This window comes from Arvicanthis niloticus, chromosome 2, assembly GCF_011762505.2.
Source record: "Arvicanthis niloticus isolate mArvNil1 chromosome 2, mArvNil1.pat.X, whole genome shotgun sequence".
Lineage (NCBI taxonomy): Eukaryota > Metazoa > Chordata > Mammalia > Rodentia > Muridae > Arvicanthis > Arvicanthis niloticus.
The window spans coordinates 104925606-105069784 of NC_047659.1; the positions used below are offsets into that span (position 1 = coordinate 104925606).

General features: G+C 37.3%; 1 long non-coding RNA gene across 1 annotated transcript; it reads right to left on the reverse strand.

The window, feature by feature from the left end:
- Window positions 1-35487: 35487 nt before the first annotated feature.
- On the reverse strand, window positions 35488-95632 carry LOC143441440 (uncharacterized). Its single transcript, XR_013108829.1, has 4 exons — window positions 95539-95632; window positions 93155-93364; window positions 50028-50195; window positions 35488-40357 (listed from the first exon to the last, which is right to left on the reverse strand). It is a non-coding gene; the product is annotated as an uncharacterized LOC143441440 (long non-coding RNA).
- Window positions 95633-144179: the final 48547 nt, after the last annotated feature.

Sequence of the window (144179 nt, forward strand, 5' to 3'; positions counted from 1 at the left end):
ACTGATGCCCTTTCTAGGGGGAATAGGCATTTCCTCAAATACTGTAAAGGAAAGTCATGCAACAGACTCCACAGCTAATAATTTGGTGATACCTACCAGCAACTGGTACATCTCTCCATTAAAATGAAAGTTCCAATATTCTAATAACATACTCATCATTCATGTTGATTCCCTAAAGGGCTATTCTCAAAATAACAACTGGAGTTTGGTAGTTAAAATATAGTTAAGAGTCTATCTTTCTTCTCTCTTTATCTTTCCAAATGTTAAATAAATGGCCAAGCCCCGGTAGTAGTGTTACACTGTGACAGTCCTCCATTCCAGAGTTTCTCAAACCTGCTGTTTCATGAAGGTTTTTTATTATCCATGTGTTTCATGGCCATGGGATACTCCTTGGAGATTTACAGGTGCCCAAGGGCTTCAGAATAGGTGTCTCTGCTACCTTGAAGGTTGTTTCTGAAGATATCCATTAGGTCAAGCTTTTATCTTCTCTAGGGGTTTGACTAAAATTTTCTTTCTCTAAAAGAACTGCAGGTAAGGAGAAAGAGAGCTAGCTCAGAAGGCAAAGGTAGTTACTACCAAGCCTGAGGACTCAAGTCCTCATATATTAAAAGTAATGTAAAGATAAAAGTAATGGAAGGAGAGAACTGATTCCTGCAAGTTATCCTCATATTTCATAGGCATGCTGATCACACCTATGTCCACATGGGTGGACACACACACACATACACACACAAACACACACAAACACACACACGGGGTGGGGGAAAAGAGAGAGAGAGGGAGAAGGAGAGAGAGAAAGAGAGAGAGAGAGAGAGAAACAATAAAATGTAATAAAATTTTAAAACTTTCTGGGCAACCTGTTTTTAAACTATAGATGTTTTTCTTATTGACTCTTTTAAACTTCTTTTCCCAGTTTATATTAAAAGTGTTTATTATAGGTAATGTAATATTTTATTTATGTCATTTTATTTTATATTATTTCTTGTTTTTCTACCTTCTCATCACCTACAACTTCAGTGTAAGCCACATAACAGCAGTATTTTGTGTTTCATTATTAATGCTTGTCCCAGTACATGACTTGCTTCAAATAAATAATGGAAATTTAATAAATACCTGTTGAAGAAATAAATAATAATTATAAAATGATATATGCAAAATCAGATAATAGAATAAGAAAAATACAGCATATATATTATAGAGAAAGATTTATCTCACTAATATTGAAGGAATTCTACAAATTATTAAGGTTTATAATTATATATTATGAAACAGAAAGATAAATTCATAAAGGTTGATTGTACAAAAGTCATAAAAATATTCAAATCACCAGCATTTAAATACCAGCATACAGTACAAAATAATGATTATATAAAATGTTTACAGTGGTAAATATGTAAAAGAAATACTTACCTAAGAAAATAAAATTTAAAATGAACAATATCACTGGTTTCAAGGGGAAAGAATAATCCAGTTAAAGTATAGTAGGCTGTCAATATATATATCAAAGTCTACAGAACAGTTCTATTGTTTAATGCATACAGTCTTGAGACTTAATTTTTAATCACTCATGTTTATTCAAAGCAGAATAGAGAGCAATGTCAAAAAGTAACCTTTCCTCAGGAATCTCAAGAGTGGTCAAATGTTGTCAAACATGTAAAATGAGAGCTGTACAATTGACCGAAAAGAGAACACAAATCCTGTCTCAGAAGTGGAGTTTTCAGTAATAAGGTGTAAGTGTCCAGTTCTAAGAGGTGACCAAAGTCAGCAGGAATACTTTCTCTTATTTGTGGGGTCTCTTCAACTTGCCTAACAAACAACTTAAAAGGAGGTTACCCATGCCTAGTACTAGGGATTTCATTAGTTTATAGTTCTTGGTGAGTGGAAGTTATTATCCCAAGTGCCATAACTTTATTCAAGCATATATAAGTATTCAAACATAAAATAATATCTCTTTCCCTGACTCCTTTGCTCTCCTTCTTCTGGTATGCCTCCTCTATTGCCTCCCACCCCCATAAACACATGTGTTTTATTATCCACCAATATACACTTGTATATCGTCATCATAAACATCAATGAAAGCATGAAAGTTGCAATAATATGTAACAATGTGACTAAATCTTACATTTTAAATATTATGCGGTATAAGCCAAACAAAATAATAAGTAATGTATGATTCTACCTATGTAAATTCAAAACCACAAAGCTGGCACATAATAGACATTTAGACTAATGGAATAAAATAAAAGATACAAGGATGATTACTAATAATTACAGTAATATGATATTTAACAAAGAGGCAAAAAAATAACAACAGCAACCCATATATTGGAGAAAAGACAACATGTTAAAAAATGATCCTGGGAAAATTGGATATCCACATGCAGAAGAATGAAACTAGACCTCATCTGTCATCTTACACAAAAACTAGTTTCAAGTAGAAAAAAAAAAAAAAAAAAAAAACCTCAATTTGAAACCAGAAACACGGTTCCTTCCGGTCTGGGCCAGAGCACTGAGCAGACCTTGGGTGGCAGCTCTGCCTCCAACATCCAAGAACCCAGAGGAAGCAGGGATCCCAGGTGCTGGAACTCAGGCAGTATCTTAGGTAAGCAGACAGCAGGGCCCGCCCTAAACAGGGAGTAACTGGGAACCAAAAGGACCCAGGAAGTCACTCCGGCCTGGAACACTGGTTCCTTCCAGTCTGGGCCAGAGCACTGAGCAGACCTTGGGTGGCAGCTCTGCCCCCAACATCCAAGAACCCAGAGGAAGCAGGGATCTCAGGTGCTCGAACTCAGGCAGTATCCTAGGTAAGCAGACAGCAGGGCCTGCCCTAAACAGGGAGTAACTGGGAACCAAAAGGACCCAGGAAGTCACTCCCGGCCTGGAACACTGGTTCCTTCCTGTCTGGGCCAGAGCACTGAGCAGACCTTGGGTGGCAGCTCTGCCCCCAACATCCAAGAACCCAGAGGAAGCAGGGATCCCAAGCGCTCTAACTTGGACAGTGTCTTAGAAACTAGTTCTCAGATCTGAGGCCTAGATCAGACCTCTGCCAGGTCTGCTGTTGTGTGGACCCCGGATTCCACCTGAGACATACTGGAAGGTCCACTCAATCCAGATCCACAGAGGAACAAATGAACTCAGAGCTTCAGACAACATATCCTGAGATATTCTAGAGGAGACACTGCACCCAGAACAGCAGACACCTAGCTGGACTACTACCTTGGAGGCACCATATCCTGAGGCATCCTAGAGGTACCACTGTAATCAGTGCAGCTGGAAAAGATCACAGAGACATCTGGACCCCTAGGAGATCAGACACAAGCTAGATAACTAGAAAGACAGGCTTCAGTCAGAGACAGCAAGTACAGGCAGCACTAGAGTTAACCAGATGGCAAAAGGCAAGAGCAAGAATGTAAGCAACAGAAACCAAAGTTACATGGCATCATCAGAACCCAGCTCCCCCATCAGAGCAAGCCCTGAACACCCCATCACACCAGAAAAGCAGGAATCAGAATTAAAATCACTTCTCATGATGATGATAGAGGGCTTTAAGAAAGACATAAATAACACTCTCAAAGAACTTAAGGAGAGCACTGGTAGACAGATAGAAACCCTTAAAGAGGAAACACAAAAATCCCTTAAGGAATTTCAAGAAAATGCAACCAAACGGGAAAAGGAATTAAACAGAACCATGCAGGATCTAAAAATGGAAGTAGAAACAATAAAGAAATCACAAAGGGACAATACCCTGGAGATAGAAAACCTAAAAAAAAAGATCAGGAGTCATAGACACAAGTATCACCAACAGAATACAAGAGATGGAAGAGAGAATCTCATGTGCAGAAGATACCATGGAAAACATTGACACAACTGTCAAAGAAAATGCAAAATACAAAAAGCTACTAACCCAAAATATACAAGAAATCCAAGACACAATGAGAAGGCCAAACCTAAGGATAATAGGTATAGATGAGGGGGAAGACTCCCAACTAAAAGGACCAGTAAATATCCTCAACAAAATTATAGAGGAAAACTTCCCTAACCTAAAGAAAGAGATGTCCATAAATATACAAGAAGCTTACAGAACTCCAAATAGTTTAGACCAGAAAAGAAATACTTCCCGCCATATAATAGTCAACACATCAAATGTACAAAACAAAGAAAAAATACTAAAAGCAGTAAGGGAAAAAGGCAAAGTAACATATAAAGGCAGACCTATAAGAATTACACCAGACTTCTCACCAGAGACCATAAAAGCCAGAAGATCCTGGACCGATATCATACAGACCCTAAGAGAACACAAATGCCAGCCCAGACTACTATACCCAGCAAAACTGTCAATCATTATTGATGGAGAAACCAAAATATTCCATGACAAATCCAAATTTACACAGTATCTCAACACACATCCAGCACTTCAAAGAATAATTGGTGGAAAACTCCAACACAAGGAGGGAAACTACAACCTAGAAAAAGCAAGAAAGTAATCTTCCAAAAACCCCAAAAGAAGATAGTTACACAAACATATCTCCACGGATGTTAGTCCAAAAGCTTGGATTAGCGAAGACTCAACCCACAGACCACATGAAGCTCATGAAGAAGGACGACCAAGAGGGGATGCCTCAGTTCTACTTAGAACGAGAAATAAAAATGCTCAAGGGAGCAAATAGGGAAACAAAACATGGAACAGAAACTGAAAGAGGGGCCATCAGGAGACCTTTCCACCTGGGTATTCACCCCATGTACAGCCACCTAATCTAAACACTGTTGTGGATGGCTGGAAGTGCATAATGTGAGGAACATGATATAGCTGTCTCCTTAGAGATCAGCCAAAGACTAAAACACTCAGAGGACAATGTTCACAATTAACCACTGATATGATCAGGGGTTTCCCAATGGAGAACTTAGTGAGAGGACTGAAGGAGCAGAAAGGGTTATTGACCCCAGGTGGAAAGCAACAATACCAAACAACCAGATCCCCCCAGGGTCTAAACCACCAGCCTGGGAACACATAGGGAGGGACCCAAGACTCCAGAGGTATATGTAGGGGAGGATGGCCCCGTCGGACATAGGTGGGAGAAGAGTTTCTTGGTCCCATAAAAAAAAAAATGAATGAAAAATGAATGAATGAACACACAGTGGGGGGGGGGATGTGAGGGCGGGGAGGGGATAGTGAGGGGGTAGGTGTGGTCACTGCCTCATAGAAGCATGAGGAGGGGGATGGGATAGGTTTCTGGGTGGTGGGAGGAAGTAGGCTAAGGGGATAAAATCTGAAATGTAAATACTACAACCAATTTTAAGAAGGGGGGGGGGAAGGTCTTCAGAACCAACATCTTTAAAAAAAAATGTCAGGCCCCTGGGGGTGGGAAATTTTTTTTTTCTTGATACTAAAACTTGTTCTGAGAATTATATATTGCAGAATACACAGCCTTGGTGCCTTGGTGTATCTACTCATCAAGCATACTGAGCAGACCTGCCCAAACCTCTGATGTCCTGGAATTCCATCTGGATTCAGTGAAGACACAGCATCAGAGGCTTATCAACTTACTCTCCCCCTCACCCCTCTTCTAAAATCTCAACGCCCTTAATCAGCTTGAAGAAGTTAAAGAGTCAGCGCCCCTATTCCCTGAGCTTGGGGACTAATGTGGTTAATAATGGTCTGTCTTTCTAGGGACAAGTAGTGGTTTTGTTGGAACAGGGGGGATTAGCTAGAACTTACTGCATAGCCATAACCTACTGGTAGAAATCTGTATAATTATTATCAAGATGAAGTTATAAATTCTTAAATGGTACAAAATTTACTTAGATCTCAAATTTAAGGTTTTCATTGGTACGAGCTCCTTATTAATATAAAAGTGAGATGAATATTGATACTCTCATGGGCATTGTGCCTGTATAACACCTTTAGGAATACAGGGCCTAGACCCAGCCCTTTTTTAACTTTTTTAACTTATTTGGGACGGTTAACCTATGAGTTAAGGGACTATAGCAAATTCATATTTTTGAGTTTATTGTTAGGGTGCTTTCCATATTTTACTTAGAAATAGCTGAAAGGAGTAAACAGAAAACAGTCCAGGTTACCTTACATGGATAGTTGGTTTTCAAAACATCAGAAGTCCATAGAACTGATGCTACAAATATTTATATATTAATGTTCATATTGATTAGAGACCTGTCTGCTCCTGACAGCTTCCTGTCGTGGATTCTAAGAAGAAATTGAGCATCCTTGGAGTTACTCCAGTTGTGTGGTAACAGCCACTAGGCAAGAATTGCCTCTCTCCATCTACAGACAAATTACTGTCCAGAAAAGGACACACATGCAGAATAGTCAACTGATTATATCTGCCTAGACAGAGTAATCAGTCCTTAATAATCCTGCATCACCAAGGTCTGTCAGATGATTCTGGGCCAGAAGGCTGAAAATTTGATGCTCCAACGTTCAGTAGTATAGGGGCTTTTCAGGTGTTCAGAGGTCTCTATAAATTGGCTAAGTTTTAGAAGCTATGATTTGTGCTTCCCACAATTATAGTTAACTCAGTCATTCTGGATTTCTGACGGGGTTGAAAACTTATAGCTATTTACCGTAAGAGAAAAGATTTGAGTGGATGGTTGACAGCTGACATTCATCCTAAAGCCAGGTTCAGAACTAAATGTTTTAGTTAGGATAGATGACAGAGGTGCTGGTTAGTCAACAAAATGATGGACTGGGTATTAAGACTATCTTGTACCTCACTGGTACAAATTGGCATAATTATGCTCTAATTGTATTTTGAGAGAAAAGTTTTATTTTAACAGGAAGGGTGATGTGTAGGAGGAGCTAAGGTAGGAGGAGTACTGAGAGGAAGAAAAGGAGTAAGAAGAGGAGGAGAAGAAGGATAGGAGAAGCTAGGTGATGAAAGAGAGAAAGAGGGGGGAGACAGGGAGGCAGATATTCATGTATCTCCACCAGTCAAAGATAGTTGTTATATCTAGGTCGGTCAGCGGGTTACACCTCTGATTGAACAATTCCAAACTTATAACGCTTATGATTAACATTATTTTTTAAAAAAATGTATAAATGCAAAAAGGAAAAGGGGGCATGGGATAGGGGTTTTCTAAGGGGGGCGGAATGGGGAAAGGGGATGGCATCTGAAGTGTAAATAAAATATCTAATAAAAAAAAAAAAAAGAAAAGAAACCAGAAACACTAAACTTGCTGAAAGAAAACATAGGCAGTGCACTATGGTATATGTATAGAAAAGGAATTTCTAAAAATGACTCCATTTACCCAGGAATTAAGTCCAACCTTTGACAAATGGAACCTTATAAATTAAAAATTGAATACACAACCAAAGAATTAAGGATACAAATTATATCTATCAGAAAATGAGCTAGGGATCTAAGTAGAGAGTTTTCTATAAGAGAAATGAAAGCTGAGGTCTTGAGATGAGAATAATAGGATACAGGTTAGGTATAAAATGAAAAATGGAAAAAGTTGGGGGTGGTACTCCAAATGGGGAAAAGAAAGGAGGCCAGGAAATAAAGGGGGAGCAAGAGACACAAGACCCCAATGTTGTTTGATAAAATCTCAAGGAATTGTATTGTATTATTTTATATTTACTTACCATTATCTACACAATATATGTGCATGTGTGTATTTATACACATACACACACAGAGGCAGGGAGAGGAAAAAGGAGAGGGAGACAAAGAGGGTGAAGGTGGGAGAGTGAGAGGGAAGGAAGTTGGGAGAGAAGAGAGAGAGAGAGAGAGAGAGAGAGAGAGAGAGAGAGAGAGAGAGAGAGAGAGAATGCTTAAATACAATAATAACCCCAGTACCAAGTATGAAGCTCCCTCTTAGAAGTTGAAATTAGCCCCAGTTAGGACCCAAGATTTAAATGATTCATGATCCATCTTGGCTGAAAGCCATCATCCTGATTCATCAGGAAGCTTTCTTATTTCTAGAAAAAAAAAATCAAGCTGCTAATTGTGGTAAAAACATTATTAGATTTACTCAACTGCCAACAACTATGGACACAAACATGGTCAACATGGTAAGATATCCCTAAACATACACAAAATAGCACTCATATATTGGTGGAAACCCAAGAGCTGTCTGGATTTAAGACCCACTTAACAGAAGGGAAATTCTGTCTGGCATTCAAAACCTGTAGTACCCAAAACCTAACCAATTTCCTAAGGCTAATGAGGTCATAGGTCTTAGAACACAATCTATTAACAGCACTTTGTTAGACTGGTATGACTCCTTAGTACATGCTAAACTTTATGTTTTACCCCAGAGATGTGTAGCTGCCACCCTTCATCAAAGAAGAGTTTCTTTACAGCAAATGGAGACCATCACAGAAAACCCCAACTTGACACAATGCAGAGATGAACAGATCATATGGAGCCCAGCCCCAGTGGAAGCATCTATATACAGTTCCTACATCTGTGGCTCAGGAAATATCACAGAAGAAAGGAGAAAGATTATGAGACAGAATACCAGGAACTCTGCAGTGAAACATGCTGTCTTAGGAATGACTACATAAACAAGGCAGAAAAAATGGCACTATCAATAGACAAGTTAACACAGAGGAGGGAGAACTAGCCTACCTCCGGGATGAGCCCCCTTATTGATTATCCAAATTGAAGTGATCAGCTGAAAACCATGTACCCCACACACACACACAAAACAAAGAACAAAAAATAAAACAGACTCATTTGATTCTGTTTTTATTTCTATTTGTGCTTATACATTCGTGTGTGTGTGTGTGTGTGTGTGTGTGTGTGTGTGTGTGTGTGTGTGTGTGTGTGTGTGTGTGTGTAAAATAATAAAAGCCAAGAAAAAGGAGGCTTTTTACTCAAGTTTTGGGATCATGGGTAGAGTTGGATGAAGAATGTCAGGAAGGTGCTAGAAGGAGAAGAGAAAAGGGGGAAGTTATAAAAAATTAAAACATCAAAGAAGTTGGCAAATGGAGACAGCAAGGCTTCTAGCTAGTTTTCAGATATTGTCTTAAGAATAAATATCATTTATTCACTTTCTATGGGTATAATATGCTTTATTAACCATTGCATAAAATAATCTTCACTCATTAAAAGCACATTGGAGGATGCTGTACCAGTGTGAAGAGTTACACACCATCTGGCATGGGGCTAATAATGATATCCAGATTCTTATCTTATGTTTTGTTGTATCTGGATTTTTGCATTGTAAATGCATCATTTTTTCAGGCAGAAATATAATAAAACTCTTCAGGTTTTCCAAATGAGGTGAATATGGCTTCAAGAATAACCACTCTAAACCATCGGCTCACTTTTTCATCTTCAGAGGGAAAGGGTCTATATCTTTAAGCATTTATGGGCTGCTGAGAAAAATTAGTATCAATTCTTATTATTATGGCCACTCATCAGCAGTTAGCCTTAATAATTTAATTTCTTACGTATTTAAAAATTTAGCTCAATATTAAAACAAATTGTTTTCCTATTTCTGGCATTAACTCCTAAATAGGGCAGGGGCATCTATTAAAACCAAGCTAATTCTTTACTGTGAACTCATTTTTTGAAACACCTACTTATGTTTCAGCCCTAATGGAATGGGAAATGATACAGCAGAACACGCTGAATTATTGTTAATCCCTCCTTTCCCATGCAAGTCAGATCAATCTTGTTAAGTGTTTTTTTACCCCCTTCACAGTGCAATGGTCTATTTAACAAAATGCATGTGCTTGAGCTTGTTGCTATAATAAAGCTCAAGAAGATGAAATTAAATCAGTTTAGTGTAATTATTTATAATTAGCTATTCTTAATGGAAGTTGAATAAATTCCATTATTCCAAACAAACCCGTGCCTGCTTAACTATGTTGCTCCACTGAAAACTCCCCACTTTCCCTCTCCACAAGGAAACAAGAAAACTGCTCCCCTGTTCTCAAGGCAGGATTCCATCTGCTCAGAAAATAGCCCAGGGCAGTCGGCAAAGAGTTATAAAAAACACTTATTTGTCATTATATGAAAGTAGAGCCAGAAGCTGGAAATTGAGATTTTATGATAACTGCCTCTTAAATTTTCAAGGCAAGAGTGGAAAGCCAATGCGATACTTTAAATGAGTGCAGCGACCCTTTGGCGAGAGGGAGGGACACATCCTTTCAAAGGGTGATATGTGGATACCTGTTCTCTATTAAGTTAGACTCCTGGAAAGTCTCCTGAAAAATTATCAAGTATCTGTCTGTCCATCTTTTATGATGGACAGAAAGACCAGGTACCTCTTGTTAACCACAGAGTTCTCTTAGAGATGTGTATTCAGTGGGCCATGCCAAGGAGACACCATCTGCTTTCAATCAAGTATGTCTCAACAGCAAATGGGTGTAAGAGATAGCCAAAGACACAAGCAGCTCGTGCTCCCATAAAATCACCAGGGACATGATTTTTATCTTTGTCTCATCAAAACATCAGAAAGGTTAACTTCTCCAATTGATGGATGCTCAGAGGCAGTGTTTAGAGATGCCCAGGGTGCCTCCCCGATCTCTGCAGAAGAATGTTTTCACCTAAAAATTTCAGCGGGAATGATTTCCACATGGGCCATTTTGTATCATGTCAAGAGCATCTCTGGCTTTTGTCTTCTGCATAATATTGGTCCTTAAATTATATTTGTTCATTCAGTTAAATTCTTTGTGTGAGAGAGATTCCAATAACAGATTTTTCTTGAATAAAAATTTTGACTAAAAATAAAGAATTTACCTTTTTCTAAGTCAGACAAAGACGAGAAAGTTTCATCAGAGTAGAACCCAAATTTCTGATTTGATCATAGAGGTTCTACTGTTGCTTAAATAAGTGCCTGCCTAACATTATAGAGCAAAAATGGGAAAGAGACTGAAGAACTCCTTAATAATTAATACCAATGCTGCTTAAAGGGCTATTATGTTATTGTTTGTTTTCTTTTGGTATAAATACATAAACTTTCAAGGGAATCTACTATCTATTAAGGAAAAAGCAAGCTAAACTATAAATTAGATACTAAAGTGGCTTTGAACTATAGTCAATAAATTATGTAAATGGATGAATTAGTGGTGGAGGTATGAACTCTCCTGTTTCAGTGTTAACCAAGCCCTGGGCACCATGACAGAGATTGCACACAAACAGTATCTCTGTGCCAAGTTAGATATCAGCAGAAGAGAATGCCCAGGGGCCAACAGCCCTTTATTAAGGCAGTAAAGTCCATATAAGCAATAAGGGATGGAAAAAAGGTCCAAACCTGATCTCATTTCAAAACCCACTTCAAGAAACCTGGACCCCAGATTATTTTGCATGATATTTTTGGAACATATGGACAAAATCTCTGACTTTTTTTTTTCAGAAGAAGAGCTTATTTTTCTTTTTCCTTGAATCTGCTTGTGACTTAATGATGCATTTGTGGTAAAACAACACAACAAGCACCACCACCAAAACCCCACTAGCCAACCAAACAAACAAACAACATAGTTGAAATTATTTTAAATCACTTTGGTGGCCTGGTTAGAAAAAGGTTTGTTGCTATACCTTCTGAAGTGTTCCTCCATTCTGAAGTAACCACCATGAAAAACATCTGGCTGATCTGAGATTGTCATACTGGAGAAGCCATATGCAAATGTTCTGCTGAACAGCAGAGCTGAGCATGGAGTCTGTGACCCACCTCAAGCCCTAGTTGTATGATTGAGCCATAGGGGAGTTTAATTTGGTCAAGTAATATACAAACAATTTAAACATTATCACTTCACACCTACTAGAATGATGAAAATAGAATTAAATGAAGAAACATTGGCGAGGCTGATTCTGGTTGAGTGGATACCCAATTATTGTGTTCTTGGGTAGATGAAAGCTTTCCTCCTTTTCAAACTGAGATCTGTACTGGTCATAGCCTAAAGTCATTATAATGTGTGAAGAAGATAATTATTCAGGACTTCTCATTTGCATTTCTACTTCCTTGTCCCTGAACCCCTGGCTCCTGATTATGGAAGAAATAGTACTATACATCAGATGCTGATTGAGAGCGTGCATAAATCCAGAAATCCGTATCCCATCAGCCCAGCAGTGTTGTACAGTCTAGCCAGCACTGTATCTGAGTCTTTTCACAGTTTGTTTGGGGCAGTCACTGAAGGAGAGTAGAGGCATGGTAAAAAAAGTAGTGGGTTTTATGAACTCAGACTCACTGATGAGATGGGGCATTTCACTTCCTGTGACATGAGTCCCATGACCAGAAACAGCAGAACCACAGCCATGAACCCTGCACCCTAAAACCAGTGGGATTCATCCTTCCTAATGCTCCAACCCTTCAGTACAAGTTCCTCTTGGTGTGATGATGTCTGTCATACAATTACTTCATAACTGTAATTTTGCTACTGTTATGGATTGTAAATATTTTTAGAGAGAGGTTTGCCCAAAGGGCTGTAACCCACAGGTTAAGAACGACTGCCCCTTTTGTGACAGTTTTGACTGATATATTCCATGCAGGGAAAACAAACTTTATATAAAGTGTTTATTCCAATAAAAGTAAAATACCTTCTGTTTCTTGACAGAGATGCTCTAATCTAGTTCATGTGCCATCAGGATGCTGGCTTTTCACTCTGGAGAACAAGACACATGTCTCAGTGTTGTATTTGCCAGTAAGTTAAATCCTGCCAGGTGACATATCCAGGACAATCTGCAGAACTCCAGTTCATCTTGCTTAACCACTCATTGCCTTTGTCATTGTCATAATGGCCATTTACTTCTTTAAATTAGTGGATTAGGGCATATCGATTTGCTTGTTTGATTATTAAAGTCTTTATTTTCTGATGTCACTCACTGCATTTATCACATAAGCAGAAATCGATCTATGAATTTGGCGTGTTCAGGAAGGGGTATCCCATACTCTTCCTCAGATTTCCTGAGCAGAAATTCCCCAATCATGCTTTCAACTCTCTGACCATGCATTCAGCTCACGCATGGGTGACAGGCTAAAATGAAGCATTGTATTATCAATTACACAGTAGACTGTTTCTTCCTCAAAAAAATAAAAAGGCAAATAGCCCGATTTATCACAGATGTCATAACACTTTGCATGATTTCTCCTCACCAATTCCATTTAAAATCTCCAAGAATGGCTGTGGTGTTACAGTATAGATCTCAGATATGACCAAAGCAGATTAATAAAGTCCCGAGTCTTCTTTTTCTATATCACATGTTTAAAGAAAATTTCCGCAAGTCTATAGGCACAAGCTGAGAGACATTGTGCAGTACAAGAAGGGGAAACATATGCACTGGCACAGACTTTATGTAAATTGAACATTTAAAGCCTTTTAAGCATGGTCAAACATATATCACTGGCATTTGATGGTGGGATTAACTAACTCTCCCACCCCTAGTTTATGATAGGCTGGCAGTATACTTAGTACTGTACTGTAGGGGCTGGTGATTAAACCATATCTCTGTATTTTTCTTACCTACAAAATAGGTACAGAAACATATCTCCCTTTCCAGGATATTAATTGGGTTAATACTCATAATGAACTTAGGAATTCCTGGGTTATAGTAAACTCTGAATAATTATAAGCTATTCTTATTACTTAGTTCATTTTCCTGTGTACTTCCTGTTGCCAGATGGTGCCTGAAATGATGTGAAATTTTTGGTAAAAGAATAGGAAGGAAAAAGAGTGGTCTTGTCCTTAGCAGAATATAAAGTTTCAATGAAATTACACTATGCAGGGAAAGCATTTTGCCCTGCATGAATGGAAGATAAACAAGGAGCTAGCCGTGATTTCAATCTGTGTGAATGGAAGATGGCCTTGCTTCCATGACCCACATTCAATTCAATACCAACAGCAGAAAGAAACAACTTTTAGGAGCCCAACAGGAATAGTCACCTTAGTGTTGATGTTTGACTAAACAACCACTCCATTCTTTTCTTCTCTGCAGCCATTCCTTACACCTTTCAACTGTTCGGCAATATGACTCTCCTGGGATTGTGATATAGTGTATCAGATTCCATCACTCCTTAACATAACAGAGGGGAGGTGGCCACTGTATACCAGAAAGGGCTCTTTCATTGATCTGCAGCACTCTCCTTTCAGCCCAGGGTAGACTCTTCTCTCAACCAGAGAGCTAGCTGATTGAATGGCCAAATAAAATGTTGAGTAAGGCGTAGTCACCCAATTTCCAGGAAGAGTCCCAATTTAGCAGAAGAGTAAAGTTCATGAACCAGATCATCACTAAATAATTTTCCACAAATAACACTAACTTCTTTCACTTGTAAATACTTGCAAACCACTCCGTTTATCCCATTGACTTAAGTAAATCTTTTCCTCTCAAACAGAGAAGTTGAGAAGTTTACACTTCTTTGTTTATGGAGACTTGCATGTAAAGAGACACGAGACCCTCTTATGCCCCTGGAACTAGAAATTTAGTATTCAAGACTCATTAAATAAAGATTTATGCATTGCGGAATAACCATAAATCATTTACAGGGTTGAGGACTTTTGCCATTATTTAAAGATGACCCAGGACATTATTATTTTTTATACCTAGAATAAATCAAGAACATCTAATAAATTTTAGGTTTTCTTCATTTGACTATTCTGCTAACCTTCCAGGCTGTTTCATGAACCAGTCAAACAAAATATTCAATAATCAAGCTCTCCAGTTCTTGCAGTAAACAGGTATTCATGATGCAAGGCTTTAAAACTGAAGTAAGTACACATTGCCTAATCAATTGTCATTGAATATTAGAAAAAGCATCTATCTCTTGGTGGATAGGTGATTAGAATTGTCTATCATGTGACCTTAGAACTGAAATATCAAAAAGTCTCACAGTCCAGTGTCAAAGCCCTTGAATTATAAATGATGCAAGTATTGCTTTTCTTCTATACATTTTGTTCTAAGCTTAGATCTCCTAGAACAATGATTTCTGTGCCTTCCAACTGCTGCAATCCTTTAACACAGTGCCTCAGGCTGTGGTGACACCCCAACCATAAAAATATTTTTGTTGCTATTTTATAGCTATGTTTGCTACTGTTATGAAACATAATGTAAATATCTAATGTGCAGGATATTTGATATGTGACTCCCCCCAAGGGGTTGCAACCCACAGGCTGACAAACACTGTTTTAGAAGCTTAGATTAGATAAAGTATTGCTTTGTTTAGTCAACCTATTACCTTTGTCACATTTACACTATTTCCAAAGTCTCTCAATGGCAACTGCTCAATTTTCTGGCAGAAAGCAAGGGATGAAAAATTTAGACATTAAAGGGTAGAGGCTATAGCTTATTGGTAGGGTGCTTGCCTAGCATGCATGAGATATGAGCATCAATCCCATATCCAGACCCTCCCCTGCTCTAACAACAGCAACAGCCAAAATTCAGTGAGAATGGAAGCAATAGCCTTTATATAAGCAATTTCCAAACTGTGGCCACAACCCCTTAGAAGGTCAAATGACCCTTTTAGAGGAGTGTCCTCTAATACTATTAAAAAATACAGATATTTCCATTTACAACAGTAGCAAAATTACAGTTCTAAAGTAGCTATGAAAATAATTTTATAGCTAGAGGTCATAATAACTGAACTGTATTAAAACAGAATTGTATTAAAATATAAGATAGCATTAGAAAGGTTGAGAGCCACTGCTTTATATAAAAACAAGCTGGGAACTTTTTTTTTCATGGTATGAATAATTTCTATCACAGATGCATTCCAAACCCTTCTGTGATTTTGATGATAGTAGCAATAAAATATCATTTCTCATGTCTCAAGACAGACAACAATGAATCTCAAGTTTCTTCTCACAACTTAAACAAAATTTAGTTTACCAGCTTAGAAATTCTCTTAGGAGTCTTTGAGAACTAGAAAGTTACATTTGAATTTGACTTTGCTCTACCAGACTAAATCCACTTCCATAAGGAGTACAGTGAGTAGAGTAGAGGAGAGAGGAAAGAGTGATAGGAAAATATGCATATATGCAAATGAAGATGAGGGTTATGGGTAGATGGGAAATACAGATTTATAGGAAATGAAGTAAGGTTGTCATCATTGCTATTCTTTCACCCCGATGTACATACATAACTATATACGTTCCTAAAAATGGATAAAACAAGCAACTGGTAGAAATTTTTGGAGGAAGAGAAGTGCTTATGTAAGCAGATAAAAAAAAAAAAACCTCAATTATGTATCTGATTTGTTAACTCTTGTTTATTTAAATTATGTTTAGAAGAAAACTCATTCACAAAACAAGAACCAGAGATTGACATCCATTGATAAATCAACATATGAGTAATTGGACGTAGAATTTGACTTATACATTTGTTGACTTTGATTCTGAAATCTGAACTCTGCAAAGCACAAGAAGTACAATCATAATGACAATAAGGTGCCAGGTTAACTAAGAGAGCATCCAAAGAGCTAATACCTACCCGCAGAGTGTACTGCTGGCCTTCGCCTGGCACTAGAAGATCTGTGCTATGTTCTCAGTGAGGGGTCAAAAAGCAGGCAGCTGAAAACTCAGCTTGTTAATAATCATACTCAAGAGTGCTGGGGAGATGAGGATTAAATATTTCCCAATGTCTCCTAGATTTATGTATATACAAAGTTCTAATTTTTTCCTGTGGTTAAATTAGCTATCTTTTGCTGTACAAAGGGGCATAATGAAAACCCAGGGCAGATTCAGGAGCCTGGTTTGCTATTTCTTTAAACTTACAGCAGAGCCTTGAGGGTAAATGTCCCTTGATGCTTAGATCCACAGACTCAGAAATGTTCTCCATTGCTTACAGTCTACAAATACATTTATTAAAAATTTGAGTCAGGGTTTCTATTGGCCAGCAACTCAATTAAATGTAACCCATTCCTGGCATTGGAGTATTTCTTTCTGGTTGTTTTATGTATTTATTATTATTATTATTATTATTATTATTATTATTATTATCCTGCTGGTTCTTTTAATGAGAGTGAGAAAGGGTGTGGATTTGGGTGGCTAGGGAGGTAGAAAGTGCAAACCATAACCAGAATATTTTCAATTGAAAAATTAATTTAAATGAGTATTTTCCAATGTGTGTATGTGACCTGTCTCTGTCAGCATAGCTTCAGGTCCTTATGTAAATGTGGATTTATGTGACTTGCCTTAGATCAGTGAGTCAGTTCCTTAAGGGAGCTTTAATTTTCAACTCTTCCGGTGATAAGGGAGGACTAGTCTTAAAAGAGAAGGAGAACTTTTCAGACAAAATTGCCAGCAGATGCAAAGTTGACAGGTTCTGAGGAACATAAATGTCAGTATGCCCAAAATACAGGTCTCAAGTGGGAGAATGAAGGTAGAGACAGGTCAAGGGCCAGCTGTGCAGCTCTATCTACAGCTTGTAAGCCATGGTGCCAAATCTCTACATTTCAGAAGGGCTGTGGTGCCATTGGAGGGTTTTCAAAATGAAAGGAAGATATTCAAAGACTAAACTGTTGGGCCTTGGACGAGGTAACTCCATTTAACCTGTTACTTTCAGTCACGTAGGACAGGTAGAGGGTGTGACTAACAAGTCTCCACCTCCAGAGATTTAAATATTAATGAATTATCAAAAGGCCAGGGGCGTAGCTAATTAAGTTATTCCCTCCCCTTTCTCCCTTCCCTATAAGACTGGTCTCCCCTGGCTTTTGGCGGGGAAGCGCGTACCAGTTGCGCCCATTCACCATGTCATGAACAATAAAAGCTTTGGAAAACTGGACTCCATGTGTCCATGGTCTCTCCGCCTGATTCCCAGCTTTTGGAACCCTGGAACCTTGCCGATGTAGCTGCCGGCCCGCCCACCGACAGCTGCGTGAATGTGGGATCCTCCACTGGCTGCGAGGGAAGCCCTGATGCCGGACCGCCCTGAGACTCTGTCGCCGGACTCCCTTCTCCCCGCCCGCGAGATTTCTTCCCCACACTAAACTACCAATATAGTGTCAGAATGGAAAGATTTTAAGAGACTACAGAGAAATTTACATCTTCAATGATAATTTTTTATGTTTTTATGTGTCAGGAGGTTATAGATAAACAATATTGTACCTATATTATCAAGTAAGAAAACCTCACTTTTCTTTTTTCCAACTTCTTTTTCCTATTGTAACTGCACCAAAGAGATATGAAGCTGCCGATAGACAAAGTAGCTGGGGTTCAGTGAACATATCTGCCAACTCCACATCACAATTGTCCTGCCCTACAATGTGGCTTTATGCAAAGGGGTGAACACATGGTCCAAAATGTTTCTCAACATACCCATGGGAAAGAAAAGAGCTTATTTTATAGGTGGGTCCTTATTTTGGACATCTGGACATGATCTCTGTTTTTCCTGGGAACAAATTAAACACCAACTTTAGTGTAAAATAAAGAAAAAAAAACTTAGGGAAGCTCACTGCTTGCTGTGTACATGCTACCTTAGAACAGGTTCAGCACTCACCTAAAAGAAAAATAACTTCACATAAAAATAGAACATACCATTTAGATAGTGGAATTTTTGAAGTTTGAATAAAAATTAGTGCTCTTGCTGTACAGACAGACCTTGACAAGAAAAGGGTTTGGGTTTATGTAACTGAAATGATTGCTACACTAGTGATTCTTATCTGGGAACAAATCATTGCTGGTCCCACATCTAGCCCCAAGGGAAATGTTTGTCAATATCTGCAGACAGTTGATAAAGGCAGCTAAGAGTTGCTACTGGTACCTAACGGGTAGAGATCAAAGGCTAAGCAACAAGATTCTCTCTGGCTTTCAACCAAACAACGTTTTCCTCGATCCCATTGTCAAATGTCAGAAATCCCCTGACTGTGGCTATTCAGATTGTTGTTGATAATTCAGCTATAACAAATAAAACTTAGACACCAGTCCTCTCATTTGTATATTTGATAAGGAAATGAAGTGATGACTAGAGAAAAGAATTTGTATCTCATGAACATATAAAAATATGTCCATGCCATCGGATTTTCAAGAGGCATAGAAGTCCAATGAGACATACCATCCACTGTAAAATATTGTCCTTGTAGGAAAAAAAATGAACTGGGAATCAGAATTTCCATTCATTTTGGTATTCAGGCTGTAGCTATTGCTCCTGAAAAGAAACACTAGGCTCTCTGGGTTTCTAAAATTCCTCTGCTTAGGTCTTTATGATTTCATAGTGGAATTTTGTTCACTGGGGCAGCATAGCAAAGTAGGGACATCGTTCTTAACTATGCTCTGGCCTATGTGGTGGCAGGTTCTTGTTGGAAAGTCGTCAATAAGAGTAGACCTTGCTATTGGCTTACTCACAGTTGAATTACTCAACTTAACTCTTTGGATCATCTTTCCCAGACTCCATGTACTCTTTACTGCAGATCTCTTACGTGCTGAGTCAGGAATTGTGCTGAATTGGGAATCTGGAGATATACTAGGCTTGCATTAGTACTACCTAAGGCCTGTGTACTAGTTAGCTTTGACTGTCAACTTTACCTGACCCAGTGTCACCTGGGAAGAAAGAACATCCATTTAAGAATTTCCCTGGTCAGATTGGCTTGGGGTCATGATAGGAGAAATTGTGTGGATTGATGATTGATGGCAGAGGGTCTAGCCCACTGTAAGGGAGAATACCACTAAGCAGTCAGGCCTCGGTGGTATAAGAAAGCTAGCTGAGCAAGCCAATGGGTAGGGCAGGAAACAGTGTAAGGAGTGTTCCTCCATAGTTCCTTATCCAGGCGCATATCTTGACTGTTCGCTGTGCCTCTGCTCAATGATGGACTATAACTTTTAGACTGAAACAAACCCTTTCTTCCCCAAGTTGCTTTTGGCTGTCCTGTATACTAGAGCAAGAGAAAGAAAATTAGAACAGCCTATGATTCAGTAAGATAGAGAGTTTATCTAGCTTATGATATTGGAAATTTGTAGTAAATGGTATAGTAAAGTCTTGGTGAAGGCTGGTTCATCCTTATCACCAGGGGCTGGCAGGGGAGCTTGTGTTGAAGCAACTCAAGCATGTATATATCCACAGGATAAGTCAGAGGGGTAACAAGGGGTTATGCCACAGTCCCCTTAGAGGTTCCACATCTTAAAGGCCCATAACAATCTTTCCTTGGACTGTGTCTTCCTAAGAGCCGTTGGAGAATAAACCCATATTTAAATCATAGCAGTGGCATATGGTGACTGACTTTTAGGGGCAAGTTTGGAGGCACTGGTGAACAAGGCATGCAATCCTAGTTTTTCCATATGGCCTCTGGTATGTCCTTCGGTTCACAGAAACATCAGCTTTAAACCCTCCAGTGATTCTAATGTGTATTCATTTTTTCCTGCTTCTGTCCAGGTGTGTTTCCACTAATTGTGACTTATAACAATCCCAGGCCACCCACAGATGCAGAGACAAACACCTTTCTTGCTTCTCTAGTCATATGAGACCTGCTGTTTGATTTGTGTTCCATTCCACTCACTAGGGTTCTGTCTCCCTTATGTCGTTACTTCAATTCAGATGAAAGGCATCAGCATCAGTGACTAAGTGAAGATTATGAAGAAACTGAAAGGCAGGCAACAGGTTGGCTCAACAGGTTGCACTTGCCACCAATTCTGATGACCTATGTTCCCTTGCTGGACCCTACATGGTTGGGAGGAGAGACACTTACTCTTGTAAGTTGCGATCTAACTTCCACATATGCACCACAGCATGCACCCTATGATGCACATGCAATCAATCAATCAAGCAATTATCAGTCAGTCAGTCAATCAATCAAGCAATATATTCGTTAAAGAAACTAAACAAAAACCTGCTAAGTGAAGAAAGAAGTTCAAATGTAGAGAGAGATGAATCATAAGTTTTCCATGTCCGTTTGAGTATTTATGAAAGGGTATTCCAGTTGTAAAGCATTATACAGGGATGTTGGAGCCTGAAGAAATGTCAATGACCTGTAAGAATTCAAGACTCACTCAAGAAATAATCCATTGAGCTAAAATAGTCATCTCAAAGAAGTATTCTTCTGACCATTTCATTTCTTAAAGTGCATTACTGAATCAAAATTTTGGGAAAAATTGGGTAATACAATTGAAAATAAATTACACTTTAGGAATAATTTTCAAAACATCATACAGTTAAGTAATATTCTAAGCTGCTCTTAGCCTACTTGATACAGCATCAGTATTTTCCCTTACAGATAGTTAAAATGAAAACAGTAGTGTTTTGGAAACTCTATACTAGAAACCGTGATGAAGTACTCACTATGAATACGCTAATGGGATAAAAAGATGAAACCTAGGAATTGGAAGTCTATGTAAATGAAGTAAAGTCAGTAGCAGCATGTAGGATATGAACAATTTATAGGTGTAGAAAGGATAAAAATAACATTTCAGAAGTCAATGGTGATAAAATTGAATAAAATGCAATATGAGGCTAAGCCCACTTTGGCTAAAAAATTAAATGATGGGGTCATAGTTCAGATGACTTTGAGATTGATACTAAAGCAGCCCCACTTTTGTTGATAGAAGTTAGGAATTCTTACAGACTTTTGAATCATTAAGTGTTATAAAAATATTAAATATTTTCTGCAGTATCACTTCACTGTTCAGGGTTCAAACCTTAGAGTTCTGGCTCCAACACCTGGTAATTTAGCATCTAATATTGAATTTCCTAACAAGTCCACCAAATGGAAAGTGCATTTGGGCAAATATGGATTCATGAACATGTAAAATGCAGATGATACACTTCTTTGTGGTGACATTTTTCAGGGACCATAGAGATGCAGGTATAAGGTATCAGAAACAGTCCTTTGAGCAAGATGCAAACCCATGTCCTGGGCAGATAAGGGGAAGATCCCCGAGTTCACTAACCTGAAACTGAAGGAATTCATCCAGCTGAAAAATAATACACAGAATTAACACTAAGACAGAAACGTAAGCAACCCAGAGATTTCCTGGCAAGAATGAAGAGTTGTGGAAAACTCATCTCCTGCTTGTCTGCTCTACTAAAACCTGACTGAATTATTAGAGAAATGTAAAAAGAAAAATAAATAATAAAATAAAGTAATACATTTGCAAGACTCCCACCAGGGGAACTCTTAGGAGTACGACCCAAACAAAGACATGTGAGATAAAAGTGATCGTACAACAGAAGACAAGTTATAAAACCACCTGGACACAGACACACCACTGTGTTGCATCTGGATTATTAACTGAAGCTCACTCAGACTAAGTGTTCAGGATTAGTTAACTGAAAGTCCAAGGTCTGCAGAAGTGGTTGGAGAAAAGACATAGAGAGAAAATCTCAATGGGGACTTTATTCTGTTTAGTTCTTTAATTCTTTATTCCCATTTATTTCTTGTTTATTACAAAATTTCACTTTACTACAGTACTTCACAGAAAAGTATGTCTTTTTAATATCAGATCCTTAAGGCTGCCTGTCATAGTATTGGAAGGAGCTATGTAAGCTGTCAAATGAGTTAAGCAGTCAAGTGTAAAGCCTCCAAACTACAACAATGCTTGGATCAGTATGTTAGCCACATGGTATAATGGTAGCACTTTTATCTTGGAGATATCCAACAGATGTGTAATTGGATTTAAAGCCTGCTCAACAGGAGGGAATTGATGCCTGGCACTTGAAACCTAGCTCACTACTTGTGTCTGGGGAGGTCATAGACTCTAGAGAACTTTTCATGACTGTTCTCCTAAGCCAGTATAATTTCTCCTGCGTTTTATATAATTATCATTATGCTCACAAGGAAACACAGCACTCACTCATCATCAAAAACATTTTTTGAAACATATAGAGACTTTAGAGGGATCTATAACTAGCCAAAAATGCAGAAAGTAAGTGACTGAGGGGTTCCCACCCACAACTTATAAATCTCAAATGCAATACCTAAGAAAAATTGTGGAAGAGCAGGCTCAATGAGTTTAAAGAACAGAAGACCAAGACAACGAAGCCTGATCAAGATAGCATAATGACAATACTAGTCGACATACCAACACGAACAGGGGAAATTCCACATGGCCCACTCACCCCAGGGTGAAAAGCTACAGGTAATTAGTGCCTGTTGAGACAGAGAGAGATAATTTGTAATTCCCAGGGACAAACCATATAGATTGTCTGATCCCAGATGATCAACCCTGAACACATGTGTGTATGTACCAAAACGGTTAAATGAACACAGTAGGGCTATATCGTGTGTGTGTGTGTGTGTGTGTGTGTGTGTGTGTGTGTGTGTGTGTAGAACAATCATAACTAAAGAAGAAAAAAGATAAATGTTAGAGGAGGAAACATGGAGGGGCTCAAACATGGAGGTGATGTAAATGGAGTGCTCTTGTAAGGAGACAAACAGTGAGTGCATAGATGAAATCCTGCCATGGCATCTTCAAAAGCATCACTTCTTTGCAGATTTATGCATGAGTAGAGCTTCTATGGTGCCACTATATATGTATCTTACCACTGAAGTGCTTGTTGACTCCATGATCTTGGCATTCCTTTCTTCATCTCCTCAGTTCTTCAACTTCTTCCACGGTGTGAAAGGCTTTTGTTTAACAATGCTTATCCCAAACCTGTAGTAGTTTTGCCATCCAGGTTGAATTCTGGCTTATGTGAAGTGCAAAAGCTTATATCCTACATGATTTTAAATCTTCACCACAATTATTATAGGTGAGTTGCAAATGGTCTTATTTCATGAAACTTGATTAAAGTAACCTTTGAGACAAATGCTGTTATAGACCTAGCAGGAAGTCAGTGGCAAAACAATGACCTAATGAATCTTATCTGAGGAAAATTAGTATCTGTTATATGACTTCTCAAGATATTTTACAAATCAGTTTTCAAATTTACATTCTCTATTCAAGGGTCTAAAGAGATGGCTTAAGGGATAAAGTGCTTATCATATGAGTGTGTGAAACTAAGTTTGGATTCTCAAATCCATGTAAAATCCACGTGTCAGTGAAATGTTTGCAACACCAGTCCTCAGAGACCAGAGGCAGGTGGATCCTGGAATTTTTGTAGCCAGCCAGTCTAGCTGAATCATTGCATTCTAGATCCATTGAGAGATTCTGTTCCAAAAGTAAAATAAATAATTGAAAAAAACTTGACAATAACTTCTGGCCTCCACATGAGCAAGCATGGAAGAACAAACTACCTGCACACACAGGAATACAACACACACAGAGATGCACACACACATATACACATGTACACACAGGAAGACATGCAGGCACATACACAAATGCACACAGAGATACACACACATGTACACAAATATTGATGCCTCTGCACACATTCACATGCAGCATACACATACACCCACATACATGCACACATACAAAAACACATACACACACGTGCATACACATATGCTTACACATGCATACAAACATATACATGCACACACATGAATGCACACATACAAATGTATACATGCACACACATGTACACACATACATGCACACACCCACACATTCACACATTCTTGCACATGGACGCACACACACATACATATACATGCATGTACATATTCACACATTCATACATTCACACACATGCACACCTACATGAATACATCATGCACACACATGCGCGCAAATACACACATGTGTACACTGTCTGGAGAACTATTCAGATGAGCAGATCAATCAATCAGGATGAAAAGAATGTTAAGATGCAGAATGAGCTGATACATGGGGTTTTAGATTTGTAAGGCCTCACACATGCTCATATAAAATTATATTTGTTATTATTACTAAGACAAAAAATGAAATTAAAATCTCAAATAATGACAAAGTCAAATTAGTTAAAAGTTTTAAATCTCAGGCAATAATCAAACGAAAAACTTAAAAGTACAAGATAATTAGCCATCAGAAGGCAGAATAGTGAACTGTGAATCAGGAAAAATATACAAATGGCAATATGGAGAGATAAGTACATATAAAATATATACAAAGAGATCTAAAGAAAGTGAGCAAAGTGGCTTTAAAATGGATATGTTATGGTAATGCAAGTAATATTAACAGATCAAACCTTAATTCAGTGAGAAACAGAATGTCAAAAACTTGGCAGATCTTTCCCCAGAGAGAAACAATGGATTCTAAATGCTCACTGTTGTTTTCTTCCCATTTAGCAGTTGCTAAGTAGTTATTTTTTGACAATACAACTGACAAAATCTAGATGCAGATTATTGTGAAAGTCATTAATAAACTGAGGATGGGAATGTATTTCCTTTTCTAGAAATTGATGCTCATTTCTAAGTTAAAATATTAAAGACACAATTTTCTGCCTATTGTCTCCAGTCATCTTAAAAAACAAATTGGAGCTAGCCTTATTCATGACCAGGAAAAAATATAAGCATAATAAATAATAACTATTATATTGATTACTTTTAAGATTCCAGCCTGCTATCATGCATGTTTTTCTAGTTATCACAGCCCACTGAGCTGTGTTTCAGGTGAATCAAGGGAAATAATACAAATATAATAATCATAGATTTACCTATTTGATAAACAGTATATTCTAGGTTTTGGGGGTTATAGCCTTACCCTCTTCCTGTTTGCTTTCCCTGCTTCCTATATGTGGTTGAGATGTGACTCTTTATCTTTCTGCTCTAGTTGTCTGCTGCCATGTTTCTTATGCCATTATGAGCTTCCCTTGAAACTGTAAGGAAAACTCACTCAACTCTTTCAGTATAAGTTGTGTTTGGTTGTGGCATTTTTATCATGCCAACAGAACATTAATTAATACAGAAGTTAGTTCATAGCAATAACTTCTGTATTAATTAATTAATAAATTTAAATTAAATAATTTAATTAATTAATTAATTTAAATTAAATAATTTAAATTAATTAATTAATACAGAAGTTATTGCTATGAAAACCTGAGCATCTTGTTTGACCCATCTTGAAGACATTAGAACTTTGGACTAGAAAAGTGCTTGAATGGTGTAAACAGAATTTAATGGGCCATTCTAGTAGAAGCCTGGAAGGCAGTAGTACTGACAGTAATTCAGACAGTGCCTTCAGGTAGGCTCATGAGGTTTCCAAGGAAAGTAAAAATTTTGTTAGTAACTGGTCTAGAAGGCATTCATATAATACTTTATCGAATCATCTGGCTGTTTTCTGCTTGTGGCCTGAGAACCTACTTGGACCTAAATTTTAAAATAATGGGCTAATTTCTTTGGCAGAGAAAATTTTCAAGACATGATATCTAGCCTGTAGCATAGTTATTATTGGTAGCACGAAGATCTAGAAAGGCAAAAGAGCTAATGAGTTAAAATTAAATACAAAATGTACATCTCTTAAAGGAAAACAGCATGAGAAATCTTAATGTTGCTCCCAAGACATGTACTACAAAAGAAGACATGGTTATTAAATAGATCAACTCCATTGATGAAAGTTCTTCTGCTCTGCATCAGAAGAATGGAAAGGTCTTCTTTGGGCAAGATGCTACTAAGATAAGCTTTCCAATTGTGACAAGAGGGCCTAAGGAAGTTGCCTCTAGAGAGCAATGGCAAACAAGCATTCCTGCATATGTAGTCCAAGTGAGTGAGTGTCTACCCAAGCTGCCCACCAAACTTTGCCTGCTGTACAGTGGTACTACCTTTGGATTCATAAAAGATATGAATATGAAGAAGGCTGTGTATTCTTCCTTTGTACTTTCAGAGAGGCACTGAGGCAGAGCCATGTGTACTAGGGCTGGACCCATGCAAAGAAGCTGTGAAAGACCATTGCATAAAGCTATGATGATAAATTATAGGTTTCAATAGAGATGCCAAATTTTATAGATGTCATAGCTATGGGATATCTGCTAGAGATAACATCCATGGAGTGAAACTATCCCAAGAGATAAATGTGTGCCTCTGGCAGCAAATCCTGGGGCATGGAACCATCTAATCCCTTTGCAATCATAGCACTGAGTACCAGGTATACATAAATAGGATTTGGTGTTTGTCTTGTTGGATTCTGGTGTTCCCTCTCTATCTTCTCTTCCATTTTTCTTTTTTTAATGATAAATATATATTTTGTATATTGGGAATATACCATTTGAGTTTTTGATTTTGAAGGTGGTCATGGTGAAAGATTTCCTTGAGTCTCAAAAGAGATTTTGATACACTTCGTTATTTTGTGTATTTACATTACAAATGAAAAACTGAACTCAAAGATGGTAATGATACTCAAACCTGGTTCTAAAGCATATCTTGACCACATCACCTATTCCACCCTTCCATTAACATAGATGGTACTCACTAAAGTAATTCTAGTGTATAGCATTTAACTAACTTACTCACTTATTCATTCGATAAGTTTACAAATGTTAAGATAACTATTGTCACATATAAACTCTACTACAAACAAAATCTACCATGTTTAGGGGACCTCTCATTATGTTATATGATATCTACATATACATATATTTGTTCAATGCTGATACTTATTATAAATCTTGCCTATTGTCTCAGGTTTGTGCCATTATATATAGTGATATGGTGACCATAGACATTAATGTTACTCTTTACCCAGTTTCATAAACTTATAATTTACAAACTATGGCAACTGTCAAGAAGTATAAACCAACTCTCAAGGAAATAGTAAATATCCCATGAGGACAGTATAGTAACAACACGTTATGAACCATTGTCAACATATTAATTGATTCAGGACATCACTGTGATGCCCAAGTCTGTAAATTTTCATTGCCAAAATCAAACATCCATGCATTCATGTGTAGTAATATTTGTCTCATTCTGTGCAGCATACAGTTACATTAAATACCATTGGTTCATAAACTGATTTATATTTCAGCAGTGTGTTGGTGGGTATTGGTGAGAAAGCAGCCTACCAAGTGATATTCCAAAGTAGTGTATGTCAGTTTCAGCTAAACTTCCATACATAACTAATTATAAAAATTTAGAAAAATCACTTTACTTTCCCTCTTTTCTGAAACAAAACCATAATGGAATAGGTTTCTACTGGCCAAGAGACTTTCAGTTGAAAAAACCAAAAATCTTTACTTATTTATCTTAATAACTGGAAATGTATTAGCTTAAAATAATGAGAACATACAGGTATAAATCTCTTGTGCCTAGACATAATATTAAGTAGAAGATGAGTCTCTTACTTGATTTTTTTCTCTTTGTTTAGGAATGAGTCTCATTCCCTGTAGGATAAATGGGGACACTAGCACTCTCACTGTAACATTAGTATTACTAATTAACCTATTTGAATGAGAAGACTTTCTCAAAAGTTGCCAAAATGTCATGAAGCTACTGTGATTAGCACAGGATGGATTTTATTTCATGGCTGCTGGTTGTTTGTCAGGACTGGGTTGTAAGTCTGTCTTAGAAGAGAAGTAGGTATGGCACATCCTTGCTGCAGTATATGAACAGAAAGTGAAAAAGGAGAAACTTCTTCAAAAAAAGATCAGCCTTGCTTGCAAATGACAAACAATTAAATAATACTTTCAACAACTAAGCTTTAATTTATCTCATATAAACCCATAGTTGCCAGTATTTCATGTTCTGTATAGGAGCTGAACTATAAAAGAATAGTTCACTTTGGGGGCATACATCATCCTTGAATTATTCAATAGCAACTGAATGACTCTTCCTAACTTACATGTACCTTTGACTTTAATGTAGAAAGACACTTTGTAACACAGAAGTGCCATGAAAATGATGTACATTACATGTCACATTGACATATACAAAATAGACAAGAGTAATTTCTCTACCTATCTGGCAATTCTATTTTGTAAAATATGTGCTATAAATAGCTACAAGAATAAAGTGTAGGAAAATTAGCTAAATCCCCCAGCTTCACAGCTAAGCTAAAACGGAAAGCAGATCATGTCACCAGACTACTCATGTTGAATATGGCAGCCACCAGGTCAGAAAGCAACATCTGCACAGAACTCTCAGATCATATTTTGAATTCCAGAAAGCCACCCTTGGGTAGGAAGAGACAGGAACTTTTGCACTTTACCTCTGTGTAGTTCCTTAGACTTGTCTGAACTTTTGGGCTCTGACCATGGTGCTGAATGCTCAACTGCCACGATTTGTGGAGCTCATTGCCAGCAAGAGAAGGATAGGTTCAAATCATAGCTTTAAAGCTTTGTAAGTAATTATTCTTCAAGAGAAAAAAAGATGTTAAATTCTCTTAGTATCTAAGGATAAGGAGGCACAACGATGTGCCTAAGAATTTCATAGTGAAAAATTTATAAAAGAACAACACAGGTGGCAACCTATAAGACTGTATTGTGGTGAGTTTTATATACAACAGACAACTAGCTATCAACACCAAAATGGTTTTCAAGTTTGTTAATTTCAACGTTATGTCATTTTAAAAGACACCGTGAACACTTGCCACAGTTTATGAGAAAATACTTATCAAACATGTATCTAAACAAAAGGCTCATTCTAGAATATACAAATAAAAATAAGGGAGAAAAAAGATATCTGTCAGACAATGTGCCAAATGCCTGGACAGATATGTCACCATAGTATATAAGCAGATGGCAGGCAGCATGAAAATATGCTCAGTATCACCTCTCACTAGGGAAATGCAAATTAAAATAAGAGACTCTTCCAGGTAGCATTGAAATTAAGAAGAAAATGAAAGTACTTATCCCAGTCCTAGAGAGGAAGCGAGACCATAGCAATGCTCATTAATAGTTTTTTAAAATATATGAAACAGACTAAGTCCTCTACTGGATAACTTAAGAGTGTCTTATAAAGCTCAATATAATTTTATCATGCTATCGAGTGCTATCTGAATGACAATTGGATTCTTGGACCTTCCATTGGTAGATAATTGTTGGACAAACTAGAATGCAGCATCAGCTACTCTAATAAATTGCCTGTATATTTCAGTTGTGTTCGTCCAGAAAACCATAACAAATACAGCTACTCTCATGAAGGTGAACTCCCCTTTCCTTGAGTTAGGTTATACTTACGTGTTGCTTCAAATAATATGGTATGAACAAGGGACAAAAAGAATACATTTTATGTGAGAAACCTGACACTTCCTTGGCCTTATGGTAGAGCTTAATATGTTCAGCAATAAACTTTGTTCTTTATACATATCATTAATGTAATGGGTTGAAAATGACATTGCTGGGCTTCCTCAGATCTACCAATTCTATGCCTCAAATATAATATAGAGAGAAGCCACAGTAAACCAATGGAAGGCTTGTCAGAATTATCAGCGCTTAAAGGGTCACCAAAACCAAAGAAATTCTCAGAGGCCATCATGGGCTGGGGATGCTTGAGGAAATAATGTGAGAAGATGCCCCATGATGGATGCCTGGGGCTGCCTAAGGAGATACTATGGGCAGATGTACCATGAGGCATTAGTTACTTTTTGTCACTATGATGAAATATGTGACGAGAGCAGCTGAAGTGAGCAGTGGCTTATTTCAGCTTATGGTTTCTGAGAGGTTTCATTCCACAATAGTAAGGAAAATACAATATAAGAAAAGATTATAACCACAAGGTTGAGTGCATGATCACGAGACAAGGACAGAATGGACGCAGAGAAAGAACAGGTCAGAAACCAGAAGCCATTTCCTAGTACCTTTTTCCAACAGCCAGGCCCCATCACTACAATTTCCATGGCTTCTAAAATAGTATCACAAGGTAGGGACAAAGCATTCAAAATAAGAGCCTTTGAGGGACATTTTTAGATTTTTAGCACAATACAGTATCTTGACACAGAAAAAAGAAATTAGGTTTAAAAAAAAAGACAAGAAAAGAAAAACCAAATGTGATTCCAACAAGGCATGAACTTTAGACTATGACAAACTGATGATATAGGTCATTAGCTCTACTCTAGGTTTCACAGTTGGAATAAAATAGGAGCAGCCGGGTGTAGGGCGTATGGGAGCTTAGTAACATTCTTCACATATATATGAATCTACAGCTACTCTAAATTTCTTTAGTTTATTAAGTATAAAAGTAAAAATATAAGTTAAAAAATAATCTGTTGTATATCTACTTCAGACCACGGGAGTGGGCTTTGAGACATGGAGAAAAAGCTTAAGGTTAGATCTTTGTTAATAACCCAACATTTTGTAACGATATAAGCTTCTTTCCAATCATCAATTGTGGCTCTTTACATCATCAGCCCAGGAAAGGTTTGCTTTGCTGTCATTTGAGCATAATTGCAGACACAAGTCTGTCCATTTGAGAAACCTGTTGATCAAATACTTATTTTTACATAGCACCATAAGTTAACTTAATACAACATCAACAGTTTGGGTGACATTTGGACCCCATGACAGTGTGAAATACATGTGAAGATGTATTTATTTAATAAACAAACCCTTGTAAAGTACTTATTATGAGTCATAGATTCTTGTAAACACTTCACAAATACTGCATAATTGTAAGAGCTAATTAAAACCCTTCCTAAGAAGACACTAATATTACCTAAATGCTAATTTTAATTCCGTATTCCTAGTGTCATCTCTTTATTGAAAATAAACAGGCATATGATAGAAGCCTTGCCCAATTTGCCTTGCGGTTTTCTTTCAATGTCTTCCCTACTTCCCAGGAGGCTGTAATAACCTTCACCTGGAGACAACCCTTAGGGCACTTATGATCATTATGGATTTGGCTGTCATTGAGCTGTCAGTTGTTTTTCTGGTATTCAGTTGATGTTCTGTGCCAAAAACTTTAGGTTGAGAAATTGTTAATGACCTAATCCATACCATCAAAGCCAGATTATCAAAACTCATCAAGAATGGTTAATGGCCCTAATACTTTCAAGAAAGAAAACAGGGATGCTGAAACAACTTTAAAATTAGAAGTTACGTATCCAAAGACCATTGACCACTCAGCCAGTGCTGCCTGGAACTGAGAGAGAATAGGTTTTACAGTTTTCAGAATTATCTAGACACAGTCACATCAGATACCAACAATGATGGAAGTTATGTGATAGGATCCAAGTACCAAAGACATTAAGAAATGGCTTTTATATTCATCCTCAGCCTCAGTTTGTTTATTGACAGCTTGAGCTCCTCAGCTTTGTATCTTAGAAGAAAAGAAGATTAATGAACTAACCAAAAGGTCTGTCTTCATCAAATTATGAGTACTAAGCTTATGATTTTTAGATAATAATTATTTGCACCAGCTTAGAAAACTTGTTGATAAACCATGGTGAAATCAAGCTATATTATTAATTCACCAACACCATCCGAAAGGAAATATGAATGATGACCATTGTTTATAGTAAATTCAAATTTTTAGGATAATTTTACTAATTTATGCACTATACATATACGTTAACAGAGATATATAATAAATGTTCTTGTGTACCTTGCCTTCTCTCACAATGTCATCCCCAGGACTGACTAAGGTGACTAAACCCTGCCACATGTGTGTGTTTAATGAATACATTTACACACACACATATATATATATGTTTAACACACACATATATATGTGTATATATGTATATAATATATATATTATATTATATATATGAGTATATATATATGTATATAATATATATATTCTTTGTCCTCTTAATAAATTAATAAATGTGCATTTTCCATCTTCCCCTCCATATGCAATAATGAGGCTTGTATTTTTGTTCTGTTTTAATCTCTGTAAGATAAAAGGTACAAAGTGCTGAACACTGTCTTTCTGTGCCGGGGGATGAAGTAGCCTTTTCCATGTTTATTGGCATTTGCTGTTCTCCTTCTTAGACTGGCTCATTCATCTCTTGCCCAATTTCCATCAGATTATTTATTCTTTTCTCATTGTTTTGGAGGAAAGCCTTATGTATTTTGGCTCCCAAACTGTTCGTGGCAATGTTCATTGTTAATATCTTCTGCCAGTCTGTGCTGCGGGTTTAAATTTTATTCATTGTGTACTTTTTTCCACAGACTTTATTCATTTTAGCATGGTCAATTTATCACTCATTTCCTTTTATGAATTGTATGTTTTGTCTTGTTTGTGAAATTCCACTTTGCTTTATAGCCATCAAGGGACTTTGCCGCCAGATCTTCTATTAGTTTGAAGTTTGTGTTGTTCTCGTTAGACTTTCAATCAGCTTGGAATCATTTCTTGCATTTCTTTTAGTAATATAGTTTTATTTTGTTTGTTTTTGTTCAGAATAATTATTAAAGAAAAATGTGTATAAATGCTACCATGAACACATACATCACTCTCCTCTCCTTTCCATCCTCACTCAGTCCATTAAGTATGTACTCACCTCCTGCCTATACCAGTATTTCGCTATGAAGATAGACATAGTATTTATCTGATAAAATGAATTAATAATGCCATTTTCCTAAATTTATCTCTTGAATTTTAAATTTTATTTCATTCAATTAGATTTAGAATATGTTTTTCAAGATCTATGAAGAACCCCCCTCCCAAATTTTAGGGTTTTGTTTGCAAATGAATTATAATTATAAATTATTTAATTAAAATAATCATTGTCATTTCATCCATTAACAATGCTATGCCCCTTATATTAAGATTAGATTGTTTGCAATAAAAATAAAATAAAGTAATTTTCTTCAGGAATGTAAGGCCTGGACTGAACCTTCAGGAAACACTTTTCCTAGGCTGTTTCATGGATTTCAGTCTCTAGCCTCCTCTCTTACTTCTCCACAGTCTCATGGGCACAACTCTCATGAGCCTATAATTTAGATCCCTTCCTTGGTAAGAGGACTCCATGACTGTGCTTTCTCAGAGACCATTCCTGGGCTTTTCCATAGTAGACATGAGAGAGAGGGCATGGACATGGTCTTGGTTTCTGACTTCTCACACGATCTTTGGAAGTGATTAAAGACTTACTTCTTTTAATGTTGGTTTGTTGTTTTAAGCATTTACTTTGAGAGGAGACATCTTGGCCCTCTGGTTTATCCCAGCTGAGCTACCAAAACTCCACAACCCACCTCAAACCGCAACATTAGCCTTGAATCAATAAGATTAGATAAAATCTTAACTTTGAGTAATGAAGAGACACGTTGATATCCAGCACCCTGGGAACCGATACAGTTGAGTATTATATTAGTTCTTTTTTTCTGCTAGAACAGGTCCCCTAAGCATGGGGAATTTTTAAAGATGAAGGATTTATTCTTTACTACTAGAATTCCACTAGAATCTAGAAAGTTCAAAGTCAAGGAGACCATGCCAGGTAAGGATGTTTTGGCTGTATCATTCAAGGACAGTGGCAGAAGTGACAGAGAAGAGAAGGCCCAATTCCTTTTTGTAGCCAACTCACTAGTACAATGGGGATCCTCTTCCTGGGACAGAGATGTAAACTCAGTCACTAACTGTAGGAGTCATGATCCACACTCTGTAGGGCTCCAGCTCTCAGCATACCAACTGGAGATGAGTTTCTCAACATGGGAACTTTGGGGGCACATTCAAAGCATGGCAGCTATGAAGGAACTAATTTCTACTGGGTCTCAGAGGCAAGACTTGAAAGGGAAATTTTAGAAGTTCCTAGCTACATAGCCTAAAAATTATCATTCAGTTTCGGGATTTTAGGTTCTCCAACCTTTTTGAAGCTAAATTTCCATAGATAAGTTCATCATAGAGAGCATGCATGAAGACATTACTAAGTCAGTCTCCCTTCATTTTCTTCCAGCAGGAAATATCAGTGTTGGGCATTCTCTCATCTATCTCTGGACAATATGTGAGCAATGTTTAGTCCTAAAACAAGGCGAGAGAATGATAAAATACCAAGTTTACAAGTTCACACTAAGAACAACAAAGACTACAAAGGAGAAGCCTGTGGCTGTCCAGCTGATTACTCCATCTGTATTGTTCCTAACCTCCTGCAATTCCTGAAACATTGTGGCATGTTTTCCTTCACTGGCAACAGCTTCTAATAGTTTCCACATTCCAAAGACAATGAGGGCATCAAGCCAGTACTCCAGACACAAGATCTGTGACATAAAAGAATGTATGAAATCACCACTGTGGCTGGTAAGCACTCATTAAATGTTGAAAGCAATTGAATTTAATTTTCAGGTAATTTTTTCTGAGTGGCATTTTATTTATTCCACACTGTGAAACAAAGGTTTAAAAATGTGTTTTAGAATCATAATCCTTACATTAATAAAATCCCTAAAAATAAAAAGAATAAAATCCCTTGAAGAAATAGAAAATAACAGACTAGATTATTTTTGTTTAAATTGTCCTGCATTCTCTTTTGAAGTGACATTTTATGCCAAGAAGGTTTTAGAATAAAATCAGGAACTTACTTTGTAATTTTTTAATGCAAAGCTTACTTGGAGTTTGAGAGATGTAGGAAGCATAGTGTCTTAAGGATGTGAAATATAGCCTAGCATTTCTGCCCACATATTCCAGATCCCAGCCATGTGATTCAGATTTAACACCACCACTCACCACGGTGATTAGAACATGGTATCAGTCACTCAGTTCATATGTCATGAGGTTAAGGAGTATGAGTCACTCTGAGCAGCTCCCGAAATAGCAAGGGAGTTTTTGTTGTTGTTTGTTTTCCAATAACTGCTGTGGTTGGCGATATTTCAGGATCCTTCTGGATCATTAACTGACTTTTACAATCTTTATATAATTAAAGGGAGTTTATTTCACTTTGAGAACTGAACAGCATGGAGCATTTTGTAATTCTAGCTCATGAGAAGCTGAAGAAGGAAAACCCTGAGATATAGGGTAGCTTCAGCTCTGCAGCAAGACACTTTCTGAAGAGATTAGTCTGGACATTTTCTTATTGCAGCTATAAATCAGATGTTTCTTCCTTTTTATTGCAAATCATTCTTTATTAGTTTTATCAGAAGCCAATTTTTTGTCCCATAATATCACAGAAAAAAAGAAAAAAACAAATTGCTAATGAAACTATCTCTCTTTTGCTCAATCATATGGCACTCTCAAACAACACACCAAAAGTTCTCCACTGGTGTATTTGTTGAACACTTCTGCAAAATTGGAAATTGGTTACATTATCCATTGATGTTTTACCCAGTGCTAGATGTGGCAAAGCAATGCCTGGAGATTCCTGGATTGTTAAAGATGGACCTAGGAAAGTGTGTTTTGCTATAGGTATAACTCCCTTGTAACTCTCTAGGGACAATGTGAATCTGTAGAAAAATAACAAGTGGAGTGATTCCCAATGTCAAGTAGTTAGTCCTCATGATATCTGAATTCATGGGATATACATGAGAGACAACTGATTTTCATTCTTTTGTTCTGTAGTAAGAATTGAATAAAATATAACACTTTACTTTCTTACAGGAAATGTATTATTTTATATTATTAAAAAATTTATTTGTCATTCACAGTTCATATGTTTGTGTCAGTGTCAGCAAAGCATAGTGGCACATGCCTATATTAGAGAGGCTGAGACAGGACTGTGATTTTGATGCCAGCCTGTATTTAAATAGAAAAAATAGAAAGCAGTAAATTAAACGGTATGTGTATAAATCTGTGCATGTGACTGTGTATTTGGATGTATGTTTTATGTGTGTGTATATATATATGTATATATATATATATACATACATACATATACATGGGTGCATATGTATTATTTGTGTGTATATGAAGGGATATGTGTATGTATTTAAATGTGTGTATGTTTATACATATATGTACATGCATACATACATATATATTTTTGTGTGTATGTATGCATATGTGTGTATATATTTACATGTGTGCATGTATTTATATACAAATATTGGTCTGTGTTTTATATGTGTTTGTGTTTATGTGTGTTTGTGTGTACTTAAGTACATCTATGCATATGGATGTGTTTGTTCATATATGTGTGTATATATGTGGACGTATGTATGTAATTGTGCATATATGTCTATGTTTGGTGTTTGTATATGTGAACAAATGTGTATGTATATGTATGTTTTTAATATTACCCTTGATCAGACCTAACACCTTACTTGATAGCTTCATAATTGGCATTAAACTAATATTTACCACTAATCGATTTCATTGTGTATGAAAATTTTGTATTTACCTTTTTGACAGTTTTAAATTTTGAGACAGTGTTAAAATAGTGTGCAGTTTTAAGAAATAATAAAGACATCCAATATACTTTGTTAATAATTTTCTATTATAAAACTGTTGATAAAATCACAGCCAAGAAATGGTCAGTGATAATAACCCGAGAAAGAAAAGAATTTCATCATCATCTTGTTACCCACAAAAAGTCACACTACTTCCCCTTATCAAACCTCCTGTCCTAACCCTGGTCCATTAGGGTACTCTGTTTCCACAATTTTGAGAGTACAACAATGCTATATAATTGTAATCATATACATGTAACCTTACAAGATTGGCTTTCACATTGAACACAAAACAGTGGTAATCCAGCCAAGCTGTTTTATGTATGAATTGTTTGTCACCTTTTTGCCATTGACTAATAGTCCTTTCTAAATATCTGCTACAGTTTGTTCAGACATTCACTAGTCAAAACCCATTAGTGGTACCCACCGTGGGTTACTCTAAATAAAGTTGGTATGAATATTTGTGTGCAAGCTTTTTTGTCAATGTAAATATTACTTATGTGAGCTTAGTACTCTATGCTATTATAGATCTGCTGCCACTGTTTACTTCACAAGCCATGGACACACTGGCTTCCAGAGTAGCCATAGTGCTTTGCATTTTAGATGGTAGCACATAACAGTTTGGTTGCTTTGTTTGCCAGCAGTGGGTGTCAATGCTGTGCCTTTTGTCTCCATTCTGGCAGAGGTGTGGTGGTATCTCACCCTGCTTTTGGTTTCCTCTCCCCAGTAGGGATGGTACAGTGTCTTCTCTTGTCTTCATTTTCTTCTTTGTGAAAGGCCCACTCTGAATTGTGATATTTAGAACTGAGTATTAAGAGTATATACAGTCCAAGCAGTGGTCCTGTGTCCTGTGTCCTGTGTGTGTTATATGATTGCCAACAGAAATAATGGTTTTGTCCAGTCATTTCCAGCTTAGTTTATATTTTAAATCATCTTTTATTTTCAGTGTTGAGAAGTCTTAAATGTCACCTAAAGCCCTAAATCTTGGAGAATTTCTCCTGTCTTTGGTTGGGTCTTTGACACATCTCAGGTACATCTTTCAATTTAGGTTTTAATTGGGGAGCAAAATATAAGGTTCAAGTCAGAGTTTGTTTTAGTGTTTGTGGATTTTCCTACAAATTGATGCAATACAGTCTGTTGGATGGAAAGAATCTTTCTCTAGAGACTTGCTTTTCTACTTCTGTCTAAACCAATTTACTTATTTACTTAAATATATGTTTAGGATCTCTTTCTGTTCATCCAATATAGCACTGTGTGATTACCACACATGTGTAGACTTGAACACCAGGCACAGTTGAGTCCACACATTTCCCTTTGTTGGTGCTTTAGCAATTAAGTGACTTTTATCTCCCCACATACATTTTTTACAATGAATTTTGCATGCCCATGAAAACATAAAGCAGACCAGTGGCATTTTTAGGAACTTGCATTAAATCTACAATTTGATTCCAGATATATCTCACAGAAAGGCCATAGCTCAGTGTAGACTCTGTCTTCTCTGTGATCTTCAGCAACAAGAGAGAGAGGTGAGGTGGGGGAAGATAAAGGAAAAGCATACGCATTATATCTACTAGGCTGGCGTGTTCTCTTTATCACACACAAATGCTGAGGATATTTTTGTCTTCATCTTGAATCTCATGACATTGCTGAAATTATTAGTTTATTAATAAATTCAAATTTCAGGGATTGGTGTTTGTTTTTCTAGGTGTACGCTGGGATTTTTTTGTTACTTTATTTCAAACTATTGACACATGTAATCTGTTTTCTTTGAGATAGGGTTTCACAATACAGTATGTTTGTTTGTTTCAGTGTAACCCAATGTTGCTGTGTCCTTCTCATTCACTTGTTTCTTGTTCAAACTTTATTTTGTTTTTACCTAATTGCAAGGGGGAAAAACTGAACTTCCTGTTCAGTTTTGAATAAGAAAATGACTTGCTGCATCCCAGGAAAAAAACTACCTGGTCTTTTTCAGAAATATTCTTTACCAATCAATTCTCTAATATATAGACAGCCTTGATGCTTGTTCATTTGTTTGTTTGTTAGTCTATCTATCGAGTCCTGGGATTATAGGTGTGCAGCATCCTGTCTGACCACATATAAGTGTTTTATAAATGCAAAGTAATTTTCACTCGATAAAGCTCTGAAAGGTTTTAACGTGCATTAGATTTTGGCTGCACTCCAAAATCTTTTCTGCATCAATTGTTATGATCATGTGATTTAAAATGTTAGCCTATTGATATGGTAGATTACAGTGACTTGATTTCAAATGTCAAATCAGTTTTTTTATGCCTGCCTAAATTCCAATTGCTCATGAGGTATGTATGTAAATATATATATATTGGATTTTATGTGCAAACTTTTGTCTGAGAATTTTTTTTAATTTATCTGTGGTCTTCTTACTACCTTCAGTACTCTCTTTCCCTTGAATGCTTGACAAAATGAGACTGGCTTAATAAACTAGGGAACATTCAGTTTTCTTAAAGAGATTATGCAGTGTTACTAACTCTTTAAATCTGTTAGATCATTCTTGAGAGGTTACCTAGGTCTGAATATGTCATTCAGAAGCATTTCAATCATGTTTTTGAATAGCCTTCTTCGTATTATTTCTTTTAAGTTGAGTTTTAAGTTTGTGGTGTTTGAAGAGACTGTAAATATTTTTTTTTGTTGTAAGCCTAGCCTTTGACTGCTGAGCCTTCTCTCCAGCCATTTAAATTGGCTGTCCATTTTTAAATTGTTGCTTCTAACAGTGAAGTGTCTATTAAAATCTCCCCTTAGTCATAGAATAGCTCTGATTTTTATCCCTAGTTTAATTTATGTAATTTGTTAGTGTTATGAAAATTCACTCATTTTGATTATTTTTCTATTTTTTCTTCTATTGTTCTGGCTTTGTCTGCTTGTATTTATTACCTTTTCTTTTATCTAGATTACATTTGGATTACTAACTTGAAACTTTATCATCTCCTAATACAGTCATTCTTTTTGTCTTGAATCGTGGGATAATATTCATGCTCCTTTTTAAAAGATTAATTTGTTTTACTTAATACAAATATGCTATCACTGTCTTCAGACACAGACACACCAGAAGAGGGTATCAGATCCCATTACAGATGTTTGTGAACCACCACGTGGTTACTGTTGATTGAACTCAGGACCTCTGGAAGAGCAGTCAGTGCCCTTAACTGCTGAGCTGTTCTCTCCAGCACCATGTTTGAATTCTTTTATTTTTTATCTGTTTGTGTATATGCACTTTTCACAGATTCCCTGCTCACATGAGGCCATGTTTTCTTATCTCGTATGCTAATTTTAACTTTTAATTGTTGTATTAGCAGTACTGCTACCATTTGGTTTTTAGCCTTGTGATTATTTTTCTGATAATTTCCTTTCATGGTATTTACACGAAGCCATGGTCTTCCAGCAGGATATATCTGGAAGAGAAAAAGAGGGTGAATTGTCACATTTTTTTTTTATTGTTTTAAAATAGTCTTGCAGAAATCCATATGTTTTATTTGTAAATAAAACATTTCTCTCTTTTTGTTATTTTAAAATTTTCTAAAGAGTATAAGATTTGGTCTCAACTTATTTGCAGTACTTTTGTTGTACTTTGGTTTGGTTTCTCAGTGATATGTTTCTACATTACCTGTCTGACCAAAGGTGACTGGCACCTGAGCTTCATCTACATAGGGAGATACTGAAATATCTTCATCCAGCTGTGATTCATTCCCTATGCTATGAAAAATAATTGTCTTCAGGGTCATATGATTTTATAATAAGCAAGTTTATTACAATGTCCATGCTTCTCCTCCATGGAATGGAGCCTCTCCTGACTTGCAGGAATGCCTTCCTCATTAACTGAGGTAAAATGTGCTTAGCCTTGGTCATGCGTCAAAAACTGGTGAAATGATAGATATTTTCTCACCTATGCACCACAAGCAGAAAATAAACAGTATACTATCTCTTGGAAATGTATGGATAGTCCTAAATAAACAGAAACCTGATGCTTGTGTATGTTTACTGACATACAATATCTATACATAAGACATACCTCATTTTAGGAAAAAGACAAGTTGTACAAATTTTTAAATGATTTTTCTTCCTGTAAAACTTGACTGTTCTCCACAAGCAAGATAGCTTTCCACATTTGGAAGGTAAACATGTGTCCCAAAACACAAATGGCAATCTCTGTACAAATGAATAATGGAGAGAAAGGAAGGCCAAGTTTCACAGGGGCTGACTGACAGGGGCCATACTTTTATGTTTGGTTAAGTTGAAAGGAAAAATGATTTTCATTTAGAGATAGTCTGGCCTAATACAAATTGTTACTCACAGTTTATGAAAACTAGTCTTGTGTAAGTTTAAACGTTGTTTCTGTTTCTAAAGAATATGCCAAGGATAATTTAAGAGCATCATAATTAAAGTTGGAATCATAAAACTAATTTGAAGTTAATGATCCCACAACATACCATCAAATTAGACCATTATCTCTATGAGACAAACAGAAGCATAAGTAAGCTTAAGGATTTAACAGCACTGGTCATTATTGTATGTTCTGCTGTGCATAAGCAGACCTGAGGCAGACAGTCATGTGTTCAAGCAAAGGGAGATAAAGAACAACGTGATAGAGAAATGAAGAGTGTGCCAACCCATGTACTCATTTCTGTATAGACATGTGATTCTTACTCAGTGAAGGGCTTGGCCTTAACCAGGTTCCAAATGAGTCTCTGAAGGATGAAGTGTACCATAGACTTGGTGGCCCCTGGATATACTAATGTGTACATCCTACCAGGGGACATTAGACTTGGGCTGTCATATTACACAATAGTCTTGAATTTAAGCTAAGGTATTCCACTGCTTTCCTTACTGTTCTTTGGTGGGATAGCTTGAGTACTACGCCATGACTACTTACTTACTGCCAGAAGTACCTCTGTTTCATTCCATGCTGGATTTGGTTTGCATTTCTGTTTTCTTTTCACTGTTGTTTTTTTTTCTTTCTTTCTTTTTTTTTTTTTTTTGTAATTCAACTTCACACATTGTATTGAGAATTAATTTTTGATTGTTGTCCATTCAGATATTATTCACTATGGTCAGATTTTCTGTGACACCCATACTCAGTGCCATGATGCTCATAGGTAACAAATCATAGTTCAAGAAGCTGGAATGTAGACCTGTGAAGGAGATGCATGGGCTTGCTTGCCGCAATTATATGGCAATTATAATTATCTGAAAGATTATGGTAGATGGTAAATTTTGGTATTTAAGACAAAACACAAGTATATAATGATATATGTCTGCATAGAATTCCAAAGAATTTGGTTCTTCAGTGAGACTCACAGTTGAATTGCTAACATTTCCTCTGAACCACCTGACCTTGGTTTAGCTTTAGCCTTCACATCAGCACTAGAGCAGTGACCAAGCTTAAAAAAAAAAACAAGAAAGTCAACTAAGGAGAAAGATGTATGTCTGTGTTACCAAAACATCTGAAAGACTACAGCTGAAAGAAAGGAGACATTGCTTACAATGAGAAGCCTGGCAGACTTAGCCTCTGGTGGAACACATGGGTTGGGTAAGAGGACTTTGAGAACAATGGAAGAAAGGGGGTTAAAGTCTCATTTCCTGCAACTTACTTTCCTAGAGCAGTCCACATCCTGTCCACACATAATGGTGATGTCCCCACCCTTCAAGCATAGATCATATCAGTGCTTAACATCTCTGTGTGTGTCACTCTAGGCAAGCATAATGAATACTGTTTTCATATGTTACCTTTGCAGATCCTGCTCTCATTCTCTCCTAGCTGTTTGATAGGTAGCAACAGTAAAGTCTGGCAATACCCCCTGGCTCAATAGTCTCCCTCCACATGTCTTTCCCATTCTCCAAAATCTTGCCACATTCCGAGGGAAAGAGTAGTAAGGGACACTCCTGAGGAGTAGGTACTTAGTGAGGCATGAAGTAGCCATTGGTTGTAGAACTTTAAGAATAACATTTTGTTCTCATTTCAAATACATAAAACAGGTTTTTTGTTTTTAACACGTGACACACACATACATGCACACATACACATACAAACACACACACACACAAACACACATACACATGATAAATTTCCTCTGAGGATGTCTGTATGACCTCTTCCAGCTTGAGAAAGAGGACTTGACCTGCATCTTTGAACCTAATAATAAAATCACATTTTACTGTCACTGGGGTAATACATATAATACAACCTTTTCTTATAAGCAGGCCACAGTGAGATTCCATCCAAAAGGCATTCCTTTTCACAGTGCCTTTAACCTGACTGTTTTCACAGCCTCTGCTCGTATATCTCTATTTCCTTTCCGGATCCTCAGACTTCAGGCAAGTTGTGTTCCAGTCTCTTTATGATGCCTCAAGATAAGAAACATCCCACCTACCTTTCCAAATAATTCTATGTCACTTCAGATTCTCAGCGCCTGGAACTCAGGCCATTAAAATGACTTCTAAGAGAAGTGGAAGGATGCTTTCTCCATCCTGACCTCTATTCTAAAGATCATTCATTTGAGGGCTCTTGTTAGGAAGCAATGTATCACAAAACAGGATGGGAAGTGCTAATCAAACACTGATATCTACAACACTTGGGCCAGGAAAGTGCAAACTCAGGAAATATTACAGGGACTTGGACAAGAAAACAAGCTGAGGTCCATTGAATCTTCGTTGATTTAGAACCTAAGAGTAGACGTTCTTTCATTGCTGTGAAATACAATGACAGGCAGGGCTTCAGATAACCATCCTCAAATCCGGATGCTTATCTGCCAGCTGAGACTCCTTTTAATTAAAAAATAGAGCCTGAATTCATGATGATCCTGGCTTCCTAGGCAATATAGGGCAGGTCCTGTGTTCAGTAAGGAATATTTTTAAAGAAAAGAATTTATTTCCTCCCCACCCCTCTTCCCTCCAGAATGAACTCAGACCATGAAAACAAATACATAGCCAAGTTTACCAAACAATAAATGTTAAATAAGCAATAATGAAGAAAGGTATGTATTGTTATTCCTGACTGCTCCATTTTTAAATAGGACAGTTTTCTCAGTTTCTATTTATACATTATCCAGTCATTAATTCCTGTTTAATGCCTTAAAATCAATTTGCAGTGACATTGGGGTTTCTTTGGATACCTGGTATATAAAATGTATTCTCATATAGCAGCACAGGCACCAACTGATCAGTGAAAAGATGGTTATCTAAGCTGAGAAATGTCTAGCTCAGTCTAAGCACCAACTCGCTCTCCTATCATAGTTCCAATACATTCTTTTATTCTCTCTGCTTGGTCCATTGTTCATTAAATATTAGATAAGTCATTTTCTGACATTCTACATATCCTTCTAAATATCTTCATAAAGACTTTGAGGAAAATTTTATAATCAACCTTTCTCAAGGCATAAATGCTCATTACCCTAGTTTTCTCAGGCTGTGAATTCATAAGGTAGGAAAAAGTTTCTATGTCAATATGCCAGAACCTAGCCCTATGAAGAGAAGACACTGAGTTGAGGCTCTATTCTCCACAGTCTCTTTAGGTAACTGGTACTCCACCTTGTCAGGTCATGAAAAGAGTGGATGAGTACATACTTGGGTTTTTTTGTTGTTGTTGTTTTGAGGGGGGTGTTCTTTTGTTTTGTTTTAGGTTTAAGAGATATTTTGAATACATTAAGATGAGGAAATTTATTACAAGTCTCTGGCCTCTGTTCTGTTTTCTTTGAATTATCTACACTGCAACCCAAATAAATGCTCCTCAGCCTCAGGGTGAGGTAAAGTTCAGCCATGACAGTCACTGCTTACATGTTCTTGGAAGAGAAAACACAAACTCTTCAGGTTCTCAGAGTTTTAGAAGAGCAAGCCCCTTGAGTTTATTTGATTGACAGTCTCTTTATTCCAAATCTAAGCTGATGTGAAGGATGGAGCCAGTAGAGTTGTGAAAAGTCTCTGAAGCCCCTGTGAGCAGCACTGGCTACTAAAGGCATTGGAGCTGTGCTTGATAACAGAAGATAAAAGGCTTGCTACCAGCTTCTCTTTCAAATTAAAATATAAGATAAATAAAAATATGTAAATGTCACTTTTCTTTCCTCAGATGAAGTAGTGAGATGAGAGCCATACCCAAGTTGTGTGAATAGACTGCTGGGCCTGAGCCCAGAGCATGTCTTTCACTGTTCTAATTATCCATGGAAGCTTTTAGCCTCTGTGATACCTAATTTTTCAACCTGACTAATTCAACCTGGCTTCTCTTGGCTTCTCACTGAATTGCTCTGACTGGCTTCATATTACCTTTGGCCATATATTCTAATCTTCTGGCTCAGTCTCATTCTCTGGCTTGTACTATCTTCACCTGTGTCTAGCTTGTTTCTGTAACTTGCCTCTGTAAAATGTCCTGTGCATGCACACACACACACACACACACACACACACACACACACATACACACACACCCCACATTCCACACACCACACACCACATTACCACATTATACTTTTTTCTCTCTTTTTGTCTTAAGTAGCCTCTTTTCCTCTGCTGTTTTTGTATGTCCTATCTCTGACTCACTCTGTCAAATGTTTCTCTGATTCATCACTTTCTTTGCCCTTCAATTAGATGTCACTTTCAAACATGGCTGCTTCCTTGTACAAATTAACCTTACTTTCACTGTTAGGAATTAAAGTTGTCTTCTAAATTCATATCTGTAGCCCAGGGAATGTCTGCATTCTGGCTGTATTATATCTTAGGATGAGATCCCTTGCCAGAGCAGCTATGTTTCTGGATTAAAATTTCTCTACAAAAGTTTTAGTTTTCAACTAACATTATTGAGGATGAACCATTCTGGTAGTAACAGTAAACTTCTGTTTGGCTGTTTGTTGATAAATAGAAGATGCATTTGTCAATACTTTAAAGACTAAGATGACACATTTAGTAATTGTCACAGGACCTAAAGGACTTTTCCCATGAATTACTCTTCTGAACAAAAAGATGGTAATTTCATAGTGCATAATAATTTAAGAATCTCTTTAAGTGCTATGATGGCTACTGATCCGTCTTAGAGCATATGGTCTCTAAACTCAGTTAAAGGATAATAGGTAATTCTCCTTTACCCCATGGTCTGTTAGCCCTCTATCTAACTACAACCACTTCAATCATTACTTCATGAGGAAGTCACTACTCAGTGCAATTATTTATGAAAATGTGAGAACAGAAGAAGTTACATCATCCACAGTCTGCCTAGCTTGGCTACATTAGCAGGCTTACAGAAAATCTTGAATGCTGCCTTTGGTGGAGCTTCTGCATTTGTAGCTCAAACTCACTTGGACTTTCATCACTTACTTGAGGAGCTAACTTGATGAGTGTGTGTTAATTTGGAGCTTATAAACAAATTGTTCATAGGTTGCATATACTCAGTGATGTGATTTCCTTAGCCATCTGTGTATTATATTCATATTATAATAGTAATAGGGAAGAAATATTTCCTTTAATGTGAAAAATAACTTGATTGAATGTGAAATTCTCTGTTTCTTGAAAGGCCAAGATTATTCAGATACTTATTTTTTTAATGTTTTTAGGTTTTTAGTTTTATTTACAAAATTTATAAAAATATTTATAAAATATTTTTATCATATTTATCATCTTCCAACTCCTTCAAGATCTTCTCTACCTCCCTACCCACTGATGTAGAGGTCTGAGTCAAGTGTTTGATTCCAGGAGAACAGCAGTGGTGCTTAGGCTTTGTCAGTTCTACCTAGTTATTTCCTAGAAGTTAACTATCCTGTCTGTAGTTTGTCTTTGCCTTTGTCATTATTTATCTAAAAAATAATCATAACTTTCAAGAACTGTAGCTGTGTCTCAGTTTTTCTAGTTTTGTATACTTATACGTATATTTTTGATACATTTAATTAGTAGTTTACCTATGTTATTTTATTTTCCAAGCATTGGCTCTTGCATTTATTTATTTTCATGATTTTTTCTTAATTTAAAAAAAATGAGATTGAATGTTTTCTTGAATTGTTTTATTTATATTATTTCTGAGTTAGTAATAACTAAATATCTATTTAATAACTCTGTATAGTTAAAGATATTTTCTCCAGAGGTTCTTTTCCCATATTCTATTTCACTGTATTTTAATTAATATTATGCTTTCAAAATATCCTATAGTTTAATACCTGATACTAGATTGTTCTAAAATGTAATTAGAAAAGTTTTCTAGCAATCACAAGTAGTGTATTTCTCCCTTATATAAATATTTTAATGTTCGTAGTATTGTGCACAGAGAATATGACATAGATAAAATAGCCCAGGTTATCTACCTTCAGGTATGATTTTATAAATAATTCATGGAAACATGAAAAGAATTTATGTTTGGTTACCTAATTATATAGTTATATATATATGTCATTCACTTTTATTTATATTCACGTTTGTGGTAGCCTCATTATTTTTGAATGTGGACATGTCTTACTTTGGATGGAGGAATCTCCCTAACACCATGGAACTTGTAAGCTAATGTTTAGATCTGGGTGACTTTCAGATCAATAATAATGTATATCACATCTGAATTCTGACCCATGCATATTCCCTCCTGATGATTATTGGTGACTCAGACTCAATCCTGAAAATGCCTTGGTTTTACTTTCATAATTTTCTTCTACTTTGATGATCTCTTTATCTTCAATCTGCTTGTCAATGGTTTAACTACATTTAAGCTTTTAATTTAATCTGAGAATTCTTTTCATTTTTTTGCAGATGTATCTTAAGTCAATTAATTGGTTGCTAAGATCAATACATTTTCATATCTACAATCAAATTACAAGCTCTAACTTCTACTTTGCTGCTTTATTTATAATTTTTGCTTTTCTTTGTCCTATAGTATAAATATTCACAGGATGCCTTTCAGTTTTCAGCTTTTTGTATTTAGGTGTCAGAAAACAAAGCATGTTATGGATATTTTGTTCTATCATACATACTCAAGTCTCTGCTAATTTAAAGGTTACTATTTTCTCTTGTATTTCCTTGTAAGCTAATTCTAGGTCTTTAAATTGACTATTTGGAAGTTTGAGAGATTTGTTGAGGCCAACCGAATATCAAGAAAGGAACCACTGACAAGCTCAGACAATCTCAGCATCCTCGTATGCTTTTATATATTCTCCCTAGTAAAAAGTAAAGCTTTGCAGTTGTTGATATACTTAATGTAAAACTACTGTTGTCTGTTTAAATAGAAAATATGGAAAATGCAGTATTATTTTAAAATTGTGTTTTCATTGTCTGACACCAACAATAAAATTGTGATTCCTAATTCTAGTTTCCAGACAGAGCAAATCACTTCTAGCTCCTTCCTTTCTTAGTTTTTCTCTTTCTTCTTTTCTCCCCTCCATCCCCATCCCCATTCACCCCCTTCCTGAGATAAGATCTATCTATATAAATTGAGGTAGCCAAGAATTCTCTGTGTGTCCAGGCTGGCCTCGAACCCATAATTGTTCTAAGTAGGCCTCCTGAGAACCATGGTTACAGCTATTTAAATCCACAGCCTAGCATCACTTCTGGTTACTAAGGGTCAGTTTCCTCCCAAGGATTCACATTCTGCTTTCCAAGGGTAGTTCACTCAGAAGGAAGACAAGAAGAGCATCATGTACACTTACTCAAGCCTCTCCTTTGCCAATTATTTCTCAGGCTTTGTATACATTGAAAGATCTTGTATGCTATTCACTTCTTAATGAAAACAGTCACATTCTATCCATGCTAAATACAAAAAAATCATGCTTATTGCTCAATTATTCATTCATTTTTCTGAATACCTAATTCATGGCCAGCAAGAAAAATGGAAACAAAGGTAAACCAAAGATACTCCCTGTGATTGATCAAATAAATTATTCAGTAATCTTTTAGAAGGGGAACCAAGAATTAATAATGAGGAAAGGAAGGTTTTATGAGCTCAGAATCACTTTATTGTGATTTATTTTTATTTTTATTCTTGCATATATGTATATCTTCTATGTGTATGCAGATTCCTGTAGAGGCTGGAAGAGGATGTCAGATACCCTGGAGCTCAACTTACAGGCAATTGTGAGCTGCCTGATTTGGGTACTTGAACTTGAACTCTGGCCTTCAAAAGAATAGCAATCAGTCATAACCATTGAGCTATCTCTCCAGCCCTCAGAGTCATTTTCGAGAGTTAAAAACTGAGAATTTCTGTATATCTGGCATATAGTCTAGCAATTGGCAAATGGTATTTGCTGAGTAAATAAGTGTTGAATGGAGAGTGAAAGAAATGAATGGAAGGTGAGTTATAACTCCTATGGGATTTCCTTCAATCAAGTAATGTCACATGAAAACTTGTAAGAGTCTAAAAAGGCAAGATGATAAAATCACATTTAATAGAAGGTCCAACTATGTGATTAGCCAGAACAAAGCTGGAGGCACAAGTCCAAGGTCCTTGAATATTTTCCCAAGATTATATGGCAGAAGGTGAGATTCATTGATACTCTGAGCAAGTGCATAGTATGCCTGTAGCCTTGATATGAGAAGAATACTGTGCCAGTAGCCTCTCCTGATCATACACTAGGATTCTCAAAAACAGTCAAATAACTCATGTCAGCTGTAAGACTTGGCTTGCAACAGGGTAAGGAAACCAGAGCTGAAGCTTGCTCTATCTAATAGTTAAATGTAGCACGGAAAAATCATCCATAGAAAATGTATCTCCCATGTATTATATTTCTGTCATTGCCTTACTTGATGCTAGAGAACACCAGACATCAAAAAGGAATGATATGAAACAAATAAATAGCATTCAGAATTGTTTCCTAAATTAAAAATACATTAAAAGACCAATTTGAACTGATTTTTACACCATCCTAGAGAGCACTTTACTTGCACACCAACTCTGATGTTTCAGAGTCCACCCTTCCTTGTTCTCAAAAATGAGGCTCCTAAGTTCCCTTCTCATTTGCCAAGCCATGCTTAAAGAATATATCAAATCACACCTTCGTTTTTTTGTGGGCCTAGTCTAAGAAACTCTTGTCAAGTTGTTTTTGTCAATAGGGGCATCACAGTCTGCTATTTGTGGTAAAATCAATGAATTATATCTAGGCCATTGGTTACCTGAAATGTTCATACTGTGGTCAAGTCCCATTAGTCCCAGTTTCTTCAGCCCCAACTCGCTTTCTGATGAGACTTTCTATGTCTAGTGACTTCCATCAGGGAGTGTGATCAGCAGTCAGCTCTCTGCTTCTCTGGCTTTTATGGAGTTGATCAGATCATGGAACATCTCTAGGGACACCAGAGCACAGGACAAAATCTCAGTGGATCAAAATAACAGAAATTTATCTTATTGAAGATGAAGAAGCCAAACCCAAGATGTCTGTAAGGAAGCACTTCCAGTGGTGGTTTGGAGGAAGATCCTTTTGCTAGCCTCTTTCACTCATGCTCTCTCCAGCTTCTTCTCACACAGTCACATCCCCTCCTCTTCTATCCTCTCCCTTTCTGTTTCTCATAAGGACAGATGCCTTTGGGCCAGGATGATCTCATCTCAAGATCCTTAATGCAATTACATCTTCAAAGACTCCTTTTGTAAACAAGGTAAAGTGCACAGGTTCCAGGTTTTTATGTGAACCATATGAATAAACCCTGTTCAGTTTCATGTGATGAGCATCTTAGGTTTCTGACCAACTTCTCCTTAACCTTCTTAACAGTTAGAAGGAATAACTTCTCTAAATCCATCTCACCCAATCTAATTGCAGCCCATCGTCAGACCTCTAGATGAAAAGAAGGAACTATTTTATTTGGTCAAGGAGAAAATGAAATTAATGAAAAACTTGTAAACAGATTCATTCAAGAAAAAATATTCATTCAATTTTCTTTCTTTTTGAATATCTGACATTTAACAGGCATCATAAGGTGTCTCTGCAGTGGCAGCTTGTGGCAAAATGAGACAAGAGAATTATGAGTCCAAATCCAGCCTATACTACATGAACAGTTTGTCAAAAAGACACATATCTTGAGAAGAAAATAGTATTTTCTATATCTACACACACACACACACACACACACACCAAACAATTATATAGACAGGTGTATCACTATGAATAAGCAATACATTCACAATTTCATTCATGATTATTTATTTTCAATATAATCATAATAAATAATAAATTCAGATTCTTCTCTTTTCTATGTTTTTTGGGTAGAGCTTTCTTGTTTTTAATTATGTATTGTTTATGAATTTCTGAATTAAGTTTAGGGCTGAGGGTTGGGTTTATGGCTAGGGTTATAGCTATAATTAGATACTTGCTTAGAACTAAAAGAGTTACAATGAGGGTTAAAGCTAGTGTTAGGACCAAGGCTAGAGCTAAAGGAACAACAGAACCACATGGAATTAGGGTTCTGCTTAAGATTAACTCTTGGCCTAAAGCTGGAATCTGAGTTAACTTTCCGCCACAGTCCTCTTAGATGTGGGTGAAATTTAAACCTTGACATTATGTAACTTTAGATTTTATTATTAATGTCATCTGAAACAGAGTTCTCTCTTGTGGAGAATTATATTTGCCTGTAGTGCGTTTATGAAAGCACAAAGAATGAAACTCACTTACTTTCAAACTGAAGTCCAAAGGGAGAGGTGTTTAATTCCGTGACAGGGTATAAATCAGAGTTTTATCTTTCCAGGATAAAACTACATAGAGATGTTCTAGTTAATCTTGTGTGGTACTTTTCAGATATTCTTATACATAAATAATCCCAGTCCATTCTAAAATCCTATTATGCCAGTTGATTTAGGATTTTTATAGAGAGGAGAATATATTGAATAATGCTTTTGCCAAAACAATCTCTTATTATTTATTGGTTCAACAAACCCACCCAAAACTAAGATGAGAATTTGAAGCCAAAAATATCTGTGAGTATATGTTTGACTGAAGCTAATGTCTGTAAAAATATTTAGCAGAAGAGCATATTAGTGAGTGTTCTTTTCATCCTAGAAGCCTTAAAGAATAGAGGTTTTATCTGTGACTTAATAATTAACATTGATTTATAGCAGAGATGGGAAAGTGTATTTCGGTGCAAGAAAATCCAAGGGCAAGTATAAGACACAAATGGATATTTTATGTATAGGAGTAATTGATCAAGTAATAACCATGGTAAAATAGAATGTTTTGTGGTTCTAGGGCACAGGGGTCAGGCGTATTGATTAGTGTGTGGAAGACACTGATAAAGGGGCTTTGAAATCCACTCCAAGTCTGACTAAGTGACAATCAAAATACCTAGTGACTGACACCTTCCCAGTAGAGGATGAACAAAGTTAGCATCATTAATTAAACAGAGGAATTATAATCTGAGAAACAAATATGAGTTTCAAAAAGCTGAAGGGAGTATATAGAGAAAAATGTGTGCATCGATGGATGAGTTCAATTGAAACTGGATGATGAGAGAATTAAAGGGAAAGACTATCAAACACTTGAAAGAAAAATATCTTACCTAATGGGAGTGCTATAGACAGCATGATCAACGGGCACAAGTAGAACCAAAGAAGTAGCGTCCAGTATCAGATAACTATGGATAATACCAACGATTTGACTATTTCAAAGTGACTAGGAGAAATGACTTAAAAATTCCAAAGACAAATAAATATTAATTGCCAACAACATGATAACCATGCATCACACGATTACATCAAATACACCATACTTCCCCAGGCTGTGATAATGAGTTTCAGTTGTCAGCTTGACATAACCTAGAATTTCCTACAAAGAGGGCCTTAATAAAACTGCCAAAACCAAACTGCCAGTGTAATACGTGAGAGATTATTTTGGTTACTCTAGTTCATGCAGGAGGACACAGATTGAAGGTGGGTAGGACCAGTCCCTGAGTTTGAATTATTTCACAGTGGTGAGAGAGCTGAATTTGATGAAGCATAGATACATACATTCCCCCCTGCTCTTAACTGTGGACTTGACAGGACTGGCTGGTTAAATTTCTCACCTTGGCTTCCCTGCACTAATGGACTATAATCCATTACTGTAAACAAAAAACAAATAAAAACTTTTTTCTCCTAAATTTCTTCTTCTTGGGGCATTTAATTATAGCAACAGAAATGAAAGTTGAATATTACAAAATATATAAATTACTCCCAAAATGAATCTGAAGAATCTGAATCACTGGAGATGGAATGGATACTCTCTCTCTCTCTCTCTCTCTCTCTCTCTCTCTCTCTCTCTATATATATATATATATATATATATATATATATATATATATATATATATATCCATGTGGTTTTAATGGATCCCCAAGTTATGTTCTAGAGGCCAAAAGGAAACAAAAACTTCATACAGCATATAAACTAGGCAAGTGGGTGTCCATGACTCATCTTTCTGGCCCAGAATCTATGCTGGATTTGAGTGATGAATGAGTGAAGGGCAACAGGGTAGACCCTTTCTAGTCCTTCCATGCTAAATTGGAAGCAGTACTATTTGTGAGTGTATGAGTGAGTGAACGAGTGTGTATATATGTGTATGAGTGTGTGCATGGGTGGTTATACATACATGTGAGTATGTGCATGCTTGTGAGTGTGTATGCATGTATATTGGTGGATGTAAATGTGCATGTGAGTGTACATGTATAAGTATGTTGGTGTGTATGTGTGCATATGTGCACATGTGCCTGTGTGTGCTCACCCACATACATGTTTAGGATATAGGACAATCTTGGGTGCTGTGCCTCAATTTTCCCTCCTTAATTTTCCCTCTCCAATTGGAGCTCACTAAGTCAACTTCTCTGCCTCCTCAAGTTGCAAGAATGCACTTATCTGTAGCCTTCCCACATCTCCTGCACTGGGATTACAAGCATGACTTGTTATTATATGTTGGTCTGGAAGACTGAACTCAGGTCCACATGCTTGAGCAGTGATGTACAAATTGATATAGCCTTCATACTCAACCACAGTATGTTTCATTTTCTTGTGAACCAAAAAAAGAAAAAAAGAAATATGAAAAGAACATAAATGCTTTGTGCATATTTCATTTGACCAGAGCATCACTGTGAACAAGGCAACATTTACCATGTGTCACAATAGAGGACATTGTTTGCACATTCATCCTGTTGGACCTTTACTACTTAATGTTTTTGATTATAAACATGATAAATGTTCATAGAAACAAATCATCCCACTACAGAAATAAAAATTAAAACAGTCAAGCTGTTCATTTAATTAATTAACTAAATAGAAAAAGTAGCACTGGGGAGGATACAAGATTAATTTTTGCTGTGGGTGAGGGAGGAGGAAGAACATAGCAAAAATATTTAGAGAGAAATTTCTGACTAAATTTATCACCTGTATTCTCTTGAACTTTGAAGACACCATAACTTAGAAATGTGGACCCACCATATAGACCAGAAGAACAGTAATTCAAAGTTTCTTTGATGGTTTGCAAACAGAGACTACGGATACATAGACACATCTGCTTACATCTTTCCACAGCCCAAACTCTGGTTACACAGCATTTAGGGTACAAGTACTCCTGCCTCAGTTTTATGGTCAGGTTAACATACTGATTCTGTATATATGGCAGGAATGGCATTGTGCTTGCCTATGCCCCTCTTATTGTCCCACAGTTGGCATAGACCCCCCCACTAACCTCAGCATCCATTCATCCATGAGATAGATGATTCTTGTCACTTGCTTGTCAAGGGTGAGAGGTGAATAGACCATGTACTCCCTAGTAAAAACGGACCGTCATCGATTGAAACAAAGAGCAGCTATGGGGAATTTCCCCATAGTTTATTCTGAATTTAACTGGAAAATAATTTGAGCCTCTCTTATCATTCAATAATAGTAACATTCACTGTTAAATATTCATATAACGTGAGCACACGTACACACATACACACACACACACACACACACACATATATATATATATATATATATATATATATATATATATATATATGGAAGGAAGAAAGGGTAGGAAGGAAGGAAGAAAGAAAAAAGAAAGAAAGACTATTTATAGCTTACCTTTGCGTTCAAAAGTAAACAAAACAAAAATACATTAATATGAAAGATTGGGAATATAATTTCAAGAAGAAATCAGGCATTTTGGAAAATAAATCCACCACACTGAAATTGACCCATGGTAAATGTAAGATATAAAGACAGAGATGAGAGAAAATTTCCAAAGATATGCATCATTCTCAATTTGAATAGTCCTTGGTGCTATGAAGCCACATCATGCTGTCCCTTTGAGCATGCTCAGCAGGATTTCATGCTGAGACATTTCTTATCATGCATAGTCAGGCCCAAGGTCATGCCCCATAGCCATTCTTCTCTGTTTTAAAAGTAATTTTCACAATTGGGTGTAGTCTGGTGTAGGCTGTTCTTCATTATTCTCTATCTCAAAAGGTCAATCTATAATATGGAAACTCCTGAACCTAAGGAGACACTCAGCCTAGTAATCTAGCTCTGCCCATATTAAACATCCCAAAATATCATTTATTCTTCCAACAGCCAGGGCTCATATTAAGCCCAGGAGAGTTAGAATGTCCTTTAATAAGACTTTTAAATTGCCCTAAATTAAGTCACTGAGACAAAGGCTGCCAAGTCTCAGGGAGATTCTTGCTCTGTAATGCCATTGTCTACAATGAGATAAATCCTTCTACCAAAGCCTAGCCCTCTGAGGGTTTCCTGCTATTTACCAAAATAGAACAGTGGAAGAGCTGGGCTTTGCTCCTTGGAAAGTGGGTATCACTTTGAGAGTAATAATTTGCCCAACTCCTGAGATAAGACATGAACACACAGAACAGGCTAGGAAAATTGGGAAACACCATTAATGACAAGCCAATATGACAAAATATCAGTTTTTTACGGGATTGTTGCTTGGTAGAAAATTAATTGCTTAATGAGCTGGCTAGTTTTTGCCAATTTGGCACAAACCAGAGTCACTAGAGAAGATGGAATCTCAACTGAGAAAATGCCTTCATCAAATAGATGAAATAGTAGAACAGTCTCATGATTAACAAGTGATGGAGACAGTATCAATTCTGGAATGGTGATCTTGGGTGCTGTAAAAAAAAGCAGGCTGAGCAAGCCATGGGAAGCAATCCAATAAGCAGCACCCCTCCACAGCCTTTGCACCAGCACCTACTTCCAGGTTCCTGCTCTTTTTGAGTTCCTGTCCTGACTTTCTTCAGTGATGGGGTATGACCTGTGAGTGTAAAATGAAATAAAACCTTCCCTTCATGACTTGTGTTGTTTTGGGTCATGTTGTTTTATCACAGCAATAGAAACCCTAACTGAGAGACCTGGTATCCAAGCTAACACACAAACCTGTTTGACTGTGGTTCAGAGCCCATGGCTTGAAGATTCAAAAGTTAGTTAAAGAATATAAAAGAGACACTGAAACGTTGGCAGAGTGGTAGAGCTCTTGCTTATCAGTCACAAGGCCCTGGATTAGACCTCCCACCCACAGATCCACCCCCACCCCCACCCTGGACTGAGGAAGAAAACCATGAGTAAAATAACAAGAACAAAGTCCATTTAAAGCAGTGTTTAGTTCTTGCATGAATTTCCTTATCAGAACAAATCAAACTATTAGTTTGATTTAAAGGGATAATAAATGATAGAATTATTGTCAGTCTGAAGAGTACTGGCATAATGATTTTATGGTTTAAAATTTTTGGCCTCATTACAGAAGTTACCTTGAGACCTGTTACCCACTGGGCTATTTAAAAGTTGATAGATTTTGACCTTAGTTTTACACACACACACACACACACACACTTTTCCTCCTCCTCCTCTTCCTCCTCCTCCTCTTCTTCTTCCTCCTCCTTCTTCCTCCTCCTTCTCCTCCTCCTCCTCCTCCTCCTCCTCCTCCTCCTCCTCCTCCTCCTCCTCCTCCTCTTCCTCCTCTTCTCCCCTTCTTCAAGACCTTGACAAGTGCCTAGACCTTTGGTATGAATACAGAGACAACTTAATAGCCTTCCATAGATTACAGTAGTAGGTAACAAAATTCACACATAACAGACAATTTGCAGTATAAAAAATACTCAGTCCAGAATCTATCTCTCATAAGAACGTGAGTCTAGAAGCTGAAGAAGAATCTCATCTGTCTTTCATATCTGGTGGAGTGTTACACACACATCAGATTTCAATAATCTGCTGCACTGTATGTTCTATGAAATTAGGTTCATTTGTGATTATGCCTGTCTTGGCACACAGTGGGATTTATTAAACATGAAATGTATCAAGTAATTGAATGAACCAATGGGTTTTTATTTATTTCTTAAATTTTAATTGTGTATTTGTTTATGTATGTATGTGTGGACAGATATGGGCACCTGTGTCTAAAGACTAGACATTGACATTGGGTGTCATTAGTCTCATTTTTCATATTTCTCATTGTTTTCACAACTTATTTTTAAAATAAAAATAGTGATTTTACTGTAACTTTTTTGTATTTTTCTTTTTATTTAAAATAGATTTTTTTTCATGAAATATATTATGATTACAGTTTCCCTTTACTTAACTCCTACCATCCTTCCCTGCAAACTTGGGAGTGCAAACATGTACAACCACTTTGTAAATCAATTTGGCAGCTTCTCAGAAAACTGGTAATAGTTCTACCTCAAGACCCAGCTATACCACTCCTTGGCATCTACCCAAAGATGTTCCATAATCCCAGAGAGACATTTGCTCAACTGTGTTAAGAGCAGCTTTATTTGTGATAGCCAGAAACTGGAAACAACCTATATGTCCCTCAACTAAAGAATGGGTAAAGAAATGTGGTATCTCTATACAATGGAATACTATTCAGTTATTGAAAACAAAGACATTATGCATTGTCCAGGCGAATTCATGGAACTTGAGAATATCACCCTGAGTGAGGTAGCCTACCTAGTCCCAAAAGGACATGCACAGTATGTACTCATATGTGGATATTAGCCATAAAATACAGATACCATGTTGCACTCCACAGACCCAAAGAAGCCAAACAAGAAGGAAGGCACAAGTGAGGATGCTTGAATATCACTTAGAAGGGAGAAGAAAATAGTCGTAAGAGTCACATGGAGGGAGGGAAACAGAAGGGGGAGGGGAATAGTGGGTTCAGGATCAGTTGTGGGGAGGGACATGAGTGAGGGCCAGATGGCCATGAGAATGAATGGAAATCTGCAACTGACAGGTGTGGTGAGGTGGGGGGAGCATCTCTACTATGTGACAGAGACCTAAGACTATTCAGGTGCCCAAAAATCAATGGGGAGGGGGGAGCTTAGGTATGACTCACAGCATTAGGGATGTGGAACCTGTAGAGGCTACCTCCTGTAGCCAGGCAGGTCTCCCAGTGGAATGGTAGAGACACCAACTCACCTACAAAACTTTCAACCCAAAATTTACCCTGTCTACAAGAAATACAGGCACAGGGGTGGAGCAGAGACTGGGGGAATGGACAACCAATAATCAGCCCAACTTGAGACCCCTGCAATGGTCAAACACCAATCCCTGACACGATTAATCACTATTAATGATACTTTGTTATGCTTGCAGACAGGAGTCTAGCATGGCTGTCTTCTGAGAGGCTCCTCCCAGCAACTGACTCAGACAGATGCAGACACCTACAACCAAATAACTGGACAGAGCTTGGTGACACTCATGGAATAATAGTAGGAAGGATTGCAGGCCCCAAAGACAATTGAAACTCCACAGGAAGATCAATAGTCAGCTAACCTGAACCCGTGGAGCCCTCAGTCTGAACCACCAACCAAAGAACATACATGGGCTGAACCTAGGACTCCCTAAACATACGTAGCAGACGTGTACCTTGGTCTTCATGTGGGTCCCAAATAACTGGCCTGGGGGCTATCAAAAAATCTGTTTCCTGTCTGTGGGATATGTTCTTATAGCTGGGCTGCCTTATCTGTCCTCACTGAGAAAGCAAGTGCCTAGCACTACAGTGGCTTAAAATGCCTAGCCTTGCAGAGGTTCGAAGTGCCAGGGTGGCAGGATACCCCACCCACTAAGAGGAGAAAGGGAGGGAGGGGGATGGGAAAAGGATTGTGGAAGGGAGTGAATGGGAGAGGAACAGTAAGTGAAATGTAAAATGAATAAGTTAAGTTAAATTTAAAAAAAAGAAAAGAGGTTTTTTTTCATGAAATATATTCTGACTGCAGTTTCCTCGCCCCCTAACTCCTCCCAGATCCTTCACATCTCCTTGCCCATTCCAATTCACAATCTTTCTCTCATTAGAAAATACACCAACATATAAAGAGTAATAATAAAAATAGCAAAAAACAAACCACAATAGTATAAAGCAAACAGTAAGAAAAAGTACAAGAAACACACATTTGAACACATAGAAATCTCAAAAAAAAAAAAAAACCCCAACATTGGAAACCATATATGTATGTATATATATATATATATATATATATATATATATATATATATATATACATGAGAGAGAGTCAGAGAGACAGAGAGACACAGAGAGAGAACCTATGAGCTAAAAAGGAAGTGGTGGATCTGATTCCTAAAACATATTTTGCACCTTTTATATGATGAATTGAAGATGAGTTGAGTCAACACAGAAATAGTGAGATATTGTCATGATATTAGCTCAGATGAAATAGGTAGAGTTTGCCACTATCCAGTGTTTCTCATCTGCCTTCTATTCACTCTCCTTTGGACACTCTATAAGATTATTTCTATCCTCTTTGTCCACTATACTTTACAAGTAGACTCATCTCTCCATGCCCACTCATTTCCCTATAGCTCACTTAAGCAGAAATATTTGTCTGCTCCTTGCTAATTAATGTCAAACTCTATGTCTAATATCAGTGGCGATGACTCCCAACATGGCCCAGTAGAGTGTGCAGAAGAGTAGCAGGCCCCATGGCGCAGGACTTCTAACCACTACATAACTACTTTTCTTATCCGAGAATTAAGCTAGTTAAATACCGTAGGAACCATCCTCACTTAGAATTTTTTTTTTTAACATTATCTCTGATGATGCTATTTGCATTCCTAAGCCAGTATATCTCAAACATTAATGTCTGTCAACTCACAATTCAATGGGAATACAGAACTGGAATGGAACTATAAAGTCTACACCCCAATTCTCTAACAACACTTTGGTCCTGATGCTTCGATATGCTTCAAGAAGCAATTCCTTGAACTGTAGCCATGTAGTAAAGGATTCTGTTGGTAAAACATTCTGCTCTTTCAAATTCAGTTGATTCTGTTCATCAACTAGGCATGCCCACTTGTCTGTATTGCCCTGTCAGAATTGGTCTCATTTTTTTTTTTTCTGGAACCCTGCTGATTCTAGCTAAAACAGTGCAACTTCTTTCCTAATCCAGTACATACCCACAGGTCATCCGTATGTTTTTGTTACCTCTTACGGAATCAAGGACACCTAGTTTTGTAGTTACTTTCTATGTGTTTTTTTTTTTTAATTTTTATTTTTTATTGGATATTTTATTTACATTTCAGATGTTATCCACTTACCCCATCTCTTCCCCCCCACACACACACCGAGGAACCCCCTATCCCCTCCTCACTCCTCCTGCTTTTATGAGGATGTGTTACCACATACCTCCCCACTCCCACCTCCCCACCCTCGAATTCTCCTCCCCACCTCAACTCGGTGTTCAGCCTTCATGGGACCAAGGATCTCCTCTCCCACCTATGCCCAACAAGGCCATCCTCCCCTACATATACAGCTGGAGCCATGGGCCCTCCCTATGTGCTCCCAGGCTGGTGGTTTAGACCCTGGGAGCTCTGGTTGGTTGGTATTGTTTGCTCTCCTCATGGGGCCACAAACCTTTTCAGCTCCTTCAGTCTTCTCTCTAACTCCTCCCTTGGGAACCCCATGATCAGTTCAATGGTTAGCTGTGAGCATCTGCCTCTGAATATGTCTGACTCTTTCAGACTTCTAAGGAGACAGCTATATCAGGCTCCTGTCAGCATGCACTTCCTGACATCCACATCAGCGTCTACCTTTGGTGACTGCACATGGTTTTATATATTACCTTTTTCTGGTTTTAAGGATCTATGGGAAACAAATGGTAGTGGCTACTTTTAAATATAGAGAAAAAGGAAAAACATTTCAGAAGACGGGGATGAGGTAAGACAGCCTAGAAAGTAGTACAGAAACCAAAATGAGTAATCCGACCTTTACACTTTACACGGTTTCTTTTATTACCCCTGGCAAGAATTATAACAATGCATGGCTATATCATCAGAACACAATACCTGACACATTGCTAGATTTCCATCTTTGTTTACATTTGGCAATACACACACACCATGCTTAACATTAAAGTATTAGAAGAAAGTCCAGATAAAATGGTCTTCTTTCATCCAGAATTTAATCAGGTAGGAGATACCTAAAGCAGGGATAAAAGTGGGCTGTTTGGGAGAATAAATGTCTTCATTCAACCTACAGAAATGGAAATTTATCTTATTCACTCTCATGCCCCAGACATTTTTATTTCTTGAGACATAAGTCTAGCACCATATTCAAATGCCCCTTCAGATCACTGGGTCCTGGCCTCTTTTATCTGGCACATTTATAAAAACAATACACCATGCTATTTATTTTTAACATGGTTCCAGATATATCTAAGAAAATAAAATACTACTCATTGATCAGGTCAACCTATATTTTGCAAACCATGCAAAATACATTGTACCTGGATCTTATCTTTACTCCATGTGTTGTATCTTTTGTAATGTACCTTGTTTCTTGGAAGTATATGGACACTCCAATGCATGGTTTAAACAATAACATACATCCTTGTATCTAACTCAAATCATTAAAGGTCAGAAATTTCATGCCACATCTGTAATTTGCCAAGTTTACTTGCATTGCCAAATACCTCATAGCTTAGGTTCTTTCTCTTCCAGCCTTGTCTGTTTTATCATTATATTTGTCTCCCCAAATTCCAGTTTCTTCCTTGTGACTTCTACAACCAGAAACACTCATCTGCATCCAGCTTCTGGGTGCATAATGTTGAAAACTTCAAGTCTGACATGGATGTGTATAAAACACCCTGCAGCTTGTACTCAGTTTGTACAGAGAGTGTTCTAAGATACATACGATTTATTTATATATTTACTTGGGATCTCTTAGTGTCCACCTATGTGTTCATTACATTCTTAAATCAGCATTCTATCTACTTCTGTGACAAAGCGATCTCCCAATCTGGAGCTGTTGCTCTAACAACTCCTGTGGAATGATGGCAATGTCCACTCTAATTCAGTAAGCACTTTCATATGCTCTTTTGCTTATTATTTGGATCTAAGATAGTGTTGCTTTAAGAAACTTGGAATGAAGCAAATATGTTCTTCAGTGGAACTGAGTGATTGCATGTCTGTGGATCCCACACTGAATAAGTACATGATCTGAGAGAATAAAGACTTTGGGAGCTAGACTGGAAACTCCCTGTGAAGGAAGGGCACTATGCTGCAAACTCCTTTGCACTTTCCCCAAATCATGTTCTTTTAAAACATTACTCCTGCAATGATCCTGAGGTCAGCGGAGTAGGAAATACTGTGTCCAATCATCTTGTCTCTACCTGAATTCCTATACTTTGCCCAGAGTTCACAAGATTGAACACAAAAGAACAGGGAAAAAAAGCCAATTCTCCATGTGCTAAGCTGGAGCCTTTCCTCCTGTCTCAGATTTTAGGATACAAAGAAGTTAGAAAGAAGCTAATGGCATGGTAATTGGTGACACATACTAAGCAATATTTCTGAAGTGACTAAATGCTGGGGAAGAAATCTGGTTATCATAGATGATGAGATAATTGTATAAATTAATGTCTGTAGTCATCTAAATGAGACCTGCTTTCCAGAGGCTCAATGATGGGAACCCTTATTCCCCAGTTTGTGCTGTTTGTAATGTTTTGGAAGTTATAGCTTTGCTGGAAGAAGTACACATTTGAGGTGAGATTTGAGAGTTTAGAGAACTCACTCGATTTCCAGTTTGCTTCCTCTGCTTTCAGTATGTGGCTGAAGATGTGGTCTCCCAGCTTCCTGCTCTGCTCTCCTACTCCCATGCCTCCCACATTACTAGGAACTCTCCTGAAACCATAAACCCAACTGGAAATCTTTTCCTTCCACAAGTTGCCCTTGTCATTGTGTTTTACCACAAAAGAAAGATAACTAATACAGAGTATGCATTGACTGGGAACTCACAGAAGACAAAGAAGAAAGAGAAATCAGCAGAATCATAGAGTCACTCAGTGTCTTGAAACTTCAATGAATCTCTTTAAATGTATTCAGTGTCTCAGAAACCTTAACACTATGCTGAAAATGACATCTCAGAACCTATAGTTAAGAAAACCTTCAGATTTTGTTGCTTCAATTAAGTTATTTTTAACTGTTTCCTGAAATGCTATTAATCACATTGGTACCATAACCAAATATACAAAAACACACAGGAGATGATACAGCAAAGAACTTAGGATCACAGACTTGTATGTTTGTTTCCTGAAATTGTATGGAATCTTTCTCATTATAGCATTTCTGGCTCATGAAAACAGGCTAGTATTAGTTTGAAACAAGTTAATGCACACCAACTCTTATAGTTTTTGATACATGTTATTGGTTCTATTTAACTTTGTGTTACTGTGCAAAAACACCCACAAAATGAAATTTATGAAAGAAATGGTTTATTCAGCTTATAGATTACAGTCCTTCATTATGAGAATAATGCAAAAACTCAAGAAAAGAATCTAAAGTTAGGAGCTGAAAGCAGAGGCCATTGAAAAATGGCTCACTGGCTTGCTTTTTCTGGCTTGCCTGTTTTCTTCCTGTTTCTGTTGCTCCTGCTCCTGCTCCTCCTGCTCCATGCTCCTGCTCCTGCTCCTGCTCCTGCTCCTCTCCTGCTCCTGCTCCTGCTCCTGCTCCTGCTCCTGCTCCTGCTCCTGCTCCTGCTCCTGCTCCTGCTCCTGCTCCTGCTCCTGCTCCTGCTCCTGCTCCTGCTCCTGCTCCTGCTCCTGCTCCTGCTCCTGCTCCTGCTCCTGCTCCTGCTCCTGCTCCTGCTCCTGCTCCTGCTCCTGCTCCTGCTCCTGCTCCTGCTCCTGCTCCTGCTCCTGCTCCTGCTCCTGCTCCTGCTCCTGCTCCTGCTCCTGCTCCTGCTCCTGCTCCTGCTCCTGCTCCTGCTCCTGTTCCTCCTTCCCCTCTTCTTCCCCCTCCTCCCCTCCCCTTCTCCATCCTCTCCCTCCTCCCCCTCCCCATTCCTCCACTACCTCCTCCTCTTCTTCCTCCTCTTCCTCCTCCTCCTTCTTCTCTTTCTCCTCCTCTTTCTCCTCTTCCTGCTTCTCTCTCCCCTCCTTTTCCTTTTCCTCCTTTTTGTCCTTCTTGTCTTTTTTATCCTCATCTTTCTTTATATCTTTCTTTCTACTCATTTTTCCTTTTAATAACAATAGATTCTTTTTTAATACTATATATCCTGATTATAGTCTCTTCTCCCTCTACTTTTCAATTCCTACCCACCTTTCCCCATCCTCCCCAAATCCATTCCCTTTCTGTCTCTCATTAGAAAAGGACAGGCTTCTATGAAATAACGACCAAATGTGACAAAATGAAATATAATAAGATCTGGGACAATTCTTTAATTAAGTAGGCTCTCAGTCACAATTGAGGCTACACCTTCCCCAATGACCTCTTCTGGCTACTTCATGGGCTCCAACACTGCTACATGGTGTCCATTTTCAGCTTCTTTTGTTGACCTTTTTAATCTTGAGGTTTTCACTGCAGCTGGGCTACTTTTTCTTCTGGCCTTTCTCCAAGTTCATTCCAACCTTGACATTTGTGGGAGATTCTTACATATTACCAAGTTAGTTGCCAGCTTATTGTGCAGTCTTGGCCTCTAACGAACCACATCTTCTACGTGCTGACTCTGAGGAAATACTATCCAGAAGATTTCTCTTCAATGATGCTGGTCACTTATTAATTACAGCTGAGTTCTGTATAACCAGCATTGATTGTCTTAGTAAAATACAGGTTTCACTTCCACAGATTCACATAAGTAGCACCAATAGTCTTTGCTTCCCTCTGAAATGTCATGAGCAAGGCCTCCATTGTCTGAGTATCTTTTAACATCCATGTCATGTAAGCTCAAGCAAGCCAAGACAGGAACTTAAGGCAGGAACCTAGAGGTGAGAACTGAGCCAAAGTCCACAAAAGAGCACTGCTTACTGGCTTGCTTTGTTCGGCCTATTCAGCTACCTCTCTTAAGTACAAACCAGGACCACCCACCCAAAGATGGCTCTATGTAAAGTAATCTGCACCCTTCTACATCAACTAACAATTGGGAAAGTGGTCCACAGCAATGTCTATAGGTTCAATTAGATGGTGGCAATGCCTGAATGTATGGTCTTTCTCCCCAGGTAGGTCAAGCTGACAATTGAGACCAGCCATGACTCTCTCTGTCTCTGTCTCTCTGTGTCTCTCTCTGTCTCTCTGTCTCTGACTCTCTCTGTCTCTGTCTCTCTCTCCAAACACACACACACACACACACACACACACACACACACATCAGTATATCCTTGAGTTCATTCTGTGTGCTTCTGGGACTCACTGTTATCCACTCTGTATAATAAAACTAGGGGAAGAAAGGTAGACTGCAGTAGACTCATCCCTTCAGACTGCATAGTCAGAGCTTTGTCTGATAAATAGCATTGGGACTCAGCCATAATCCTCTTTGCTTGTTTCTTCTCCACAGGAACCAAGAAGCAAGGTCTAGTCTAATTTCAAGGAGAATTAAACCTTGAAGTGTGCTGAGAAAAGAAAGAGCATTTACCACCACTACTGATTATAAATAGTAGTTTCTTTCAAGGACACTTTTCAAAAGGGAAGAGAGGAATAATGAAGGGGGAGGAAGAAGGAAGGAGGAAGGGAGATCAAGCAGATTTTGAGGAGTAGCAGGGGTGTCTTGAGAAAACATCAGTGAGACTGTTTAAATTGTAGTTATTGATGATCCTGGCAGCTTGCTCAAAGATGTACTGTCTAAGACCAGCTGACCTCTTTCATTGGCTGCAAGAAAAGAACTGTAATAACAACAAAATTATTAAAGCAAGATCTACTACTACCAGATTGTCTAAAATGCCCCCTCTCTACTCTCTCCCTTTTGATCTTTTCCACCATTATTCATTGATAATCATCTTGTAACTGTGTTTCATTGCAAAGATGTGAGAAGGCAGAGAATTCTGTTTCTGAGTTCTGTGCCCTTGCGTTCTACAGAGGTCAAGGATACTGCAAAAGCCACACACCTGGCAACACAGGGACATATATTTAAGTCCAGGCAGTCCTACATGCCTCAGGAAATGCTCCCCAGGGTTATGATATTATGTACCTATAGTACCAGTATATCATTATTGAGACTATAAAAGAAAAAAATCCTGTGTGAGAAAAAAAGTGGCAATGATTATTCACTGTAACACACACACACACTCACATGTTTATACACATAGGCACACAATTAAGTGTGTATACACATACATTCTATCTATCTATCTATCTCTGTCTCTCTCTGTCTCTATCTCTATCTCTATCTATCTTTATCTCTCTATCTCTCACACTTGCAAAATCCTGGCCCGTCTGATACTCCATTTCAAGAATTCCTGTAATGTTCATCCCAGTGAGATTCTGCAAAGATACATTGTTATGAAGAATAAATTGTGATGACTTAGTTCCAATGTGAGTAGAAGTGACCCTAAAAGGTAGAGAAAAAAGGATTATCTACAGCTGAAATGAAGGTAAAATAGGTCACATATACCTTCAACAATAGGAAGTCTCAACAAGCTACTCTAGAGAAGAAGACATATTCCTCATTTTGACTGCCCTTCTGTAAATGTCCCCGTTCTTGTCCTTAGCCAACTTACAAAGCCTCTCCAGCATCTTACACTGCCTACAACTCCGTTGTTTGTGGTGAACTGTGCAGTCATCCATCTATGTGAACCTGGTGCATGTTACTTCAAATCCTCTAATGACAGCAGCAGAGTACCTCAGATGATAGCCGTATTCTCCAGTTCTTAAAATACTGCCTACACTTGATAAATATTTATAGACAATAGAAACCCGAGGCCCGTGCTCAGTGGTCTTCTCGCTAATTGAGTAACTCATCCCATATTTTCTTCGACATAAACAAAGACAAGTCAGCAGGAACCAACCAGAAATATGTGGCCAAATCTATTTGATGGCAGAAGTTGTTCTTTGCAAATGGAAAATAGTCTTGAATTTCTGCTACTTATCTTTTCCATTCTCCATATGTGCCAATTATTTCTTCCATTCACATACATATTCTTAGTGACCTCCAAATGGATGTCAGGAAACATTCCACAGAAGAAAAAATTGCCAAGAGCCTTCCAGGTGCTGCAGGGTGGGGGTGGGAGGTGCCTTAAAACTTAGAGACTAACAGAGGACTGCCTTCATCTTTACTCACTGGGCTCCTACCCAGGCAATGCCTAATACTAAGATTCAGTCAGAAAACTTTGCTGCACTTATCCTGGACATTTGCAGTCACGCATGTGCTTTGAGGCACACACCCCAGCTCCATGGGTAGATCAATCTCTGAGACATCTTCAATCACAATGGTAGCTCTCTCTGAAACAAAAAATGATCTTAGTGAATCTGGTGGGACTCTGCTGAGCTAAAATTTGAGAGTAAGACTTCTTCTTTAAAAAATAGAGAAAATAAAGCAAGTCCATTTAGATGGTAGCAGCTGAAAATAGAATTCACAACACATTTCATTTGGCTCTCATCAAAGCCTTGATTTGATGGTTGATGAGCCCAAAATCTGGTGGATCGAGTGGATCCCTCTGGTATTAATTTTGTTCCTATGTTTGTTGAAATCTTCTTTAAATAGCAAGTCTCTTATATCTGTAATGTTTAGATTTCTATTGCCCAGCAACTCACTGGTAGTTCCCTATGCCCACATCCTTTTGGATATCAAGAATATTTACTGTCATCTTTTAGACTAACCTAAGAAATTACATTAAAATATTAATGTAGATTTACATTTACAACTTTGGATTTTAGTGTCTGCAAGAAGTCTTGGAACCATTCCTCCATCAACAGAAAAATGACTCTCTATTTCTCTCTCCCTCTCCCTCTTCCCCTCCTTCCCTCCCTCTCTCCCCTCTCTCTGTTTCTCTCTATCTCTCTCTGTGTGTATGTGTGTGTTTGTGTGTTTAGACAATCACTTTAATCTGAGCATTGCCATTTTCAATATGGATGCTTAGACTACATTTTTAAACTCTTTCTTTCTTTCTATTACTGATCTATGAAAAGCTAGAGAAAAGATAGCAACATGTTTGTGTACAAGAGATGAAGTGTGGAAGAGACGAGTGCATGTGAAGAAGTCAAACTATGTGCTGGCATCACAGCACCCTGGAAATTTTCCCTACTGCTTTCTGGACACATTCTAATGCAGAACATTCTTCTGGTTTTCACATACTGGTTTCACCACCTGCCTGTGCAATTGCTTTGGTTTTAACTTTGCGCACTTCATCCCTAATCTAGACCTGGCACCTGCAGAAGAAAATACCAGAGGCTAAAATAGAGCAAACAGGGCCACAAAACGGTGTGATATCCTCCCTCTGTGGTTCATAAGTGATGTGGTTTCAGCGTGTACATTTCATCTCACGAGACACCAGACAACAGAAGAGTTAGACAAAGGGAAACATGTGATGGTGTAGTATTTATATTGCGATCTTTCCAGTATTTCAGGAGGGAATGGTTTGCAGATGTACACTCTCTGATGACATTTACACATCTATTGTTTTTTTAACCTCTTTCTCCATCGTATTACAAGATTCTTTTCATGCAAAAGATTACAAACTGCCAGTGCTTTTCTTTGATAAAGAACACATGTCCTGATTACAAGGGAAGATGTGACGGGCTAGATGATAGGCCAAGTGTTAATGTCAAGTTGGCTTCAGAAAAGGGAATATTTTTATGATTGCCTAAGCATTGGAATTTTTATACCATAAATTCTACTCAGTCTAAAACACAGAGCTTAACCCGGTCTTAGGACATTGGGCTGCTAATTTATATAGTCCTCTGACAGGAAACCATCCACAGTAATGAAGGTGCAGTAGGGAAATTTAACAGAAGCCCATCTGGACATGAAACTGAAGAAGACAATTTCTCCTTAATAGACTGTTAAAAGAGAAATTTCAATGTTTTAATCATAAATTCTATCAGGGTCTTTATAAGAAGCCTCTTATGTTTTTCCTACCAATTTTCAATGACAGGTAGAGATTTTATTATTTCTTTTATTTTCTGAAATTATAATTATATCATTTTACCCTTCCCTTTAATTCTTCAATACTCAATATCCTTTTTTCTTTTTCTTTTATTTTGGTATTTATATTTCAAGGTATCTTCCTAAGATGATCTTTTTCTAGTAACAAAAATTCAATAAATAAGGGCTAAATTATACTCAAAACCTTCCTATGAAGGCAGATGAAGGCTTCTTTAACTGCTCTGCTCTAATGCTCGCTTGATCTCCTTTTCTTCATTCTTCCTTTAGGCTATGCCTTTTCAGTGAAGCTTCCCTGAGGTTATAAATGTGTCCCATGACTGACTGTAGCCAGATTGGTCCCTTCACTTGATTTCCTTCAGATGTGTTGCTGTATGCTCAGTATGTTTCTGTAGTATCTCTCTTCACCTGTTAGAATGTGACCTTCCTGAGAACCTCAACCACTTCCATGTCCCTAAAACTGAGAAAAGCACAGAGTGGGTTTGTAATGAATTGTGTGTGTGTGTGTGTGTGTGTGTGTGTGTGTGTGTGTGTGTGTGTAGTCATAGGTAAGAGATAAGATGTATGGCAAACACACAAAATAGAACAGGATAGCAACAGCACACCTAGAACTTACTGTAACACGTGGCCTGGGTGGTAAATGGATATCAGAACAACATAAAGTTAGAAAATAAATAAATTAAACTGAAAAACAAAACTAACACATAAACTAAAGTGAAGAGCTGCACATTCACCAGCATCTCTGCAACACTTACTAGGTGGGGGGTGGGGTGGGGGACCAAGATGTGATTATAAACCTAATTTTATTTTCAGAGAAAAATCTCTTGAACATAAAAAGAACATTTTAAAATATACTAAATGTTAAAATGGTGTTCTAATATTCTTAAAATATTAAATGCAATCACCAAAATGCCTATGTCTTTAAAAAGAGAGAGAGAAAGAGGTTAAGTGAAATTAGCTATATTTACTAAATTCTACCTCCTTAAAAGTATTCCTAGTATCAGATTTTGTTCTATTTCCAGAAAATATGAACTACTTTATAGTATAAAAAATTATTAATGGAAGCACTTTAGTAGTGAATATTATTAATTAATTGGGCAAAACAATTTCTTCAAAGCTACTAGTTAATATTAAATCCATGTAATTGTTTATCAATAGTGAAATAACTCAATATGGGTTAGACTATTTCTAAAGTACTATAGAATGTAGCTATTAGAAGAATATAAGAAATCAATATACATTTGGATAGATACGTGGTTTTCTATTCATGTATTTATTTCATACCTGTAGAAGTCAATGATGAAATTATTAAAAGATCGACAATTTGTTGACAAGGGGAAGTATGGAAGAAAGAATATTAAGGTGTTGTTTTTCAAAAGTAAGATCAAGATGAAAACACACAAATAAACATTTGTTTTAGGGGATTCTCTGGGATTTAAAAAAGTGGTACCTGCTAGAAAATAATGAGATGCTCACCAACCCCACTTCCAACTCTGTCCCATTCAAAAGGTATTTCCCATTGTTTCTGCAGTTAGATTCAGATGTGTTGTTGTTCCCACTTCTCTTCCCCATTCATAACAGTGTTATCTCTGGCGAAGACTATCTAGTGGCTTGAGACCGGAATGGGGGCATGAACATCTGGGGTGATGAGATTTCAGGTGTTAAGTGAGTACTGCGGGAAAAGACTCCTGAGAGACAGGCATCAGCTTGTTTAATTTGGAAGAACAACACTATTTAAAGCTTTAGGGGATGAACAGGGGGTATGGAGTGAGTGTACATCACTAGCATGGACCAAGGTTCTGGGGATTCCTTATTTGCATAAGGAGGAATTCCAGGTGCTTCTGGACATGAAGTTAGAAGAGAAAAGGAAGTTTAACCTGGCTACGAGCTATGTGACCTCCTTGTGTAAGGCAAAGGTGGGGAACACAGGGCTATGTGTGTTGGATCTCAGAACACACTGACACTACTTTTGCTCTGTACTGGCTCCTTCCAGTCCTATGGCTCTCAAATGTCACAAGGTGTGTTAAGTTCTAGCCAAGAATGCTATAACAGAAGCTATGTATGTCAGTTTCAGGTTTCAGCAACTAAGAACTCGGCTTTCCTTCCCTGTCTTACCCAGATTTGTATAGCTGAACACTCCAGGTCTGCCCTGGATTCTAAGGAAAGTCAGGAGATAGAAGGGACACAGGGAAAAGCCAAAACCACTGAACACTGGGATAAAGGAGTCCAAGAAGCTTCTATGTTTTATATGACACCATGTTGAGACATGGAAAGACTATGTACTACAGTGATGATGTCAACATATACAGTTGTTACATTAACCAGCATTAAGTAATACACAAAGAATCCCTTTGCGTTTTATAGCATGCTGAATCAGATAGTAAACAATGAAATTATGAACAGCATATGGTACACATCAGATCACTTGAAAACCATCGGGAGAAATTTCATTTTCTAAGTGGTATTTTGTTTAATTTTACAATTGTAAAAAAAAAATGAAAATAGACCATAATGTGTATACATATACACAGTATACATCTTTTTTAAAATTCACTTTACATCCTGATCACAGTCTCCCTACCTCTTCTCTTCCCAGTCCCACTTTTACAAATTCCTCCCCACCTATGGGCCCCTCCCTTTTTCTCAGAGAAGGGGAGCCCCTCTTAGCTACCACCTCACCCTGGAGCATCTAGTCCTAGTAGGACTAGGCACATCCTCTCCCACTGAGGCCCATCCAGGCAATCCAGGTAAGGGAAAGGAGATCCAATGGCAGGAATAGAGATCAAGATAGCCCCCACTCTACTTTTTAAGGGACACACATGAAGACCAAGCTTCACATTCGCTACAAATATGTAGTGGGAGTCTAGGTTCAGTTCCTGCATCATCCCTCGTTGTTGGTCCTGGCTCTCTGAGACCCATTGTCCCAGGTTAGTTGACTCTGTAGGACTTCTTGTAGGATCTTTGAACCCTCTGGCTTGCTCACATCTATCCCCCATTCTTTCATAAGACTCCTTGTTCCCCCCTCCATGATGTTTGGCTATGGGTCTCTCCATCTTTTTTCATCCGCTGCTTCATGAAACCGCTCAGGAGACAGTTATGCTAAGTTCCTGTCTGCAAGTGTAGCAGAGTATCATTAATAGTGTCAGGGGTTGGCTCTGGCACATGAGATGAGTCTTAAGTTGGGGCAGTCATTGGTTGGTCATTCCTTCAGTCTCTGCTTCATCCTTATTCCTGCACATATCATAGGCAAGACAAATTTTGGGTTGATGGTTTTGTGGGTGAATTGATGTCCCCTTCTCTACTCTGGAAATCCTGCCTGGCTATAGGAGGGGCTACTATATTTCTCTATTTTTCTGTCCAGTAGGAACCTCAGCTAGGACCACCCCTATTGACTCTCTATATTCACTCCCTTCCCAGTCCTTCAGCTATTACCAAAGATGTCCACTATTTCCATCCTCACTCCCAGCCCTCTCTTGCCTTTCCTCTCTCCACACCTGATCCCCATCCCCATTGCCCTCCTCACCTCCTGTCATACCCAGTTTCCTCTCTCCATTCACCTTCAATGACTACCTAGTTTCCCCATCTGAGTGAGATTCATGAATCTTCCCATGGTAACCTCCTTATTAGCTTTTGAGTCTGTGGATTGTAGCATGGTTGTCCTACACTTCATGGTTAATATCCACTTATGAGTACATACATACCATATATATCTTTCTGACCCTGGGTTACCTCACTAAGATATTTTCTAGATCCAACTAGCAGTTTGCCTACAAATTTAGTGATATCCTTATAGTCATAGCTGAATAGTATTCTGTTGTGTAGACTTGTCACATTTTCTTTATCCATTCTTCAGTTGAAGGACATCTGGGTTGTTTCCAGTTCTGGCTATTATGAATAAAGCTGCTATGAACATAGTTGAGCAAGTGTCTCTGTGGTATAATAGGGCATCTTTTGGATATGCCCAAGAGTGGGTCTTGAGATAGAACTATTCCCAGTTTTCTGAGAAACCACCAAATTAATTTCCAAAGTGGTTGTACAAATTCCACTCCCACCAGCAATGGAGGTATGGTCCCCTTATCATCCTCGCTATCATGTACTATCATGTGAGTTTTTTACTTTAGCCATTCTAACGGTTGTAAGATGGAATCTCAGGGTTGATTTGATTTGCATTTTTCTGATAGCTAAGGACTTTGAATATTTAAGTGCTTCTTGGCTATTTGAGATTCCTCTGTTGAGAATTCTCTGTTTAGCTCTGTGAACCATTTTTGATTGTGTTATTTGGATTGCTGATGTCTAATTTCTTGAGTTCTTTATAAATTTTGAATATTAGCCCTCAGTCGGTAAGTGTATTTATCATTAGTGAAATATACCAGGAATTATTACAATTGCCATTTGATATTCTCCCTATCAAGTAAAAGGCAAGACATAACAAAGAATGCACAAGTGTGAAAGATCACCACAAGGATGACAGTACATTTCCTCCAATCAAATGTTTAAACAATCTTTTGATGTTATACAGCAAACTAACCCCAGAAACATTGGTGTTCAAATCTTACAGTGTACAGAAAACTGACCCAACTATAACTAACACTTTTAAAAGTCTATTTTGTGGCTGAATAGCCTCAATGTTGAGTCTATTCCAATACAGAAGTCAGAAAAGAAAAACATACGTTTCCCTCTTATTTTCCTTTGGCAAATTTTGAGTTCATAGATTGTGTACATATTTTAGTATTCTTATATAAAGCATCCTTATTTATGATTTTGTCTTAGAAGTCTGTTCTGTGGTTAAACCACACGTTGTATACTTCCGATGTTGGACACATGATCTGGGCTAACAGAGGCAAGGAGCAGCCACAGGAAATATCATCTGAGCTGCAAGAAGTTGGGCCAGAAGGCTTTAAATGGCCATTTTACAGTCATGAAGCAAACTGGGAGCAGGATCAACCAACACAGCATTCAGTGAATAGGAAAAGCAACTATGTGATGCTCATGCGGAGCCAACGTGGACCTCAAAAGAAACTTATTCATGAGGAACAGTGAAAAAAATACTTTGGTAAAGCCTTTTGTAAGCAAAAAGAAGAGAAGAAAATTGGTCAAGAATCCTCAAGTAATCCCATCCTCAAGAAAACCACATTTGTTTTCATAAATAGCTATTTGTTTGCAAAGATTTGCACCCCCTTGTAGGAGGAGAATGAGTCTGTAGCTAGGGCACAACATATATGGAAATATACTTATATTCTCCATCCCTATGTGTTTGAACTTCAGACTTACAAAGAAATTTAAGAAATATTCTTGGGCCAATATTTGAAATTCTTTTTAAAGACAAAAACTTTATCAACATTCTTATAAATCTATACCAAACATGTAGAAGATAGAAACATAAGAATTATGACACAGTTATCAAGTTATTCTTTGTTAACCTAAATTATCTGGAAAAAAATCATTAAAGAAAACTCAGACCAATGCCCAGTACTTTAATTCTTAAAGTCTCTGGGTCTAAACTCATCCTACCAATGGTAATATGCTTATGGATGAGAGGTTTCTAGACAAGGGACAAAGGTACAAATGAAATGAACTCTGTGGTACAAAGAAATTTTTTTGAGATCTGAAAATAGCAATTATATTTAGGGATTGAGAGAGATGGGTTGATTTTGTAGAGAAAAATAACAGGAGTCAAGAAGCTACAAAGAAACATCACACCTGACATCTGGTCAATCTGTGCCATATATTCTCAATTGCTTCATTGCAAGAATTCAAGCATGTTGTTAGGAGAATAATTTCAATGGGAAGTAAATCACTATTAGATTTTTCTTTTTCCTCTGTGGGGCTAAGTGACTTGACTAAACAGTTTATCTTGTTGGACACTCCTGATTTCATAAGGTCAAAGATACAGTCAAGCATTCCAGGAAACAAGTGTGTACACGAAGTTACTAAAGACAAGCATTTAGAAACTCTACTGTCTAGATACTACATTCAGCTTATCATAAATATTTGTCCTTGAAGAGCTTGACTTGATATTTTCACAGATTAGGCCATGTGCAAAATTAGAGTTCCCTGTGTAACCTCAGCCAACAGGCCCAGCATGGCTGCATGAACTCATTGCAGTCTTGTTGAACCAGGGTCCTAACCACTAACATTGCAATTTGCCTTGAGACCTTTCCTCTCCTTGGTACTAGGTACTATGAAGCGAATTGATGCCACTACCTGGTTCATTTATTTGCAAGTTGAGCCATTTAAAGACCAATGAACTTTCTTTTCTTAGAAGAAGAAGGAGAAGGAGGAGGAGGAGGAGGAGGAGGAGGAGGAGGAGGAGGAGGAGGAGGAGAAGATGAAGAAGAAGAAGAAGAAGAAGAAGAAGAAGAAGAAGAAGAAGAAGAAGAAGAAGAAGAAGACGACGACAAAGAAGAAGGAGGAGGAGAAGACAAAGGAGGAGGAAGAGGAGGAGGGGAGGAGGAGGAGGAGGAGGAGGAGAAGAAGAAGAAGAAGAAGAAGAAGAAGAAGAAGAAGAAGAAGAAGAAGAAGAAGAAGAAGAAGAAGGAAGAAGAAGAAGGAAGAAGAAGAAGACAAAGAAGAAGGAGGAGAAGGAGAAGACAAAGGAGGAGGAGGAGGAAGAGGAGGAGGAGGAGGAGAAGACAAAGGAGGAGGAGAAGGAGAAGGAGAAGGAGAAGGAAGAGGAGGAGGAGGAGGAGGAGGAGGAGGAGAAGGAGAAGGAGGAGGAGGAGGAGGAGGAGGAGGAGGAGGAGGAGGAGGAGGAGGAGGAGGAGGAGGAGGAGGAGGAGGAGAAGGAGAAGGAGAAGGAGAAGGAGAAGGAGAAGGAGAAGGAGAAGGAGAAGGAGAAGGAGAAGGAGAAGGAGAAGGAGAAGGAGAAGGAGAAGGAGAAGGAGAAGGAGAAGGAGAAGGAGAAGGAGAAGGAGAAGGAGAAGGAGAAGAAGAAGCTACACAGAGTTCCAGAAGTCAAAATGGGGTTTCCTGGAGCTTGTTTCTAAACACAAAATTGAACTTTCCCAATGCTTGCTAAATAATTAACAAGAAGGTTTAATTCCATGTTGAGAATACACTCAGAGAGGCTGGTCATGTGAATCTTATCCAGCTGGAATGCAGTCAGCTTGCTGAGGGCAGGGAACATTGACCTAGAGCGGGTCTGTATCATCATACTGTCGAAGGATATGAACATGACTCCACAAAAAGTAAGTATGAAATAAGCAAACAAGGAGAATTCTATTTTAGAAACAGGATGGCTACTGTGATTCTGCTAATTTTATATGTATATGTGCATGTGTATGTATATGTATGTATATGTATGAATATTTGTGTGTGTGTTTGTGTGTGCATACTACACATGGAGGAGGCATGCATATTAACAGAGGGCTTCACATACCTTGAAGCTTGTGTACTAGATGAGTCACCTAATACAGACACAGAAATATGATCTAGAGCTCTCTGGAACAAAAGCAAGGACTTTTAAGCACTGAGTCATTCTCTAGCACCTTGCCTTATAATAATTCAATAACAGCAAAATAAGTATTGTTTGCTTAAAACAAGGTCAGATAACTGTAGCTCATCTCCTAAATATAATCACTTTCCTACTTGTATAAATCAAGTTTCACTGGAACACAAGCTATATTCACTGGTTTATATGTAGACTGTGACAGATTTAAGATGACAATGCCAGTTTTAAAAAAAATCTTGAAATTAAAACATAATTATGTCAACTATCACTTTACTAAACCAACATACTCCCTAAATACATTCTAAATATCTACTTTTATACTCACAGACAAGTGTGACCCTCAGTATTTATCAAGGAAACTTCACTTTGCCACTGAAAAAGACCATTACAGAAAACCACACCCAATTAAAATGCAGAGTTGTGGAGCCCAGTCCTAAGAGATATATCTACAGCACAACTCCTACAGCTAAGACTAAGGAACATGGTAGACACAGATTAGGTAGGTTGTAAGAGCTCAGGGAATTGGTTGTGAGATTGTGTCTCCTGTGACTGTCAGAAGCTATACCCATATAGTTTCACCAACAGGACTGTAGAAGCATAAGCAAGGATATTAGCAATGTAGATGTTAGAGTAGATAAGGGAAAGCCCATGGGGCCTTAACTTTATACAAAGAACAAGAAAATGTTGCTACAAACTGAGCAGGTTGTATTTATTTATTTACTTAGGAATATTACATAGATACATATATGTACATAATTAAAAAATTAATGAAAAAGAAGAGGTTGTGAATTTACGAGAGAACAATTTCACCCTTCCATCTCTTCCCTGAGACCTATCTCACGTTCCACCCCATACCTCAATTCTTCTCTCAATCTCAAGGCTTGTTTTTTTTTTTTTTTTTTAATTTAAATTGTTCTATATGTTCCTTAACAGTTTTAACTAAGATTGTGCAGCCTAAATATTTTACTACCTGGAGGTCAGAGAAGATTTCTGGATCACACAGGAAGAGCAGTAGAGAAATGCTGATCTGTTATCTCGCAGGCTACTGTTACCTTGATGTGGTATGAAACTATTTACAGGAGAACTGTGAGTGAAGAAGTATACTGTGCACTCTAGGACATGACGCCAGATATATAAAACAAGTACAAACCAAATACATGCACCCTCCAAACAGACAAAAAAGATACTTAAAAGGCTGGATGCCCCAGTGTGGGGGAATTTGAGGGTGGGGAGGTGGGAATGGGAGGGGGTGGGGCACACCCTCAGAAAGCAGGAGGAGGGGAGATGAGATAGGGGGATCCTGGTGGGGAGAAAATGGGGAACGGGGATAACATCTGAACTGTAAATAAAATATCTAATAAAAAAAGTGACCATCAAGCTAAAACACAGCTAGGTGGAGACAAAAGAAAAGGGAAATATGAATGGAGACTTATGTGTCCTAGGCAAAGCGATTGATTTGAACTGAATCAGTGTGAATTATTGTGGTGAATGCAAATGAGCTGACCCTTTCTTAAAAGGCGGTCTTCAAGCTACATTCTCAATTGCTTTTCACAATACAGACAGTTATTAAAAAGATGCAAATACATTTAAAGGATTAAAAAACATACTGGAAAAACACTAATCACACAGTTGCAGGGCAGTGTGTGTGCTGAAAGTCTACAGAGATTACACATTATGTCATTTAATAGCAATGACTTCAGGCATATATCTTGGGTATCTTAGACAGCATCCTCCTGTAGGTAAATGGGTGTGGTGCGGTTCAGTTTTTACATTAACATAATATGTACTTTAGAATAGGGAATATTATTAGAGATCATATGGGATATTCATAATCACTAATGTTTAGTTCAACCAAAGCATATATAAACAACTCTTACTCACAGAGCTTTAAAATCTATAAAGCAGAAATTGACATAATAAAAGGAAAACAATAAGAGGACATAATAAAAAGGGAAATTAACTAAATCTTCAAATACAAGTACACTTTCATAAGCAAGTGTACAGAAAGTCAGGGTGACTCTTTGTTATGAGCGTTACAACCAGTGTGAACCAACTGATAATTACAAGACCATGCCACCCAAGAAAAGAACATGAATTAACAGGTACATATAAAGTAAATGCAATCAAATAAGAAATGATTAAAATAAGTTTATACGATAAACATTTTATTCAATATTTTAAACATAGCGAGAAAGTTCATAATTAACTCTAAACCACCACCTACAATTATTTAATGCTTATCAAATTGGTTAGAAATAATAAACTTTAATAGTTTTGAATAACATAAAAAGTGATATTTAAGTATTATTTTATATTAATCAAGTAATTGATGCATATAAATGACATATTGTCTTCTGAAAGACAAAACCACCCAGTTGCCAATGAGCAGCTTGTGTTTTACCCAGATGTGATACAGTCCAAGTGTATTTGTACAATGGCAGACCAAACGATGCCACCATCTACAGTTCAATTATTTTTATAGTGTACAGACATTATCCCAATGCAGTTCAATATTGTGAACCAGATTATCTTCAGAAATTATACTATCAAATGGAGACCATCAACATTATTTATGTCTATGCACTCTCCCTCTCTCTCTCTCTCTCTCTCTCTCTCTCTCTCTCTATTCTTCTCTCTCTTCTCCTAATATGTATGCATATAATTATATCATTAGAAAATAATTTTTTCCAGGGAACTTTGTCTCAAATCTAAAGGAATCTAACAAACCTTAGTTCAATAATATAGATTTTAGGGAAACAGACTATCAAACACACCCTTCCAAAAAAGGAGCATATAGGTACATATGTGAACAACTGTATACAGATATATTTGATTAGAATAAAATCACTTATTGGAAATATTTAGAGGAATATTTATGATCTCAGAGTTTAAGGCAATGAAGTTTTAAGGAAGGAAAGTAAGATCCAAGCCAAAAATTAAACCCATCATGAAATCATCATATGTAACTCCTATAAGGTAGAATTAACGAAGAATCTTGTCAACTTCCTTCCTGTGGAAATGGAAGCAGAGTGGTTCTAACATAACAGAAACAGTGCCAGCCTTCGTAACCATAACTTTCAGGAAGTGTTCTATTGGCATAAAATCATCGAAGGGAAACTTGAACATTTCTTCTTTTTCCACATCTTCTTTTACACAGAAATCACATAAAAAAAACAAAACAAAACTCTAACTTCCTCCTATATCTGGCACTCCTTCACTATTAGAAGCTCAAGATGGCTCGATTTTTGCGAAAACTGTGGTTCCTTACAGATCCAGGAATGATATTTATCACCATGGGCTTCAGTGGAGAATGAAGCCTCCCTGCATCAGCCCATTTCTGTTGTTTACTGGGTGCATTACTCAACTTATTATGTTTCTGTGCATCAGTTTACTTGTGCCTTAAATAAGAATATCATAGATATATTGTAAAAAAAAATAGTATTGTATTGTAAAGTACTTAAGATGGATCGGGCTTATAATGACACCTTTATATTTGTGAATTTCTTTTAAAACATAATTCAATGGATTTTTTCCATGTAAAATTTACAGAATTATCTTTTGTGTCTTCTTCTTTTCCTAAAGAGGAGGACTGTTTGAAATGGACCTTTAAAACAGAAGAATTCCAAACCACATGTGGTGAAACATAGCTGTAATCATAAGGATCCTGAGTTGAAGATTAAAACTACATATACTTGGATTTCCAAGTCAGAGAGAGCATGTCTCAAGAATAAAGGAGGAGGAGGAGGAGGAGGAGGAGGAGGAAGAGGAAGTGGAGAAGGAGGAGGAGCAGGAGGAGAAGTAGGAAGTGGGCTGACTAAGAAATGGAGGAGGAAGAACAAGAGGAGGCAAAGAAATGGAGAGGTAAAAGGAAAAAAAAGAAAAAAATAAAGGTATATATATATATATATATATATATATATATAATATATAATATAACCTGAGATATATAAAGATTAATCCTTTATTTCCAAAATATATAAAATATAAAGAGTTGCTTTATATTTTATAAAGAACCTAACCCTACAGATGTTACAGACTTAACTGACAGGTTGAGTTATGGACTCTATCAATTTGAAGCATTTCCACCCATGTGCTTGAACTATTACCTTGGTACTTTTAATTTTAAATTATTTTATATCTTACTGGATACATTTATGCAACTTTTTATACTTTATATTAATTAAAAGATAAGTCCAGTATGAAAAAAGTAAACTTTTCTTAGGTAATATGCTAGCAGCAGACTAACATAAAATCAAATGTTTAAGGCTAATGTTAATAAAGGAGTAGAAGGAATGTATTTTAAGCCCAAATTGCCACCAAGAAAGCCATTAAGTCATTGTGTCAAGACATTTTAACTGAGATCTGTAACGCAAAAAGAAATTATTTTAAAATTATTTTTTGGAATATTCATAGTTTGAGAAATTTGGGTAAAATTTCTTTCTTCATTTTACTAAAACAAAGTAAAAATTTGGGTGGTGAAAATTTGGGTTGTGAAATTATTAACAAAACATACTATTCATGTAGTTGCATTGACTTAGTTAAAAATAATTGAAACGTTTATATTAGCGCATCATCAAACATAGCTCATTCCCAAACGAAGACATAATTTTTGGCTCTCATTACTCAGCACTGTGCAACTGTGAACTGGCCGGTCATTCTCCCACGCCCACTTTTGCAGTTCTAAAAGCCAAATCCAAATTCTAAAGGACCATTTCCCTCACTTTTCCTTTTAAACATAATTTTCTAACTTTTTGTCAGATTTTATCCTATTTCTAGAAAAGATTAGCTACTTTACAGTCTAAGAAAGAAAAGTAATTTGAATTCTATGTAATTTCAAAAGTAAAACAAAAATATAAGCAGCTTGATATTTTTATAATGAAAATTAAAAACTAAAAATGCGCAACGTGTATTAGCAGAAGAATAGTCAAAGATTGCAATGTTAAGTTATATAACATATTTATATAATTTAATATAATACTTAAATGGAAAGAATGTACAGTTTTATTTCAGTAGTCTCCCAGGCTGATTCAAGAATTCCTCAGATCCATGCATGCTCAAGTGCCTTGTATAAAACATGATAGCGTTTACAAAAACAATGTACGCATACCCTCCACTATATTTTAGTCATCTTTATGTTGTTTATAATACTTAATAAAATACAAGTTGTACAATTATACAAATAATGTACTATATTGTTTATGGAATGAAAAAATAGCCCTTATGTATTCAATGTACACATTGTTGAGCCTATGGATACAATAACTCAAAAAAAAGAGGACAATTAGTTTACTTATTAATGTATATATATACATATAGGCTATGTATACATATACATATATATATACATATATATGCTATGTATGTATCAACTTGAGTTTCAAAAGCAAATTGATTATTGAAAATATAGTCACAAGATAAAATATATAGAAATTTTAAAAGAAGGTAATAACATGATATTTATGAATACATTATGAATCTAGAAAAATATTAAAACACATACTGGAAAATACATAAATTTACTATAATGGTTGCTTCAGAAGAAAAAAAGTGGGACAAAAGGCAGAAAATAAAATGTTCTAATTCTTTCATAAACAAAACAAAAACAAAAATGGCTGCTATCAACTTCAGTAAAATCTGGATACACATCTATATTTGCTCCACTCTGTATTATGGCCTTCTGTATTTCTAATGTTAAACACAAATGTAATAAGCAATGTTTTAGGTTTTTGGTGTTTTCCTGAACATATATACCTATCCAGGGTTGTAACAAGCTTCAGGTGGCTTGAACTTAAAGTACACAAAGCTGATTGATTCATGGACCCTGAATCATGGAATCATGGAACCAGCATCCCACTGTTGTTAAAAGAAATGTGGTCTCTAGCTTTATTATTTCATCAAAACTCAGTGAACATTACAGTATGATTTATTCAGAACCCACTGTGTAGAAGATACCTTAAGGTACTTTAGATGTTCAGCAAGACTAGTATCAGGACACAGCAATAAATTGGACCAGGTGATAGTTCCCCAGTCCCTAACTAAGTTAACACTGCACCTTAGGTTTGTATCCACCCTTCTTATCTCAGTACTGTACTCCCAGGTAAACTTGATAGCATCACATAATTAATCTCTGTTCAGAACTCAGATTTTCATCTACATCTAGGCAGCTTTCTGGGGAGCATACCAATATTTTTTACATGGAAACACATCTGTGTTAGTTTGAGCCACAAGAAGTGTGTAGTGCAAAGAGAGAAAAATTATTCTACTATAATGTTATCTCCTAACATTATAAAAAAGCAGTGTAAAGCGGAAATGATCACTACACCCTCCTCTTCTTTCAAAAATTGTGGTCCAGGGAAGGAAAACAATTGTCTTAGTTGTCTGCCACTTGCAAATGGAAAATGCGAAATTTGAAATCAAGAGTGCCACAAATCATTACATGTGTGTTATTGAAACAAAACAGAACCCTGAATTCCTTTTTTTGTTTGTTTGTTTGGTTGGTTTTTGTTGGTATTTTTGTTTTTGTTTTGTTTTTGTTGTTCTTGATTTTTACAGACAGAATTTATCCATGCAGACCTTGCTGTCCTCGAACTTGCTCTGTAGACCAAGCTGGCCTTAAACTCACAGAGATCCACCTGCATCTGCCTCCCAAGTGCTGGGCTTGAAGGTGAGTGCCACCATGCCCCACCAGAATTCCAAATTCTTACCTGGGAACTCTCACAAGATCACACATGCTGTCTCACAGTACATGGCATACCACACAGACCTTCCTCTGTGAACACAAATGAAATTCTCCAAAGCTAATTGTAGGCATAGCATTTTGTTTTGGCTTACAGAGACTTTACCTTAGAACCTGACATCCAACTAGGACTAAAGCTCTCTCTACTAATAGAGATGCCAAATGGGTATTTAGAATAATGTGGAAATGTCTTTATAAAGAAAATAATCTTTGAGTGAGGTCACAGGTAAAGCCATACTTGTGTGAGCCAACCTGTGTCATGATACTTTAGACAGGGAGAGAAAATGGGTATGCACAGTCTGCATACAGTGCCCGGGTAGCAGAGAGTAGAGAACAAGAACAGCCATGGAATGTCACTGCTATAATGTACCAATTTTGCCACATAACAACAAGAGAACACCTAGTACATTTTTTTCATAAAATTACTAGAACTTTCTCAGATTGAAAAAGTTTATCAAAATCCCAGCATTTTTCTAATTTTTTTTTCAGGTTTCATCAAAATATGGCCATTTTATTAGGAAAATAATGACTGTGTCTTTAAATAAAAATTTAAAAAAAATTAAAATAAACCAAATACATAGAGCCAAAATAAATTTATGTAAAGATGTTGTTTTGGCTGTCGCGTGCAGTTGTCCATTCTTCCCTTCTGTATGACTTTAACTTTTAGAGCAAACATTGCTTATCATGCATTTAGCTCAAAGGAAATAGACAAGAAAAAAGATTTTTCTAAAGTCCAAGTATTAGAAAATATACAAAATCAACAATAAATATCAAATATCTTCATGTGTCAGCACTGTGCTAGATGCATTATATGTATTATTTAGCAAAAATTTAAGAATGAAAAACAAACTAGTAATTAGAAATTTCATAAAATTATTTCCATAATGGTAAAAAAAAAGAAAATTTAAATGAATCTGGCTTCAGAAACAGGTCTTAAACTTAATGCTCTGTAAGATTGTCTTGAGGCACTTACTGCACTCTGAAATTGGCATTTGGAAATTATCACTGCTGGGCACTCACTGCAGGTTTCAAGCCATGACAATGGTGACATTGCCTTCACTATAAAGGGGAAACATTGAATGCTTTATAAATCCAGAACCTTGAGCTCCTGTTCTGTAGATGAAATGGAGACACCAATGGCTATTTTAAATTAATTCTAAATTTTCATGGGGTTCCTAGTCTAGTGGTCAATAGAAAGGATTATTTTTCTTTTCTTTTCTTTTCTTTTCTTTTCTTTTCTTTTCTTTTCTTTCTTTTCTTTTCTTTCTTTCTTTCTTTCTTCCTTTCTCTCTCTCTCTCTCTCTCTCTCTCTCTCTCTCTCTCTCTCTCTCTTTCTTTTTTTTCATTCTTTGTTTCTTTTAGGGAAAAAAGTAAAAGAAATAAATTCATTTTCTACATTAACTTAAATAGCTGAGTGGTTCTTTCAGATTTCCCTCATATTGTTTTTTTTTTCTTGTCATCTTAAAACAATAGAAGAGAAAAAGAACATAGAGTTGAATGTTGGGTGGGTAGGGAGAAGAGGGAAGATCTGGAGTAATTAGAAGAGAGAAAAACTGTGATAAAAATATAGTGCATGAAATCTTTAAAAAATAATACAAAAGTTCAATGAATTTCAGTGGAAATGTTCTCAATAATGTTGTCTGAAGTCACTGTGTTGAGTTTATTCACTAATTCTTGTGACTCAATGGCCATGATTTTTGCCTGACACAGGGCTTCATTCAGTAGATACACAGGGACATCCTTCGAATTGCTCCACACTCAAAGTCATATTATGCTTGGCAGAAGCTGATGTCAAGTTGATATTATTCAACAATCAGTTCCTCTGGGTCTTAATCCTTCATTTGCATGCGGAGTAATGCCTTCCTGACAGATAAATAACAAGGACATGAAGGTAGGACTGATTCCAAAGGAATTATTTAGGAGACCAAGCTGGAAAGATTTGTGGATGAGTACAACGCTTTCATTTTATACATATAGACTCCATGTATCAAAAATAACGTATGATTTAGTGATTCTATGGCAAGTCAGTTATAGCTAAGATTATAGTACACTACTATTTACGTGACAGGCAAGGTTGAAAAGACAAATACTCTTAAACCTGTGTGTTAGCACTAACAAATTTAAAACAAATTTGAATCTTAAAGAATGTGTTGCAATTATATGGAACCTACATTTGCAAAGACATTATAACTGTATTAACACAATTGTATGACATATATATATATATATATATATATATATATATATATAATAAAAATTTTATAAAACTATATTTTAGATACTTTACACTTTACATGTTATAAAAGAATATTTTTCAAAAGAACAACAAATAACTTGTTTTTCAATTTCATTTATATTGATTTTTTTTCTTGTCATCTTAAAAACAGCAAGAAGGAAGGAACATAAAGTTAGGTGAGTAGAAGTGGGGGGAGAGTCTGAGGGGAGTTGGAAAAGGGAAAAGAAAGAATATGACTGAAATATATTATATGAATATAGTATTAATAAAAATTACAATTAATTAAAATTTGAAAATTATTTAATAATACAATTATTTGAAATTATATTTATAAAAACCAGAAGATCACAACTATGCAATATTGTTATAGAATCCAATTTTATCTAAGAAATAAACAATACAATGATTGAAAACGTAAAATTTCTATCACAACTGCTCTGTAGTACAATTTGAGGTCAGGGATGATGATTCCTCCAGAAGTTCTTTTATTGTTGAGAATAGTTCTTGATATCCTGGGTTTTTTGTTATTCCAAATGAATTTGCTGGTTCAACTGAAGGTCGGCATGTAGAAGAATGCAAATAGATCCATTCTTATCTCCTTGTACAAAGCTCAAGTCCAAGTGGATAAAAGACCTTCACATAAAACTAGATACACTGAAACTAATAGAAGAGAAGGTGGGGAAGACCCTCGAATACCTAGACACAGGGGGAAAGTTCCTGAACAAAACACCAATGGCTTATGCTCTAAGATCAGAAAGTGACAAATGGGACCTCATAAAATTGCAAAGCTTCTGTAAGGCAAAGGACACTGTCAATAGGACAAAACAGCAACCAACAGATTGGGAAAAGATCTTTACCAATCCCACATCTGATAGAGGGCTAATATCCAATATATACAAAGAACTGAAGAAATTAGACTCCAGACAACCAAATAACCCTATTAAATTACGGGGTACAGAGCTAAACAAAGAATTCTCAACTGAGGAAACTCGAATGGCCGAGAAGCACCTAAAGAAATGTTCAACATCCTTAGTCATTAGGGAATGCAAATCAAAACAATCCTGAGATTCCACTTCACACCAGTCAGAATGGCTAAGATCAAAAACTTAGGTGATAGTAGATGCTGGTGAGGATGTGGAGAAAGAGGAACACTCCTCCATTGTTGGTGGGATTGCAAGCTGGTACAACCACTCTGGAAATCAGTCTGGCGGTTCCTCAGAAAATTAGACATAGCATTACCTGAGGACCCAGCTATACAGATAAATTGTGGAAAGAGGGAAGGAAGGAGGGGAAGAGGGAGGAGAGAGAGAGAGAGAGAGAGAGAGAGAGAGAGAGAGAGAGAGAGAGAGAGAGAGAATCTGAGAGCCAGCTTCATGGTGACAGAGTGTCAAAAAAGTATGATTATTCACAGAGGCCAGGAACAGCACCTGTGTGTAGTTGCTCTAACCATATCCAACTTCACAGAAGACACAAGTACATTACATGAAACTAGAAAGTAGCTGCAGTCATTAAATAACGATTGTTTCCTAAATGCGTCTTTTTAAAATATTAGTTTTACCTTGAGGAGTAGATACTTGCAGATAGCCTAACTTCTACAGTAAAAGAGAAAGAAAATGCCTGGGTTTGTCCCTACTCTTCCATTCTACTATTAATGCTTCACTGAAATCATCTTCAAGTGGTTAGAAAACAGTAGGGGAAGTTCGAATCTGGCATTCTACTTTTTCATAAACAACTCCCCAGGCACTCTTTGCTGCTAAACCACAAATCTGCATCATACTTTCAGAGACTGCTGTGTATTCTCTCCCTCCTCGAGTGTACAGTTCTCAGATGTAATGAACCCAATGAGGATTTTTTTAAAATAGAAATCTGGCCCTGTATTGGCATTACTGGAAGATGGACCTATCACAGACTTAAATATCTACTTGTAGCTTTTGAATTCTATTTTCAGTGGTCAGATTTGGAAAATGGTCCAGGTCTTTGAGAGTAAGCCTGACAGAAAGTAAGTGAGTCTCTTGTCTTTCATAAACACAACTTGAAAAAGACTGAATTTCACATCTTTGTGGGTTTTGTAGAACAACCTTATATTTGCTGTTCTTTATTGATTTGAAACTATCATAATGCCATACAAATTCAACAGAGTAAGACAGGTAGCCAGCCTCCAGATGAAATTATAAATAGAATGCATGTCTTCGTTTAAAACAAATCCACTTAGGCACATAGAAAATCAATATAAATGAAATATTTTTAAAAAAGGTTTAAGCAAGGATACATAGATTAAGAATCTATACCAGAAATAACCCTATGATAAACTTCAGTGTGTACCTGAGTCTCACAATGGAGTAAAATGGATCAATGTTTCTAAGTTATATAGGGAAACAGCAGAAGAATCAAGCATAGCTTCCAAAAAGTCCTTGCTGGTTTCCATAGTGACAATATAGATTATATAAGGGAAGCCCTAACTTTTCCCCAAACATAAAGGAAGAGGTCATATAGGTGAAATGTGGCTCCTCTCTTGAAGATTTTTTTTTAAATATGTGTATAGCTTTATCTTCAGGAGCAGCAGTCTGAGCTGACAGACTTCTACTCTTAATGTGAAGTTAGGTCCTCAACGCCCAACTGCTTCTTTTCAAACAGGGTTCCCTTGCATCGTTTGGCAAGTGGTCCTAGCTTGTTCTCCTCACCTCTTTTCTTTCCCCTTCAATCAAGCTACGCCCTGCCTTGCAGACCTTTGAGGTTTTGGCTTACTTTGTGTTCTAAGCCTCAAATTCCAGCGGAACCTCTCAGCCCAAAGCAGCTATTACTGTTTCTGTAGGATGTGGTTAGTCTGCCAGTCTTCAGTTACCACTTGTAGACCTCCAGACCTTGCTGTGGCCAGTAGGGAGGACCCTGGACATTCTCTGCCTGGGATGGATGACTAAAGCCAAGCACATGACCCAAATTAGCAAAGGAAGGAACAGGGACAGATGGAAAGAATTTCCTTCAAACAAATAAAAGTTTTTTTGGACTCCTCTTTTATGATTCAACTCTTCTGTTGCTCAACTAAAAATCGGAGTCATAGAAAAGGGGAAAGTGCTTGATGAGTGAACAACAGGGAAAAATAATCCTCAAAGTGCTCACCTTTGCACGAAGAAAATAGAAAATCAATATGAAATTAAGAGAGATCTTCATATATGTTTATCATAAATGCTACTCAGTCGCCAGTCCTGAGTTCTCTGTCCCATTGGATTTCAATTTTGGTTTGTGCAAAGGCATTCATGACCACAAGGCTTTTATTTTATGTGCAAACAGAAGGCCCTGGTGAGTGCCATTTGTCTTCTGATTAACAGCCACACAGAAATGCAGCAATACACTTTGAGGGAAGCGGCTTTTCACTCAGTTATACACTGAGGAAAAACTAGATCAGGACGCTGCTACTGACCAGTGAAACTCGGAGAGGGGAAAGACTGGCATTTAGAGGTTCCTTTAAACTCGGGAATGTTTGACAGGTCTCAATTGTTGGAAATAACCATTGTAAATTCGGTTTTCAATTAAAGAAATCATTTCCAAATGACAGTGTTTATGACAGAGCTACTTAGAGCTCATTGCACAGTTAGCTCTCAGAAACATTATCTCCACAGGACAAGGCACATCAGTTCATTCTTCTCGCTATTTTTTAGAAATAGGATTCCACTAGGTATCATAAGCTAGTTTTTGAACTCATGGTAATTCTTCTGCCTCAGCCTTGCTAGTGCAATGCACATGTAACAACGCCTGGCTTACTTACCATTTTTTTCTAACTAACATTTCCTGCCTCTGAGTCTAAAATTTTCTACCCTATTTCTATAGCCTTCATGCTGTAGATGAAATGAAATGAAGCCACTTTCAGTCCCTTAGGTTGTCTTTGCTTCCTTTCCTAGATAGTCTCTATTTTATTTTCTCTTCACAGTGACAATTGCACTTACTAAATATGTCTTTTACTTTACATAATGATCTCCAGTTCCTTCCATTTCTTGCCAAGCCAGGCTCACAAAGCCAAGTATAGCATGTTTTCCCACATACATGAATTTATCTGGGGTCAGGGACGTGGAAAGTTAAGAGAGACTGGTAGGAAAGCGGGATGATAAAGAGGATGAGCAAGAGGAAGGATAAGAAGGATCCATGGTGAGTGAATAAAATAAACAATGCTGCATACATATGTGAACATACAGATGTGAACAGAGTAAAAGTCCTGTATAATTAACATATACTCACAAAAAGCGCAGATGCTGAACAATAAGAAAAGCAAATACCCATGACCTTTTAATGTGGGTTATTCTTAAAAGATAACCTTTAAAAATATCTGAGGGCTGAATGACTGCTCCTTATGAGATAGAATATCAGAAAGTCTGTTTCTGGTGTCCTGGCATGTACCCTAGTTCACTCACTGTCACTGAGACAAAAATATCCTGACAAAAACAACTTAGAGGAGAAAGGGTTTATTTTAGTTCATTGTTCCAGATTCCAGTTCATCACATCTAGAAGTCATAACAGCAGGAGCTTGAGGGAGTTGGTCATGTCTGGAAGACAGAGTGCACATGCCTGCTGGTTTTCAGTTTGCTCTCTCTACTCTTACATGTCCTATTGCCCAAATAGATGGAGTAGTACCCCTGACTTTCTGATTTAGTCTTCCTACATAATTAACACAATGAAACACAATCCACACAGATATGCTCAATAGTCAGGCTAATCCAGGCACTCCTTCATAAGGACGCCCTTCTGCAGGTGATTCTACAATTTGTCCAGTTAAGAATTAAAACCAGCCACCACATAATTCTGCAACAGGACTGTGTGTTAAGAAGCCAGAGCAGAAAGGAACTAAAGAACTCAAATGTTCAAGATGTCCTCAGGAAGTTGAGCAACAGAGAAACAACAACCAAACTCCACCAGCAAATCATAAATGTCAGAAAAAATCACATACATAGACATTTTCACAATACATGAATTTAGGCAAGTTTATCACAGCTGAGAAATCATTGCTTGACATCACTTCACTGGTCTGGGAGGATAAATTAGACTCATCAATTCTGAGTACCCTGCAGGAGTACCATCCCATCTAGAAACAATGCAGGCCATGGCCTGTGGACTACCAGTAACCACACTCAGTGATGCCTTGGTCTAAATTCATATATGCAGCAAGTTATGCAGAAGATTCTGTGATCTACAAACACACTGAAGCTGTGGAAGCTTGAACCTTTGAGCTGCAAGCAACGTGTGAAGAGTTTCCCACCCTCTAATTAAAGAGAGTCTGCTCACCTGCTTCTAAGTGAGCTGCAAACTGAAGCAGACAATATTACATAAACCATGGCCCCTTGTTAATAATCACTTTGGAAATTCCCAAATTGTAATAAGGGTTAGCACAGACACTGTGGTTACCAGGCAAGCAGAGGGTCCAAACCACCTCAGAAAGATTCCAAAAACACATTCTGTGTCACAGTTTCAAAACAAAGCCAGTAATATTTTAATCCCTTACCACAAGGACATATCTCACGTTGTCATGCTGCCAGTTACTTAGAGAAAGGAATCTGGATTTTCCTGATTCTATCAGATCGTTGATATTGAAAACATAAACTGAAATGTGTATTTATAGGGTAGCAAATGAAAACATTCCAAACAGATGTAGCCCTGCCTCAGTCACTAGTGATAACCCAAGATCATTGGATGGGTTTTAATGTAAGGCTTTCCAGAATGTTCACTTGATGATATCACCACATGCTCTGAAGTTCCTTTTAAGTTACTACAACATCCACTGAAAAATACACAAGACTAAAAACATCTTTTTCCATTGAGTTTGAGAATTTTAAAGTTTCAGATTCATAAGGACCTCCTCTTTGTCTTGTCTTTAGATCAAAAATGCTAATCCTCTTGTCTGGGAAAAAAATCTCTCTTTTTTTTTGTATTAAGAAGTTAATATTCACAGCAAAGACTGATATAACAGAAATTCTGTACAGAAATCACAAACCCAAAATTAATGGTGGCAGGGAAGGCTAACAATAACTGGGGTTTTCCCTGAGCAGTACCAGATGTTTGAGGTACAACACCATTGCCTTGTTAACATGTCCCCCCTGTTTGTCATTTGTCCCTGGGGCTAACTCATAGACAGGATAAAGACTTGAGCCTCACCCCTTCCACTCAGGAAGAAGGGGCTCTCTACCATTGTGTGGAGAGAACCCCTTTTCATTTTTCAGTCTCCTTTTATGAAAAGTAACTTTGGATCCTATTTTTAGAAAACTCACCATCATTTTGCTTTCAATATTAAGAAATGTTTAAAATCTAGTGGTTTGCACTGTTGAATCCGAGCTCCAAAACCAGCTTGCTGCCTACTGCTTTAGTTTCTCCTTATTAAATTTGGTCCTGGATATTTTATTAGACCTAAGGTGACCAGTGCCATTTAGCACAAAGTGTCCATATCCTGAGAATTTCTGTATCGCCAGAAGATTGAGATTAGCAATGATCCCAAATAAACCTCTCTCTCATCAATAACTACCATCTGTGTCCCCAAGTTCCCCTGGCAAACGCATACTATCTTCTTAATACCATAATGTCCATTCTCTTTTGCTTCTGCACACACACACACCCCCACACACACACTTTTTTTTATTTCTCTCTCATGTTGTTTGCTAAACTTTGTCTCTGATAAATAGTGTGATCTGGTTAAAGGAAGAAAAGGCATAAAAACATTAAACAATTGTTACCAAAACTATATCAAGTATATTAACACAGTTAGGAATAAAGCAGACAATGCCTAGACTCCTGTAATCAGCACTGCAATGGCAACGTAATGGAACCTTTCTGACTGCAGTGGAAGGAGACGGCAGAAATGTGACTTGTCAGTACTCAGGCTAAATGTTTATACATGATCTTGTTTCATCTACAGATAAGAGACAACTGCCCACACTGAGTGCTCATCCCTGAGTCACTAGTGAAGACACCATCCTACAAACAAGGAGGCTGCCCACTTGCCAAATGGTCATTAAGCTAGTCAGTAGCAGAACTGGGATTCAGAGCTCTCTCTGAAACCATCACTGCTTCTCTCCAGAGAAGAGTAGATCCAAACAATATTGTGCATGGAAAGAGCTCAGACATTGTTGAACAGATGAGTCCGTTGCTCAGGGTGAACACTGTGGGTACAGGCAAACTTAACAAGCAGACAAGCAGAGTAAGATCTGGATGTTGTAATATCCAGCAAGAGACCTCAGATGGGAAACCCAGAAGAAAAGACATTCTGGGATATGGCTGGTGGGTCTGGAAGGACAATAGAATCTTAGTAACATAAAGAAAGCTTACCCCTTAAATATTGTTAGAATTCCTTAGGAGTGTCGTATGAACCACCTTATAGTTCAAGATAACTTGACAGTTATCTGTCAAGAACTGTATCCTTGGTTTTAAATGATTTGTTTAACTTATTGTTTAATAGATCCTGAATAATGTCTCAGTACAGTTCTACCTTAAAACAGAAGATTGAAGAATAAATGAATTAATAGTTAAGAAATAATGACTAGCTGATCGGCCCATAGCTGAAGCCTGGAGACCCACCTGTCAGAAAGAACACATTTTGCAGTAGTCTGTGCAAACCCCAATGCTTTGAAGGTCAGTGCTTAAGCCCATCTTCACTGGGTAATAGCATATCTTGAACCCAGGCTCTTCCTCAACTTCAATCTTGCCAGAACTGATTATCCAGGATGTCCATGGCATCCAAAGGGGAGGATGCCCTGAAAGTTTGCCTCTGTCAGAGACTGAACATTGCTAGGAAGGAAAACGTATAGATAAAGAAATTGTTGGTCAATCAGGAGGAAACAAGCTGGATCCCAGCCAAAGGGACTAGCATGCATGAAGCTGAAGACAGATACGATAGAAGAGGTAGACTTTACAGAACCCAGAGGAGAGGAAACAGGGAGGCTGATAATTCTATGGAGACAGAAGGGGGCAGCCCTGTAAGGTTCAGTGTGCATGAAAAGAAACTCAAATGTCAAGCTAAGACACTAAGTGCTAAAGCAAAGTTCCAACACAATTATTTGTTATGTTAAAGTTATCTCAGCAGGTAATAGGTTTCCATAGGGGTGTTTATGCAGATTTTATTTGAATTCATCCTTCCTTCCTGACGTGAGCTTCCCTATGCTATCCCTTTGCCCTCCGCAGCCACTTCTAGGTACTCTGTTATCTTAGCTAGAGCCCAAATAAAAATTTCAAATTTAGCTGTTCTCCTAATATTTTTTACAAGGCCCTCTCCAATGGTTTTTCTTGCTTGTTTGTGTTTGAGATGATCCTGCTGTATGCAGCACAAATTCTCTTTTGCTAAATGTAGGTGGGTAAAAGCAATGTAGCGTGTTAAGTGATTTCCCCTACAATTAATTAAATCATCATATTTAGCATCACTTTTCCTTTCAATTATGCGGCATGCCCTGTCTACGAGGCCTTTTGACACTCCACATCCCCACAGAATGTGATGGATCGCTCTTATATTTGGTGGTGATCCACATATGCGTGCCTGTGTGAATGGAGATGGGGAAATTTTGGAAAACTCTCTAGATGTCTTCGAACCACAGTGGCAACCAGGTCATGAATCTGCTTTCACTGCTTGCCTGTTTAATGTTGCTATGGTACTTATTGCGCTTGCCCTCCATAGTTTGCTATCTCTGGCCTTAAAGTAGTAGCCCCTTCTATTTAGTGATGGGCACCTTGACTCCACATGATAATCTGTGTATCTGCCTCCCAGACAGCTGCGTATAATCCCAGCAAGGCACTCAGCCCCAAACCCTCATTTACTGTGTTTTCCGTGCCTATGCTGCTACCTCCCATCCATTCAGAAGCAACGATTGCCTCAGTGGAACAGACAGAAATTCTAGATGCCTGCATATAAACACATGCCTGCCCTCCACCCCACCTCATCACATTCCATCCCATCACACACATGCGACATTGCCAATTAATCAATGTGTTTCGTTGTGTTGGGATATTCTGACAAGCAGTCTTCCCAAAACGTCAAACAGAAAGTGAGGTAATTACATCTGTTTTCTATCCTTTAACCGTTCTAAAAATAAATAAATAAAAGTAAGAAACTTGAGGCTGCAAGTTTAAAAGCCGGGTTCTAACCTCCCCCATTGCTTGCCTTCCTTCCTTTCTCCTTCACACAGTCCACTTGGGTAGGAAAGCAAATCTCATCCTGTCATACTGGCTGCACTTCCTGAGTTTAACGCCCTCCGACCTTCTTGAAGCTCTGCACCTCAAAAGTTAAATGGTTTTAGGAAGGTAACCTATGACCTGAGAATAAAACATAATTCTGGAGATAGAATTACTCAGGCACCCTGGAAATGCAAATTCCAGAATGAAGACCCATTAGTTAATATGCTAAATTTAAATACTCGTGTATTTTTTTTTCTTGGAACCATATCTCACTATGTTCCACCCAGAGCAGCTATAAATTGGATTTCTTTCAGCCTAATGTAGCGCTGAGAGTCTTAAACAACCTTGCAACTTTCTCTGGGTGATGCCTATTTCATGAACTAGGAGTTCGGAGTAGTAATCTGACAGGAACAGTATTACAGCACTTTTTTTTTCTTAAAATACATATGTTGCCAAACCTATAGCCCATCTATGGACAGGCTTTCCTTCTTGCCTCCTCTCCTCTTATGTCTTTCTCCTCTTTTTCTGCTCCTTTCATCTCCCTTCCTTTCTGTTCCATGTAACCCTCTAGCTGGCTGCCTAATGCACAGAAAACCTGGTCCTGGGAGCCTTCAATTAACACGCTTTGCGCATTATAATACAGAAAAAACTGTTAGAATTATATGCTTTCAAATATGACTCCTATTCAATGCTTTGGATTCCCTGTCTCCATCCTTCAGTCTAAATATTACTCAGATTTCTGCAAAGTTACATGCTTTCTCACCAATTATCTGAAAGACCCTGAGAATGGTACTTACATCAAAGCCCAGCCTAATGACACAGGACACCTGGCCACAGCAAATACAAGCATCTCTCAGCTCTTCCCTCCATTTGGCAAAAAGCTATTTCCATCTCAGTCACAGCCTAACAAAGGACTAATTGATGGCAGTATTTTTTTTCCATCTCTCAAAAAATAAATTGAGCCAACCCCACAAGCTCATCTAGAGGAATTAATTAGGGAATAGGAAATCTCCAAAGCCATCCTTAAATTGAGATTGAACAAAGCCCAGGGAACAGATGGCTTTTCATCCGAATTCTTTAAAAACCTTTTGCTCTCTACTAATTCCCTTACAGGAATGAGAAACAAACTGGCAAATGAATTTGAGCAAACCATGTCACCAGGTGTTCAGGTCCCTAAGGTTTCTTCTGCTCTAGGAAAGAGAAAAGAAAAAAGAAAAAAAAAAACCCAACAGGTATCCTCTTTACTGATATTATTATGATTTCATTTGTGCACGTTAGTCCTTCCCTAGGGGCTCATTTTGAGTCTCTGGGCATTTCTTACTACTAGCTAGGGAAGGATTCCCTTAATTGGTGCAGCTGATTATGAACAACTGCTCAGAGCTAAGCACTCTGTCAGCACACAGCAAACAGCTGAGAATGAGGTCATTGCGCATGTAAAGTAGAAAAATAGCCAACAATTTCGTTATTTTGTCCTAGGTATCTGGAGATTTCAGGAGCAAAGGTTGAGAGTAGAATGTGTTATCCCAATAGCTAAGCAGATGGTTTTCCTCTACAGACTTGGCATGCAAAAAAATAGAGAGAAGCATGTTCCTCCTATATGAACAGTTAGCAAGAAGCTACCATACAGTCTCCCAAGCATGACCAGTGTAAATGGATGCTTTCCCTATCCCTGTGATATCTAAATGTTGAAACCAAATCTGGTAGAATTTTAAAAGCATTTGTTTTGTTTCCTTCATTTTTGGTTGATAAAATTAAATGCATTTGTTGAATACTATAGATTCAAACCACATGTGTTGTGTGATGGATAACTATGGATAATTAACATGTACCTTCCTTGGGATAGGTTATGGGTCTGCAGGCTTGTAATCCCAACTTTTAAGAGATCAAGTGAAAAGAATCAAGCATTTGAGCCTACTCTGGGCTAATTAGTGAATCCTCTTTCAAACAGTAAAACAAAATAATTAGATTGGTTTTTAAAACTGTGCTTTACCTAACAAAATTGTCATGTCTTTGGCAGGAACATTTACCTATTGCTAACAGTTTAAAAACACATGATGGTTAACTACATTCTCTGCCATGCACAACAGACCTCCCAAGCTTCTCCAACCTAATAGAGGCTTTGATATTTTTAATTTTCTTACTTTTTAGTAAGTGTAGAGTACATATATCCCATAGCACATGTATAAAAGTGAAAGAACAGCCTTCAGGTATCCGCTCTCATCTTCACCTTGTTGAAGCAGGGTCTCTTTGTTTCTGTTCTGCATGCTCCTGGCTAACTGGTCCATGGGCTTCCGGGCAATTCATCTGTTGCCACTTTCCATTTTGCTAGAGAATTACTGGGGAGAGAGATGCATAGCATCACATCCTGTGGTTTCTCCTGGCTTCTGGGGAATAATTAAAGTTCTCAAGTTTGTATAGCAGTTTCCTAGGCTGAGCCATTGTATCAGCCTAAATATTTATATTCTTTGACCAATATTGCCCTTCTTTTCCTTTACCAGTGTCCCAGCCCCTGGTAAATAGCACTCTGTATATGGAATGAAGTACATATCATAACTATAATAATAAATAATATATATTTCTCCTTCATTTAACTTTAAAGGACACCTAGTTGATTCCATACCATAATCTCATTTATAGTACTACAATAAATTTGTGAGTGCAGCTTTACCACCTTAAATGATTCCATTTCCTTTGGATATATACCCAAAGTGTGATTTCTGTCTCATATTGTTAACTTTTGGGAAAAAAACTCATAACTAATATTACCTACAGCACCCTTTTCTCAAATTCTTGCCAATATTATTTGAGGGGTGGTGGCTGCTCCATCAGGTCTAAGAGTATTTCTCACTTTAGTTTTAATTTGCATTTCACTGTTGACTAAGGATGTTGAGAGCCTTTTCACAGACCTTGATATTTTTCATGCAGGGTATCCTTTGGTCCTCATTCTAGGTGGATTAGTCCTTTAGGGCTCTGACATCCATCTACCTCTTCCTGTACACTCCTTACAAAGAAACATCAGTGACATTAAAGAACACTGTGCTTTTGTCTCCACCTTTATCATACGCTTCCCATTCATCCACACTTACATAAGCATACTGCACCTCACTTTGGTGAATATTTAAAATCTTAACTAACATCCATCAGTGCCTACCCAAAATGCCCTGCGATACAGAGTTAGTAGTCCCATGCCCTATATTCTAATATGGGGAGTGACTGAGAAAGAGACTTTAAGACCAAAATCTAAACAACAAATGCCTACAGGCTGAATCCAGGGATCAGATACCCGAGTCAGTTTTATTTCCACCATACAATGTTGATACAAAGATATACCATAGGTTTATTGGCAAACCTGATTTTAAAAATTTAATCATATCAGTTTGCTTCAGTATTTGTAGGCAAAATGTACACTTAATTATGCCATGCTTCCATCTAAGTCTAAAATGAACATAATTAATTATAGACTTTGATAAAGGCAAGCAACTCAGTAAGCATAATAAGGTTTACCTTGCATCTCTATTCCTCAGCATTTAATAGATTCTGGTGAATGGAGGATAATGATTAATTATGGAAATTATAGAACATGAAAGAAATCTGCTGTGATTAATTTCAAGACACCTGAAAGGGAAAGATGAGCCAACTATAGTAGCATAAAATTAAATGTCATGATGAAAATATTTGTATATTCCCTTTAAAGCTAGAATTTTTGCTTGTTTTTGTGATTTTTTTCTGTTTCTTTTTTTTTTTTTTTTTGTATATATGTTGCCTACATTCTTATGTGTGTCGGGGGGGGGGTGGTTATGTGGGGTGTGTCTGTACATGTAGAACGGGTTTTGGGCAGGTCAAAATTTGATATCCAGTGTCTTTCCCCTATCATTTTGTCAACCTGTTCTTTGAAATGGTATTTCTTTGAGCTTGAATCACAATGATTTAACAAGCTTTGCTGTTTAGGAATCTAAAGGAACCTATCTGTCTCTATCATCTCTAATATTGGGAATACAGACACATTACTTTTATGTAAGTACTAGGGATTTCAGTTCCTTACACTTGCACAAAAAGCACTGTACCCTATACCCACTGAGCCCTCTCCACAGCACCTAGTTTAGGCTTGATTATTATTATTATTTTTTACAGGTGAGGGTAAAGTGAACTGACGTGGTAAAGAAAGATGCCTTTATGAAATTTTATCTGTATATAAAAATTTTTATATACACTTGTGCATCTGAGCAGCAGAAAATACTTCTCTGTGTGCATGAATAGGGAATCTTGTCAGCTTTCAAGAAGAGTCTCTGTTTATTGACAAATGTATAATGTGTTCTCACATTTTGCTCATTATAGCTTTTTCGAAGGGAATATTTCCATTCCATTGACCAGAGACCTGGTCTTATAGTTGAATATGTGTTGAGTCTAGAGCATAATAGCGTATGTCTGCAAAATGAGTCCACCAGACTTTGCACTATGTGGTGAGTAACCTTGTCTGTGAATGTCCAGTTAAAAAATGGGGGAGGAGAAGCCCTGTAAGTAAGAAAGCAGATCTTGCTGAGTTCTGACTTTTAGGAACTTTCTACTAACCATACAGCCCAGCTCCATCATTCTTAGCACACTTGTCTCTCTTTTGGAGGTAGTGCACCATATCCAGTGTACCACTGGATAATTATCATAATTATCATGTATGTTCCTTTGCCAAATCAGAAAGCACTCACTGATTAGACCCAGGATTACATAAGACTGATTTCCAAGGAGATATTACCATAATAAAATTGTTACAAGTACTTAGAAATATTTGGAGTTGAGTAAATGTTCTTTTCTACGCTTTTTTTTTCTCTGGAGTTTGAAGCACAATTTAAATTTTTAAATGCCTTTTTTATCTGGCAAGTAAAACTCATATCAGTATAGAAGGGCTGATTCACAGTTTTAGAAACACCCTACACCAGGATTGGACATTCACGTTTTTTAAATAGGAATACTCTGACTTCAAGAAAGCTCATGAATATACTGAAATAACAACTGATAATAAAATCTAAATTTCTCTATCAAATATGAGTGTTTCATACATGGGTTGAGAATTTCCATTTTGCAATCTGTACAATGGTTGACCTATAACCAGCCTCAACTTCTTTATCTTGTCAGATATAAAAATAGTTCTTTCTGGTGGTTTGATTTCCTAACATGTCTTTACGGGTTTAATGAAAGAGTATGTATCTTAACTTGTTCTTAATCAACAATACATTCTGACTTCATCTTCCAGAATTAGCGTTCGATACGCTAGATACTATCAAGACTTAATTGAAGAAAATGTGCTTCTGTGGCATTCTACCCTCTTTCTTCCCTCACCATTATCTTCCCTGGTTTTGTTTGTTTGTTTTATTTCTTTTGTTGTTGTTTGAAATCCACCCTCCCTGTCTCTTCCTTTATTCCATGTTCCATTTGTCCTTTCGCCCACTGTACATCCTTCTTAAATACCTAATGTTACCATCTTTTGTTCTTATTTCTAGGTGTTTAGACTCTACCCACATTTACACCTGTTTACATCTGTAGAAGAGTCAGATGCAGATGTTTACACCCAACCAAAGAGCAGAAACTGGTGACCCCTGTGGTTGAATTAGGGAAAAGCTGGAAGAAGCTGGAAGAAGCTGAGGAGGGGGGCAACCCTGTAGGAGGATCCACTCATTTTCCTACAAACTTCATGCTTTCATTTTTCTGCACAGCTGAACCATGTACCACATTTCACTATGCATCCATCTGGTGACAGCTAAGCTTGTTGCTTTTCTTTGCTATTGTTAACATAGCAGCCATAAGCAGACGTGCAAGCATCTCTGTAGTCAAGTATGGCTGAGTCAATGTTCTTTTACTTTGAAATGTTAGCAACCACATCTTTTAAAAACTTTTGAAACTTTTTACTACTTTGGTGAGACATTAAGCAAACAAATTATTCCCAACCAATGACATCAATAAAATATGGCACCATAGGTGATTTACATGGGAGGCCATTTCCATATAAAGAGTTGAGTGTATTTTCTTTTCTTTTTTTATGTCTAAATTTTTAATTTGATATTTTATTTACATTTCAGATGCAATCCCCTTTCCCCATCCTCCCCCCCAACCCAGGAAACCCCTATCCTATCCCCCCCTCCTCCTGCTTCTATAAGGATATGCCCCCACCAACCCTCTATTTCCCCCACCCACTATTTCCCCCACACTGGGGTGTCCAGCCTCCACTGAACTAAAGACTTCCTCACCCACCTATGCCTGACACTGTCATACTCCCCTACATATACAGCTGGAGCCATGTGTCCCTCCCTATGTGCTCCCAGGCTTGTGATTTAAACCCTGGGAGCTCTGGTTGGTTGGTATTGTTGCTCTTCTCATGGGGCCACAAACCCTTTCTTCTCCTTCAGTCTTCTCTCTCACTCCTCCATTGGGAACCCCTTGATCAGTTCAATGGTTAGCTGTGAGCATCTGCCTCTGTATATTTCAGGCTCTGGCAAACCTCTAAAATTACAGATGCACGTGATACTTCAGATGATGCCACTAACCTATCTACAAGTCATATCCCAGAGTACTATCTGATCATATATTCTCATCCTACAGTGGTTCAAACCTTCTGTAAGAATTGTAAATGGTGTCTCCCCAGTAGCCTGAGAGGGTCTACTTTCTCTCCTCCACAAGTCATCTGTGCCATGCATTATAAAAGTGGTCAAGGCATGTAGAAATTCATAATGCTAAGAGAACAAAGATGTCAGTTAGCCCCATTTCGAAAATAAATAATGGTGTCTGCCATCTTTTAAAGTGCTCTGCTACATATTTTGTGGGAAGATCATTAAATTAAAAGGCAATAATAGTTCAGGACATTTGTGGATATTGTGTGGCTTCATCTCAGGCCAGAAACAACATTTAAAAAAAAAATCTTGAGACTTTTACTGTCACTGATTTGGCGAGACATTTAGCAAACAAATTGTTTCAGAATTCTGACGTCAATAAAATATGGAGCTGGGGGTGATGAGAATGTTCCAGAAGGGTACACTACGGATTGCTCATGCTGCAGTCAGAATTGATAAACACTTGTATGCTCTTAGTAACGAAGGATGGGTTATAAATGACTTAAAAGTCAGGGTTGTCGACATGATTCAAGAAGTTACTGTTCTCATTATGAATTTAAAAAGATATAAAATATTTTTTATCTCAGGAAATATAAAATACACTGGTCTAAATTTTCAACTTATTGAAAGTAGTCATTTAAAGAAATTTAAGTCTATAGACCCACACCACTTCTAGGTCATATTTAAAAAATTTGTTTGCACATTTCTTACTCGATCCTAAAGTTCACCTTTTGTAGATATGTTCAGACTTATTTCACAAATAACCAAACTAAATATAAAACAAAAATTTTACATGTAAGGACAGCATTTCCACACTTACCCACTAATTGGAATCATCTGAAGGGTTTAAAATATATTGAAGTCTCTGCCAACTCAATGTACTTTATGAATTCTATAGCATAAGTTGAAATTCAGAATTTTTAAGAGATATTTAGAAATCTCTAAAATAAAAACAAGTTTGGAGGCTCTTAGTACTTGCAAAACCCGTACTTCTTTAATTGGAAATTGTTAGGCGTTATTAATGATCTGTATTTTATTAAGTATAGCATTGGGTATTAATCTTAACAGCCTGAAACCTGAGCATGTGTATTCAGTGAGTTATAGTGTTCACTATTCTCAGGGTTACCTATTCATAATAGACATATTCTTTTTTTTTCTAGTTGTGGAATCACAGTTAATTTATGCTTAGTAGTTTTCTTGATAATTGGAATGATAATAATATCTAAATTTAGGGAGTATTCTTCCCATGCATGCTTAAATTTATAAATGTTTTTGCATGGATGCTTAATATTTTGGTAGAATTTGATAGAGGGGAGGCACCAAGATACAGTTGTAGTATCTTGTTGAAGAAGTCATGGTTGTAAAGGTAGAAAAGACAAAATTCAGGCCCAACTCTACTGTAACTTCTGAGCTGATAATCCATGTTACCAAGTTTCACATGTTTTCACTATCTCTGAATCATAAAATAAAATATTTTCATCTAATATTCAAAATATCTTCTTTTCAAATTAATTGACACAACTAATTTGACTTAAATTCCTTGATGGAGGTCTCCTGCTTTTTTTCATTCCAATTTATAACATGATGTATTATGCTACATTTTTCAAACATCTTAGTATATCTTTATTTGACAGCAAAGGGTCAAATACAAGCCATTTCACTAAATCTAATGTTCTATAATATCTGTTTCTTCTTATTGAGGAAAATTTTAAGGTAATGCCCAGAAAATAGATTTAAATATAAATAAAATTTGGCCACTGCAAGGCACAAACACTTCCTGAGTTGGAGACCTAGACACACAGATAGCCTCACTAGAGTAGGTGAGCAGAAAGCTGGTATTCTATGAGTTTCATGACAGAACAGATCGTGATCCATAATCACTTATACATTTAAAAAGTGACAAAATATAGCAGTTCAACAAAGCATCCATTTGTATATTTCTTCACAATTAGTTTCCTCTTTAAAAAGTTCCATTCCTCATTCCTATCTAATATGTAAGAATCAAACATCTATGAAAATGAAAAGATGCTATTATCAATGCCTTACATGTGGGAAAATGATGACCACTCATTTTTAAACCAGGACATAAGCAGACCACAATGCAGAGAAAGCTGAAGGAGGCATGGAATAAAGATTCTAACACATCATCTTTAAAGGCAAAGATACAAAATTTGAGGTGAAAGACAACAGCAAAACAGGCAAGGTTATAGGATAAGGAGACAGAGTGTGTGAAAGCAGAATTACAAATGCAGATTCAACAGCCAAGTGAATTCTAATCATTTCTGAAATTAAACATAAGTAGTGATGAAAAATTAGCCACAATGATTTACTTTGATTACAATGATACTATTCTAAAGTCTCCTATGCAGCCAAGCTTAAAGTGAGAGGTGTGAATATATGCAGAGGCTCTTCTTACATACAACTGATTGAAACAGAACATAAAGAAATACCAGACCATTTAGGAGCCAAAATTCTACCCCTGTGCCAGCTCTACATTCACAACTGAGGACTGGAAGACCTTCTCAGACACAATGACTCAGGGCATGTGTGACCCATTTATTTGTCTTGAAAATAAAATTACTCAAAGAGGTGCTTCATTTGACCAATAAATGAATCAAAACCAAGACACTAACTCAATTAGAGGACGTATGTGGTTCAGGGAAAAGGTAATGAGTAATGGCTTCTGCACAAATGTTGTCTGAGTAATGGTCATAAGCACTACTATAAAATTTGACAATTATCAAAAAGGGATTCTTGGGTAGGAAAAAAAAAACTTCCCATTGCTTAAAAATAAACAAATGGCTCTGAGTGTGGTGGTACACACCTGCAATCCCAGGTCTCAAGAGACTGAAACAAGAAGACTATGGGTTTGGATCCAGCCTGAGCTATACAATAAGACCCTGCCTCAAAAAGCAGTGCATCAATTGGTGATATTAGTCAGGCTTTGTTAATGTGGGAGGCATAGTGTCAGGACCGTAGAAAATGGAAGATTTTGAAGTATTCTAAACTTTTATTTTTTCAGAAATAGTCGGTCAATTCTATTGTGTTAATAATGTTCAGTAATTTATTTAGTTATTTAAAATGTTTATCTATCTTCTTCATGGTAGAAAAACCTGGATCCCTGCTGATGTGATCATACCTTTGTCACAGAGTGCATAGCCCAATTCCAGCACAGTAATTAAAGTGCAAATAATCAAGGGGAGCAAATCTCATACACTCATATATGCCATTCTGCCATCTTCTTCAGGGACGGTTAACAGATATGAAGGTGGTCCTATACAATTATGAGGAAGAGTCTTCCCAGTGCCCTGAAGCCTTTCCTACAGATACTTCATGGAAGCAACATACTGAGCTTCCTAGCTAATTTCGTCCCCTCCCTCAACTTGCCAGTGAGGTTAGTTTTATGAAAGTTGGCATTCATTTGAAAAAAGGCAATTGCAGTTGTGAAAATGTCTCCTTAAGATTTGCTTGCAGGTACATCTGTAGGACAGTTGCTTGATTAATGATTGATGTGGAAAGACCCAGTCACTGTGGGTGGTACCACTTCTAGGCCATGGTCCTGAGTAATATAAGAAAGCAGTCTGAGCAAGTAATGGGGAGCAAGCCAGTAGACAGTGCTCCACTATGGCTTGTTTCAGTTCCTGACTCCAGATCCCTGCCTTGAGTCCCAGCTTTGACTTTCTTTGATGATCATCTGTGATGTGGAAATATAAGCAAACTAAATCCTTTTGGTAATGGTGATTTATTATAGCAATTAATACCCTAACTCAGGCACCCACTTTGCCCCACCCAGCTACCAGGAGCCAATTCCCTACGCTTTCCCTGTGAGACGATATGGTTCCTTACCTTATGCTAGTTTTTAATACCCAAGCCAGGCCAGAAACTTCATCTTTGGTCTCCTTTTAATGAATTTTCTGAGTCCTGCATCCGATGCTGCCCTTCCCCAAACTGAGACCTACCAAGGGACCACATTAGGGGATATTATTACACCTCATGCAATCACATGGCAAGTCTGAGACCCCCTAGGTTACAGTGGTGATGGCTGGTAGCAACTGTATCAGAATCACTCCAGAATCTCTAATCAAAAAGCAACACCAAGTATCAGAAGAACTGAAATATAAACTCCTCCTACCTGATCTGAAATCAGCCAATTATGCATAACAGCAGACAGAGAACTCAGCTTTCATTCATTATAGGTAACCAATGTCAGATACATAGCCAAGGTAGCCAAAGAACTAACTTCAAATGGCCAAGACTTCCTCAAAAACAGAAACATTACAAAAACAAGATATTGTGTCCACTGTGAGTACCACCAGTTCACTGGAAGTGTTCTTTAGTGGGAATCAACTAGATCAAACTTAGGACATGAAACTTAAAAGAATAGTTATAAGCATGACCAAAGAATTGAAGAGATATAAAAGAGGCATGAACAAATATGTGAAGGAATGCAATTTGGGTAGATAAACAACTGACTTAAGTCTAAAAGCATAAACAAATGGCTTAGTGGGCTTACAGAGAGAATGTAGGACTTGAAAACAGAATGAAATAGATACATATAAATAATGATGACAACCCAAACTAAAATGAATATGAAATTGGAAAAAATTCAATGACCCAACAATGAAAGTCAGTATAAGGCTTAACAGTAGAATGGCTCAAATAGAAAACAGTTACATCAATACTTGAGGATAAAGAAGAGAAACTGGGCCAGCCAATGGAAGAAAAATATGGAATAAAAAAAATGCGTGGACTTTATAAGACCATGAGAAAACTACAAATTTACTAATTGTGGGTACAGAATAATCATCTCAGATCAATAGAAGAGATCAAATCTTAAGGAAAGATAGACCCATACAAGTGAATACAAGAGATACACAAAACACTAAAGTAGCTGCCCACATCATATTATAGTTAAAAAAAAAAATTTCACTACAAAACTAAGGAAGGGCATTACAAGCTGCAAGAGAAAAGTCACATATCATATATAAGGGCAAACCTGTCAACATTAAAAGCCAGAATAACATGGAACAATATGCTCCAAATTCTGGAAAAAACATAGAAGCCAACCAAGATTACTTTACCCAGAAAACTATCAGCCATAGTTGATAGTTTTTAAAAGTCCATAATATAAACAGGTTAAAGAATTCATATACACAACACCAACCCTACAGAGACTATTAGAAACAATACTTTGGAATGAATGGAGGGATAAGCATAACCAAGAGACTATAGAAAGAAAACTAGAGAAGATGTAAAAACTGAGATACAAAATAGGACTAAGAACAAACACGGGCTGGAGAGATGACTCAGCAGTTCAGAGCACTGACTGCTTTTCCAGTGGTTGTGAATTAAGTTCCCAGCAACCACATGGTGGCCCACAAACATCTGTAATGGGATCCGGTGCCCTCTCCTGGTGTGTATGAAGAGAGAGACAGTGTACTCATATACTTTCTAACTTTAAACAAAACTCTGGCCCACTGAAGTTCACCAAAATTAAAATAAAATAAAACAAACTGAATACATACATACATACATACATACATACATACATACATGCATACATACACTGGCTTAAAGTCACTAGTTAACCTCAAGTAAATAATATATTCTCCAGCAGTCATCTGAAATTAAACATAAAATCAGTTATATAACATAATATATTGAACCTAATAAATATACAAAGTATTCCAACCAAACACCATAGAAGGCATATTCTTATTAGTAGCCCATGGACATTTCTTTAAAATCAATAATATATTGGGAGACAAAGCCAATCTCAGTAAATATAGAAAAATTAAATAGCTACATGTGCTCTATCTGACCACAATGCAGTAAAGTTCAAAATCAACAGTGAAAGGATTTCTGAAAACTACAGAGACTCATGGAAATTACCCAATGCACTCCTGAATGATGAGTAGATCAAAGAAGAAATCAAAAGGGACATTTGAAAATTTCTGGGACTATATGAAAATAAAAACAAACCACCAAAATCTCTGGGACATGTTGAAACAGTCCTAATATAGAAATCTCTAACACTGAGTGCTTACATTAAAAAATCAGAAAACGCACCAATAACTAATCATGCACCTCAAAACAAGTTTGGAAAAAAAAACAAACACAAAACTGGTAGAGAGAAAGGAACAATAAAATCCAGGACAGAAGTTCATATAAAAGAAACAAACAAAAGCGTACAAAGATTCAGAGAATCCAAGATCTGATTCTTTGAAATAATAACATTGACAAAACCTTAGCTATATGTTCATGATACATTGCTCCCGTAATTAGTATGCAGTAGCCTTTCTTATCTCTTAAAAGTAATTTTACTTTGAAGTCAACTCTTTGCTTTTATCCAAGTACCTACAACAATTTTTTTCAACTTCCATTCATTTGATAGACTCTGAGTTCTTTGACACCCAGTTTGTAGATGATTTTGGCAGTAGGATGTATGTCTTGGAAACAATAGATAGATGGACTTAATTTTCTGAATTTATTTTTAATTTAACATAATTACATCGTTTCTCCCTTCCTATACTCCCTCTAATCTTTTCCATGCCTCCCCCAATATCCTCTCAAATGTATATGTGTAACACTAGTTTATCTTTCTCTAATAGATGTATGTATTCTGATTTGGCAAACTGTGTCTTAACCAGTTGTGTACGGCTTTCTATAACAGTCTGTTTCTTCACTGCGGGTTAAGAGCTACATATATCTGTGTACAAAGGAACATAGGTAAATACTGCTGCTACTGGAGTGAAGAAGATTATTCTTACCATATTCTAAGGTGTCGAATTTATGATACCCACTCTAATCACATTAAAATAAAACTAGAATGTAGTACCCAAGGAATAAATGACATATAAGACTCAGAATGCTTAGAAAGTTAAAAGGAAACTTAAATATAAAGAAAATTAAATCAAGTTTCCATGGTTTCAGAAAATACCAAGCCAGTTGCCAAGGGAGGAAAGCAATTAAATAGTCCTACCCAGCTGCAACACCTATGAACCATGACAATAACAGCATGACGAGCTATGCCAACCAACAGCTGTCTAATTGGCTCACTCAACAGGAAGGAAATCATGCCTGGTCCAGAAACCTAGCCAGCTTCCTGGGGGCTAGTAAGACTATGCTAGACCAGCATGATTTCTTACACTACTCTAAACCTTGTTCTCATTCCCACAGAGAAGCGTAACTACCAACCTCATCAAAGAAGCTTCTCTTTCCAGTGAATGGAGAACATCACAGAAAACCACAAGGGACAGAAGGCAGAGATCAACAGATCAGACTCTGGGGAACCCAACTCCAAGGCATGTGTCTACATCATAGCTCAAGCATCTACAGCTCTGTGAACATGGTAAAGTGGAGAGGTTGGAAGAGCCAGGAAATCTGCATTGAAACAGTCTCTCCTACAAGTGGCTACATGAACAAGACTGGAACAATGGCAATATAGTACAAATGAGAGAAAAATTTTATGGAATCTCACCCTTAGCCAAAGAACTATGGGTAAGGAATGTCCAATGAGAGAAAGAGAATTAGCCTCTGAAAAGGAATGAGCCTTTTTGCTTATTATTCAGTGCAGAGTAGTTTTTACTTATTATCCAATGCAGAGTGGTCACCCCTGAAACAATACACACAGCAATAAAATGAACCAGCTCAACTGGTTGTACTTACATGTATTTTAACATATGCAAACATACATACATATATACATACATGCATACATATAAACTCAAACTTGAAACCTGTATTCAAGTAAAAATAAATATTAGAATAAAAAGGTATATAAAAAGGTTCAGAAGATTTTGAAAACCTATAATGGATGGAAATAATTTAATGATAATTACTATTAAAATATATAAGCATTTGATCCAAGAAGTGAAAAAATAAAACTTTGACACAGAGATGTACAATTTTAATTTGGGGAAAAAAAGCAGCCAAACTACATATACAGAGATAGAAAGATACATTAAAAACATGATGACTTTGACCTTTATAGATCCTTAACCAAAGAATCAACCTTTTCAATGTCTTTTATAACACTAAGGAGATAAGTATCTTTTTCAATTCTGTTGCAAAGAAACATTTCTTCCCCTCAAACTGTAGACATATGACTTTTAATCTTTATTCACCTGGAAATATAAGGTTTATGAGTGTGCCAGTACATGCCTTTAATCCCAGCCCTGGGAAAGTAGAAACAGTCAAGGAGAGCCTGACCTATATAGCCAGTTGCCTGACAATCAGAGCCACACAAACCCCGTCTCAAAAAGCAAAACAAAGCATCAGGCTTAATTTCCAATTTCCTTTAATCACTGTTATTCCCAGGTTTGTCATCATTTTACAGTGTGCTTAATTTTTAAACCAGACTCTGGCCTGGCTGTGATGTGCTAAGAAATGTAAAATCAGCTCACTGTGTGGGGGACAGGGAGGTGGAGCTGCATGTAGATGCTGAGCATAGGAAACATGCACAGAGGTCTGTTACCTGGAACAAGCTGACCTCTAGCCCACCTCTGAAGATGCCGTTAGTAGGTCCGTGAGCACTTACTCATTGGAGGATGGATGCAAGGAGCAAGTAAATCAGCTGGTTGACAGCAATTGACACTATTCACTGGCCACTTGTTTTACCTCTCTTATTTCTAAGAATGAATGAAGTAAGAAAATACTTATTGCTGAATGTCATTTCTGAGAAAATGTAGCTTTGGTATCAATTGCACATATGTTTAGTGTGGGTGGTGCTGTACATAATTTGTTAGTTAAGACCTCCTTGAGTTTCTGATTTCAATTATTTTGCATAGATAATCAGAAGTTGGGTTTCTAGATCCTGCAAACTTAAACTTTCAAGGTTGTCCCCCTAGTTTACATTTCTACCATAAAAAACTACATTGCTGAACAAAGAGTATATTACTAAGGAATTGAGTCAATCACAGAAGAACAAACTTGAGTCTGCTACCCGTACACGGAACTGCTCATGTAGTCATCCACTATAAAACAACAATTGTGAAGGAAATAAAAGGGAGAGAAGCAGTTGTCCATTGCAGAGTTTTAAGTGTGCAAAAAATCATAAGGCCTTATGAGCCTGGTTGTAGCAGTGCCTGAAGGAACAATACTGAACTGCACACTTCAAACTTGCCAGGGACAGATAAAGCTCCTGGAAAAATGCTCTTACCAAAATAAGAATAAGCTAGAAAACATCAAGTAAGATGTTTTCAGTTATAAAAATATGTGTTTAAGGGGTTTCCATGAATCTAGGATAAATATATGATTATTTTATTATCCTTTTATGGGCTCTTTCAATCCAGCCAGCCTAAGAAATTTGTCACCAAGTTAAAGTGCAGATTGAACACTAGACACCATGTTCTGTCCTGCGAAGAAAGGATAAAAGGTTTACTAGATGTGCAAACCTTACAGATTTTTACATGTAGTTAAGTTAAACTTTATGTTGCTAGTAAAGTAAAGTGACAGAAAATATAAATAAACATGAGTATAAAAATAAACATCATAGAAATCATAAGAGAGAATGTCCATAACAGGAAAACAGAAAAAAATTCTAACGTAACAGCTTCCAATGCTCTTAAAATTTTGAAAAAAAAATAATCCAATTAATTTATGTTTAATATATTTACATGTAAATATTTACATTTTTGTATTGTGCAAAATTTTACATAACACAAACTACACATTACAGGCTTTAACTAATACAAACTCATGTTGTTACAAACTGCATACGATAGTATATACGAGTAGAACAAAAGTGTTGCCAGTAATTGAAGAACAAATAGTTTAGAACATATAGAGAAACATGATGTATCTGAATACTGATCAGATATGAGGCCTGAATATAACAATACAGTAGTCATACATTAATCATACTAACAAATGTCAGCCTATAGCTCTGATGGAAGCTATGTCAGTGTAGTTGGTTCACAGCACCTTGGAGGACTTTGCAAAATTTCCCTGAGAATTTAGCAGTCTGCAGAGCATGAGGTACAGATGTTAGCTTTGATGAAGTAAATACAAGATGTGTGCTGTGGATGTCCTGCTGAGTGGTAGAACTCTCCAGTCGCACAAGGGGTCAGCAAATGGGTTTGGCTACTTTCCTCTTCAGTGTTTAAAAAATAAACTGATAAAACAACTTAAGGAGCTGGTAATTTTGTCTCACAGTTTGAGTCCTCAGTCTCTCATGACAGTCAGAGGTAGGAGTATGAGGCTCTTTACATTGTGTCCAGAGTCAGAAAAAGAGTTAAATGCTTTCTTCTTTTATCAAGTCCAGCACTCCAACCTATGAGACAGGGCCCCAGGGTAGAACTTCTGCACTTCGGTTAAATCTTTTGACAACCCTCTCGTTGGCTTGTGAGATTAACCATCATACCAGATAATATTGTAATCCTAAGGACTACTTTCATCAATTCGAGAATTTGTCCATGAAAGTAGTATTTTCAGTTCAATACTAGGATACAAGGGAAAGTTAAGCAAGAAAAGGCCAGAAAACATGAGAAAGATTGTAAAATATAGGTGGAAACAGAGATCAAAGTCACCTCGGTCTTTTCCTGATTCATTCTAAGGAAACAGTTGTATTATCTTAATCCTGAAGAGGAACTTAAATAGAACTTGTCGTTCTCTTAGTTTTCTCTCACTCCAATCTACATAGTAACAGACTTAAAAGATAGCTCAAAGGTCTCTAGTGAAAGTCTTCAGATTTCTTTCCTTAATTTGCTACCTTAGCCCTCAAGCATGGTACCCTTAAGGATGGGAAACAGAAAATTTAGAGTTCTTAGTCGGGTGGGGGAAACTTGGCATTTCACATGTGGCAATCCAAACAATGTGTGAGTATCCTCTTAACATATTGTTGCCTCAGAATACTTCAAATTCCAGAAATGAAGAAAGTGATCTCTCTCTCTCTCTCTCTCTCTCTCTCTCTCTCTCTCTCTCTCTCTGTATGTGTGTGTTTATGTGTGTGTGTGTGTGTGTGTGTGTGTCTGTGTGAGTGTGTCTTCCCCACTCATCCATCTCCTTTCCCACTGCTTACACATTGCTCATCCTCACATCACTACCACAGGCCATATATGGAATGATAACATTTTAAAAATTTTAAAAACATTTTATATTAAATTGATATCTAATAGTGCATATATGGATGGGTTCAATGTGACAATCGAATATACCTATAGGATGCATGTTGTAAGGCTAGAGGAATAGCCATATCTATACTTTAGACTGTACTATTTACTTTTGTTTGGGGACCACTTTAAATGCTCTCCGTTCATTATTTAGAAGCATCTAACTTTATTGTTGACAATTACAATTGTCCTAGTTTGCAGCAGACATTAGACATCATTTTTAGTATTCAAAGCCAACCTGTGACTAGAATGATACTGTTTTGAGGCTTGGCAGAGATGGTTAGTTGATGCCTATTTTCAGGAACTCCCTTGAAGTCTGTTCTTAATTTAAGCACAGTGCACATTTGAAACTTCCCAAGCAACTAAGTCAATGGCAATATAAACATATAAATATGTTGACTTGTCAGTTACAGTTTTCCAACAGTGTTCGCCTCCTTGCAAGAGTCACAATGGATTAGAACAGTTTTACTCTGAATATGGCTGGCATACATGTGACCTTCAGATGCCCTACTTGATGTCCCTAGATATAACAAGACTCCCAACTCCAGGAAAAAATTCAATATTTTCATATAGCATAACATATGTTTGTTTGCTCAGGGAATCAGTCTTTTAATAAAATGTTTTCTGGTCCTTGTCTTAAAAATTGGAAGACACAATTAAAATACCACAAAGTACAAAGCATACCTAAGGAATGGAAACTAAGAGAAATACAATTATACTGTAGCCATTATGAGATAGTTTTTCAAAGATATGCTTTGAGAACACAAATAATGGATTGAAAGACCACAGAATGTGTCAATTCTGTTATACAGACACAATTGTGTCCCACTTCCTAGGAGTGATATAATCATTACACATCTCACTGTTAAAAATAGATGGGTGGATACTCAATATATTTTTACTAAAAGGGTTGACCTGAACTCTGGTCTCAATCACTCCTATCTCTGTCATCCCACCCATGTCTGACCTAAGAACTTTGCCAAAGGAAGCACTCTGGGTTACTCCCAGTATCCTGGAATTCCTCAGAAGTGTTTAACAGAGCTAGGTTCAAACTTCTAAAAGCTGGAGTTTTGGAGAGTAATTGGCATGATACTTCCCAAATGATAGCAGTTTAGCCAAGATTAAGCTTGAAATCAAACTGAAAGTTGAGTTTTTCACAGTTAAGCACTGATAAGTTATGAAATCAGAAATGATGTCTAATGTATTTATGTATTTATTGACTTAGGATTTATAACTTATTTACTGCCTGAGTTATGTTTGGCTGAATTAATGCAGTTAAATATAAGTTTTTGACCCCTAAAATATCCCTTTGAGAAATCTTTGCTACTTTAAAAAACAAATCAAAATTATTATGTAAGAAAGTGGAGAAAGAGGAGCATAATTTAAAAAGAAGAATATCAAGGAGCTGTCTTCAGTGTTGGCCAGGAAAGGTCACACTGTCTATTGATTTCTAACTAGGACATGCTCCCAGTTTGTTTACTCAAAAGTAAATCAGAGTGTAGCTGGCATGGGGTGAATTTTCATGCCCTATTGTACACCAACTACACTTTGCTTGTAAGTTTAATATAGAACTCAGAGCTCAATGTAATGAGCAAGTACTTCAGTTAAAATTTCCCCCCAATAGAATACCATACAGAATAACAATTAAGAAAATAATCTCTGGGCTCCAACTGCCTGCCTGACAAATTGCTTAACACCAGAAATTCCCTCCAGTATCTTCATCTGGAAAACTGAAAATAATAAACAGTGGTTAAATATTTCAACTCTGATAAAATCATTTTAATGCTAGTGTTTCTTTGTTTATATTCTGCATGCCCGAAGACAAATTACATAATTTCTCTAGGCTTGAATTCTCTAGTTTATGAAATGGTAATTATAACAGGGCCCTGCCAAGCCATTCCTGAGTGAAGTGGAATCTAAATTATATGCTATGCCAAATTGCCTTCCCAAAAGATTATGAACTCTTTCCACTATCCTTGGGTATTAGCAATTTACTTTTAAACAAATGATGGGATGGTAATGGGAATTCTCTTAAACAACCTTAGCTTTTCATAGATTCAATGATCATTTTTAACTGTAATCCAAATGTCTTAAAATTATTGTTTCTTAACATTTTTTGTATGTTATGGATTCAGAACAGTTTGCCCAATTCAGCTGTTAATTCATTCCCCCTGAGGTTTACCCTGTACTATCCGACTTATTTTTTATCATGATGAACTTGTGTTTTATGATAAGCATAAGTCCCTTGGACAAGAATAAAAAACAAAAAGATGTAGAACAATTCACAAAAGGTCACAGCTTCTATAGTGGTAATTGTGCAAATACTTTGTTGCAGAATTTAAAGTAGAGCGAACAGGACTTACTGGTAGATTGCATGAAGTGAAAGAGAAAAAATTAATCAAGGACGACTGTGCAGATTTGGGGTTGAATGTTTGAGGAAATGGAGTTTACAGTGGGTTGGTGGTAGAAACTCTGAGAAGTATGAATTCGGGGGAAAATATGAGGGGTTCAGTGTAGACATGTTAAGGGTAGGAATTATTTTGGTATCTAAATAAAAATATTATGTGGAAAATTGTATACAAGAGGTCAGATTTTAAGGAGGGAGTTGAAACTAGGAGCACACATGGAGCAGACAGTGAACAGATGGAGTTTAGGTGTGCACTGAAGCTGGTATTGGCAAAGAAGAAATATTAAGCATCAAACCTTGGAACAACCCAGAGTAGAGTTAAAGGAGATGAGTGAAAATAAGCAACAGAAATGGAGAAGGAAAAGGCAGTGAGTTAGAAGGAAAGCCAGGAGAGAGCAGTGACCTGGGAGCCAGGTTAAGAAGTGTTTCGACAAGGGATACTGGCATTGTTGATAGGCTAATTCAACTGAATTCTGTGTATGGTTGGAGTTGGACCTATACAAGAACAATTTCACAGGAACATAAAACTCATGGCTTGCTGGGAAAGAGTTCAAGACAGGAAGAGGGAGAAATGAGACACAAGTAGACAACAGAGCCAGTGCTCTCATGAAAAGCAGTTGCTCTGGCTGGGGGGCATTTGGAACAAGTAGGGGATTTCTTAATAGGGGGAGTTAAAGAATATTTGTTTTTTATGGACTTGATCCAATAGAGAGGAAAACTGTTGATGAAATAGATAGAGGAAAAGTTGGGGTTTTCCTTTTAGACGTTAAGGGCTACAGAAAGTTGAAATGTTTGCATTGGATTTACAGGCAGGAAACATAATAGAATAAGGTAGTAAGAGACACATATGTTGATAAGTATGTATTTGTGAAAGTAGCATGATTGGTGTCGATTTTTCTATTGTTGAAACAATCTCAGAAGCAAATGTTATTTAAATATGAGCTCAGAGTTGAAAAGCAAGTGAAAACTCATGGTAGAGACCTGGGTGAGCGAGAGCAAATGATTGAGAAAAATGCAAATGATAGTTTTGCGCAGTATTTGAAGTTGGTGGTCAGAAACTTATAATATTTTATCCCATGTCCATAGATGCAGGTGTGTACTTTGAGGAGAAGGGGAAAGAACACACACTGGGGTGTGGAAAAAGCAAAGAACAGACAAGTGTTTGGAAACATGTAATGCCAGTCATGGAGTTTAACTTGTAATAAAAGGGGTCCTGTAAGATATTTTTAAATAGTAAGCATAATGAATTTATGCTGTCTTGCTGTAGATAAAAAATAAAGTTTTGGCATTTTGAAGTTGCTATCTGAAGAAAAACTAAGAGTTTTGAAAGTAATATGAATACATCATTTAATATTTGACAGAAAACCCCCAAAATATACTTATGTAAAACAACTATTTTATACTGTATCTCATAATCGTATCTCTCAGAGATTTGGTGAGCACTGGACCCTTCCCTCCGTGTAGCCTCATGCCTACTCTTCTCTACATAGCTTCCTGCCCACTGCCCTCATAAAGCCTCATTCCTAATCCGCTCTATACAGCTTCATGCCTACTCCCCTCATTATACTTTCCTTGGGTGGACTATGTGGGTGGGATTTGGACTTCTTATGTTGTATCTGAAGATTATAAAGTTAATATTTTGAGAAATAGAAGTTGCCAGTTCCTTGCACGCAAGTCCTGTATATGATACGTCATTTCTGCTATATTCTATTGATCAAAGAATTCACAGCACCAGCTAAGATTCAAGGAGAGGACATCAGAATCTACACAACTAACGATCATCTTTGTTCAGGCACTACTGTAATATGGCCTTCTTATGGCCACTGAAAGAAATGACATAAATCTGAGGTTAATTCATTGGTTGTCTCAAGATAGGAAATGCCCAGGGCATGAAAGAATGAGAGTCATAACCACATCAGTGGAGTTCGTGTGCTCCTTGGCCTCTTGCCAGGACAGGTGTGCTCTGAACCTACAGGCTTAGTTCCAGGTGTCCTCCATGCTCATGAGTTCAGTATCTATGGCTTCCATATCCTTACACTGAAGTAACTGCTGTTTGAAAAAACAACAACTAACAGAAACAAAAACTAAAAAAAAAAACTCCACCTAACCTGAACCTATATTCACATTTTCTCTTGTAATTTTTCTCTAACCAACACAGAAACAATTCCACAACACAGTGCAATATATTTGTATGCAACTTAGGACTTAAAATGTGTGTGAGTACATGAGAAAGTCACCCACAAACATTACTACAACTTTCAAAAATGAAACTGAGTGTTTGTGAAGTAGGGTGAGAATATATTCTGAAATCTGTCTCTCTAGGATACCAAAGGATGACAGTATTCCCTCTCTTTAAAACCTGTCATTAAGGGATGTGAACTATAAGGCATATATAAATATATTGAAACTGCCTCTGTCTCTGTATACGTCTTTTAACTCTGTCTAGTTTATATACTTTCATAGTTTTTTTTAAAACTTATTTTGTTCTTAAATATAGTTTACCAGTCCATTCATTTATGTACTATATTATTTTTCTTCAATCATAAACTATAGAAATTAACAAGTTATTTTTCTTCAAGTACTTGATGGTTTCGTTGAAAATGTTAAATAAATATACATGTGAAAGATTCACAGTCAGCTCTCAGGCCACATACGCAAACTTTATTTCTGTAGTAGATGGTGGTTGTGACTAGTCAAGGAGAATAAGTATCAGTGGACTGCACAGTCACAATGGGACATCTAAATTCCAGACTGACAGTTTTTCAAATAGCAGTTCCTTCAGTGTAAGGATATGGAACCCATGAACACTGAATTTACCAAGGCTCAGGGACCATTAAAAAAGAAGAAGCAAAAAAAAAAAATTAAATTTTAAAAATTAACAAATGGTAACAGTCAGAGGTTTTGCAGAACCAGAGCAAAGCTGTCTTCTGACATGGAAAATTACTAGAAATATGATCTTACTGCAGCTCTGGCTCCTACATAAGACCTATAGAGGATTAAGCTAGCCAACATTCTAGCATGGAGTAGAAAGGTTTGCATGGGCTCTCATTCCTAAGAGTCTATGGACAGCTGGTGTCTGTGGCTCCTGGGTACTTGACCAAGATCCTCATCCAGGAATATATAAACAATGCAAATTGAAGTCAGTGGGCTATTTTTTTTATTAAAAGGAAAGGGGGTTGGGAATTAGAATCAAAATCAGACTGGATTTAGAGATGTCAGGTATAGGAGTGGAAGTGAATATGACCAGATTACATTTGTGATTCTCAAATAAAAAATATTTTAAAAGGTATGCAAAATTAATGATAGATAGATAGATAGATAGATAGATAGATAGATAGATAGATAGATGAGTCACTTTTTAATTCAATCCAAAAATGTTCATACATACATACAATGTATCTTGATTGGATGTACCCTTCCCTCTGCATTCCACCTTCCTCTAAAACCCACATATCACATCTCTCCCTCAAACTTTGTCTTCCTTTACTTGTTTATTTATGTATGCATTGAATTAATGATACATATTTGTGCATCGGTGTGGAACCATTCATTGAAGCATGGGGAAACAACCAGTGGCCATATCCCAAAAGAAACGTGATTCTATCTTCCCCAGAAGCCACCAACTCCTCAGCTAAGAATGGGCCCTCAGGAACATCTTCCTCACTCTATGCTGGAATTACAAACAGGTCTTATATTGTACCGATCCTGAGTAGGTAACCACAGTAGATGTTTTCTCATCTACATAACAGCAATTTAATAAATATGGTCATTTTCTCCAAAGCTCCCCTCAGGTTCTCCCTCAATCAGGACCCCACTTCAGCTCTCCAGAATCCTACTGCCTCTGGAATTAGTCTCTTTATTTCCTTTATAGCTTGGCTATTTAATCATATATTTCTAAACAGTATGGATTGCATTTCCATGTGTCTGTGTCCATATCCGTGTGTGTGTGTGTGTGTGTGTGTGTCTGTGTGTCCATGTTCATTTTTGTGTGGATGTGTGTTTTTACATATTCATGTTGCATGTATACCTATGTATTTATGTAAATTTAATCATTTGTTTTGCCTTCTTTGTAACTTTAGTACAAAAATATATAACTTTTAACAGATTCTTGCTGCTGTGTGTATGGCTTCAAGTACAAGTGCATCCCCTACTCAGTAATTGATATGTATTTAAGATTTTTCAAGACTGAAATTATTGGAAATAATGATATGAGCTCTCTTGCTGCCTGTGTGCATGGTTTTCAAGAGTAATATTGAAATGACTTTCACTTAACAAATCTTCAATTTGGTATCAGAACTCAATATATTGTCCAAGTTTTGTACAGCTTGACATTGTCAATGCCACTTGATGACAATTCCTTTAGACCACCTGCTCCAGTAAAAATGACTATGAATCATTTTTTAAATTTAATTTTATATTTTTCTTATTCATTTTTCATATAGCTCATTGCCCTTCTCCCAGTCCCCTCTCTCACAATCTTTCCTTCACTTCCTTCTCTTCTGAGTGGGTGCATGGCCCACCCCCCCACTCCACCCACCACCACCCATAAAGCCCTCTACCCTGGCACTTCACATCTCTGCAAAGTTAGGCACTTTATCTCCTACTGAGGTCAGACAAAGAAGCCAAGTTAGTATAACATATCCCACGTACAAGCAACTGCTTTTTGATAGCCCCCATTCTAGTTGTTAGAGACCCACATGAAGACCAACTTGCACATCTGCTATATATGAGCCAGGAGGCCTAGGTCCAGCCAGTGTATATTCTTTGGTTGGTGGTTCAAACTCTGAGAGCCCCAAGGGTCCAGGTTAGTTGATTCTATTGGTCTTCCTGTGGAGTTCTTATTCCCTCAGGGGGCTGCAATCCTTTCTCTTATTCTTCCATTAGAATTAAGAGGCAGATGTAGGGAGGAAACTGGGATGGAAGGGGTGGGTAGGGAAATGGGAGGTTCAGGATCAGGTTTGAAGAAGGACAGGAGAGATGGCTAGATGTCTGTGGAAATATTTCCTATGGAAATATCCATAGGAAAAGGATATCTGCAACTAACAGGGGTGAGGAGGTGGGAGACATCTTCAAGATGAGACTGAGACCTGGGATAAGAGAAGTGCCCAAGAGTCAATATGGTGACTTTACCTATGACTCACTACACTGAGGATATGAAACCTGAAGAGGTCACTTCCTGTAGCCAGGCAAGTGGAGCAGTAGAGACATCAATCCACCCATAAAACTTTCAACCCAAACTTTATCCTGTCTACAAGAAGTTCAGGGACTGAGGCAATGGTCAACCAATAACCACGAATCTTGAGACCCACCCCATGAGCAAGCACTAATCTCTAACACTATTAATGTTGTCCTTTGAGATACTCCACCCAGCAGCTGACTCAGACACACACAAGACATCCACAGCCAAACAGTAGATGGAGCCTGGGGACTCATATGAAAGAGTCACTTCAATTCCATCCTTCTATAAATGTACCACTCACAGTATGTCCCTGTGACTTTAATTAATAGTGATTATTAGTGTGTCTTCAGGCACACATGACTTTAAGAATGACTTTTAACATGTATTTATTTACTGCTCCGTGGTCCTTTTTTATACTTATTTATAACATTCCATTAAGTAATCAAGAAAGATTTCCCCTTTTGAATATATATTCATTGTACATAGTCAAATGTAGTCATATCTCTTTTGATGAAGGAGATGTCCATTATCCAAAATCATGAATATATTAAAATCTCATCTTATTGTATAAAATTTACCTACTTAACTTTTACAGTTACATCTATAGCCCATATTGAAATGATTTCATTTGGGATATGAATGCGAATTAAATCACTTTTCCTACAGAACCATGTCAATTTTTTTGGTCTCAATTTTTTGAAAGATCAAGAACCATTGCTCGGCAATATGAATTTTTGTGTGTTTAATTATATTATTTTATTTTTTGAGACTATAATGTAATTATGTAATTTCCTCCCTTTTCTTCCCTCCAACTCCTCCCATACATTTCCTCCCTTTGTGTCTTTCACATTCATGGCCTCCTTTTCTTAAATTACTGTTACACAACATAAATCTTAAGTACATAAATACAACCTGCCCAGTCTGTCTTATATTACTTATGTTTATTTCTTTTCAGGGGTGACCAGTTGGTATTGTGTAACCAACTGATTTGCTCTTCCCTGAGGACAAGTGTTTCTCATTCTCCCAGCATTCCTTGATTTCATATAGTTCTTCATCTAGGTTGAGATCTTCTGAGGTTCCCCCTTATGATAGTAGAGTGACACTATCCTTTTCCAAGTAAGACATTCGTAAGACATTGTGAGAAAAGCTTCTGTGATATTTATAGAAGACACAATCTCGCTGAAAGATGCTGTTCCTTTGGCTCTTACAGTCTTTTTACCCCATCTTCTGCAATGACTCCTGAACCTTGGGTACAAGAGATGAATTGTAGATGTATCAATTAAGATTGTCTATGCAACTCTGCATTTTGATCAGTTGTGGCTTTTTGTGATCATCTTCGTCTGTTGCAAAGAAAAGTTTCCTTGATGAAATTTGATAATATACTTCTTTCTGTGTTTAAGGATATTTGCACTGTAGTTAGAGTCTATGCTGGTAGTGGTGGTAGTTTCTCCACATGTTACAAAAGGAAGTTTCCTTGACAATGAATGAAAACTACACTTCTCTGTGAGTACAAAGGACAAGTATTTGGAATGTTGTTAGGTATCATGTTTGTTTGGTAAAGTGGTGGTTGTATTGACTAGCCCTGGGTAGTTGGCTAGGTTTTCAGTACAAGGCATGATTTCTATCTTGTTGAGGAAGCCTTGAGTTTACTTGTAGAGTTACTGATTACGGCCAAGAAATCTATGCCAGTATAACACCTAGTATTGAGCCATGCTGGTTACTGTTATAATTTGCAGATGTCAAAGTTTGGTAGGACTATTGGTTGCTTCCATCCTTTGGAAGCTTTGATGATGTTTTTAGTACTATGAGAGATACTTCACATAGAGGAGGCATTCAGGTAAGATCCATCTTGGGTCCTTTAAGCCCTATGCCAAAAGTGCATTGTGTCTTCAGCAATAGGATACCGTCCACTTCTAGAAGATAACCATGAACTGTAGCAATAGCCTATAACGTTTTGAAAGTTTCTTAGACAACATTAAGCAATAACTAAAAGTTGGATTATCATGCTGGGTATTTATTTATTTGGTTGGTTTTTTTTTAGGCTGAATAGTATTTCATAGCCTGCATAATCACATTTTCATACAATGATAAAGTATTATAATTGAATTATCCCAGCTATATCTGAGAAAACTCTGGTTCTCTGGCATTGGTCTGTCATTCTGTTAGTGGTGAACAGAGAGATCTTTTAACAAATATTTAATTCAAATAAAGAGGTGCTCAAGAGTGGCTTAACAGTTTTTCTTTTGTATTTCAAATATATTTTATATTCAGCTAATCAGTATATACCAAGGGTCTTTAATTAACTATCATGACTTTTATTAGGATGACCTTAAATATGTAAATTTATTTACTTTTTAAAATGATAGATTTATGCACTGGGTCTTCTAATCATGAACTTAAATTATTGTCTTATTTTGGAGTCTTCTGTGATTTAACCCAACAATGGTTTATAGTGTCCATATAGAAATCTTAGTATTTGATATTTCCACAATTGTAAAGAATAAAATTTTCATTTTGTTCTTCTTTTTGTGGCTGATATAAAATGCATGTGGTTGCATAGCACAAGCCATCCTGTCTCTAGAAAACTCCTTGTGTTGGTTAGGCTTTCCCTCACTGTAATAAATACCTGGGGTTTACAGTTTACTAGAAAGACTACTTTTTCCTCATGATCTCAAAAGTACAGTTAGCTGGATACATTATTCTCTGATAAGGTGGGGCTGCACAGTGAGAGGAGAGTTGTCTACCTCATGACAACTAGAAATCAGACAAGACAGGAAAAGATCTAGACCTTTACACTTACCTGCTTCCCCAGTGAGATTCATCCTCATATCCCTGTCTTCTCTCAATAATGCCATCAAATTATTAATCTATGAATGAATTATCCCAATGATAAAGGCCAAATCTTCCCGATCCAACCATCTCTCAATAGTATCACCAGCTGGAGACTCTGCCTTAAACATACGATATCCCATTGTGGAAACATCCCATATCCAAGAGTAATGCTGATTCAACTTGCTCATAAGTTCTACTGAATGGGCCAAAACCTTGCTCTTCAGAGAGAGAGCTTGTGATTTTGACCGCCGGCTAATTTCCCTAATAAAGCCTCTGCTGATTGCATCCAGGTATGGTTTCTTGTGATCTTTGGGTGGTCGTGATTTCCTGAGACTTGAGGAAGGGTCTCCCGAGTATGGGGATCTTCATTTGGGGGCTCGTCCTGGATATGCGACCACCTTAATCAAAGAACCACACTGGGAGATGAAGGGACACCACGGTTTTTCTGTCTGGTTGTTGTGTGACCTTTTGTCTAAATTGCCTGGTTTCTGGATGTGCTGGGTTGTCTAAATCGTCTGATTTCTCGTGTGCCGTTTTGTCTAGGTTTGTCTAAGTTGTTTGGTTTCTAAGTTGTTGGTGCCCGTCTGTCTGAATTATTTGGTTTCTGAAAAGTGCACTTCGGTTTGAACTGGCAGCTGTTTCTGTCTCGTGAGGGGCAGTAAACAGTTTTTGTCTCGAGAAGAGATAAATGAGTGATTAGCAGACGTGCTGGAGAGTCACTAGCTGCCGCATCCCCAGAGACGTTTGGGGGGTTCACCTAGGTGCTGGAGAGGATGTGGAATCCCTCTCGGCTGGCACAGGTTTGCATCTAGGTGCTGGAGAGGATATGGAATCCCTCTCGGCTGGCATTGGTGATTGAGACAGGTTTTTTGTTAGTCTTTTTGTGTGTTAACAATGAGACCAGAGAAAAGGTCAGAAATAGCTACCGTGGTGGTTGTGCTCCCATGACAGTGTGTCTATTTTTGGGTTGTTTATTGCTGGTGTGTTAGAAATCTGGTAGACTTGGTCTAGCATAGGCTGGCCAAGTTGTCTGAATCTGTTAAATCTGAATCTGTGAAGACTGACCGAGTTGTCTGGTTATTGGAGTCTTACTTGGAAGGCAGAGGCAGGCGGATTTCTGATGCCCTTCCTTATTGTGTAACTTGGTCCCTGTGCCCATGGCAGGGGCGAGAACTGTCTGTATTACCTGGTTTATGTGCCACCTGTGAGAGGGGTGAGCTATTTGTGTTGTTTTTTGTGAGTGTGTGTCTTTTCTTGGCAAATCATCTGTGTGTTAGCTGTTAATCTACTGTGTTAAACATCTTGAGTTAAAAATAGGTAACATGATTGCCGGCAGAGAGAGGAATGAAGCCCCCGGTGCAAGAATACAGCTGCAGAAAGGCGGGCAGGTCCTTTAATAAGGGGCATCCGCAGCAGTTTGTGTTCAGACAGCCCGCCTACCGCATGTAGGGTATGCTCCAGGTAACAGCACATGGCGACAACTTGGCGGGCGACAACTCGTGGTTCCTTAGCACAGTGACAGCATGCGACAGCTACCTAGTTTGGTGTACGTGGCTGTACTAGGTACCTCGGGGTCACTACTGTAACAAATCAGCAGCATTCCACCTGCCGCCTATGAAGATAGATAGAGCCCAGGTAATAAAAAACCTGGCAGTGGAGCCAGAGCAGCTAGACAAACAGCCCCAGCAAGATTATTCACCTGAGAGTTATAATTATATATATTTTTTTAAAAAATTAAAAAGGTGGGGAGTGAATAGCGCTGAGATTTTTAAGAAGGGAAAAGTGAATAAGTAGTGCTGAGACAAGTCACGTGACGTGACTCCAGCTTAGAACCAATGAACCTGCCTGCAGACAGGTCAGACAGGTCAGGCAGGTTGCCTGCTATAAGAAGTTAAGACTGTCCTGTGTCAGAGAGTCAAAAGAATAGGCCTCCATTTTTGGTACAGATACAAAGTTATAGTAAAAAGTAAGTTAGTAATTAAAGCAATAGATAGGCCAGGATCCCTCAGACACCTAGATCCAGTGCCCAATATAGTCACCTAGATAAATCTAGTAGAGGAATACTCCCCCCCCCCCAAAAAAAGCCTTTTTCCACAAGACCCTTGTAGGTTCTGGTCCTCAGGAGTGAAGAACCAGAGGACACCGGAAAAAGAATGTTCCCTCAGACATGGAGACATTGGGGACCCCATCAATTGATCAGGCCGTGGTCAGCAGCAGTTTAATTCGGACCAGATGTGACTGAGACCTTCATGTGACAGAAGGTAAGGGACACCCAAAGGCCCACACCAGATCCCGCTGATAGATCTTGAGAGAGAAAGTTACATGAGACCCCACTATTTTCACCAAGGCACATGAGGTTAAGCAGGGATCAGATGAGCTGCCCACAGCCTTTCTAGACATTCTGTCAGTATAGACAAGGCTTCAGAGACTAGAGGAGAGGAATAGAGAAGAGTAGAGAAAGATTTAGTATAAGTTGCTGTGAAAGTCTAGAGAAAAGGTTTAGTAAGTCTGGAGAAGAAGGAATAGACAAGATAAGTTGCTGAGAAAGTCCAGAGAAATAGAGAGGAGTAGAGAAGGTTTAATATTAGTATAGGAGATAAACTTTTTTAAAAGGACCAGTGTGCACATTGCAAGGAAAGGAGCCAGCTTTGGGGTTCAAGAGGGCCCTAACAAATAGAAGCCAGGGCCAGAAAATCCCAGGCCTTGAAAAACACCCCAAGTGGCGAACATAATAGCTCTGTGTGAAGACGACTATTGAGATAGACTGGGCAGCTTGGAGCCACCCAACTTTTGATAGACACAGGGTCTCCCTCCAGGCCAATGGGCTAAAATGTATTCATGGACTACCCAAAAATGGTGGACTAAGAGATGGGCTGGATATCCCATTCATTTATGGTCATCCTAGACTGCTCCTATCCCCTGTCAGTTGAGACTTACTCCCTAGGATGGATATCCAGATACAACACTTCCTACCCGGGCTGCAACCTAGCTGACAAGAATTCAACGGGTAGAGGACTGACTCCAGCCAGCAGCCTAAGACACCTGCTTTACAGACGGGAGCAGTTTTCTCCATGCTGGTCAGAGACAAGCCAGCGCTACTGTGGTGGACACAAATGTCATCTGGACTGACTCCCCCAACCCTGAGATCATCGGTGCAGAGAGCAACCTTGGAACCTGGGGTCGACAAGCAGGTATGCTTTTGCCACAGCCCATGCCCTCAAGGCTATATGCCAAGAGAGGAAAACCCTGATGAAACCAGAAGCTGTAAATATTTGTTGCCCAGGACACCAAGGGAGGAGACTCCAGCCTGAGGCAATAACTGGACAGATCAAGTGGCTTGATACAGGAGCCCTTCCTGGTTTGGGGCTTAAAAGAGACAATGGTGCACACAAGAAGGGAGAACTATACTCCCCAGAAAGCAAAAGACTTACCAAGCTAAATGCACAGATGGACTCTTAAGATATGAGTACAACCAAGCAGCCAAGAGATTTAAAGCGTATAGGGGACCTTAGGTTTTGAGCCAGAGAAATAATAAGACTTAGAGTAAATAAGAAATACCTAGGAGAAAACAGCCTAGAATATGGACCTTCCCAAGGTTTCAAGTGTCCTAGGTAATTAGATCAGATAGCAGTTTTAAGGTAAGTCAGGAATTGTCAGAGATATTAGAAGCTCCACTGTTTATACTGTCTCCAAAGCTCAGGACAGGTAGAGAGAACACTAAAACTAAACTACCCTTGGGAGCTAGTGCTGGCTAGAGTGTCCCTTGTCCTTGTTCCACACCCAGAATGTCCCTTTTGTGTGAGAAATGATTTTTAAGGCTACTAAGAGACTTCCTGGTGCTGCTGACCATCCGACCTCCTTGAAATCCACCAACACGTGTGCCTGAACATCCAGATGCCAGAACAACCTCCTGCTGTTTAGCTCAAGGTCGTCTGCTATTCTACTAGGCCAAAGAGCAGGCCTTGACTCCTGAGACATCCCACCCTAGAGGCACAGGGTGGGATGTCTCAGGAGTCTAGAGTTATATAGATTTGTTCCTTTTTACAATTTCTTTTTATTATATATGCAATTTTATGTGTATGTAGACAGCTATGTGCCACAAATTGTGTAAAAGTCAGAGGACAACTTTGAAAGTGTGCTTCAAAGAAAAGGAAATGTTTTGAAACCTCTAGTCAATAGAATAGAGCCCAAGAAGCCCCGCTAACAGATACTTAGTGCCTAAGATTGATAAATGATGAGCTTGCAGTCAAAGATTATTGTGTACTTGTCCAGCTAGTTCCCGAAGGTACTCTTGAACTGAGTTTGAGATACACCCTAGACTGCAGAGAGCCTATTTTCCTTGACTCTAGCTGTTACATTGAGACTAGGAGTGTCCATAGATATAGAGACAGATGTGGCTACATTGATACAGACACCTCATTATTTTCATCAGCTGAGAGCTGCCACTGATGTAGATTTGAGAGCCCTAAAACAGTCTGTAACAAAGTTAAGTTGTTACTAGACTTGCTGTTTCTTAAAAGAAGGAAGTCTGTTTGCTGCTCTAAGAGAAAAAATGTTACTTTTATGTAGACCATTCAGGAGTGACTAGAGAATAAATTCAGAGAAAGGTTAGACCAGAGACAAGATAGAGAGGCACAGCAACGTTGATTCGAGAGTTGGTTGAATCCTCCCTTGCTGGACCTCTTGTGATTTTACATTTTAAATAGATTAATAACTTTTGTTAGAGAAAGGATAAGTGCTGTTCAGCTTTTTGTGTTGCACCATCAATATAGAGCTTTAGGTTAAGAAAATGATAATTTTGAAGACACTGGAGTTTAAACTTTTCTAAAGATCCAAATCGGAAAAAGTGGGGTGAGAATAGACTTATTAATAATTGAGTTTTTATGATTAAAAACTGTCATTAGAGGAAATGGGGGATGTAGAGTGAAAAATTATAAAGGCCATTTTATGAAATATGTAGACTTTTTCTATGCCCTTAGACCTAAACAGAAGTGCAGATTCCAGAAAGAGGAACTGAATGTAAGATTTTCACTACCCCAGGACACTTGCTGGATGAATTATATTCCTCAAGCCTCAAGCAGTAGGTCCACCTATGGGTGGGAGAGGCCCAAGGCTGGAAGACACATTCCTGACCACAGATAAAAGATACAAGCCACCTAGGTGGGGCTATAGCCGGAAAAAGTAAAGATAGTTAATCTGAAATGGCAGGATAGGACACAATGGCATGGTAAAAACCACATTTTTGAGAAGAATGAGTGTGCAGATGATTTTCACATGACTCTAGATCATTTGGGCTAGATTCCTCTGAAATGTTCCACTGTTCTTGGTTACCCCTCCCTCCCTTGGTCTTCCCAGTGCTATGTTCAAAATTAGTAAAACAACCAATCATGTGTAACAACGCGAAAATGCCTTCCTTTCCCCACCCCATGCTATAAAAGACCCTTTAACCCACCACTCTGGGCCAAAACCTTGCTCTTGGATCTAGAGAGCTTGTGATTTTGACCGCCGGCTAATTTTTCTAATAAAGCCTCTGCTGATTGCATCCAAAAAAAAAATTCTACTGAATGATTCTATTATTTTCTTTATTTGAACAGAAAGGATAAAGCTGCTCGTCAGTAGACTCAGTATAACTAAATGTTGTTCCATAAGAAATACTTGTGAAATCTTGGAACAGAGAATAATTAAAAAGAACAACCAACAGAAAACTGAGCTACAGAGGAATACTCAGAGTCGTTTTTGTCAGCACACTAAGGCTTCTTGTCATTATCTTTTTGAAATTTTAACTCATTAATCAATTATATAATATATACCGGTTAAAACTTATTTTAGCATACCACATTGCAATTTAGTTGAACAAAGCTCATTTTAAAGCTCATCATCTTCCAATATCTTCTGAGCTCTACTTCAGAACTTCTAAAAGATCAAATAGGTGGTTCTGAAAGCTGGGGAAAGACATAGCCTTAGTAGTTATCCTTTTCAAGCTTTGAAGATTTTTTTTTTTCCTGAAGCACAGTTGGAATTTATTAAGAATGGTTTTGAAGTATGGGAGATGGCTTGGTCAATAAATTTCTTGCCTTGCAGTCATGTACACCTCAGCTCAGTCCCCAGAGACTACATAAGATGCCATAAACTATTGTGTGGTTGTCAACCCAGGATGGAGGAGGAGGAGAAAAGGAGAACCCAGGTGCTAGCTGGTCAGTCGGCTAGCCTACCTGGACATTCCCAGGCCAGTGGATGATGCTGTCATTCCCCCAACTCCCAAAGCAAACAACAATAAAAATTGCTGCCTGGAGAACAATACTAGGATTTGGCCTCTGGCCTATATACATGAGATCAGGGGGTGAGGGTGACATTAACTGAAGCACAAGCATTAAGGGGGAGAAAGGGCCTTATGAAAAGGAAAGCAGCAAAACACACCCAAGACATGGGTGCAGATGCTCTGTAAGGCAGAGAGAGGTCCACATTCTGTATTAGAATGAGGATTAAATTTGATTGTAAACTAAAACATCATCAGCAATACTTCTGTGGGTTAGCAGAAATCTTTACACACATTGTAACGGTTCATCTTAAATGAATGTTTGAAAAACTGCAGTCTTTCTGTTTCTTCCATGGCTTAGTTGACAGAAGAAATCTGAGCCTTTACTCACAGTTTTATACTTTCCTTTCAATGTGATCTACAATCCAATATTAATCTCTGTTTATGATGTGATGATAATCAATGATTTTCAGAAGTCATCCTATTACTCACAAGTAGCATCTTTTTCAAAAGTAGGATTAAGAAATCAAGTCATCAGTACCAACAAAATGCAAACATCACACATCACTTGTTGGAACCTGCACATGCATCCATCTGCACCGAGCAGTAAAGTAAATGACCACGGGTTGATCTCAAGCTGGGGAAAGAGATGGAGTGCCAAAGGCACCTGGAGAGCCAGCCTCTTGGCCTACTTTGTGAATCATCTCATGGGTCCAGCCAATATCTTGCCAAGATTTAAGAGCAACTGAAAAAGAAGAGGAGAGCTGTCAAGAACAGTGTTCCTTACCTTGTCACTGTCAATGGTACTTTTACTTTTGGTGAACAATGCCTTTGGTGTTGACATGATGTGTTTTACAGACAGCCTTTGTAAATAATCCATTTCATGCCAACACATCAAGATTAACCCACATGCGCACAACCACACACACTATATTTGCTTAAAGAAGTAGACAAGAAGAGTTGCTACCTTCCTGGAGGTGAAAATCTTGTTAACAACCTGGACTGTACTGGTAGTTATTTATTACCTAAAACAATGAGGAGAAATACTTTTTAAATCATTTTACATATGAAATTCTTCCAGTAATAAAACGAAGACCCTCTCAAAGCTACACAAGAACAGCAGATTTTTAAAAAAACATGCATGGTATCCAAAATGTGGGAATATGCTTTAATCTCTCAATTAAGCAAACTTTTTCTGACTCTATTGTCTTGTATATTAGAAAATTAGCCTTTTAAATCATTTTCCCTAGGTGGCACCACATTCCTGAGGATGGATAACAAGAGTTCCCTGATGATCACTTCTTAACAACTAGTGTAGATTAACCTTATTTCGTTGCATAGAGAATGTCAGCATGCTGAAAAATTACACAAATTTCTGTTGCAATTACAGTATTAAAAACAAGATGGACATGGATAAAGGCAGTCCATGTGACTGGAGTCTGAGGAATCTCATTAATCACAACCCAGCCAGATTTCAACATTAGCAGAGTGCATCATCTTTAATTTCATAGTTACCTTCCAACCCAAATAGAACAAAACATACAATTAAGCCACTTAAAATAGCTGGGTTAGGTCACTGTGCTTTTTGGTCAAACCCTTTCCTTTTTGAAAGACAATAGATTTCTTCATAGGGAGCTCTGCCGGCAGGCCCAATTGTGAATGCTGTCTATTACTTTTAGAACTTCCCTAAAGGGAAAAGTGCCCAAAGGCACTAAAATAGTCATTGCATCTTGGGGTATAACTACTGCAGCATGAAATGTAAGGCCTCCCACCATCCCTGACTTCCCAGGGAACACATGCAGTATTCTCTCAAAGCATAGCTGTTGCTTGGTTTCTGAGATAAAGCTTTATCAGATTGAGGACGTTCCCATCCATTCTTGGTTGGTTAAGAATTGTTCATATAAAAGAGATTTGAATTGAAGGATACATTTCTAACATAATAAGATGATATGAATCTTTTGCTTTTCTCTGGGAATGTGGTGCCTGCAAACAACAACCAACGTTATTTTTAAAACAAGCCCAATCTAGTTATGATATTTTCATTGCTACCCACCACTGGATATTTGCTTTTAATGTATTTAGTATTTTAAATCATAAAGGTTGATCTGTAGTTCCACTTATATATGTTTTCTTCATCAGGTTTTGTCACTGAGAAGATTCTGGTCTCATAAAGATGTTTGAAGGGATGACGTTTTCCTAATTTCTGAGCAGTTACATAAATTTGGAGCTGAGTAGCTGTTATTACTATTCAATATTGTTTTGTTAAAATCTAACAGTAATATTTTGTTGTTTGAGAATGCTTGGTAAGTGGCACACAAGACAAAATAGTGTTTGGAGTTTCCTGTATGTTTATAGTGATTCAAGGTATCCCTTTTGCTCATTAGGACAAACACCTGAGTATAAACTACCCCATACCTTCCAACAGATTATAGATGTCATTAATACATATGAAAATATGCAAGGTTTACTTTTTCTCTATCAATTTTACAAAGTTTCATTTCAGTTTTTTTTTTTCAGAGTTCTATCACAGGGTCAGCATGGATCACAGGTCTGCTTTGCTATCCTTCAGTGCCAGCAGCCCTGTAACAATGCTCACATGTCCCTGATACCATGCATCTGTGCATTTGTTTCACAGACGTCTGCATTTATCCCAGTCTTGTCGGTTGAAACTTATTTTTATTTGTCTTCACTGAAAGCCATATTTTTGCCTTGTTACCTCATATTTTTTCTATATCTCATATTTTATTACACTAGTGTTAGCTTGTATGTTCCTGTTTTCGGTACATATTATTAAAAATGGGTTTCAGTGTGATGCCACCATACAAGCAGATAGTTGCTCTGGTCAAATTCACTTCTCTAGTATTCTCAGCACTGCTTGTATCTTAACTTCCTTTTGCACAGCCCTCGTTATTACTTCCCATTTTAGTTTCATTTTTAAATATTTTTAACTCACAATGTGAAAGAAAATATATTTTTTTTCATTTTTTGTGAAATGATCTTATTTCCTTTAGCACAATAACTTCAAACCCAATCATTCATCTGAAAATAACATGATTTCATTCTTTACCAATCTACTGTATATATTCACCACGCTTTCCTTACCCATCCATTTGTTGATGGGCACCTAGGCAGATTTAGTAATTTTGACATTATGAATAGTGTCTGCATAAATATGTGTGTGCAGGTATGTCTTCACTAAGTTGCCTTTGCTTCTGTTGTGTATACACCTGAAAGTTGTGTGCTGGATCACACGGAGGTTCTGTTTTTAACTCTTGAAGAACTTCACTACTGAATCCCATATTGGATGTATTGGGTTACATTTTCACCAAACGTTAAGTATTCCTCTCTCCCCAGTTCCTCACCGCTAATTATTTATTATTATTATTATTATTATTATTATTATTATTATTATTTATTATTATTATTTATTATTATTATTATTATTATTATTATTATTATTCCTCACTGCTTTTTTGATGAGGCATTTATAGAATGGTAGAATTGAATAATAATAGAATCCCAGTGTGGTTTTGATTTTTATTTCCTTAATGGTAAATAGTATTAAATATCTTTTCATATATTTATTGGCCACTTAGCCATCTTCATGTGGAGGATGTTATTCCTACTGAACATATATTTGTTGGGTTATTTGTTCTTTTGTTATTAAATTTTTAAAATTTGCTATCTATTCTTCATATCAATCCCCTGACAAATAAATATGTAGATGTCTTCTAACTTTGTAGGTTTCCTCTTTACTGTTGATGGTTTGCTATGTTGTATAGAAGGTTGCTAATCTTATGCAGTCCCATTCATCCATTCTTGCTCTGATTTTCCACGCTGTTGTGAGTTCCTTTTGAAAAGATACCGCCTATCTAGTACAAGATCTTAACATAATTTCTGTTTTCTTCTTGCTGTTCCAAATTCTAAGGCCATGTTTGGGGTCTCTGATCCTGTTAGCATTGATTTATGTACAGGGTAGAGAAAGGCTTGTACTTTCAGTCTTCTCTATGTAGAGGTCCAATTTACCAGAATCATTCACAAAAGCAGATGTATACTTTCCAGTGTGTTATTATAGCAAAGTATTGCTCCTTTCCAGCATTGACTGTAATTGAGTTTCTTCCCTTCAATACTTTTGTATATGTTGTGAGATCTACATCAAGTTGTTCCTCATATCTAATAGTGAGTTTAAATATCCTCTGAACTGTGTTTTTAACTGTACCTCACAAGTGTATAGTGTTTTCATGATAATCACTTTTACTTTCTAGTCTCATCTTGGTGGTTTTGTATGCCATGTGGTTGTATTTGCAGCTTAATAAGACTTGTTTTATGATAAAATGTTTGGCCTGATTTGGTAAAATTTAAAGTGGATGAGAAACACATGACTACCTATTACAGCTGATAGGCTATTCCATAATATGTTAATTGTCAAATAGTCTTGATAAATTATGCTGTTGAGTGTTTGTTGTGTAGCTTTACTTGTTTTTCCACCTTGGTCACCAAAAAAGAAGTGGATTTTAAAAAAATCTTTAAATTTGTGTACTTTTCTTCATTTCCTGATCATTGAGTAAATTTTTGTGGTGAATATTTTGACACTTTTATCTTATACTTTTAAATTTAAAACCATGTCTTGGTGATATCACTAATTACTGGTATCTAACCCCATCTATCTATAATTAAAAATTATTGCTATTTGATGCTAGTATGTCTGTCCTAATTATAATTTAGTTAACTCGGGGATTCATGTTTAATGTACTTTGGGATGGGTTGAGACTTACTTTTATACCTTCATTTTTTTTTCAAATTATGAGCCTCATGTTATATTCATTTTCTTTTAGAGCGTTACTCACAAACTAATTTTGTGCTGATGATTAATTAATTATAGGTATAAAAATATCACAAAAGAACTGACCAAAATCCACTCATAAAATATAAAGTGACTTATAACCATTAGAATGAATTACTTTTTAAAAATATACCATACAACCACACAAATAAACACCAAACTCAGGATGTTTACAGCATATTTAACGTAGCTTGATTTTCAAAACATAAAATGAAAGAATACACACCACCTTTTTATGAGATTCTTTTAATTCTGATAGTCAAGCTAGAAAATAAATATATAAGAAAAATGATATCGATTCTTAATAGTATAGACCTAAACTCATAAAATGATATCAAAATATAAAATGTATTATGTTTTTGTTGAAATAGATGATCATTAAGTTAGTTGACTTTTAAAATTAAAATATAGATTTTGCTGTATTTTTACATTTAATACATAGTATTGTTTTTCTCATTCACAAATAGTGAAGAACATTTGTGATCATCTCAAAAGACTTAGATAAAGCATTTATTAAATGCCACCATCATCATGAATTGCTTCACTTTGCTAGTCCAACCATAAGAAAATGCCTCACACATGTGCCTCACAAATGCCTCATATGCCTTATACAGTACAGAAATCGATTCCTCACCATTCTGGAGCCTAGGGCATCCTAGGCTAAGGCCATCAGGTTCAATATTTGAGGACAGCAAGTTTTCTGCATAAAAGATGACTTTTATGTGCATCATGTATTCACATAGAAGGAAAGGAAGGGCCTAAGCTGACTCTCCCTAGTCCATTGATAAGGTAATACCTTCATGAAAATGACCTAATTATTTCCAAAAATGTCACACCCCCCTCAATCTTACTAAAATAGGCATTGGTTTCAATATGAATTCATTGTGTATTTATGAAAAAGCAATGAGCTTTAAGCAAGTTATCTTCCTAAGCTGATGAAGCAAAAATCTAAATACAGGTAATGACCAAACATTAATTCCATTTTATCAAAAACATAATTAAAATAAAAGTATGTGCTATTAATATCTCCATCAAACAGTGTATGAATTCTCAACATTGTGCAATGAGAGAAGAGGAAGAAAGGAGAGGATATGTTCTTGTGTTCTGCTACACAGGAGAGCGACTACAGCTTATCGTGCTGTGTGCTTCAGGTAACTTTTTTGATGTTATTTCTATAAAGGAATTATAAGCAGTTGAAATGCCAGCACTGTGCTCCAGAAATATATGTGAATAATGTCTTTTAAATGTAAAATAAAGGGCTAAGGAGATAGTTCAGTTGATAAGTTGTTAACAGTGAAATCATGACAACCCAATTTGATCCCCAGGAACCATGAAAATCTGAGCATAAAGGCATGCCCTTGTAATTCTAGACATGGAGAGGCAGAGAGATGTCTCTCAGCCCAAAGGCTAATAAGTTAGCCTAATAGGTGAGCCACAGATTACAGTGAGACTTCCAAAGTGATGGATAGCCTCTGCAGCTGTGAGAGAGGGGCATTTAAAGTTTAACGTTTAACCTCTATACAAGTGCACACATGTGATACATAACATGTTAGGGTTGGTCTCATGCATTGTGTATTCAGATGCTCAGTTCTGTGCCCCAAGATCAGGTTGCAGTCTGGACCTGGACATTCTATTGAACAATGAGCTGTAAATACTATTCCCCAATCATTTCTGATTTGTTAATAAAAGGCTGGAGCACATGGCTGGGCAGGAGAGAAAAGGTGATATGTGAAATTGAGTGGGTGGCTGGGGGAATCTCAGGTAGGGACCATGAGGAGAAGGAAGAAGAGGTGAAAAAGAGAAGGAAGTAACCATTTGGTGGGATGGACCAGGAGCATATAGCCAAAAGAAGTTCATCCTGAAAATAGACAAGTATAGCAGAAGCTGACCAGGGGACACGAATTTGGCAAGTAATTGATTATTCACATGGGGTTTTAATAGCATGGGAGGATTAATTTAGCTCAGAACCTGCCCAGCATAGTGCCAACATCTTATTAATAAATTCCATTGTTTCTATATCATTTTCTTGGGAGCAAAAAGACAAAAATGGGGTAGAAACTCCAAATACGTATTAAGAAACAAAAGGAGATGTAGCATCCCCCCAAAACATAATCATAGCAATAATACCCACATGTCCATATGCACTCACATTCACTGGCACTCAAGAATACACACACACACACACACACACACACACACACACAACTAAATAATTAGAGCAAGAAGAAATGAAGAAACAAAGAAACAAAGTAGTATTATTCCACAGGTACAGGATTGCCTACAGAGCTATCAGCTAACTGTGCCTCTAGGAATTATTTTGTTCCTGCTATTATATTGTTTGGATTATAACCCAAGATCTTTAACATGCTTGACAACTGATCTACCTCTGAATTACATTCCAGGCCCTACCACCTAAAATATTTCTCAAATTAGACCTAGCAATTGAGATTGACAAAAACTAATATGTTGAAAATGTAATTTCAACAGTGATGTCATTCCCAATGGAAGAGACAGGGAGAAGTGACTGAGAACTATGACAGTAAGAATTGTATAAAACCCCAACCCCAACTGAAACTGTTCCAAGTTTAATAGAAAGAACTGTCTCCTAATCTATGCTAACACAAACATACTCTACATTCATGACTGAGAGATTTAAGTTCCCAAACAAGACAGCTCCATATCGGCACAATTTTATCTTAAGCCCAGAAGAATTTTTGATGAAATTTTTGTGGTATAGTACAATATACTTATTAAAAATAAAGATATTAAGTATGAGCCAGATTAAATTAAATAATTTTCCCTCCAAATATCTATTTTTAAAAAGCAAAAATTGATGGTTTTTGACATTTTAATGTCTCTAAAATCATAATGTTCTTTTAGACTGTATTAGCTTATATTTGATCCATATTATTTTTCTTCCTTTTTAATTTTTTTAAATGTTAATCAAAGGCTTTATAAGTTTGGTAATGCTCAATCAGAAGTGTAACCCAATACCCAACCTAGATATAGCAACTATCTTTGACTGGCGGAGACACGTGTACATCTGCCTCCATGTCACCCCCCTCTTTCTCTCTCTCATCATCTAGCTTCTCCTCTCCTTCTTCTCTCCTTATTCCTTCTCTTCCTCTCTGTACTCCTCCCACCTTAGCTCCTCCTACATATCACCCTTCCTGTTAAAATAAAACTTTTCTCTCAAAGTACAATTAGAGCATAATTATGCCTATTTGTACCAGTGAGGTACAAGATAGTCCTAATACCCAGTTAGGACTTTTGTTGACTAACCAGAACCTCTGTCATCTCTCCTAACTAAAAGACTTAGTTCTGAACCTGGCTTTTTTTTTTCTTGGCTTTAGAATGAATGTCAGCTGAAAACCATCCACTCAGATCTTTTCTCTCAAAGTAAATAGCCAGGATTGGCTATGAGACTATAGGTCTTCAACCCGTCAGAAATCCAGAATGACTGAGTTAACTGAAATTATGGGAAGCACTAAGCATAGATTCTAAAACTTAGCCAATTTATAGAGACCGCTGAACACCTGGAAAGCCCCTATACTACCGAACGTTGGAGCATCAACTCTTCAGCCTTCTGGCCCAGAATCATCTGACAGACCTTCTTGATGCAGAATTATTAAGGGCTGATTACTCTGTCTAGGCAGATATAATCAGTCGACTATTCTGCAAGTGTGTCTTTTTCTGGATAGTAATTTGTCTGTTGATGGAAAGAGGCAATTCTTGCCTAGTGGCTGACACTGCACAACTGGAGTAACTCCAAGGATGCTCAATTTCTTCTTAGAATCCATGACAGGAAGCTGTCAGGACCAGACAGGTCTCTAATCAAAATGAACATTAATATAGAAATATTTGTAACGCCAATTCTATGGACTTCTGACGTTTTGAAAACCAACTATCCATGTAAGGTAACCTGGACTGTTGTCTGTTAACTCCTCTCAGCTATTTCTAAATAAAATATGGAAAATACCCTAACAATAAACTCAAAGCCATGAATTTGCTATAGTCCCTTAAATCATAGGCTAACCATCTCAAATCAGTTAAAAAAGTTAAAGAAGGACTGGTTCTAAGCCTTGTATTTCTAAATGTGTTATACAGGCACAATGCCCATGAGAGTATCAATATTCATCTCCCTTTTATATCAATAAGAAGCTTGTACCAATGAAAACCTTAAATTTGAAATCAAAGTAAATTTTGTACCATTTAAGAAATTATAACTTTATCTTGATATTAATTATACAGATTTCTACCAATAGGTTATGGCTATGCAATAAGTCCTAACTAATCCTCCCTGTTCCAACAAAACCAGTACTTTTCCCTAGAAAAACAGACCAATATTAACCACCTTAGTCCCCAAGCCCAGGGAATAGGGGCGCTGATTCTTCTTTAACTTCTTCAAGCTGATTAAGGGCCTTGAGATATTAGAAGAGGGGTGGGGGGAAGAGTAAATTGATAAGCCTCTGATGCTGTGTCTTCACTGAATCCAGATGGACATCAGAGGTTTGGGCAGGTCTGCTCAGTTTGCTTGATGAGTACATACACCAAGGCTGTGTATTCTGCAATATAAAATTCTGAACAAGTTTTAGTATCAAGAAAAAAAATTTTTTTCCTAGAGGGCTGACATTTTTTTAAAGATGTTGGTTCTAACAACTTTTCTTTTTTTTTTTTTCCCTTTTTAAAATTGGTTGTAATATTTACATTTTAAATTTTATCCCCTTATCCCATTCCTCCCACCACCCAGGAACCCCTTATCCCATCCCCCCTCCTTGTGCTTTTATGAGGGTGTGATTTTCCAGTTTCTATGATGCTGTTTCCATTAACATAAACTGCCTCCTAAATTTCTAAATCCTTCCCTTTGTGTTATTAAATCTCCTATTTTTCTTTTTTTCTTTCTTTTTTTCTCCTTTTTTTCCTTTTTACATCTCTTCTTTTTTAAAATTGGGTATTATATTTACCTTTCAGATTTTATCTCCTTACCCCACTTCCTCCCATCACCCAGAAACCTCCTAAAAAAATCCTCCCCAGATAATAAAACAAACAAACAAACAAAAACGAGAGAAATACACATACACAAAATGTCCACACATAAAAACATACAGAATTAGAAACCATAATATGCAATCTAGAGTTCAATAAGACAAAAGTGCCTAAACAAAGCAACAAGAGACAAAACGTCTACTAAATTGAGTTTGGAATAAGCAGTGTCTCATTCCACATGATCTTGGTGGTGGCAATAGAGACAACGTGTTTCAGGGTATGACTGGATTACTACCTTAGGTATGAATGAATGCTATGTGTTCCACGGGTTGCATATATTTTACCTATAATTGTATGGGAATGCAGCCACTTTAATTCAAGACATTCCTGGGTCTACAATATATCTTAAAAAGCACAAAACAAAAATGGCTTGCTTTCTAGTTTCATTTGGTCATTCCTTAAGTCACACCTTCTCTGGCTCATACTTCTCTTTAGAAGGAGCCCTAAACCTGGTGACAGGCAACATTCTGTTTAATTACCACTACGGATTTTAAAGTATACCTGGTTGAATTCTGAGTACCTTTAAGAATGTTAGCTGACAATTTAATAACATATTTTGTGGCTATTCTAATTAATAAGACTCTATCATTGCTAACCTGAAAGTAAATGAAGCATTACCCAAAGATTATTGGGCAGAACACAGTTTCCACTCTTTAGACTTCGCAGTGCTGCTTATTTGAATTAGTTGAGATTAAATACTCATTAGTGTGGGGATGTTTTCAACTATCTTCTTTCTACAGTTATGAAACACTGCTGCTGAAACCCAAATTTGGGAGACAACTTCCCAGCCCTCTTGCTTTACTCAGCAAGACCTGGTGCAAACCTAAATGGAAAAAAATAACATGACTACCATGACTGTTTCTAGTACCTTCTGCCCAGAGTTCAGACTTTAGAGTTATTCTATCAAATATCCTGATGGTGATGTATGATCTCTACCGTAGAGACTAAGGTGTACCGTTGTTTCTTGGTTATACAATAATATATATTTATGGTTTTTAGAAAATATTGACTGTGACACATATTTATATAAATAGCATTCTTATTAAATGTGCTTATACAGGCAAAATTATTCCTGATTCCAAATAAATTGGACATCAATTTCTTAAGAGAAAAAGTGATTGTGCTTCACCATGTATATTTTTCTCATTGTCAGTTTTTTTAAAACATGTTTCATTCACAACCTCATCAATGACTTTGACTGTATTATGATCCTGGGATCTTAGATACAGTCTTGAACTGAGGTGGCTGCTCCTCAGTACATATGGGTAATTTATTATGTGATCCATTAAAGCCTTTATATAAGTGAAGATCAACCAGAAATTCTGGAGCCACTATCCTCCTTTCAAAAATAAATTAGAATAATTATTACATGAAAATAGTGTTTTTACTGGTGATAATAGCTGGTGCCTAAAGACTCAGATGAACTTGCATGCTTTCATCATGTTCTCCTTAACATGACAATATACCAGACAAAAGCAACATAAAGGTTTATTTTGGTTCAAAGTTTTGAGGTACTGTGCATCATGGAAAGTAAGTTATAGCTGCAAGAATATGAGGTGGCTGGTTACACTACAGCTACAATAATGAAGGAGAGAGTGATGAATATTGGTACTCATCTCTCTTTATCCTTTTTATTCAGTTCAAGAACCCAACCTTGGGGTGAGGTTGTTTGCACTAAAGAAAGGCCATTATGGAAAACTAAGCTAGTGATAATGCAAATATCAACTGATATGGAAAGCCCAACTCCAATGGGTACAGTTACAACACAACCTCTTCACCTAAGTATCAAAGAACAGAGAGGGAGAGGAGATGAAATGTTCCTAAGAGCCAGAGGACCACAAAGCCTGCTGTTAGATTGTGTCTCTCAGAAATAACAGAAAAGCTAACCAGGTAAGATGCCTCAACCTGTCATGCTAATGACTTCAAAGACAAGGGAAATTAGTCTCTCTCAAAAATGAGTTTCCTAATTGGTTATCCAATACCAAGTGGTTATTCCTGAAATCATACACCCACAAACAATATGAAGTAGACTTAGAAAGTAGTATTTTTATATTCATATATATATATTTATATATGAATTTTTATATAATGTATTTATGCATGTGTGTGATAATGGTCAAAGAAAGTGAAGACATCAACTTGAGAGGGAGTGAGGTAGAATAAATTGGAGGGATTGAAGTGAGGGAAAATGACATGGAATGGAGGGAAGAAAAGAAAGAAAAAAAATAGTAAAATTACATTTCAATTAAAATAAAATGTAATAAAATAAAAACAAATAAAAATGATAATATTAAAAAGCATGTTGTTCCTGTGGGGGTGAAATTACCTTTTTAAGGTAGAATATACAAACCAGAAGTAATGGTATTATTATCCAATGGGTCTTCAGATTATCTTGGCTCTTACTTCAAAAGCACAATAGTTTCCATATGTGGTGGATAGCCCTAGCCTCTTGTTGTCATGGTAACTCCACTCTTGGGAGGGGCTGCGAAGGAGGAGTGAATCTTGTAAACCTTCTGTCCAATCAAATTTGTTAAATAAAGGCTACAGCCAGTGATTGGGCAGTAGAAGAGGAGTGGGAGGAGCCAGAGGCAGAAAAAGGAGAAGACGAGGAGAGAAAAGGAAGAAGACGGCGTGGCGCGAGGTTGGCAGTTGGTCGAAGCTAGAGGGCAGTTGGTGGAGAGAGAGAAGACGAAGAAGGCCTTGACCTAGGAAACCGCAAGTTGTTAAGAGCTCTCATAGCCGGGGAATAGTGTAGTTTAATGGTAAATCTGCCCAATCTAGGCATGCAGCATTCATTTGATACTTATTGACTTGTGTCGTTATTCTCTGGACTCCCTATGGGCAAAAGATTTACCGCAACATCCATATGCTTTTTTTTTTTGATAGTTTTAATTCTCAAGACTCCTTAAGCCATACTTTCAATTTTTCTGAGTAAGATTTTAAAGTGATCTATTGTTATATATTTGATATTTTCATTCATGTTTATATGGTACATAGAAAATACACGAGAATTCCACATTTATTTTATTTCATTTGCCTGTATTCTAAAGTATTCTATATTTACATAAGGACCATATTTTTACGTTTCTGAAAATTAGGCACTGACTAGCTAAATTGGAGACACACTCACCAGCATTGTCTATGTGATACCAGAAACAGTACACAAACACTTGGAGAAATGGAGACAGACAGAGTGTGACACCCTCCCTATGTTTATCAGATGACCTCACGAGTTTCCTGTGAGATTGGGATCTCCTTATCTTCTTTCTCAGTATTCCCACTAGACAAATATCTTTTTAAAATTTGAACGAAGATAAAGTTCACCAATATAGGTATGAGATTTTCCATTTCTGCTGTTCCAGTACTGCTACCTGATTATAGAAAGGATGGCTTTTTGGAACCCTGAACCTCACATTAAAAAGTTCATTAAAATTAAGAAACTCTGAGTCTTATTAAGCAAGGCTCATTTGCAAGTTTTCTGAAATCTGTAATGTTTAAATCCTGGAATAATGCTCTTTTCCTGATTTCTTTTAAAACGAGAAAGTTTATAGAAAAGTGAACCCTCAGTTTCTTTTACCCAAAATAAGGTCAGATTAATTTTAGGGAACATTCTGAAGCCAAAATAGCACATTTCTCTGACTTTTCAACTGTGTAAGAGGCATGCTTTCTCTTGTCCCTGTGATGCCGTCCAGAAGCATCTTTGCACAGATAAATTTACTTGTAAATGTCTTGGCTATGTCATTTTGCCAGACACAAGTTTCTTACTGACCAAGAGTGTTAACATCTCTACTCTCCTCACTTCAGATACTGAGCACAACAAAGAGGTACTCAAACACAAATTTCCTTGGCCTTCCTTTCTTACCCTTAATCAAAATGTCTTCCCTATTACTGGGAAATAAAATCCCAATGCAAAACCCCACTTAACCTATCTATCAACACTTCCAAAACTGGTTCTTTTGAACTATTTAGAGGGATTATTTGGTCTTTTCTCTTCCCCTTTACTACCAACATTTTGGTAACTATTGTTACCACAACCCTACAAGGCTTACAGACTCCTGCTGACAAGGCTACCCAATCCCTTCCTATCAAAAGAAAAATCCCTCTTTTGACACCTATCACCACCTGTTACTGCTTTCTCTCCATGTCAATGTCTGTGACCATCTTAGGAATCAGCTAGTGGGAATATGTCTAGTGGAGCCCGGAAGCCAGCAGTTTATACCCCAGCACCAACACACGTTGCCTACAAGACCTTTGTCAACCAATCAAGTGGCTCTGTGCCTCATCTTTCACATTATCTATGCAAATTTAGGACGACAACATTTATGTCTTCAGCCTTTTGTAAGTAGCTAAAGCTGACTCATAAACAATGTCATCCACATGGGTATTAGAACACTATATCTTGTATGTCTTAGCTCGCCTTCCAGGTGAAATAGTTAGTGAGTGCCCAAGAAGAACTTCCTTTAGCTGCTCAGCATCCTTGAAAATAGCCTTCTGCGGAATCGTTTCCCATCGTGCCCAGTCTTCCTGAGGCTATAAATCAAGGTGCCTCACTTGCCAAACTTGTGGGTATATGACTTAATCCAGACAACTTGGATTTTCAATTCTGTTAATTTGTGCCTTAAATTTAGTAACGGAAACCTGGAAGAAGAAAAAGTGGAATGGGCCTGCTCCAATATGACAGTTGTCTAGTTGCTTTTACTATGATTCCTTACACAACACCACTTACATCCTTCCTCGTTTCCCTAACTCTAACACTGGAATCTTTACTAGACAGTTGTCTAGACCCTCTTACTGCCATCCATGGGTTACCTGCTTTCATGCTTTCTCAATTTTCCTCCAGTATATTTCTCTTCTTTCCTGTTTTTACAATTAATTTATACTTATAAGTATTTATTAATTAGTACTAATAAGTATTTCTATTTGATCTAGTAAAATCTAAATATATTGTCTGTATCTAGATCTCCAAATAAAAGAATGTGTCATCTACCTTCTAACTTCCCACAACCAAAGCCCAATGCCTAGCACTTAAAATCCTCAGTAAGTTTTTATAATACAAAAGAATTATTCTACTTCTACTGGTCTCATCTAGTCAAAGGTCATTGTCTTAATTTGCATTAGAAATCAAAGATTTTGACATTTTGTTTGTTTCTTCTCTAAAGGTTAAGTAT